The sequence below is a fragment of the Trichomycterus rosablanca genome, chromosome 17, assembly GCF_030014385.1.
Source record: "Trichomycterus rosablanca isolate fTriRos1 chromosome 17, fTriRos1.hap1, whole genome shotgun sequence".
NCBI lineage: Eukaryota > Metazoa > Chordata > Actinopteri > Siluriformes > Trichomycteridae > Trichomycterus > Trichomycterus rosablanca.
This window is the reverse complement of record NC_086004.1, coordinates 15814364-15937658: the sequence shown is the minus strand read 5'-3', so window position 1 is coordinate 15937658 and position 123295 is coordinate 15814364. Positions and strand designations below refer to the sequence as shown.

General features: G+C 39.3%; 2 protein-coding genes across 5 annotated transcripts; both read left to right on the top strand.

Moving 5' to 3' along the window:
• Positions 1–35344: 35344 nt before the first annotated feature.
• LOC134331179 (egl nine homolog 1-like) lies at positions 35345–68249 on the top strand. The gene is made up of 5 exons (XM_063012480.1): positions 35345–36332; positions 50958–51077; positions 67192–67328; positions 67453–67520; positions 67642–68249. Exons 1-5 carry the CDS (start codon positions 35583–35585, stop codon positions 67692–67694), a joined length of 1128 nt encoding a protein of 375 aa, XP_062868550.1. The 5' UTR covers positions 35345–35582; the 3' UTR covers positions 67695–68249.
• An 8553-nt stretch (positions 68250–76802) lies between these two features.
• tmem208 (transmembrane protein 208) lies at positions 76803–122088 on the top strand. Of its 4 annotated transcripts, none has more exons than XM_063013228.1 (6): positions 76803–76844; positions 101920–102015; positions 102129–102182; positions 102670–102806; positions 121687–121771; positions 121860–122088. In XM_063013228.1, exons 1-6 carry the CDS (start codon positions 76833–76835, stop codon positions 121995–121997), a joined length of 522 nt encoding a protein of 173 aa, XP_062869298.1. In that variant the 5' UTR covers positions 76803–76832; the 3' UTR covers positions 121998–122088. The 4 variants fall into 4 exon arrangements, with proteins under 4 accessions (XP_062869298.1, XP_062869299.1, XP_062869300.1 ...); XM_063013229.1 differs by lacking the exon at positions 76803–76844 and adding an exon at positions 77682–77827; XM_063013230.1 differs by lacking the exons at positions 76803–76844; positions 101920–102015; positions 102129–102182 and adding an exon at positions 77686–77827.
• Positions 122089–123295: the final 1207 nt, after the last annotated feature.

Sequence of the window (123295 nt, the reverse complement as noted above, 5' to 3'; positions counted from 1 at the left end):
TCAAAAAGATCATTTATCACACAAGATTGCAAATAATTTAGGTCTTTTACCATCTATCATACATATTATTGTGAAAAGGTTGACTTGGCGAAGATACTGCAGAAGTAGGCATAACATTAGAGGTGTAATTGGTGAAAGCAAGTAGGGTGGATTTCCCAAACATTGTAACACTTAAGTACTTTGTAACCTTGTACTTCAAAACATTCAGAAATTTACGAGCTATTCCAAAACTCTTTATAACTTCATGTGCAGTTGTACCTAAAAAAAAAACAATAGAGGCTGCTAATTGTCCATTAAAAAAGTTCCATGCAAAGCAATTTTACACACATATACACAGTCAAGTCATATTATTATGACCACTTCCTACTTTTAACGGTGGCAGCATGTAGCTCATGAAGGAAGTCATGTTTTGTAAGCTGGCTTGGTGGGTATATAAGGTGTGCAATAGGCTGTCTGCACATATATCCCCTGTCATGGGGATTGCAAGCTGTTATTGCAAGAACATGTTTACCAATAAAAACATTCATAAAATTATGATAAATTATTAAAACTTAATTATTTTTACAAAGCCAGTCAATGCCTATATAGTTGTTAACAGCTAGTCAGCAAGTCTTTTCACATTATCTGACAAAAGTGAGGATCTTTTCCTGTTCATAACCCAGGCACTCATAATATGAACCATTTTTAGATGCAACACCAGTGGCGTAACTAGGAGCTCATGGGCCCCAGTGCAAAAAAAGGTTGGGCCCCCTCAACAAATAGCATATGCTGATAGCTGATCAGAATGAATTAAAAGTACTCACTCAGAAGTTAGACTTTAAGTCCAAATTCCTGCCTCTGGTATTTTTAATGCACAGTTTTAGTTATTTTAATTGTACTTGAAGAAAATATTGTAATATAATAATAACGACCTGGCGAGTGCAGCCAAATGGGGGGGGGGGGGCAGTGAGGTGAGTGGTTGAGTTCATGTCGTGGAGGACACAGTGGTCAGAGGGCGCTGCCCACAGGATATTTTTTTGGTTGGTGGACTAGTCTCAGTCCAGCAGTGACACTGAGGTGTTTAAAAACTCCAGCATTGCTGTGTCTTATCCACTCATACCAGCACAACACACACTAACACACCACAGCATGCAGAGAAAAAGATGGATTACAGTCAGTAATTGTAGAACAATAAAGTGCTTCATTATGGTAAGTGGAGCTGATAAATGGACAGTGAGTGTGAAAACATGGATTTTAATGTTATGGCTGATCTGTGTATACAGTCATGTGAAAAAGTTTGGACACCCCATGAGAACCTTTGTGTTTTTGAACATATTTAAATATAAACATTTGAGCTTCATTTGAACAGTTTTGAGAGATGGCGGTTATATCATTAAACAAATGAAACTGAAAAAATTACTTTTAAACACAAGTTTTAAAATGTAATGAACAAAAATATAAATTTATTGTGAGGGAAAAAGTTAGGACACCCTATGCCCTAATAGCTGGTATTTCCCCCTTTGGCTAAAATAACCTCAATTAGACATTTCCCAAAACCATCTACCAGTCTCCGACATCGACTGGGAGAAAGTTTTTCCCACTCCTCCATGCAAAATTTCTTCAACTGTGTGAGGTTTAAGGGGTTTCTTGCATGCACAGCCCTTTCAAATCACCCCACAGCATCTCAATAGGATTAAGATCAGGGCTTTGACTCGGCCATTCCAGAACTCTCCATTTCTTTCTTTTGAGCCATTCCTTGGTGTATTTATTGGAATGTTTTGGGTCATTGTCATGTTGCATGGTCCACCTCCGCTTTAGCTTCAGTTTTTGGACAGATGGTCTTACACTCTGATATAGTGAAGAATTAATCGTGGATTCTATGATGGAGAGCTTGCACACCTCCCATGAAAATAAAACTTGTGCAGTCTCTTTCTGATGGTAGATGCATGTACCTTGACATCAACTGTGGCAAGAGCTACCTGTAGGTCCTGTGATGACATTGTAGGATTATTGGAGATTTCTTTACGCATCTTGCGGTCTGCTCTTGGGCTGAACTTGCAAGGACGGCCTGACCTGGCCATGTTGGCAGTTGTTTTAAATGTTCACCACTTGTAAATGATTTTCCGGACAGTGGAATGGCTCGTTTCTAATTGTTTTGAGATTTTTTTACATCCCTTCTCAGACTCATATGCATCTACAACCTTCTTTCTGAAGGCCTCAGAGAGCTCTTTAGATCTCACCATGGTGATAACACTCATTTCAACAATTAAGAGCAAACCAAACTATTGTCTGAGGTTTAAACAAAACTCAAGTGTCCTCTAACAATGGTCTAATCATTGCAGCTGATGTGGTGCACCTGATTCTAATTTTAGACATTTTAAGTAGTAATAAATGTGGGGGTGTCTCACTAACTTTTTCCTCACAATAAATTTTCATTTTTGTTCATTACATTTTACAACTTGTGTTTAAAAGTAATTAAATTTTTTTTTGTTTGTTTAATGATATATCTCTCAATACTGTTCAAATGAAGCTAAAATGTTCATATGTTTAAATATGTTCAAAAAGGTTTTTATAGGGTGTCCTAACCTTTTCACATGAGTGTATACTGTATATAGCTACCAGGAACTACGCTTCTAACCACAGGTATACAGGTGTCTTCTGTTTGAAATTTGAAATTTTTTTCTTCATGATTAGCCAAAACTGCCACTGTGCCAACTTTTTTGTAATGTGTTGCAGACCTGAAATGCAGGAATGAATGTACAGTGGTGTCCAAAAAAATAGCAGTCCAACATCATTAACCTGATAGAATAGAATAGAATTTTATTGTCACTTGTAATTGCAACAGGTAGAGTTACAGTGAAATTAGCCATCAACCCGTCCAGAACATTCAATATGACAATGGGGGCGGGGGAGACAGAACGGGAAGACAGGATAAGAAACAAGAAATGATAACACATTGGGAGAGTAGGAGATTAAAAAAAAAACCAGCAACCAGATTGTGCTCCCTGAGGAGCACACTATGGTAACACGAAAAAAAGCCCCTTACAGCACACAAGCACATGTAAACATAAGAACATAACATAGTCGCACAACAAGCCACGGGTTAGGGATGTGGGGATAGGAAAAGTAACCAACTACGACAAGCAGCCATCCGGCGATTCGCAGCCATATACCGGTGCGCGCTGCAGACCCGTCCTGCCGTATTGGTGGGATTAAGCTAAGAGTGGAGACGTTGGGTTGGGGGTTGGGAAAAGTTCTGTCAGCTCTTCATTCTTGTAAGCAAAAAAGTCTGTACAAAGTTCGCGATAAGATGGCGTTTTACAGCAGTTGCTACCCAGAATGAAAAACAGTCAGAGAGCAGGGGAGGGTAGGTACGAGATGACCCGTAGCAACAGATCCTCTGGAGGAATTTCCTTATCAGCAAGGCCGATGCTGATAACGGGAAGCCAAAGAGCAGAAATGACTTGTTTTTTAATCTGTGCACGAGTACAATTTCTTTAACACATGCTCTCAGATTGAGTCAGCCTCTGGTTCACACCGTTTTGCAAAGCCGTTAGTTTCTCCAAGATGGAATCCATATTGCGATTTATAGTCACAGTCTGAGTTCCAACGGCTCTGCCCATCATATCAATCAAATTGGGCAGTTTCTGGGGACCTTTGACAACTGACCCAATTCTTTTAATTTCCCGATATAGCATGGTAAAGCCTAATCCAATCAGCAAAAACCCCACAATCAAAGTTCCGAATAGGTAAACATCCTCTATGTCCTGTAACGAAAGAGGTGCCAGGCACACGACCCTCCACTTCTCCCACGAGTCCATCGCGTATCCCGCCATCTGCGTTCCGCCGGGGCATGTGGGTTCCCCCGAACCCGAACTTCTCGATGAGAAGATGGTGTCAATAGCATTCATAGACCATTTAACCAATTCCATAATTTGTTCTTTGAAGAGCAGTGCTAAGAGAATCCCTGTAGAGTAGAGTAGACGAGACAAGACGATACAGGAGAAGCCAAGCAGGAAAGATAAGGGAGGAGAGAGAAGTGCGACCGCCTTCCACGAGAGCACGTGGATAAATCACTGTTTTTAGTAGAAGTGTTATTTCTACAAAGCAAATAATTTACCTGAAAGTGTAGCAGAGTAATGAAAACAAAACAAACCCAACAATTAGGACATGCATGCCGCTCATTCTGAGTAATCAAAGCATTGATTGAAAGGGGGTTGTTCAAAATAATAGCAGTGAGGAGTTTAATTGGTGAAGTCATTCATTCTGCAGAAGAACAGGTGTCAATTTTGGCCCTTATTTAATTTAGGAGGGTGGAAAATGTTGCACAGGTTGGTCATAGAGCATTTCCTTCTGAAATACTGGGTAAAATGGGTTGTTCCAGACATTGTTCTGATGAACAGCGTACTTTGATTAAAAAGTTGATTGTAGAGGGAAAAACATACAGAGAAGTGCAGCAAATTATAGACAGTTCAGCTAATATGATCTCAGATGCCTTGAAGTGACAACTAAAACCTGAAAGATGCGGAAGGAAGCGTGGAACTACTGTTCGAATGGATCGAAGAATAGCCAAAATGGCAAATACTCAGCCAATGATCTCCTCCAGAAAGATAAAGGAACATCTGAAGTTACTAGTGAGTACAGAAGATGATTAAGTGAAGCAAATTTACCAGCAAGAACTCCTTGCAAAGTCCCGTTGTCAAGAAAAAGACATGACCTGAATGGGTTCAAATTTGCCAAGGAACACACTGACTGGTCCAAAGAGAAATGGCTCAACATTTTGTGGACTGGTGAAAGCAAAATTGTTTTTTTTGGGTCTTGTGGCCGTAGACAGTATGTCAGACGACCCCCGAGCACTGAATTCAAGCCAAAGTACACTACGAAGACAGTAAAGCATGGTGGTACAAAATGATGGGGATGTTTTTCATACCATGGTGTTATGCCTATTTATCGCATACAAGGGATCATGGATCAGTTTGAATATATCAGAATACTTGAGAAGATCATGTTGCCCTATGTCAAAGAAGAAATGTGCTTAAAATGGGTGTTTCAACATGACAATGACCCAAAACATCTTGGTTACAGACAAACAAGATTGAGGTAATAGAGTGGCCAGCCCAATCCCCTGACTTCAATCCCATAGAGAACTTGTGGGCTGATGTCTGAAACACGTTTTTTTGAGGCAAAACCCAAAATTGCAGAAGAACTGTGGAATGTAGTCTAATCATCCTGGACTGGAATACCTGCTCAGAGGTGCCAGAGTTTGGTCGACTCCATTCAACACAGATCTCGGAAACAATTGTTATGCCACTAAATATTAGTGCAGTAATTTAAAGTAAAGTGAAACCTTGAACATTTTCAGTTTATAGATACATTTTTTTAAGTTTTTAAAGAAAAATGCTGGCACTGCTATTTTTTTGAACAGCCTAATATTCATTTTTCTTAACTTTCTGTAATGGATTAACACAAACTGGCTGAATTTTGTTGATGTTTTGAATTAGAATTGAAAGTGTATTATTTTCAGTGCATTTGCATTTACGGAAATAAAAGTTATTATAATGATTTTGCGCTTTATTCACTTTTTTAAAATCACTGCTATTTTTTTGAACACCACTGTATATTAACAAATGAAATGACATTGACCAGACAAAACACCATCATTTCATACTGTCTGCAATTAAATAAAAGTCAAAATAAGTCATTTTCCTGCTGGCCTAACATTTCTTATTTGGGGTTGTATTTTAGAATTGTCTGAATAACTTACTCAGCTCTGTCCTTTGTTCTGTAGTAATGGTACGTGATTTTAATATTTACATTGTCTCAAGTAAATGTGTTATTTCAGGCAACTTTATGCTATGTGTTGTTGCAATGCTTTGATCATGTGAGGAAGCAATTTCAGCACTGAAACTGCATTGGTCAGGGTCTTAAATGACTTTTTAATGGCACCTGACTGATAAATGTGCTTGTGCTTCTGGATCTCAAAAAAAAAAAAAAGCTTTTATGGTCTCCCATGATATTCTGCTTCACAGATCAGAATATCTCTGACACTGCCCTAGCATGGTTTAGGTCATATCTCACTGTCTTACCAGCTTCCGAGCAATGCTCGATTTTGTATATTTTTGGACTCCAGCGCATTAACACCTTTTTCGTCCAGTATTAGCCATTTTCCGTGACTAGCAGCAGAAAAATTGCTGGATCCAACCTAAACAGCACTTTAACACTTCATTCAAAGCTAAGTATCTTTTTCACTGTTATTATGGCTCCTGCAGCAGTTATTCTGTCTCCGTAGTTACTGATAATTGTACACGTGATAAGTGTAGATTGGTAGAGCATCAGAGCAAAACTTAAAATGCTGATTAATGCTAACAGTAGATTTTCCAAGATTTTTATTCACATTGGCACTAATGATATACGGTTGAGGCAGTCTGAGGTTACGAAGAGTAATGTTAAAGAGGTGTGTGAGTTAGCTAGGTCAATGTCCGAGGCAGTAGTATGCTCTGGCCCCTTACCAATTCGGTGTAGTGGCGAAACCAACAGCAGGGTTTTGTTGCTGAACTGCTGGATGTCTAAATGGTGCTCAGACAACAACTTTGCTTTTTTTAGATAACTGGTCCACTTTTGAGGGAAGGCCTGGTCTTTTGAAGCGGGACGTTGTCCACCCCTCACTGGGAGGTGCTGCTCTCATTTCTTGCATCATAGGTGATAGGCTTTATGGTGTCCTTGTAGTGGCAGATAGTGGTAATTGACTATCCAGAGCTGAGACCATGCAGCAGACAAACAGGCTAAACCAACAGTCTGCAACAGTTGCTATTGGACGTCACCTGTAATCTTAAGAGACTTTAGAATAGAAGTTAGTATAAAGTTAGGACTACTAAACATTAGTTCGCCTGTGTGTAAAACCATAATTGTAAATGAAATGATCACTGTCTTAGTGCACTTTGTTTAACTGAGACCTGAACTAGTCCAGACAAGTATCTCAGTTTAAATGAAGCAGCTATTATGAACATAAGCCACGTCTTAATGGTCGTAGAGGAGGAGTAGCCACAATTTATGACAAAGACTTAGGCCTCACTGTAAAAGCAACTCCTATGATCAAATCATTTAAAGTTCTTATTGATGACATAGCCAATCAATTTTCATTTGATAAAAAACTAGTATGTTTAAGCTGATTACTGTTTACTGCCCCCCTGCCCCCCTTACTCAGAATTTCTTCAAGAATTTGCTGAGTTTTTTTGCTAAATTAGTACTATCAACAAAAAAGTCTTTAATTTTTGGAGACTTTAATATTGATTATGAAAATAAGTATGATCCACTTAAAATCGTGTTTGATTTTATTTTAGGTATTACCCAAAATGTAACTGGACCCACTCACCGCTGTAAACATATCTTAGACTTCGGATCACTCCCTCCTAATTTATGAAATATCCCTATCTAATAATATACAGCAACCACATCGTTTTTAATCTAAGCGCACGATCATGTCAGCAACTGCAGCAGGGTTCATAAACAGCTTACTGGAATAATCAATTATGCCACTATTAAAGCCAAAAGAGCTAGAACAGGCAACTCAACATTTAGAGTCCGTATTTCGCACAACCTTGGATAGGATTAAATTGATTAGGGAGAAAAAGCCTGCTCCATAATACAATGACCACACACATGCTTTAAACAAGCATCACGAAAATTAGGGCGCCTGTGGCGGCACACTACACTGGAAGTGTATAAGATTGCATGGAAACATGCCCTAAGTGAGTATAAACATAGACTTATAAAAGCTAAAGCTTTATATTATTGTTCCTTAATAGAGACTGTACCAGCGATTATTTTTTTATTTAATTCTTTAATGACAAAATAGAAAAAATACTACTTCAAAGTCAGAGTGTGTCACTTGGCAATATTAAGCATCAAGCACTTTGAGCAGCGTGGGCGATAATCTCCCAGACTGAACTAACTGTTGCTTAAATCATCAGTCATCGTCATGTATACTTGACCCTGTTCCAACTCGTTTAATTAAAGATTTCCTGCCATTGTAGAGCCCCCACTTACCTTATTAAATGCATCCCTTAACCTCGTTCTATTAGATCTTAGATGTATTAGATCTTATTACCGAAACAGCAATAATTAGGGTAGTTAAGGATTTATTAATGTCCTTTTATAATGGATGTGTCTCTTTTCTTGTTCTATTAGATCTTAGCACAGCGTTTGATACTGTAGATCATAATATTTTACTGGATAGGATAGAAAATACAGTAGGTGTTAAAGGACTTGCACTCTCCTGGTTTAAATCCTATTTGACCGCTTTCAATTTGTCAGTGTAAATAATAAATGCTGGGAAACTACAAAAGTAAGATATAGTGTTCCACAGTGGTCTGTATTGGGACCTCTATTATTTACACTCTATATGCTACCATTATAAAAAAAAATTACTGCTATGCAGATTACACACAGCTGTATATACATATGAGTCAAACTCAACAACATTAACATAATCAGTAAGATTGAAGATTGTGAAAACAACATAAAAGACTGGATGTTGTGTAACTTTCTTTTACTTAATTCAGATAAAACAGAGATATTACTTGTTGGATCTAAGGCTGTGAGAGACAAGTTCTCTAACCTGGTGCTAAACCTCCACACTTTCTCTCTTACTCCCAGCTTGGATGTAAAAAACTACAGTGACACAATAGATTCAGATCTGCACATGTGAATTGTTGCGGGAATTCAAAATAACCCTTGACTGATTGATTGACACAGATTGACACAGACAACCGGAGTAATAGTAAAAGCAAAAAATCAGTTTATTACTCAGCTGAGGACCCATCTCATAATGCAAACACTCACAGGCCTATCGGCTTATTTATACTGCCCTTTCAGGCTAACTCTTCTCAGCGACCCAACTCAAAGTTAACTTGTACAAAGAACTGTTTATCGTTAAACGTTTTACAACAATGGTCAGCTTGTTAGAAAAATGGTGTACATGCATATGAATGTGTGTGTAGCAGGAAAAACTGTGTCCATATGTGTATGTGCCATGGTCCACATATCGCTGGACTTCTGAAACCTTCAAAAAGAAGTCTCTTCTACCTCTGCTAATTGTTCTAAGAAAGCAGAAACTTATGAGTTTAATGCAAATAACTAATAAAATATAAAATTTCCAGTCACAATTCCTTCCATTTGTCGTTCATGGACAACAGAAACAAAATTGTATATACTAAACAAACTTTACATTTACAAATAATATTAAACACATAACATTCCCCTCTTTTCGTGACTATGTCACAAACCCACAAGTGACCAATAAAGTCTGAATATATAAATGCTTAACATAATTGATTAATATTAACTGTTACATCCTATTTACTTGTTCATCCTGTCATCCCCAGGGGTGGGCAAAAAACCTCAGGCTCACAAGAAAATCCTCATGAGCTAATTATCAACCAATTTTTAATTTGAGGGAAAATTCCACACCCTACCCATCTTACCAACCAACCTACCTGATGCGATAGTGTACTCGACACCTGAGTCTAGCACAGGATGACTCACATAAAAATTATTACATACAGTATAAAGTGTAGTATATAATTAAGCCTATCAGACAATCATTCTACCTTGACTAAATGCTTCAAAATTTTTCATAAAAGAAAAAAAAGTTGAATATCACCAGTAAATATGAGTATACGAATAAGTAAAATAACTACGAGTAAATAATTGTGTAAATAATGATCAAATACTTGAGTAAATATAAAAACTCAAAAAACATTAAATTGTCAAAATTTTTGTATATGAGTGATAAGATAATTAAAATCAAAACAGAAACTCTAAATCAAAAGAAAATCAAAACAGTGAATAAAAAACTATTTTACATAAATTATTTAACACTACTTTCTATAAACTGTAATACTGATACCTGAATTCTTGAACACCTGTTTAAGAATTGAGCTAGCTTTTCCCCAATTCAAACTATCTAAGCCACATCCAATCTTCAAGTCAAGTCAACTTTATTTATATAGCGCTTTTTACAATATACATTGTCTCAAAGCAACTTTACAAAATCCAGGACCAACAGATACAAAAACCCCTAGTCATACTTCTTAATCATAATCTTAGTCATACTAACATGTAATACCCCATAGGCTTTTAGTTTCATCACACTTTGTAGTTTCTAGGTTGAGTCCTTGCCCTTTCTGACGTTTGTTGGTGCTCGGAGTGTGGGCATGCCCAATCAGCACTCGTCCCACCTCACCAAGGCTTAGAAACACCCTTCCTCTGTAGGTTATCTAGTCTACAAAAATTTTCTGCAACACAGGTGTTATCCTCAGGTCCCTCTCAGTCTTTGGATCTCCCACAGGTTCCAAATGTCACTTTGCTGATCCTGTTAAATCAGATAGAAATCACACACAAACTCACAGTTAACTCCTTCACTAGTTACTGAGGTGAAAATCTGTCTTATTAAATGTTCTGGATTTTGATTCCCGATATACTCTGTTACAGTGTTCAAGGGTGTTTGAGTTGGACCAATCAGTTATTTCACACAACATCAGTTGGCTCAATGACCTCTTCTTTTATCAGGTACCACTCTCCTGGGCTTAAGATGTTTAGGTGACGTGCGCAAGAACTCTCTTTTTTCATTTTTGTGTTGTTTTCGGCAAAGAGACAGACTGCCATTGCCCCATTAATCTTGCTCTGTATGTGTCTCAAGGCTGGTTTCAGTTGGTTCCTCTTATGTCTGGCTCTCAGTTGGTCCAGGTACTCTTCTGCAATGACTAGCATGGATCCACGTGGCTCTTTCAGCAACCTTGACGATGGTGTGTGTCGTTAGGAGCACTTGGAACGGATCTAGCTACCTCTTGGCTTTCCAGCTTTTTCTCCTAAAGTCTTTCACCACCACCCAGTCACCTGGTTTCAGATCATGTAGATCGTTGGTCGTTGGTCCTGGAAGGACGTCTTTCACCTGCCTGTGAACTTCACACAACACAGAGGACAGGTTTCACAATAACTTAACATTTCACTCTCACACTCATCTGTGAGTCACCTTGGAGTTCCTCTGGGCCCAATTCCTGTTTCTGGAGGCCTGCCAAATAGGATCTCAAAAGGGCTTAGGTTTGCTCTTCCCTTATTCTAGTTCATACAGTGTATCACAAAAGTGAGTACACCCCTCACATTTCTGCAGATATTTAAGTATATCTTTTCATGGGACAACACTGACAAAATGACACTGACACAATGAAAAGTGGTCTGTGTGCAGCTTATATACAGTGTATCACAAAAGTGAGTACACCCCTCACATTTCTGCAGATATTTAAGTATATCTTTTCATGGGACAACACTGACAAAATGACACTTTGACACAATGAAAAGTAGTCTGTGTGCAGCTTATATAACAGTGTAAATTTATTCTTCCCTCAAAATAACTCAATATACAGCCATTAATGTCTAAACCACCGGCAACAAAAGTGAGTACACCCCTAAGAGACTACACCCCTAAATGTCCAAATTGAGCACTGCTTGTCATTTTTCCTCCAAAATGTCATGTGATTTGTTAGTGTTACTAGGTCTCAGGTGTGCATAGGGAGCAGGTGTGTTCAATTTAGTAGTACAGCTCTCACACTCTCTCATACTGGTCACTGAAAGCTCCAACATGGCACCTCATGGCAAAGAACTCTCTGAGGATCTTAAAAGACTAATTGTTGCGCTACATGAAGATGGCCAAGGCTACAAGAAGATTGCCAACACCCTGAAACTGAGCTGCAGCACAGTGGCCAAGATCATCCAGCGTTTTAAAAGAGCAGGGTCCACTCAGAACAGACCTCGCGTTGGTCGTCCAAAGAAGCTGAGTGCACGTGCTCAGCGTCACATCCAACTGCTGTCTTTAAAAGATAGGCGCAGGAGTGCTGTCAGCATTGCTGCAGAGATTGAAAAGGTGGGGGGTCAGCCTGTCAGTGCTCAGACCATACGCCGCACACTACATCAAATTGGTCTGCATGGCTGTCACCCCAGAAGGAAGCCTCTTCTGAAGTCTCTACACAAGAAAGCCCGCAAACAGTTTGCTGAAGACATGTCAACAAAGGACATGGATTACTGGAACCATGTCCTATGGTCTGATGAGACCAAGATTAATTTGTTTGGTTCAGATGGTCTCAAGCATGTGTGGTGGCAATCAGGTGAGGAGTACAAAGATAAGTGTGTCATGCCTGCAGTCAAGCATGGTGGTGGGAATGCCATGGTCTGGGGCTGCATGAGTGCAGCAGGTGTTGGGGAGTTACATTTCATTGAGGGACACATGAACTCCAATATGTACTGTGAAATACTGAAGCAGAGCATGATCCCCTCCCTCCGGAAACTGGGTCGCAGGGCAGTGTTCCAGCATGATAATGACTCCAAACACACCTCTAAGACGACCACTGCTTTATTGAAGAGGCTGAGGGTAAAGGTGATGGACTGGCCAAGCATGTCTCCAGACCTAAACCCAATAGAACATCTTTGGGGCATCCTCAAGCGGAAGGTGGAGGAGCGCAAAGTCTCGAATATCCGCCAGCTCCGTGATGTCGTCATGGAGGAGTGGAAAAGCATTCCAGTGGCAACCTGTGAAGCTCTGGTTAACTCCATGCCCAGGAGAGTTAAGGCAGTTCTGGGAAATAATGGTGGCCACACAAAATATTGACACTTCAGGAACTTTCACTAAGGGGTGTACTCACTTTTGTTGCCGGTGGTTTAGACATTAATGGCTGTATATTGAGTTATTTTGAGGGAAGAATCAATTTACACTGTTATATAAGCTGCACACAGACTACTTTTCATTGTATCAAAGTGTCATTTTGTCAGTGTTGTCCCATGAAAAGATATACTTAAATATCTGCAGAAATGTGAAGGGTGTACTCACTTTTGTGATACACTGTAACAGTGTAAATTTATTTATACAGCCATTAATGTCTAAACCACCGGCAACAAAAGTGAGCACACCCCTTAGTGAAAGTTCCTGAAGTGTCAATATTTTGTGTGGCCACCATTATTTCCCAGAACTGCCTTAACTCTCCTGGGAATGGAGTTTACCAGAGCTTCACAGGTTGCCACTGGAATGCTTTTCCACTCCTCCATGACGACATCACGGAGCTGGCGGATATTCGAGACTTTGCGCTCCTCCACCTTCCGCTTGAGGATGCCCCAAAGATGTTCTATTGGGTTTAGGTCTGGAGACATGCTTGGCCAGTCCATCACCTTTACCCTCAGCCTCTTCAATAAAGCAGTGGTCGTCTTAGAGGTGTGTTGGGGTCATTATCATGCTGGAACACTGCCCTGCGACCCAGTTTCCGGAGGGAGGGGATCATGCTCTGCTTCAGTATTTCACAGTACATATTGGAGTTCATGTGTCCCTCAATGAAATGTAACTCCCCAACACCTGCTGCACTCATGCAGCCCCAGACCATGGCATTCCCACCACCATGCTTGACTGTAGGCATGACACACTTATCTTTGTACTCCTCACCTGATTGCCGCCACACATGCTTGAGACCATCTGAACCAAACAAATTAATCTTGGTCTCATCAGACCATAGGACATGGTTCCAGTAATCCATGTCCTTTGTTGACATGTCTTCAGCAAACTGTTTGCGGGCTTTCTTGTGTAGAGACTTCAGAAGAGCCTTCCTTCTGGGGTGACAGCCATGCAGACCAATTTAATGTAGTGTGCGGCGTATGGTCTGAGCACTGACAGGCTGACCCCCCACCTTTTCAATCTCTGCAGCAATGCTGACAGCACTCCTGCGCCTATCGTTCAAAGACAGCAGTTGGATGTGACGCTGAGCACGTGCACTCAGCTTCTTTGGACGACCAACGCGAGTCTGTTCTGAGTGGACCCTGCTCTTTTAAAACGCTGGATGATCTTGGCCACTGTGCTGCAGCTCAGTTTCAGGGTGTTGGCAATCTTCTTGTAGCCTTGGCCATCTTCATGTAGCGCAACAATTCGTCTTTTAAGATCCTCAGAGAGTTCTATGCCATGAGGTGCCATGTTGGAACTTTCAGTGACCAGTATGAGAGAGTGTGAGAGCTGTACTACTAAATTGAACACACCTGCTCCCTATGCACACCTGAGACCTAGTAAGACTAACAAATCACATGACATTTTGGAGGGAAAATGACAAGCAGTGCTCAATTTGGACATTTAGGGGTGTAGTCTCTTAGGGGTGTACTCACTTTTGTTGCCGGTGGTTTAGACATTAATGGCTGTATATTGAGTTATTTTGAGGGAAGAATAAATTTACACTGTTATATAAGCTGCACACAGACTACTTTTCATTGTGTCAAAGTGTCATTTTGTCAGTGTTGTCCCATGAAAGGATATACTTAAATATCTGCAGAAATGTGAGGGGTGTACTCACTTTTGTGATACACTGTATATGTAGTAGTACCACTGGCTGGGTCTTAACCCATGTCAGACCAGAATCTGCACAACATTTGGCCATTTTGAGTGTGCCATTTTCTTGCTCCAAAGCCCCACAGGTTGGGTGATAGGCACATTTGTTGTTTTAAATCAATTCTGAGATACTCACAACCTGCTGTAACAGACAAATGGCATACCACTGTCACTGCCAATTCTTTCAAGGATTCCCCCACCTTGGGATTATGTCAGTTATAAGTGCCTTTGCTACCGCACTTGCATCCTGTTTTGATGATGGGAATGCTTCAATCCATTTGAAGAGCATGTCAACCACTACCAAACAGAACTTTTCCCCTTCACTTGGATCCAATTTAATGAAATCAATCTGGAAATGTTGAAATGGTCAATCTGCTGGTGGTTGGGCACTTTAAGGAGTTTTAATACCCCTACTAACGTTATTTGATGCACAAATCATGCAGCCTTCACAACATTTTTGGGAGTAATTAGTTAAGCCCTTAGTGTTCCAATGTCTTGAGATACTATCCTGCATCCCACCTTTTGACGTATGGTCTCGACCATGTGTCAAATTATCATAATCTGGAAACAATTCTTTGGGAAGTCACGGCTTACCAGTTGGACCATACCAAACTTTTTGTTACACCCCGCTCACTTCCACACGGCCCTCTCTTCTGCCGTGGCAAAGGACTGGATGGCCGTCAGGTCAGCTGAAACATAAATGTCATTTTTGACATGTCTTTATCTACTGTAGCTTTTGGAAATAGGATTCCATCCAGGAGTGCAGAAATCAGGTTGTGATGTGTGATAGGTTTACCTGAAGAGGTCAAAAAGCCTTGATGTTTTTACAAAATCCCCAAATCATGTACTACTCCAAATTCATAAATACTGTCAGTGAAAATGTTAACAGTTTTTTCCTTTAGCCAGTTTACACTTACTACTACCAATTTACCACTAATTTACTACTAATTCATCAGCTTGAGCTGACAGATGAGATGGTATTGATTGTGCTTTAATGGTTTCATTTTTTGTCATTACATCATACCCCACACAGCTTCTTCCTGTTTCTGTGCTTCTGTATGCAGATCCATCAACGAACAGCTCCATATCTGGATTTTGTATTTTTGTCGTTTTTGGAGTTTCCTGTAAATCTGGTCTAGAAGAGCAAGCTTCATTAACATTGATACAGTCATTTGGTTCACCCTTATTTTCTGTAGAGTACATCTTTTTAGTGTGATGTTAGGCATTTCAAGTAATACATTGTTATGCCTCAGCCATCTAGCCGCCATCATGTTATCAGTTTTTTGGGGGTTTTTTTCAGCCATTTAAAAACATTATTTGGTACCAACAAGGTCAAATTACAGTAACTTACTAAATCTCTTTAATCATTCACCACTTTTTTATGCAGCTGGCACAGCTCTCAAATACATTGGGAGACCTGCTACTACAAGGTCTAATTTAGCTAAAAATAATTTACTGGTCTTAGTTTACCTCCATGACCCTGGAGTATTACTGACGTCTTGCACCCTCCTTTTGCATCCACTGTCTGAGTGAATGGTCTGTTTCGATCCGGGATTCCCAGTGTTGATGTTGTCTGCAAAGTTCTTTTCGATGTTTCAAAGGCCTTGTCCTCTTCGATGTTCCAACTAAGTGCACTGTGGGCCTGTAGGCCCTACCCATCAGCAATTTTGCTTAAGGGAGCCTTGAGGACTTCATATTTAGGAATGAACGTTCTGCAATAAAATCACATACCTTACATAGACATTAGTTGCTTTTTTTACTTCTTTTTTTTGGCTTGGAAATTTTTCCGAATGGCTTCTATTCTGCCATTTTCTAATATTTTACCTTCAACAGAGATCAGGTGACCTAGTAATTTAACTTCATGTTTTACAAATTGTAATTTTGAAAGGCTGTCTTTATGTCCCTTTTTTGCTAGGTGACAATAGTTTCACTGTGTCATTTTCACATTGCTCCTTCGTTGGAGCTGCAACAAACAATCATTCATGGAGACCTTTCTGACACAACAAGCCATGTCATTTTTACACATTTGGACACAACTCAACTGTCCTCTTCACATTCAACTTAATACAGAAATCAGACATTTTACTTATTCTCAGTCACCAAAGCATCCACAGTTTCTGTTCAACCATCACACAACAACAGTTCCAACCTTCAAGGACCCAAATCACTTCATTGATCATTACAACCTTTAGACAGTGACATGTTTGGGATGCAGCCTTTTATGTCAAATAGGTGTGGTTGGTCTTCCCTTTCATTAATTCTAAACAAGTCAACTTCAACTCCACTCCTACTTCCACTCCTACTTCCACTCCAAAACAAACGTTTCAACACCAGTCTATCGGTCGTATCAAACTTTCTAAAACACTCCTTTTTATACTGGTCTTCTGACTCCCCCTCTTTGATCTGTGCGGTGCAATGCAAATCTTTGTATTTCACTTGGTTAGTTAGCAAGTAAGCATGTTCTGTGAGCTTCAGATTCACTGCATTTATGCTGTGGTTGCAGAGTTGCCAAGAATAAACATAAAGTAAGGGTCTAATGTTCATCATTACACCCTGAAAGGAGTTATGTTGGGTAATTTGGATTTTTAGCCAGTCAGTTTCACTGATCAATGCCTTGCAAATGGCATTTTGACATCACTGAATAATATTCAGTAACCGTGACTCCTGATGCCTCAACTGAATACGTGAATCTTCCACTTTTCTTTGGAATTACCTCAAACTCATCAGTTCTAATGACTAAACTCCCTGCTCCTGAGTCTACCAAAAACTTTATCTCAGTACCATTCACAAACATCAGAAGACTTAACATATTTTCCCTCAAGAAAATACTTTTGTTCTAGATGGTTTATAGCTACTTGAATCTTATTTACATTTAACAGGTATAGGTGTTAGCTTAAGCTATTCTTCTTTGCAAAGCTTAGAAAATCTGACTCACCAGACCCTTTTGGTTTGTCCTCAGTCCGGTCCTCCTCCTTAATTCAGTCTCCTCCATTGTTCTCAATTTTGTTGGGACAGTAATTTGCCCAATGTCACTCTTTCTTGCAAATGAAGCATTTGTTATTGTCCTTATGACTCCAGGTCACATTTTACTGTTCTGCCATTCTGACACGTGAAATGTCCTTGCCCATTAGACGTCAAAGTTTATTTGCGGTAGGTCGGAACTCTGTTCAGAATCTGATCAGCTCTGCTGAGAACTTTTCTCCTCACACTTCACGAGGATCTGACAGTTGTTGGCACACCTCAGATAAGTCATTCTCCATCCATGGACGATGAACCATCATTTCATGTCTATCAGGTCCTGCTACTTCAATCATGGAAATTTTATCATGTCTTTATTGTCCATCTTTATTCTCCTTCAAACCATATTTGCCAGTCGAGCGAGTGTAAAGGGACGAAAACATGTTGGATTAGAACAGGTCCTCTCTATCCTCATTGGGTTGGTCAGAGGCTGAGCTTCCTGCTTCAGGTTAAGGAGGCAGGTTTAGTAGAACATTACGTGGAGTTCTTGGGCGGTGGCATTCAGGAGGTGGAATGGCACCCTCATGGCTTCTCACTTCAACTTCCTGTTAAACTTGCGCTTGATGTTGCACTAACGCTCGAGGACACGGACTGGGACATCAGATCTGGGTCTGCAACAGATTTAACACACTAGACGTCTGCCTCGTTAGTTTTACGTGCTCCTTGTTACTTCTGTGCATGTTTTTTTAGACTCAGTAACCCACATATCAAAACCTTCTCAATTAATACGTCCTTTCCTCTTTTTTTCTAACAACTTACTTTTCAACATTTCTGATTGTCTCTCACTAAAAGGGCGGCATGGTGGCTAAGTGGGTAGCACTGTCGCCTCACAGCAAGAAGGTCCTGGGTTCGATCCCCAGGCGGGGCGGTCCGGGTCCTTTCTGTGTGGAGTTTGCATGTTCTCCCCGTGTCTGCGTGGGTTTCCTCCGGGTGCTCCGGTTTCCTCCCACAGTCCAAAGACATGCAAAGGTGAATTGGAGACACTAAATTGTCCAAGACTGTGTTCGATATAACCTTGTGAACTGATGAATCTTGTGTAATGAGTAACTACCGTTTCTGTCGTGGATGTAACCAAAGTGTAAAACATGACGTTAAAATCCTAATAAACAAACAAACTCTCACTAAAACTACCTCTGGAAGAAACTCACACTCTTTTACACAAAATTTACATTGAGAGACCGTTTTATCATAATTAACATACATAAAAAACTTTGGTTTACCAAATTTGCTTTTGCCACTCCCCATTATGCCTTTTATGTCAATCTACCCAATACTTAAATTGTCTGCTGTGAATCACAACACATAAATATACCCCATATTTAACTTCTGTGTTTAGCACACCCGTTTGACTTCTTTTTTCTCCCGGGAGATGCATTGCACTAGGTTTGTCAACCTGTGGCAGATTTTCTATCCGAGAAATACTGCTAAACCCCAAGTCGACACCCCATCGACTTTTGCTGGCCACCCCGACCATCAACAAAATCAAAGTCAAAATTTTGTTACTTGTGTGATTCACCACATACAATTATATTAAATGTTTAATTTACTTACCTTCTATAAAATGATAGCAACCCCAGTACCAAGGTGGCAAACGAAGTTTGGTCCTTCAACGCAGAATCCCAATTGGGCGTTTCAGATGAAAACCATTTTTATTTAGTCAGGCTTTTGATTAGTCTTTCCAAACCAGATGTGTGGCTACGATCCTGGGGGTCTGGGCAGTCTGGTGCTCCCGTGTTTGTCGGATCTGCTGGCCGCTATGTGTTGGCTTCTGGCTGTGCCTGATTTCTGACTCTTAGGGTCGGAACTGCCCACCTTGACAATAGACAAAGGCGCAGAGCTTAGGGGTTCTAGATCTTAGAAACTTGTGGTGAACAGGGATGTTGGGTTGCTGTGATTCTGTCTCTCTTGTCTGATCACTCAGGTTTGATGACTGTGGGGAAGGTGTGTGCTGACATCCTGTGAAAGCCCTTATATGTTACAGTTTTTCTGAGTTGCTAAAACACATTTTCTGAAATGTCCTCTCCTTTTCACAAAACAGTAAACACTAAACCCAAAATGTAAGCTACTTTCACAAAACCTCTGACTTGTCTTGCAAAATCAACAATCAATTCAAAACTATTATATCTTTGCTCAAAATCAAACACTTTCGTCAAGATACACACAAATCCAGCCAATGCATGAACACTACACAGCAGTCATTACACACTACATAAAACAATACAAAACACTGTGCTTTTATCATAGCAAAACCAAACATCTTTATTCAGGAATTCTGAAATGTTTTTTGTATACATGAAAACATATTTACTGATGTGTTTATATATTAATATATTAGATAACCAACGAAGAAATACAGTATATGAACTGCAATATATTTATTTATTGTACAGTGTATCACAAAAGTGAGTACACCCCTCACATTTCTGCAGATATTTAAGTATATCTTTTCATGGGACAACACTGACAAAATGACACTTTGACACAATGAAAAGTAGTCTGTGTGCAGCTTATATAACAGTGTAAATTTATTCTTCCCTCAAAATAACTCAATATACAGCCATTAATGCCTAAACCACCGGTAACAAAAGTGAGTACACCCCTTAGTGAAAGTTCCTGAAGTGTCAATATTTTGTGTGGCCACCATTATTTCCCAGAACTGCCTTAACTCTCGTGGGCATGGAGTTTACCAGAGCTTCACAGGTTGCCACTGGAATGCTTTTCCACTCCTCCATGACGACATCACGAAGCTGGCGGATATTCGAGGCTTTGCGCTCCTCCACCTTCCGCTTGAGGATGCCCCAAAGATGTTCTATTGGGTTTAGGTCTGGAGACATGCTTGGCCAGTCCATCACCTTTACCCTCAGCCTCTTCAATAAAGCAGTGGTCGTCTTAGAGGTGTGTTTGGGGTCATTATCATGCTGGAACACTGCCCTGCGACCCAGTTTCCGGAGGGAGGGGATCATGCTCTGCTTCAGTATTTCACAGTACATATTGGAGTTCATGTGTCCCTCAATGAAATGTAACTCCCCAACACCTGCTGCACTCATGCAGCCCCAGACCATGGCATTCCCACCACCATGCTTGACTGTAGGCATGACACACTTATCTTTGTACTCCTCACCTGATTGCCGCCACACATGCTTGAGACCATCTGAACCAAACAAATTAATCTTGGTCTCATCAGACCATAGGACATGGTTCCAGTAATCCATGTCCTTTGTTGACATGTCTTCAGCAAACTGTTTGCTGGCTTTCTTGTGTAGAGACTTCAGAAGAGGCTTCCTTCTGGGGTGACAGCCATGCAGACCAATTTGATGTAGTGTGCGGCGTATGGTCTGAGCACTGACAGGCTGACCCCCCACCTTTTCAATCTTTGCAGCAATGCTGACAGCACTCCTGCGCCTATCTTTCAAAGACAGCAGTTGGATGTGACGCTGAGCACGTGCACTCAGCTTCTTTGGACGACCAACGCGAGGTCTGTTCTGAGTGGACCCTGCTCTTTTAAAACGCTGGATGATCTTGGCCACTGTGCTGCAGCTCAGTTTCAGGGTGTTGGCAATCTTCTTGTAGCCTTGGCCATCTTCATGTAGCGCAACAATTCGTCTTTTAAGATCCTCAGAGAGTTCTTTGCCATGAGGTGCCATGTTGGAACTTTCAGTGACCAGTATGAGAGAATGTGAGAGCTGTACTACTAAATTGAACACACCTGCTCCCTATGCACACCTGAGACCTAGTAAGACTAACAAATCACATGACATTTTGGAGGGAAAATGACAAGCAGTGCTCAATTTGGACATTTAGGGGTGTAGTCTCTTAGGGGTGTACTCACTTTTGTTGCCGGTGGTTTAGACATTAATGGCTGTATATTGAGTTATTTTGAGGGAAGAATAAATTTACACTGTTATATAAGCTGCACACAGACTACTTTTCATTGTGTCAAAGTGTCATTTTGTCAGTGTTGTCCCATGAAAAGATATACTTAAATATCTGCAGAAATGTGCGGGGTGTACTCACTTTTGTGATACACTGTATATACAGTTTGCAAAGTCAATAATTTTTTCTGCCTCAGGATCATGTCTTTGGGCTTGGTCTGGCCACAGAACTTCATCTACATCACAGGCAATATTCTCCCTATCCAGGCTTGAGAAGAATCCACTCTAATGTCACCACATACTGCATCCATTGACTGGAGCAGATTTTTCTGGGTACGCTGAGTAGAATTCCTCAAATAATTTTAGGAAGAGAGAGTATGGTTGAAGGCTTAGATTTATGAAACAGAGGTTATTGATAAACCATGTTGTGGGAATTCAAAATAAGGAAGGACTGGATGGCTGTCAGGTCAGCTGAAACAGAAATAATTTTTCCACAACACAAAATATTTATCTACTGTACATTTCACTGCTGCCTTTTCTCAGGCATGTCTGCTCTGTTGTTGCCCTGTGAAATGGGATCAGAACATCAGGTGTCAGCTTCACATTTACATACATTAATAGCTTTTGGAAATAGGATTCCATCCAGAACTGCAGAAATCAGGTTGTGATATGTGATACGTTTACCTAAATAGGTCAAAAGGCCTCATTTACTACTTCAAATTCATATCTACTGACAGTGAAAATGCTAATAGTTTTTCCCTTTAGCCAATTTACAATGCTACTAATTCATCAGCTTGAGCTGATAGATAAGATGTTAGTGATTCTGCTTTAATGGTTTCATTTTTTGTCATTACATCATACCCCACACAGCTTCTTGTTTCTGTGCTTCTGTATGAAGATTTATCAACAAACAGCTCCATATCTGGATTTTGTAGTTTCCTGTAAATCTGGTCTAGGAAAGCAAACTTCATTAACAACATTAAAACAATCATTTGGTTCACCTTCATTTTCTGTAGGAAGAAAAGTATCAGGATTAAATACATTATATATTTCAATGTGATGTTAGTTATTTCAATTAATACATTGTTATACCTCAGCCATCTGGCTGCCGTCATGTTATCAGTTTTTTGTTTCTTTGTTCAGCAATTGAGAAACATAGTTTGGTACCAACAAGGTCAAATTTCAGTAACTTACATAAGTCTATTGAATCATTTACGACTTTTTTATTCAGCTGGCACAGCTCTCAAACACATTGGAGACCTGCTTCTTTAAGGTGTAATTTAGCTTAAAAAAAAAAATAATAATAATAATTTATTGGTCTTAGTTTACCTCCATGACCCTGGAGTAATACTGACGTCATACACCCTCCTTTTTCATTCACTGTCTGAGTGAATGGTCTGTTTGGATCCGGGATTCCCCGTTGTTGGTGTTATCTGCAGAGCTCTTTTCGATGTTTCAAAGGCCTTGTCCGCTTCGATGTTCCAACTAAGTGCACTGTGGGCCTGTAGGCCCTTCCCATCAGCAATTTCGCTTAAGGGAGCCTCGAGGACTTCATACTTAGAGATGATAGTTCTGCAATAAAATCACATACCTAAGAAAAAGATTAGTTGCTTTTTTGTGATTGGCATGGGATTTTTCCGAATGGCTTCTATTCTGATATTTTCTAATCTTTTACCTTCGACAAAGATCAGTTAACCTAGGAATTTAACTTCATGTTTTACTAATTGTAATTTTGAAAGGCTGTCTTTATCTTTGCTAGGTGGCATAATAGTTTCACTGTGTCATTTTCACATTGCTCCTTCGTTGGAGCATGCAACAAACAATCATTCACTGTTGACCTTTTGGACACAACCAATCATGTCCTTTGTACACATTTGTATACATCTCAGCTGTCCTCTCCTCATGAGAGACATAGATCAACTTAATACAGAAATCAGACATTTTGCCTATTCTCCATCACCAAAGTATGTCTGTTCAACCATCACATGACAACAGTTCCAACCCTCAAGGACCCAAATCACTCCATTGATTATTACAACCTTTATACAGTGACACGTTTTGGGTGCAGCCTTTTATGTCAATCAGGTGTGGTTAGCCTTCCCTTTCATCAATTTTAAACAAGTTAACTTCAACTTCGCTCCTACTTCTACTCCAAAACAACCTCAGTCTTATCTAAGTTTCTAAAACACTCCTTTTCATACCGGTCATCTGACTCCCCCTCTTGGATCTGTGCAGTGCAATGCAAATCTTCATTTTTCACTTGGTTAGTAAGCAAGTAAGCGTGTTCTTTGAGCTTCAGACTCACTTCATTCATGCTGTGGTTGCAGAGTTGCCACGAATAAACATAAAGTAAGGGTTTAATGTTCATCATTACACCCTGAAAGGAGTTATGTTGGGTAATTTGGATTTTTAGCCTGTCAGTTTCACTGATCAGGGTAATACCTAATTTTTCACATCAGATCTCGCCCCAGTAAATTCACTGGACAACGATCTGACAGTAGAAAGGAAAATTTGAAAGGCTCAAGACCTTGCAAATGGCATTTTGACAGCACTGAATAATATTTAGTAACCGTGACTCCTGTTGCCCCAACTGAATGCATGAATCTTCCACTTTCTTTGGAATGACCTCAAACTCATCAGTTCTAATGGCTGAACTCCCTTCTCCTTAGTCTACCAAAAACTCTATCTACCATTCACAAAAATTGAAATCATAGGCATTTTAAGGTTCAGAATACTTAACATATGTTCCTTCAGGAAAATACTTTTGTTCTATATGTTTTATAGCTACTTGGATCTTATCATTTATATTTAACAGGTATAGGTGTTAGCTTAAGCAATTCTTCTTTGCAAAGCATAGAAAATTCTGACTCACCAGACCCTTTTGGTTTGTCCTCAGTCCGGTCCTCCTCCATCATTCAGTCTTCTCCATAGTTCTCAACTCTTTAGTCATTTGTTGGGCCAGTGTCTTTCTTTTTTGCAAATGAAGCATTTGTTATTGTCCTTATTGTACATTATTGTACATTTCGCTGTGTGACATTGTCTGTTGTCCAGTCCATTCTGACATGTGAAATGTCCACGCCCAGCTTCCGACCCATTAGACGTTTTAGTTCATTTGTGGTAGGTCTCAGTTCCACTAAGAACTTTTCTCCTCCAACTTCACGAGGATGTGTCAGTCGTTGGGACACCTCATTGATGTCATTCTCCGTCCTTGGAGTGTGAACCACCATTACATGTCCATCAGGTCCTGCTACTTCAATCATGGGAAATGTAGCATGTCTTTATTGTCCATCTTTATTCTCCTTCAAACAATATTCACCAGTCGAGCGAGTGTGAAGGGAAGAAAACATGTTGGATTAGAACAGGTCCTCTCTATCCTCACTGGGCGGGTCATATGTTGTACTTAGCACAGCTGAGCTTCCTGCTTCAGGTTTGGAAGGCAGGTCTAGTAGATTATGACGTGGAAATCTTGGGCGGTGCTGTTCAGGAGGTGGAATGGCACCCTCATGGCTTTTTGCCTCAGCTTCCTGTTGAACTTGCGCTTGTCTCTGTGCTGGAGGACACGGACCGGGACACCCGTCTAGGTCTGGGTCTGAAACAGATTTAACACACTAGACATCTGCTTTGTTAGATTTACATACTGCTTGCGACTTTTGTGCACGTTTCTTAGACTAAATAACCTACATACCAAAACCTTCACATTAAAACATCCCTTGTCTCTCTTTTTTTTTCTAACTACTTTTCAACATTTCTAATTGTCTTTCACTAAAACTACCTTTGGAAGAAAAACCACACTCTTTTATCCAAAATTCAAATTTAGTCCCTGCTGCTTTACCATAATTAACATTCATAAACCACACATTTGGTTCATCATACACATCTAAAAAAAATTTCTGTTTGCTTTTGCCACTCCCCATTATGCCTTGTTGTGTCAATCCACCCAAATTAAATTGTCCGTCGTGAATCACGCTCACACACCTAGATACCTTTGTATCTTTAAAATTAAATACCCCGTATTTAATTTGTGTGCTACCTCCCAAACACATAAATACGCCCCGTATTTCGTTAAATATATCCCATATTCAACTTCTGTGTTCAGTACCCTGATGACTTGCTTTTTCTCCCGGGAGACATATTGCACTAGGTTCGTCAACCTGTGGCAGATTTTCTATCCAAGAAATACTGCTAAACCGAGTCGACACCCAATCGACCCTTGCTGGCCACCCCCGACCATCAACAAAATCCAAGTCTAAATTTTGTTACTTGTGTGATTCACACCCGTACAATTTATATTAAATGTTTAATTTACTTACTTTCTATAAAATGATAGTAACCCCGGGACCAAGGCGGCAGATGAAGTCTGGTTCTGCAACGCAGAATGCCAATTGGGCGTTTCAGATGAAGTGAAGTCCTTCAGGATACTGACGTCTGTATCCCCCAGAACTTCTCAGCCGTCCAAGGAACGGGGTCCCATCTGGTTGGTGCCATTTTGTTGGGGGAATTCAAAATAACCCTTAAAGATTGACGCAGACAACCGGGATAATGATAAAAGCAAATAATTAATTTATTACTCAGCTGAGGACCAATCTCAATGCAAACGCTCACACAGCTTTACAGAGGAGAGAGGCCTATGCCGTCTGTAGTATCGCAGTATTTATACCCCGCTTTACTGCCCCTTCAGGCTAACTCTTCTCAGCGACCCAACTCAAGATCAACTTTCCACATCAAACTTGCTTATCATCCTACAAGAATAGTCAGTTTGTTAGAAACATGGCGTACTTTCACAAGAATGCACCTGTATCAAAACCCTGCGTGCACCCCCGCACACACAATCCTAACACCCATGCATTCCCACGGAAGCAAGAAGCCCATGCCAAGGTCAACATATCTCTGCCTTTAAGAAACCTTCCAAAAGTCTCTTCTACCTCTTCTAATTGAACTGAGAAAGCAGAAACTTATGAGTTTAATGCAAAGAACTAATAGAATATAAAATTTCCATTCACAACCACTAACATACATTTTGACGAAGGTCAAAGCTCACATTGGTCAAACGACAATGTACACAGGGTGGTGTTCTCTCAGCTCAGGATCCCCCACTGAAGTCCAATCAAAGCATCTTGTAGACCATCCAGAAATGTTAGTAGTACCCCATTGCTGTTGATGGCCGCACATACATTTTACATTTTTAGCAATATGCAGACACTTTTATCCAGACAACTTACAGTATACAGTCTAAGCAACTGAGGGTTACGGGTCATGCTCAAAGGTCCAACACCGGCAACCTTGCAGTGGGTTTACTAGTCCAGTACCTTAACTGCTAGGCTACATGGTCACATTGCCACCACGATGATCAGGCATTTCTATAATTGCAGGTTGATCAGTTATGTTGAGACCTCTTCTCCACCTCTTTGTGAGAATAAATCCAGCTTTGTTCAAATGTAAACATTCATGGGGCCTCTCCGGGGTTTTAGTTTAAATGTGACACATCATGACAGACCTGTTGTTGTATAAATGTGCTGCTTTACACAGAATACGGTATTTGATATAACTGCTCTTATTCTTGGTCATCCTCATCTTCCTCCTCGTCCACCACCTCTGACACGCCCTTCTCTTCTTCTTCTATTATTGCCTCCATTGCTAAAGTCACAATACAGCTCAGAAATGCCACATGCATCTGAAATGACTTTTATTCTGTTTACCTACTAATTTTAACCCTTTTTACTGATATGACACATGTGAACAGTTTTTCCCTGTAGTGTGTTAACGATGACAATAGTGTGTTTGTTGTGTTTAATCTTTGTGGCCTGTGTGTGCCATTTTGCATCAAAGTGCACTACCATAAGAAATGTGTGTTAATCAGTGAGAATGTGTTTAGAGTTTTGCAAAAAGGTTGAATCAGATGTGAAACTGTGTCAAACTAAAAGAAAATGGTTTAAAGTTTTGTGAAATGAGTGAGTAATTAAATAGACAAGTTTTGGCAGTTGACAGTTGTGTTCCAAGAATGGGGTTTAGTGTTTTAGCGATTGAGAAAAACGGTAACTGCATACATCGTCCTTGTAGTTGTGCTGTAATCTTCCGTTTTTTATCCTGAGGTGGTTCTGACAGAAACTTGTTTACCCACCTGAGGTTGAAGACTGCAAGTTGAGACTGCTGTGCCAACAATGCTGCTCCTTCTAGATATGACGGGAACCTGTTTGCACCAAAAAGCGAGCACAAGGCAACACTGGAACAACTTGTCAGCTTGCTGGTGACACCTTCAGTGTTGGCCTACCTTGGCTTTAATCTACTTTTCACACTGCACACTGATGCGTCGAAGGAGGGTCTAGGGGCTATTCTGTATCAGCATCAGAATTGGAGGCTGAGGATGATAGCATATGTGTGAAGGACATTAATACCTGCCGAGAAAACTATCCTCACTACCTGCATGATGATAATCTTGAGTTCTTGACTTTAAAATGAAACATTTGAGAGAGGTTTCGGGAATATCTGTTTTAGTGTGCACACCCTTTGATATGACACCCAAAAGTGAGCTGAGGTGCATTTTGTTTCCACTGATACTGCTTGAGATGTTTCTACAATTTAATTGGAGTTCACCTGTGGTAAATTCAACTGATTGGACATGATTGGGGATTGCCAACACCTGCCTATATAAGGTCCCACAGTTGACAGTGCATATCAGAGCAAACTCCGAGCCATGGGGTCAAAGGAATTATCTGCAGACCTCAGAAACAGGATTGTGTCAAGACATAGATCTGGAGAAGGGTACAGGAAAAATTGCTGCAGCTTTACAGGTCCCAAAGAGCACAGTGGCCACCATCCTTCATAAATGGAAGAAGCTTGGATTTGCTGGCGCTGTGTGTTGGCTTCTGGCTGTGTCTGATTTCTGACCTCTAGGACCAGAGCTGCCCACCCTGAATATAGACAAAGCCGCTGAGCTTGGGGGTTGTTGGTCATAGAAACTTTTGGTGATCAGGGATGTTGGGTTGCTGTCATTCTGCCTCTCTTGTCCGATCACTCAGCTTTGATGGGGGGGAGGGGGGAGCCTTCATGACTTTGTTACCTGCTTGCTCTCCGTTTTAGTTATGCTGTAATAATTAGGGGTCCCAGGTCTAAAGCTACTCTCTGCAAAACTGACATTTTACTCTTAATGATTTCACATTTTAACTACATCTTCTGTTGTTTTACCCCGAGGTTAAAGACTGCACGTCGAGACTGCTGTGCCAACAAAGCTGCTCCTGCTAGATGTGACGGACACCTGGCTTGTTTGCACCAAAAATGTCAAGAACTCACTACGGACTTTATCACAGACAAATAATGAAGAACTCCAATAATTTTTTACTAGTTATAACTTTTAGTTTAATTTTGTGTATGTTTGATTTGTGTAAATCTTATTTATTCAAATTATCCTTCAGGCCACCCAAGGAGTATGAGTCCCTGCTGAGTCTGGTTCCTCTCAAGGTTTTTCACTTTTTCTAAGGGAGTTTTTCCTTGCCACTGTTGCCCTCGGCTTGCTCAACGGGGGTTTTTGGTCTGTTGGTACTGGATTCTGTAAAGTTGCTGTAAAAGACAATGTTCATTGTAAAAAGTGCTATACAAATAAATTTGACTTGACTTCACCAAAAATCTTCCTAGACCTGGCCGCCTGGCCAAACTGAGTGATCAGGGAAGACCGGCCTTGGCCAGAGAGGTGAGCAGGAACCCGAGGGTCACTCTGACAGAGCTCCAGCGTATCCTTGTGAAGATGGGAGAACCTATCAGAAGATCAACCATCCAGGCAGCATTCCACAAATCACGCCTTTATGGTAGAGTGGCCAGACGGCAGATTCTCTGGTCTGATGAAACCAAAATTGAACTTTTTGGCCTGAATACCAAGTGTCACGTCTGGTGGAAACCAGGCACAGCTCATCACCTGGCTAATGCCAGCCCTACAGTGAAGCATGGCAGTGGTAGCATCATGACGTGGGGATGTTTTTCAGCAGCGGGACTGGGGCGACTAGTCCTAATAGAGGGAAAGATGAATGCAGCTAAGTACACCGAAACCCTTGATAAAACCTGCTCCAGAGCGCTCTGGACCTCAGACTGGGGCGAAAGTTTACCTTCCAACATGTCAACGACCCAAAGCACACAGCCAAAAGAACAAAGGAGTGGCTTTGGAGAAAGTCTGTGAATGTCCTTAAGTGGCCCAGCCACAGCCCAGACCTGAATCCAATCGAACATCTGTGGAAGGAGTTGAAAATGGCTGTGTACCGACACTCCCCATCCAACCTGACAGAGCTTGCAAGGATCTGCCAAGAATAGGCAAAAATGTCCAGAAACAAGTGTGCCAAGCTTGTAGCTTTTTTCCCCAAGATGACTTGAAGCTGTAATTGCTGCCAAAGGTGCATCAACCAAGTATTTGGCTAAGGGTGTGTACAGATATGTAACCCCTAAATAAACTATTTTTGTCAGTAAAATAAAATTGCATATTTTCTAAACCTTGTTTTCACTTCGTAATTATTGGCGATTGTGTGTAGATGTTTGAGGCAAAAAGAGAACTCAATCTATTATAGAATGAGTCTGTAACGTAATAAAACATGGAGAAGGTGAAAGGGGTGTGCAGACTTTCTGGCTTGACTGTACAAGGATGCTCAGAGGAGTTGTCCCCAGAGGTGCTGCATGCGACTTGGCAAGGGAGAAGAGCTGCCAAACAAAATGATGGTCTAATAATATGGTGGTTTAATAAAGATTTAAGAGGCATTTGCAAAGACAAGACGTGACGTCCCGTGTCTAATTTATTTCACCCTGTTTACAATTTGTTTGTTTATTAGGATTTTAACGTCATGTTTTACACTTTGGTTACATTCATGACAGGAACTGTAGTTACTCATTACACAAGGTTCATCAGTTCACACAAGGTTATATCGAACACAGTCATGGACAATTTAGTATCTCCAATTTACCTGCATGTCTTTGGACTGTGGAAGGAAACCGGAGCACCTGGAGTAAACCCACGCAGACACGGGGAGAACATGTAAACCACACAGAAAGGACCCGGACCCTGGACCTTCTTGCTGTAGGGCGACAGTGCTACCCACTTAACTACCATGCCCGCCTTTTACAGGTGATATTATCTGTTTTTATTGGCTTGGAGGTTTAACATATTTAAATTAATGATTTTACATTAGCAAGGTCACTGTCAACAAAAAATCAGCAAACATATGGACACTCAAGATATGGTACTGAAGCTTTAATAAGGAAATGTGAAGAAGCAGAAGAGGTCAAGGACTGAAAGGCCAAAAAAACTTTAAAAATCTGATGAGACGGGCGGCTCAAAAGAGACAGGAGTAAGTTCAGCAAGGACCTGGCTCAGCATCTGCCAGCTTTATCAAGATGCCAAGCTGACCCTTTTACAGCCTGAAGAAACTTGATTAGGAATGATCATTTTGCAAGGGTGACCTTGTGATGATTCAGAGTGAGTGTGGCATGGTGTACACTTACAATTTTTTCAAGCATAATGTCATGAATTTAAGACCGAACATGATACATGATGATGGTTCAAAATGGGTTAATGGTTCAAATGTTGTAAATGTTCATGCTTATTGAGAAGTGTTTAAAATGTAGTGCATAGTACATTTATGTTCATGTTTATGTGAATTTGTGAAGTTACCATCTTCGTGAAATGTGTTATGTTTAGTGACCTTCCTGTTCTGTTGGCTGTTAAAGCATATTATGAATGTATAAATGAGTCACTAAATAACTTTGTTTAGATGTATTCTTATTTTTGAACTTATTTTTGTGTGTGTATTTATATGTATCCATGTATTATTGTTGTATACCTGCAAATAAACATGTCATTATGAGTAATTTATTAATTATTCTGAAGATATTGTATTACTGTCAATTTCCCTATTTGTGTATACATTCTTTAATGATAACTACAAGGTTAAATATAATTATTTCATATTTACAACAGGGAGACAGTTGAACATTTAGAATCCAATTGAATTCTTATAGGAAAAAACAAAAAGTCCTATAGGATTTCTGGAATCCTATAGGACTGTATTGGAAAAACTGAAAATCCTATAGGATATTTTGACCAGGGTACTAGAAGTAATTGAATCTGGTGATTTTAACCTTTTTAAACATATGACCAAAACGTATTTTTATGAATCATAAATCTTATATTTTTGCTCAAAATAATAATTATTTAAAACAATTATTTTCTTCCCCACCTGGAAGTAAAATCTCTTTATGCCACTCTTAATATATCATTAGGCTTGTTCGACTTAACCCGGCGCTGCGCAGACCGATCGCCGCCTGGCTCGGTACGGTGCATGCCGGTTAGTTTTTTTTGTCCGACTTGCGTCGGCGCCACCGGCGCGTCTCGGTGACAGACTCGTTATAATCTCGCGAGAGCGGCGCGGCTGCAGGCGGCGGAACCAGTCGCTGCAGTTGCTCTCCACGGGCTGCGCTGCCTGAGAGACGGCTTGATGACGACAGAGCTTAATCCTCATTGGCTAGAAGCGCCGCTGAATCCTCTGGCGGTTGTTTCGTTTCATTCTAAAATGTAAATCTCAGTTTATTTGTCTTAAAGACCTGATATGTGCGAAATACTATCATGCTTTCTAGTAGCATGACAGTTTATTTTCGTACAAATTGCAACATGAGTCTTTTCATGATATGGAATGATAATTATGACATAAGTAAGCTACCTGATATTTCTTTAATGTAACATATCTTTTTATCTTGATGTTTTTCTAGAACTTCTGATGGTTCTTGTCTTCTAATTTTATTAATATAAAGCAATCTAAATTGCTTTAATATTTTATATCTTAACTGTTTTAATACCACTATCACTATCACACTTTGATTTATTTTTCATTCTTCTCTGTAAACTTTGTAAACATTTTAAAATATGCTACATAAATAAAAATGTGTGGATGAGCATGGTGTCATGTTTCTTTACAAGAACCAAGGCCAGAAGGTAAGCTGTTCTGGAAGAACAAAACAATCTTGTTCAGATGATGATTGTGTTAAGAGATTCATCTTCAATAAACCACAGCCACTATTCATCATCAATGCCTAAATAACTGATGTGTCCATGCTCGAAGAAGCACAAACTTCTACACAATTGTACAATGTACTTATTAACCACATTATTCATTAATGAATCATACTGGGCACATTGGTGAGCATACTGAAGTTTACTGTTTAACAATGCATCTATAAATACAGTGGTGTGCGAACATTTGGGCACCCCGGTCACAATTACTGTTACTGTGAACAGTTAAGCAAGTTGAAGATAAAATGATCTCCAACAGGCATAAAGTTAAAGATGACACAAAACATTTTTTTTATTATGTCTCTATAATGAACTGCATCTTGGTTGTGAGGTTGTAGTGAATGCTGTTCATCATTCTCTTCATCCTGCACATCATCACCTTGGTCTCCTGGCTCCAAGCAAACATTGTGTAGAATGCAACAAGCTGACACTGCTGAGCTGATGGACTGGACATTCCTCAATTTTGCTTTCAGAAATCCAGTGAGAATGATAGAATAGAACTGTTTCCTGTTAAAATATGCCAGGGGGTTGTCACAGTGTGGCTTCTGAATATGAATGTGGCATCCATCTACTGCACAGATAGTGTTTGGAAATCCAGCTGCTTGAAAGCCTAACAAAGAATTGTGCAGAGTTTGTCCTAAAGGACAGGAAATGTGGTGTGCCATGTGCGTATTTACCAGAGTACAAAACTCATGGAGATGTTTGGCAAGAGTGGATTTTGTGATACTGAATCGGTCTGAAATACCCCTATATGACTCCTGGTTCGACAGTGTCCATAGACAGGCTAGGACACTCTTTGTCAGTGGCAATTTTGTTTGCTGTGGATTCATATAGACAGGGCCAAACGTGTTTATAAGATCCTAAATAGTAAGTGAGAGAAAAGACGGTTATCATGATAACATTGAAACCATCTGGATGATTATGTGGCTTCCACATACTCTACGTACCTCCACTTGTCCTTTGGTGAGTCTGAAATGACCTCTAAATTCTGAGAGACTATAGAGGGGGACAACATCCTCTACAAAATGTTGTGTTTTTGGAACAAGCCTAAAGAAGGGTAAATGTGATTAAGTCCTTACGTAGACAAAATAATTATGTAGACCAGGGGTCCTCAAACTTTTTAACCAAAGGGCCAGATTACTGTTCTTCAGTGTTTCGGGGGCCGGACCGCAGGTGAAATAGTAAACACACCCAAAAAAGCTATTTACTATGTATACTGGATGTATTGTCTGTGCTTTGTATAATTGTAGTTCATAATGATAATGCAGAAATTTTATTTATTTCAATAATTTCCATTATCCTACCTCATACAGTGTTTCCTTAAAAAATCAGTGTGAACTGTGAGCCTGCTTTTGCCTGACGACAGTAAGCGTCAGGTTCCATATTTGTTACTGCCAGTCATAATAGCTAATAAATGTTGATCAGTGAGTCTGGATCTGGTTGGAGATTTAAGGTGTTTCAACTTCGAAAAAGTCTGCTCACAGAAGTAGATGCTGTCGAAAACGGTAGTTACTTTGAGTGCATGTTTTATTGAGATCGGGGAGCAATGGAAAGAGAAGCATAAAAATTAAACAATGTGTTTGAGTTTTGATTTTGGATGCATAAATGCCTTGATCTCCGGGAGCAGGTCGTTAAAACATTTCAAAACTCACCCCGACTCATCCAGCGGATCTCAGTAAAGCACATCTTTAGCTCAGACAAGAATTCCTGAAACTGCCTGTAGTTAAGAGCATTAGCTTTAATGAAATTAACACAGGACACGAGGATTTTCAAAACAAAATCCCACTTTGCAACACAGTTCAGTGGCTGCGGTCACTCATCTCTCTATTGATGCGCCAATCACTCCCCTCATGCTTGGAGCGCCACCCGTTGGATCGCTGCCGTATAATCTACTGAGACTCCGGGTGGCCAATTTTCCTCTGTTATTTTTCCCCGCTATAATACTGTGAGTTCGAAGATGAACAGCGGCCAGACAACATGTATTGCTGCAGTGGTTAAAGGGGCTGGTCAAATTAAAGCATCGGGCCGTAGTTTGATGACCCCTGATATAGACAGTTTGGACTTTAAGCCACTTTGACACAATATAATTGCAGTCTATTTACCATATACACAACCATAATGATTAAGGTCTGATTGAGTGCACTTTATAATTTCCATCTAATTATTTTTGGAACACTTTTACATTGTTTATCACATTCACAGATTCTACCTTGAACAAACCATATATTTGGAATTATGTATTCTTACGTTTTCATGTGAAATGTTTCAATAGTCTTGAAAAATAGGCTACTTAGTTTAGGTCTATTTATTTAAATTGTTGTAGACAGATATTTAAATCTATTCATTAACATAAATATGTGTTTGATAACATGTTTGTTAGAACTTTTCTTTCTTTTTTTTCAATCTACAATCTACAAGATAAATGAATGATGAGTAAAACTATATTTATTTACAGAAACTTAGTTTGACACTTTATGGTCATCTATATTCACCACTATGGATTTGGAAAACAAACGCTGGGTTTAACCTGCTCAATGATCAAGAATGTTTAGTTCGATTTCACGCAAAAGCAGAGCTATTTCTACTGCATTCACTTCATCAGCCACGCAGAACGCAAACGCCGCGAGATCCGCTGTAGCTCACGTTTGTTGCAGGTGGCGACTGTCCGACTTGACGGCTTTCTTTTAACCTCCTCCCCCAACTGCAACCGGCAGCTCTCGCTGACCACCAAGGCGAGGCGCAGTTCATCTCGAACAAGCCTATTGTCTAAAAACTAAACCATACATAGTTTACATAAAAGCCGACTCGAGTCGTACTTAAGTTGTTCCAAAGCAGCCGACGATGGGTCTGGGAAAAAATATTAAGCACTTTTAAATAAACCTATATCATCCTGTACATTATTACAAGTTATTACAAAAATAGTACGCAGTTCGCTGTTTTGAACATAACTCTTGTTTTGCCTTTAATGTGCATACGTCAAAGGGGCAGGGTTAAGGCATACGTGTGGCGTGTTATGAAAAAGAAGAACGGACGACGCCATATGCGTCTGCAGTGCTGATAGTGGACCGGATGCACTTAGAAATGTAAAACGTCAAAAAAAAAAAAAAAACCAAAATGCAAATGTAAAATTACGTATTTGTGACTTTTAATCCTGTGACTACAGAGAAGACGTGACACGGTGATGGATCATTCTTAATTTCACTAGCAAATATTTTCAAGCTTGCACAGTGTCATAAAGCTGGAGCCGGTGGTCAATTTGAAGAAAATGGAGCAAAACTCATGCAAAGGAGCCGGGACCGACTTGGACAGAGATAGCCAGTATTGTGAGCTGTGTGGTAAAATGGAGAATTTGTTAAAGTGTGGTCGATGTCGCAATTCTTTTTATTGTTGTAAGGAACACCAAAAACAAGACTGGAAGAAGCACAAGCAGGTCTGTAAACAGGTTGAAAACAATTCTCGCCCACCCCAAAAAGACTCGTCCCAAGATAAGGTCAGGGAGACCGAGTTTCACAGGGCACAGCAAATGAGCAAAAAAACAAGCTACACGATTTCAGAAGAATTACCACAAACAGGGCATTCTACATTACAATTAAACACCTTAAGAGCCACCTGTTATACAAGGTCCGGCTCTGACAACTTAAGTGATCATAAACAAACTGATGAAATGTCTAATGGACAGACACGATCTTCTTCGCAGAAACTGGCCAGTGAATATATAGTTCCATGTATGAACAAACATGGTATCTGTGTTGTCGACAACTTTCTTGGAGAGGATACGGGATTTCGTATTTTAGAAGAGGTTCGATCTCTATATTTAACAGGTGATTTTACTGATGGACAGTTAGTCAGCCAAAGAAGTGACTCAACTAAGGACATACGAGGTGACAAAATTACTTGGATCGAGGGAAAAGAACCAGGATGTGAGAAGATAGCTTTATTAATGAGTCGCATGGACGATATTGTCAGACACTGTAATGGTAAACTGGGAGACTACAGGATAAACGGAAGGACAAAAGTAAGTAACGTAAAGAAACGTGTATGTACTTAAATCTAATTCTACATATTTACCAGACATAATACAAGTTTAGACTTTACATGGGATTAGTTGTTAATGCTTTTATATCCCGTACACTAGGGGGCACTGTTTAGAAATGTTTATAGAAAAATTGCATCTAGTGCAGAGCAGAGCCGGAGAGAGAGAGAGAGAGAGTTGCGACGCTCCTTGATCTCGCCGCCACGCGGTCACGTGGTTCATGTAACCCTCCAATAGTTCCAAACAAATCCGGCGCTGTCATGTTCTCATATGGGACAGGCAGCAGTGAGTAAAATATTAAACGGTAAACAATAAACATTTGTACAATTTCTGGGTATTTTCAACTGCCTTTACATTTACTGCATCTGCTTTTATGTCAATTTGGCATATGAAGTGGAAGATTGATGTTTATAATGACTTGTTAATAGGTCGTTCTTGTTACCACACAGTACATTATATTAGCATACATTACATGATGTGATATCATTAAGTAGTAGAGACAATACACAGTACAGAGATTAAAGAGTTTTTTTGTTTTGTTTTTTGCATAAACTAATCTCCCTTCACTTTCCTGAGGATTCATAATAATAATAATCATTTTGGCTAAACACTAAGCCATGTGGCTGGATTCATAAGGTTTACCCGAATGAACAGATTCATAAACACACTACCGTACCTTTAACATTATAGTGCAGGTACATGAAATAGCATTCATTCATGTCTTATTTCATGAGTGATAAATAATTGATTCCTACATGTAATACATAAATGAATTCATTATGAATATGCACAAGTTCATTTTGTCTAATGTAAGTGGTGGACAAGGTACACAAACCATGTAGTTGAGCTAAAGTAGAGATATCCAAGGTAAAATATTACTCCAGTAAAAGTAGTAGTAAAAGTAAAAATACTCTTTACCTCCACTTGAGTAAAGTACTAAAGTATTTACCTTCAAATGTACTTAAGTATGAAAGTAAAAGTAGCATGATTTATTATGGCTCTTATGTTTTATTATTATTTCTGTAACAAGACTCTTGATTAATCAACTCATTTTAGGTGAAAAGGCTCTAGTGTCATTAATTTAGCTTAACTGACCAAGCTAAATTCGGTTATACCTATTAATTAAGATAAACATGTAACATTTAGTGCTGAGCAAATGCTAAACAATAACAGGATTAAGTATATTAATGACATCAAATTCATTATTTTTTTTAAAACAAAGCAACATACAGCTGAAAATGCTTGCTAAGTAGTGGAAATGAATGGGGCTCTATGGGATGTTTGGAACAGAGCTCCACAACCCAGAAGCTGCGCAAAAAAATGTCCCGCCCCCGTTACAACGGTTCCCTATGGGAGTGTCGCCACTCTGTTCTCTCTACCGCTCTGGTGCAGAGGTACTTGCTTTCATTCTTGGTGGCTTTCAGATTTTTGTTTATTTATTCGTTCATTTTAAAATATTTTTGAATACTTGTTATGTATGCAAAACATGAAAGTACATAATTGGCAAAGTTATGTTTATTATAATTGTATGCCTTACTTAAAATCCAGAGGTGCTGAGTATGAGTTTTACCATTTTCATATCAAGGTTGTGACAGGAGTTGACATAGTTTGACACTCCAAAATCGTTACTCACCTGTATTTGTATTTAAAAGTTGTGTAGTGTTTCTCTTTAGCTATATTTACTTTAATTAGACTTTTAGCTCCTCCATTGTTCATAATTGCTCTTAAATGTTCGTTATTTGACATTCACCAGATTAATTGCACGAATCCATGAATTGAATAGTTTTTGTATTACTTTTAACTGATCCAAATACAGAATAGTTTTCAGTTGGCTGTCTGAGACTTCGTCATTATCTACTGATACTAAATGTTATTCAGTGGGCAAATATTTTCCACATGTGAGTGTAGAGCCACAATCCGGGTAAAACTTATATATAATAATAATACATTTTATTTATATAGCGCTTTTCAAGATACTCAAAGACGCTTAATATATAGTAAAACGTAGTTTTTTGTTAGTACCTCTTAGTAAAACATTAAAATTTTAAATAAACATTATGTAAAAAGTAGCATTCCACCTTACTGGAAAATAAACAGCTTAAAATACTTTTACATATTTACACCCAAAATCCTTTGGTGACGGTGTGAATTAAATGAATCTGTCTGCATCCTGCTAAGGATACATTTTGCTAAACAATACTCATGCTGTTATTTGGATTAGTGAAGTGCTGGACAGCAAAATCTTTCCCAAAAATGTACACCTCTGTAGGTGTCTTAAATTATATAACGTTTAACATGTTTTACCTGTGTCTGCATGATTTACATTTGGTTCTCCAGTTTTTTCCTCCCCCATGGGAGCAACTTATGACACTGTTTACCCTAGGAGTGAAAAATATGAAATATTAAAATGTTAATGGTCATTGGACATTTGCTCCATTGGTTCCGAAGGGCTGTTCTTAAGTCAAAATGTTCGTTAGTTAAACCTATTTTTCCCATAAGAAATCATGTAAATAAAATTAATCCGTGCCAGAATTTATTTGTAAATTATGGTGGAAAATAAGTATTTGGTCAATAACAAAAGTTCAACTCAATACTTTGTAACATAACCTTTGTTGGCAATGACAGAGGTCAAACGTTTCCTGTAAGTCTTCACCAGATTTGCACACACTGTAGCTGGTATTTTGGCCCATTCCTCCATGCAGATCTCCTCTAGAGCAGTGATGTTTTGGGACTGTCGCTGGGCAACACAGACTTTCAACTCCCTCCACAAATTTTCTATGGGGTTGAGGTCTGGAGACTGGCTAGGCCACTCCAGGACCTTGAAATGCTTTTTACGGAGCCACTCCTTCGTTGCCCAAGCGGTGTGTTTGGGATCATTGTCATGCTGGAAGACCCAGCCACGTTCCATCTTCAATGCTCTCACTGATGGAAGGAGGTTTTGGCTTAAAATCTCACGATACATGGCCCCGTTCATTCTTCCCTTAACACGGATCAGTCGTCCTGTCCCCTTTGCAGAAAAACAGCCCCAAAGCATGATGTTTCCACCCCCATGCTTCACAGTAGGTATGGTGTTCTTGGGATGCAACTCAGCATTCTTCTTCCTCCAAACACGACGAGTTGAATTTTTACCAAAAAGTTCTATTTTGGTTTCATCTGACCACATGATATTCTCCCAATCCTCTTCTGGATCATCCATATGCTCTCTGGCAAACTTCAGACGGGCCTGGACATGTACTGGCTTAAGCAGGGGGACACGCCTTGCACTGCAGGATTTGAGTCCCTCTCGGCGTAGTGTGTTACTGATGCCTTTGTTACTTTGGTCCCAGCTCTCTGCAGGTCATTCATCAGGTCCCTCCGTGTAGTTCTGGGATTTTTGCTCACCGTTCTCATGATCAATGTGACCCCATGGGATGAGATCTTGTGTGGGGCCCCAGATCGAGGGAGATTATCTATGGTCTTGTATGTCTTCCATTTTCTTACAATTGCTCCCACGGTTGATTTATTCACACCAACCTGCTTGCCTATTGTAGATTCACTCTTCCCAGCTTGGTGCAGGTCTACAATTTTCTTCCTGGTGTCCTTTGACAGCTCTTTGATCTTGGCCATGGTTGAGTTTGGAGTCTGACTGTTTGAGGCTGTGGACAGGTGTCTTTTATACAGATAACGAGGTCAAACAGGTGCCATTAATACAGGTAACGAAAGGAGGACAGAAGAGGTTCTTAAAGAAGAAGTTACAGGTCTGTGAGAGCCAGAAATCCTGCTTGTTTGTGGGTGACCAAATACTTATTTTCCACCATAATTTACAAATAAATTCTTTAAAAATCCTACAATTTTTTTTTCTCATTTTGTGTCTCATAGTTGAAGTGTACCTATGATGAAAATTACAGACCTCTCTCATCTTTCTAAGTAGGAGAACGTGCACAATCAGTGGCTGACTAAATACTTTTTGGCCCCACTATATGCTATCCCATCCAGCAATGTCAAAACTATTCTATGTGCCTCAAAGACAACAAGTTGGAATCAGTTTACCCCAAATCTGACTATGCTCCTCAAACCATATGCTATATTCCAAGTGACTACTGCTTCAGTAGAGTGTTCATTCTCTAAACTGAAGCTGATCAAAACCCAGTTCAGAAACAGAAAGAAGGTTCAGTGATCTGCTGCTTTCAATTATAGGGATATCCTAGGCGAACATAATGAGGTCACTGACATATAAAAACACATGGCCATAAGAAGAGTCCTGCTAAGACTTCACTACCTACCATCTCCTTTTCCTCATTACTAAGCTCCCAAATTATCTCTTTGACATAGTTCCCTGTGTATCGCCTAATAACAGACCTGGGCATTGTACGGCCCGCGGGCCACATCCGGCCCGCGAGACATCCCCAACCGGCCCGCATGAGGTTCGTGGCAATTAAAAATGAGATGTAAATAAATGTACATCAAACATGCAATATAACAGGATTGATTTTGACGAGAGCTCTGTGTCTTTAAATATCCGTACGTTTCGATTTGCGTATGCGCGTGTGCGCGCGAGTGTATCAGCTTCACTGTAATGCGAACAGAACTGAGTTTGATTGACGGTGGAGTTTTTAATAAGACACTAACTTCTGAATTGTTTATTTACTAAAGTCAGATGTAACGCTGGTTTAGGATCAGAATTTAGCTCTAAATCGCTGTTGCGGTACTAAACAGAAATACAAGCATATATGAACGATGCGGAGCGTCACACCCGAAGCTTCTCTAACTAAACTGCAAAAGCAACAAGGACTGTTTATAAAGTTTAACACATCCAGAACTGAAGCAGTCAGGACCAGCTCTGTGATTTTAAAAATAATATTAAACAATAACAAAGGACTGAAAAACAAATGAGGTAATTAGACTCAAAACAAAATAGTGTAAAGTTTAAAAACCTGCACATTTTGTTCACATTTGTTTTTTTGCATTTGTTTGTTTAAATAGTAAAATAATGTTGATGTTTTTACTCTGCATACTTCTAATTTTCTAAATGTAACATCAAAATATTAACAGCTTATTAGAACTTCTAATTTTTAGAAGCTTATTAGAACTGTACAGTACTGCTTTTCATAAAGAGTGGACAGTTGTAGCCTAGTGGTTAAGGTACTGGACTAGTAATCCGAAGGTTGCTGGTTCAAGCCCCACCACTGCCAGGTTGCTGCTGTTGGGCCCTTGATCAAGTCCCATAACCCTTAACTGCTCAGACTGTATACTGTAACTGTATTGTAAATCGCTTTGGGTAAATGCGTCTGCTAAATGCTGAAAATGTAATGTAAATAAAAAGATAAAATTAATATTGAGCAGAATTAAGTTCACCTTATTGGTCCGGCCCTCCACAACAGTCCGAGTTTCTTATGTGGCCCCTTGGAAAATTTAATTGCCCATCCCTGCCTAATAACGTAATGTTAACCTTAATAAGTAATTACTATTTTTTTATAAATTGTGCATCATAGTGCATAATGTCACACAGCCCCAGTTCTGGGCTGCTTTGCTAGGGGGCAGTAAAACATAATGGGTGGGCATGTAGTTAGTCATATTTTTAAAGCCAGAACTTTATTCAGGGCTTGATTTGTGGAGGGATGATGACAGCAGAGCTAATGATACTGGTTTAAATAATGGTTAAATAAATACTTAAATGTTAAACTCAGAAATATTGGTATGTCAAATTACAGCCTGCAACTAAAAAATAATTAATGAAAGTTGCATCATTTTTGTGATCACCTCAGCTGTTTGGTGCAAGCTCATTAAAATACTGTGTGCACTAGTAAAAACATTATGAATTGTTTATTAATGGTAAAATCCCAAGAAATGCAAGAATGCAAAATATATATATTTTTTAATTTGATTTTCTTGGTAAGACCATTAAAGCGTTATTGAATCAGTAGTTCATAAATGAGAGATTTCACTGCCATTATGAAAAAGATATAAATATATAAGCGCCATTACCTGGGATTCAAACCCCAGCATGAGTAATCGAGTAACACCGAGCAGCACCATATTCACACGTTTATCCTCTTGAGCCACTATGGACCAATATTTTACTCATTAAGTAAATGCATTGAAATAGCTAGTTCTTCAATTTTTTCCTTCTAGAAGAGGTTTTGTATATTATTATAATTTATACTTATAATTATTATTTTTATGATAATAATAATATTAACATTTATTATTAAGATTATAAGCGAGTGAATTTTGAACTGTAACCTACTGTGTACGTTCTTTAATTTGTGATTGTATTTATGATGGTAACACAGCCTTTGTTGTTGCGAGCCCTGTTATGTTCTTGCCATTATTATGTATTATTGTGCCATTTCAATTATTGTCCCTTCACATGACAATTGGAAAAAAAATGTACAAATAAATTAAATATGTCAACCATACCATTAAAAGACTTTTTTTAATAATCACAGATTGGGATCTATTCTCCCAACATGCAACATGCTAGTATGTGGTGGAATTAGAGTATAGATCCACGCTTTTATTATTGATAATGTCACCTTCTATGCACGCACAGAGGTATTTCCTAATCAGAAACTGTGAATGAATATGGAGGTACAATATCTGTTAAAACATGGAACAATGCTGGAACAATGCTTTCAAAAGCTTTCTCTAATCTGAAAAAGTCATTAAAAGGCCAAAAACACATATAGTAGATTTGTGCCACTTCACACACACACACAACCTCACACATACACATTTTCTTTACTGTGTGGTGGTTTTACTTTTAAACTTGTGTTATGCAGCTTGAGGTGCTGAGAAATGCTGAGAATCAGCTTCTTAAGGTGCAGTTTCCCCCAAAGTGGATTCTTCTTCGGGCTCAATCAAAAGGCCACCACATTCTTCTGATTTACCCCTTTGGACTTGAATTTGTGGGGCCATGTCAGGGCACTTGTTTACTCTGTAAATATACAGAATGTTATTCATTTTAAAGACATATCAATTGACACTTGTGGTAACATCCAGCCAGATGTGTTGGTGTAACTGATAAACTTACACACACACACACACACACACACACACACACACACACACACACAGTGACAGGGAAAAACTCTCTAAATATTTTGAGCATTAAATAAATTGAGCATAACAAATGATGAGCATAAAATATTTGAGTTGATCATTTTTGAATTCAGTTTGTGGTAGAATAAACTCTAGTAGTAAGTTCTGGACTTTATGTGCAGTCAAGGCAAATTCCCATCATTCAGGAGGAGCGTCATTTCTAACATGGCAGCCACAAACTTGCAGGTTTTAGCCTCAGATGGGTAAAAAAGGTTCACGGCAACCACTTTATGGTAAAAAAGAAAAAAAAAGAAATTAATAACAGCAAGCTTATGCAGAGAATAGCTTGAGACTTCAGCACCCCTAATTATTGCAGCATAACAAACAGGAGGTACCACAGCCATAAGGGCTCTCACAGGACAACTGCATCCACCTCCTCCACTCAACAAATCTGGGCTATATACTGGTGCTGGTCATAAAATTAGAATATCATGAAAAAGTTTATTTATTTCAGTAATTCCATTCAAAACGTGACTTGTATATTATATTCATTCATTACACACAGACTGATATATTTCAAATGTTTATTTCTTTTAATGTTGATGATTATAACTGACAACTAATGAAAACCCCAAATTCAGTATCTCAGAAAATTAGAATATTACTTAAGACCATTACAAAAAAAGGATTTTTAGAAATGTTGGCCAACTGAAAAGTATGAACATGAAAAGTATGAGCATGTACAGCACTCAATACTTAGTTGGGGCTCCTTTTGCCTGGATTACTGCAGCAATGCGGCGTGGCATGGAGTCGATCAGTCTGTGGCACTGCTCAGGTGTTATGAGAGCCCAGGTTGCTCTGATAGTGGCCTTCAGCTCTTCTGAATTGTTGGGTCTGGCGTATCGCATCTTCCTCTTCACAATACCCCATAGATTTTCTATGGGGTTAAGGTCAGGCGAGTTTGCTGGCCAATTAAGAACAGGGATACCATGGTCCTTAAACCAGGTACTGGTAGCTTTGGCACTGTGTGCAGGTGCCAAGTCCTGTTGGAAAATGAAATCTGCATTTCTATAAAGTTGGTCAGCTGCAGGAAGCATGAAGTACTCTAAAACATCCTGGTAGACGGCTGCGTTGACCTTGGACCTCAGAAAACACAGTGGACCAACACCAGCAGATGACATGGCACTCCAAACCATCACTGACTGTGGAAACTTTACACTGGACCTCAAGCAACGTGGATTCTGTGCCTCTCCTCTCTTCCTCCAGACTCTGGGACCTTGATTTCCAAAGGTAATGCAAAATTTACTTTCATCAGAGAACATAACTTTGGACCACTCAGCAGTCCTTTTCGTCTTTAGCCCAGGCGAGACGCTTCTGACGCTGTCTCTTGTTCAAGAGTGGCTTGACACAAGGAATGCGACAGCTGAAACCCATGTCTTGCATACGTCTGTGCGTGGTGGTTCTTGAAGCACTGACTCCAGCTGCAGTCCACTCTTTGTGAATCTCCCCCACATTTTTGAATGGGTTTTGTTTCACAATCCTCTCCAGGGTGCGGTTATCCCTATTGCTTGTACACTTTTTTCTACCACAACTTTTCCTTCCCTTTGCCTCTCTATTAATGTGCTTGGACACAGAGCTCTGTGAACAGCCAGCCTCTTTAGCAATGACCTTTTGTGTCTTGCCCTCCTTGTGCAAGGTGTCAATGGTCGTCTTTTGGACAACTGTCAAGTCAGCAGTCTTCCCCATGATTGCGTAGACTGAGAGACCATTTAAAGGCCTTTGCAGGTGTTTTGAGTTAATTAGCTGATTAGAGTGTGGCACCAGGTGTCTTCAATATTGTACCTTGTCACAATATTCTAATTTTCTGAGATACTGAATTTGGGGTTTTCATTAGTTTATAATCATCAACATTAAAAGAAATAAACATTTGAAATATATCAGTCTGTGTGTAATGAATAAGTATAATATACAAGTTTCACTTTTTGAATGGAATTATTGAAATAAATCAACTTTTTCATGATATTCTAATGTTATGACCAGCACCAGTATATTACGTATGTGCGTATTTATGTATGTGACCTCAGTGGGCACTTTTTGTGATTTCTGCATATTGCGTGTGGTCACACGCATCAGGTTATGTGGCTGTACTAGTTTTTAATTTATCTTGTATTTTTGTAAGGACCATATATCAAGTAGTGGCAAGTGAGTAATTGCTGTTTTTGTTGTGGTTCTCTTTCTTTTAGTTATAAATAGTGGGTTAACAGAGTTACTATGGTAAAGCTAGGACCCGTCCGCCTGTCAGCCGCTTACATCAGCTGTCCCTGTGTAATTTGTAAAAATGAAAAATGCATTGTATATTGAAATAAGGCACTAAAGCATTAAATATTACATAAAACAATTAACACAATAAATAAATGTCTGTAAGTAGGTAGACAACCGCAACAGTAACTTACACAGAAGCATATTTTTTTATTTAGTTAATGTTTGGCAAGGTAAACAGTAGATAATATCTTTAAGTACTATCTTTTAGCTTGGATCCAGCAACAGGACCAGCTTCTGAACTGGGCGTTCTATGACCGAAGGTTTGATTTTGAGACGTGCTCCTCTTTTACCAAGCCTTTTGTATCCTAGTCACACTTCGACTTGTCTAACTAACTAATCCTTATTAAAAGTTGTCTCTAATACTCGACCCAAATGCCATTCACAACTCGGTAGATCATCACCTCGTATCATGCAGGTCCCCAACCTGCATGTTTCTTTTTGGTGTGTGGCAGTGTTGCCAGACAGTGATAGAAGCGAGGTATTCTTTACACCATCCATGGTAGATCATCCATTCGTTCTCTTCTTGTTTTTTTCTACAAATTACACGATAAGATAAGATAAGACAGCCTTTTATTATCCCACGGGGGGAAATATAATATCCCAGCTTTCAAGAATATAAAAATACAAAGTGTTTACACATATATACACATGTATATGATGAAGATACAGTGTATCACAAAAGTGAGTACACCCCTCACATTTCTGCAGATATTTAAGTATATCTTTTCATGGGACAACACTGACAAAATGACACTTTGACACAATGAAAAGTAGTCTGTGTGCAGCTTATATAACAGTGTAAATGTATTCTTCCCTCAAAATAACTCAATATACAGCCATTAATGTCTAAACCACCGGCAACAAAAGTGAGTACACCCCTAAGAGACTACACCCCTAAATGTCCAAATTGAGCACTGCTTGTCATTTTCCCTCCAAAATGTCATGTGATTTGTTAGTGTTACTAGGTCTCAGGTGTGCATAGGGAGCAGGTGTGTTCAATTTAGTAGTACAGCTCTCACACTCTCTCATACTGGTCACTAAAAGTTCCAACATGGCACCTCATGGCAAAGAACTCTCTGAGGATCTTAAAAGACGAATTGTTGCGCTACAAGAAGATTGCCAACACCCTGAAACTAAGCTGCAGCACAGTGGCCAAGATCATCCAGCGTTTTAAAAGAGCAGGGTCCACTCAGAACAGACCTCGCGTTGGTCGTCCAAAGAAGCTGAGTGCACGTGCTCAGCGTCACATCCAACTGCTGTCTTTGAAAGATAGGCGCAGGAGTGCTGTCAGCATTGCTCCAGAGATTGAAAAGGTGGGGGGTCAGCCTGTCAGTGCTCAGACCATACGCCGCACACTACATCAAATTGGTCTGCATGTCTGTCACCCCAGAAGGAAGCCTCTTCTGAAGTCTCTACACAAGAAAGCCCGCAAACAGTTTGCTGAAGACATGTCAACAAAGGCCATGGATTACTGGAACCATGTCCTATGGTCTGATGAGACCAAGATTAATTTGTTTGGTTCAGATAGTCTCAAGCATGTGTGGCGGCAATCAGGTGAGGAGTACAAAGATAAGTGTGTCATGCCTACAGTCAAGCATGGTGGTGGGAATGCCATGGTCTGGGGCTGCATGAGTGCAGCAGGTGTTGGGGAGTTACATTTCATTGAGGGACACATGAACTCCAATATGTACTGTGAAATACTGAAGCAGAGCATGATCCCCTCCCTCCGGAAACTGGTTCGCAGGGCAGTGTTCCAGCATGATAATGACCCCAAACACACCTCTAAGACGACCACTGCTTTATTGAAGAGGCTGAGGGTAAAGGTGATGGACTGGCCAAGCATGTCTCCAGACCTAAACCCAATAGAACATCTTTGGGGCATCCTCAAGCGGAAGGTGGAGGAGCGCAAAGTCTCGAATATCCGCCAGCTCCATGATGTCGTCATGGAGGAGTGGAAAAGCATTCCAGTGGCAACCTGTGAAGCTCTGGTAAACTCCATGCCCAGGAGAGTTAAGGCAGTTCTGGGAAATAATGGTGGCCACACAAAATATTGACACTTCAGGAACTTTCACTAAGGGGTGTACTCACTTTTGTTGCCGGTGGTTTAGACATTAATGGCTGTATATTGAGTTATTTTGAGGGAAGAATAAATTTACACTGTTATTTAAGCTGCACACAGACTACTTTTCATTGTGTCAAAGTGTCATTTTGTCAGTGTTGTCCCATGAAAAGATATACTTAAATATCTGCAGAAATGTGAGGGGTGTACTCACTTTTGTGATACACTGTATATACACATGTATGAGATGGAGATGAACATAGGATGCTACTGCACTACCAACACCTGGAATTCAAGATCTTTTTGCCCTAGGAACACTGTTCATACCCTCTTGTGCTGGCATTAGAGAAATTATGCAGTTTAGTTTTGACAAGCTTACCAAAACCAGCAGACATGTAGCTATGTGCTATGGTAACATTTACATGAGCTAGATCATTTTTCTAGCACTCCTATTTTGGCTGAAAATCATCTCTTGAAATATCATCCCAGCGTGTGCCGTGCCTACACATTTCCTGGAGTATCCTTTTCCCTTTAAGCACAAATGGGCCTATACAAATCCGGGTTGCATCTACGGTGGTATATGCCATGGTGTGGGATGTACAATTTTATTACTTTTAATACCACTGTCCTGGACTTCTTCTGCATCCCATTTATTGACAACTAACTCATGATATAACATGAACTTTATGTGGTGCTCCTTGTACTTAATGTCTTTTGACAATTTCCTTTTAAGGTGGTTAAGATGAAGAATGGCAAGATCCTTATTGTCTGGTACCTTAGGTCTCTTCTTGTAGGGAGGATGAATTTCATTATGATAATCACTGTTGTTTCTTATGCTCTTGCTCAATTTATTGAGCAACGAGACATCACCTTGGGACAATGACATATCTTCATTTACATCCTTGAAGTCATACTCTAGAACCTGAATGACAGCAGGAGATAATTCTTTCGCAGATATACAGAAATAACTTCTAAAGTAACAGAGTTACTGGGTTGCAGGCATCTTTATCCTTAATAGCCACAAAATCAGCAAAATCCTTAAAACTGGGGAATTCCTGTTTCTCTGTTAAGGTTTAAGTAACTTGTCTGTTTCACCGTGAAGCAATCCATGGTAGAACATTCTTGAAAAATTTTTTGATTCTCTTCCCAGTTCTCTTCCAAATTTTTGGCCAATTTGCAAGCCTTGCATGCAACACTTTTTGATGGTGAATGGTTGACCATATTACTGGTTTAATTCAACGTCAGTTGGTTCTGGGACTGGCGTCGAGTTTCAAGGTATTTTTTCTCATAAGGATGTGTGGGGAAACCTGTTGTGTGTTTTACGGTCCCGAGAACTTGCATATATTTTAGGCTTATGTAAAATAATGGGGTTGTTTTTGACACTTGTACACTGAAAATAACACAAGTATAATATAAAAATACTGAAATAAAAAGCTGATTCTTACAATTTCTCAGAACCCTGAGCTGTAACACAAGTTTAAAAGTGAAACGGGAGGAAAATCCAGCTGAACACCGATACACGTGGACGCTTTCAGAGTGAATCTGATGGTTATTCCACACAAATGCAGATTCGTCTCATATGCACACTAGGGCTGGGCGATTTTGCCAAAAAAAAAAAAAAACGATTGTCGATTACGATTTTTTTTTTTTTTTGTATAATGCAATTTTTTTTGCATTGTAATTTCAAAGACTGCAGAAGTGCAAAAATAGTAACAGCACCACCTATAATTATCCTTGTAAGGGACTCAAACTTTATAACAATAACCATATCACAATAATTAAAACAAAATAGAAATCTAAATTATCTATATGCTTTATAAGAATAGCTCACAAACAACTCTTGTTTTAAATATTGTGCAGCAGAACCACCTTACAAAAAGTTCTTTACAGGTTTCTTAAAAGGAACACGAGCCTGTTTACTGTTTCCACCACTAAGTGAGTCTGTATCAGTATCTACACTGGGGGGGGGGCATCAAGTAATCACTCTGCTCAGCTTTGATTTTGTCCTCTTGTGATTGGGGGGTGGATGGAGGGGGTCAGTTCTGCTTCTAACAATATGTACTACAAATCCCAAGCTCTCACGGACTGTCACGTGACTGTCACATGTCCCGGTCAGCCAATCCTGATCGGGCTCACCGTCTCCGGAGTTTTGATTCAGTTCGGCTGTGTTTGATTCAGTGAATCTTAATTAAACTCTTCTGTTTGTGTCTCGTTTTGCCGATTATGTTTGCGCTCTTTATTTCTAAATCTAACCGTTACCGTGTATAATCCTTGTTGTCTTCCGTTTACTGTTTTAGTCTATCCTCAGGTTTTGGACTTTACCTGGTTTTGTACACTGTTTTTGCCCTTTTGATATTAAACTTTCCCTGATTTATATTCCGCGAGCGTCTGCTCAGTTTCTGCCTCGTAACATGTTGGTATTTTAATTAAAATATAAAGTATGTAAACAATCGCGATTGTTACATTCTAACATCGGGTGAAAACGTTCATGCGAATTAACCGAATTAATCGTGAAAATCGCCCAGCCCTAATGCACACTTTGATGACGTATTACCGCACCACTCAATCTGAGGGCTGAACAAAGTGACTGTTTATTGTTAATTTGAAATTAAATAAATAATTTTTTTTTAAAACAGATTGAACACATTGAGTTTAAGGGAAACATTGAATGTAAGGGTACAAATTTCTCGACAAAGGGCATTGAGTTTCAAAGATTTTGAGTTTAGGGGACGTCGAGTTACAAGGTACCACTGTATACAATTTCTTACACACAACTTGACTCCTCATTTTTGTGACTGAGCTGTTGTAAAAGAACGATACTTCACTAATAAATTTTGAACTAATTTAGGAGTTTTTCTTTCATATTCCTTATGCCAAAGTTCTATATTCATACTCCATTGCTTAAACCACTGGGTCTCGGATGTGTAAGACCGAATGAAGACCGAATTTTTGGTGCTAAAAAAGTAAAATGAAAGTAAAGACAGAAATAATATTGTAGATGTACTGGAGATGTAACTGAATTTTCTGGCTTACATTTTTGTGTTTTTTTCCTCTTTTTGTAAAAAGTGAAATTTATAAACAAAAAATGATTAAGCTGGACATTTTCAATATAATTTAAAATCAGAAACCTTGTTTACTGTTTTTCAGGCAGCCAAATGTCTGCTTTTTGAATTATACACAAATAAATATTTTTTCTTTTTTTTCAGGCAATGGTTGCATGTTATCCTGGCAACGGTACTGGATATGTTCGTCATGTGGACAACCCAAATGAAGATGGAAGATGTGTTACATGCATTTATTACTTAAATAAAGGATGGGATGCCAAGGTATGTAAAATCACTAGACAATTGAAATCATGAAAAAAACAGGGCATGGAATTTTTTTTTGGTTGGTTTATTAGGTTAACTTTTACATTTTTTTCAATTACATGTTTATTTTTATATTACATTTTATTCACATTTATAGAGACAATGTTGAATGAATAAACAAAATGGCATCAAAACCACGACTGACGCAAATTTTTTATAATGACAAAAAAAAGTTTATGAAATGAAAAGTTACTCATTTAGTCATAACTGGTAGAAATTGCATTATTTAAAATTGATGGGTTTAATTGGTTCTTTAATCCATAAGAGACATAAGAGAACTACATGCAAATAGGATTCTGAACCAAGTAACTGCTGTACTGCAAGATGTGATTTAAATGAAAAATCATTAAGCCAAATCATTTATGAGTAAATACATGCCAAATCACTACAATAATGCTTCATAATGCAGCTTTTATCACTGTCAGTTTTTAGACCAGAATCATAGATAATTACCAATAACGTTTGATTTGATTTTTTTTTTTTAGTAAAGATGTTTTAATGGTTGAGGGTAAAGTTTTTTCTTTGTTATTTGTCACAAATTGTTGGCACAATGTGAAAAAAAGGTTTTCAAATTATTTTGACCTGTAATTAAAGTATATAGTATAATAGTATACCAATGTTGGAAAAATATGAACATTCTGTTGAGAAGTAATTACGTTAACTAATTAATTAATTTCTAAAGGAGAAATTACCAGAAAAATCTAATTCATAACAGATCACTTTCTGATGGAGTAAAGCTTGTTAGGCTGATAATTTCTCTCACCCAGGAAATTAAACACACACTTAGTTCTGCATAGTTGTAATGTTTATTAAACTCTGAAGATAACATATACAATGACAGTTAATAAGTAAATGGAATAACTAAGTGGTAATAATAAAAGTAGGAATCTGTAGGTAAAAACTATTACTGGGAAATAATATATGAATATCTGTAGTGGATCGAAGAGTTGGTAGAACCTAGAAAGTTTAGAGCTTAATTAAAATGTATGCTATCGATTAATAATGGAAGCATATAATAAAGCATCAAAACCATGCACCAAGAATAGGAACTTTACCTTGACTGGTGGTAATTGTCAGAAGCAGATGATTCTAGTTGAATCCAAACAGAAACACATACAGTGAACTGAACAACTCTGCCGACTTGTTGATTAACATCAACTGCTCAAACTCTTTTAAACTCTTTTGAGAGAAGTGCATGCTGCGGGTGAATTGACAACTCTTTGCAAACTCTGAAACTGATTACCAATGTACGGTCATGTGAAAAAGTAATATCTAAAATTAGAATCAGGTGCACCACATCAGCTGCAATGATTAGACCATGGTTAGTGGACATTGGAGTTTTATTTAAACCTCAGACATAGTTTGGTTTGCTCTTGATTGTTGAAGTGAGTGGTATCACCATGGTAAGATCTAAAGAGCTCTCTGAGGCCTTCAGAAAGAAGGTTGTAGATGCAGATGAGTCTGGAAAGGGGTTTAAAAATATCTCAAAACAATTAGAAATCTAGCCATTCCACTGTCCGAAAAATAATTTACAAGTGGAGAACATTTAAAACAACTGCCAACATGGCCAGGTCAGGCCGTCCTAGCAAGTTCAGCCCAAGAGCAGACCGCAAGATGTGTAAAGAAATCTCCAATAATCCTACAATGTCATCACGGGACCTACAGGTAGCTCTTGCCACAGTTGATAGCAAGGTACATGCTCTACCATCAGAAAGAGACTGCACAAGTTTGATTTTCATGGGAGGTGTGCAGGGAGGAAACCCTTGCTGTCGAAAAAAACATCAGGGCAAAACTAAAGTTTACCAGAGAACACCTAGACAAAGACCAGGACTTCTGGAACAATGTGCTTTGGACAGATGAATCCAAAGCTGAGTTATTTGGGTACAGTAACAGAGGGACACCAAACCAAACACAACATTTGAGCACAAAAACCTCATACCTGCTGTGAAGCATGGAGGTGGAAATGTCATGGTTTGGGGCTGCTGTGCAGCAGCAGGGCCTGGCAAGCTCTCCATTATAGAATCCATGATGAATCAGAGAGTGCTTGAGGAAAATATAAGATCATCTGTCCAAAAACTGAAGCTGAAGCGGAAGTGGACCATGCAGCATGACAATGATCCAAAACATTCCAGTAAATCCACCAAGGAATGGCTCAAAAGAAAGAAATAGAGAGTTCTGGAATGGCCAAGTCAAAGCATAGATCTTAATCCTATTGAGATGCTGTGGGGTGATTTGAAATGGGATGTGTGTGCAAGAAACCCCTCAAACCTCACACAGCTGAAGAAATTCTGCATGGAGGAGTGGGAAAAACTTTCTCCCAGTCAATGTCAGAGACTGGTAGATGGTTACAGGAAACATCTAATTGAGGTTATTTCAGCCAAGGGGGGAAATACCAGCTATTAGGGCATAGGCCGTCCTAACTTTTTCCTCACAATAAATTTCCATTTTTGTTTATTACATTTTACAACTTGAGTTTAAAAGTATTTTTTTCAGTTTTATTTGTTTAATGATATAAGCTCCATTTCAATACAAGTGAAGCTCAAACGTCCATATGTTTAAATATGTTCTAAAAGACAAAGGTTCTCATGGGGTGTTCTAACTTTTTTACATGACTGTATAGATTAAACAAGTAAAATACACCGAAATAGTTACAACAATGTTCTTTAGCCTTGTATACAGGTACTGGTATAGATATTGGTATAACATAATTCTTAACATTATATTTTGTGTCAAAGAGAGCAAGCAAAATAGAAAGGATATTTAAAAGGTATAATTATGTGGACAGCATCTATGAGAATACTTTTCATGGACATAACAACAATTGCTGGATTGTCTTTGGTAGGGCTGGGCGGTACCAAAAATTTGTATCACAATATAACACGTTTTTTTGTTTGTTTTTTGTTTGTTTTTTTTCTGGGACTTTTTACATTTCTGTGGCCTGTTCTGTTATAAGTACATAGAATATAAAAAGTTTTAATTTTGCCATGTATATAATGAAGGTTTTGAGTACTATAAGATTTGCTTGGCCCCACAAAATGACACTTTATATGATGGAATCAGTACGCGTGGAAAGTGCAATATATAAACAATTTTTATTGTTTATTTATTATTTAAGTATTATACAATATATAATACCCTTAGCTAAGTATTATACAATATATAATACCCTTAGCTCCCAATTAACAAATAAAATGATGTTTGCAAATTTCACTGGACAACTTGACCACAGGTCTATGGTAGAAAAGTGGATGACTTTAAATATCTCCGTTTCCAGCTTGCATCGGATTTGTTGGTATAATGTTGGAAGAGCAACTGACCTGAAGTTATTTTGCCCCGGTAAGACATATCTGGAATCCAGTGTTTTAGTCATTTCTCTGAACGCTTATTACATTTGGGCAATTAAATTTAGCAAGGGGCCACATGAGAAACTGGGACTGTTGTGGAGGGCCGGGCCAATAGGCTGATCTTAATTCTGCTTAATTTTAATTTATCTCTGTATAAAGGCAGTAAATTGAATGTTTTTGATAAGCTGTTACTTGGAAGAATTGACGTTACAATCAGGCAATAAAAATGAGGAGGCAGAATAAAAACATAAACATAATTTAACTTTTAATTAAGTTAATTTAATTAAGTTTTTAATCATTTAATTTTTAACATAATCATTTGAGCATTTGAACATTTTTTTTTATTTAGGTTTTGCATTACAGATGACATGACAGGAAAAGAACAACAATGCAAAAAACAACCAACTTGTTGCATTTACATATTATAACAAGTTGTCACTCCATCACTCCAACCATCGCCCCCCTCCCTAATTCCTGATTAGACAGACCTCAGCAACCCACCCCACCCTACCCCCCACCACTTACGGAAGAGAGAAGAAAAAAAAAAGTAATTATCAAATGACATTTGATTACTTGCACACATAAGGCCCCCACAACACCTGTAGTACTGTAAATAATTCAAGGAATGTCTGGAATATCAAGGGAGGTGATGTTAGAGAAATACTCCAGGAACATCCCCCAAGTATGGGAGAAGCCTCCTGTGCTGGTCTGATTGTGCACCGAATTTTCTATAGATGGAGAAATTGTGCAACGTCCCTTAACCAGTGGTTATATGTGGGTGGAGTGGCAAGTTTCTATCTAAGTAAGATTAGACACCTCGCTAAGAGTGTAGAGAAGGCTACTACATTAGTTTGTGAAGCAGAAAGTAAAACGTCTCTTGGCGATAATTCGAACAAAGCGACTAGGGGGCAGGGTTTAATGGGTTTGTCCAGAATGTTGGAAAAGCAATGAAAGATTGATTGCCAGTAATTTGTAATGGCGGGACAGTCCCAGAACATGTGAACTAGCATAGCAGGGGCCATATGGCATCTGTCGCACTTGGGATCAAGATCTAGATGGATTTTGGCTAGTTTAGTTTTGGTCCAATATACCTGGTGTACTAATTTAATCTGGATTAGATTGTGTCTAGAAAAACCTGATTTATTAATTGTGCAGGTTTTAAACTATATAAAAGTAATATTGATATTTTGTTTGCAGTCTAATGACCTTATTTGCTGTTTTTCAGTCCATTGTTCTTGTTGAATATTGTTTCTAGATATCACAAAGCTGGTCGTAACTGCTCCAGTCCTGAATGTGTAAAATTAAAAAAAAAAAAATTCTTGTTGCTTTTGCTTAATCTGCACGTGCTCCATAGCGCTTTTAGCGGCAAACAATATTATTTGATTTGCTGTCTATTGAAGCCTACAGCTGTTGTATTAATAATGCTACAGTATGGCTGTATATGAAAAATCCATACCGTATGAGGAATCAAAAACGGCATACCGAATGTACCATCATACCACCCAGTCCTAGTCTTTGGTAAAATTAACCTTGCTTAGTTCTTTCACAAAACTGGTAGGTCATGGCTCAGATCCCTGATTCAGGTCACTGAAATTCAATATGAGTGTGTGTGTGTGTGTGTGTGTGTGTGTGTGCGTGTGTGCGTGTGTGCATGCTTGGTTTGACGTGAGTTAATTCCAGCTAGTACATTGCTAGTACATCTTGTTTTTGTGGAATCTGAAGCAGGTGTTTGTGAGTAAATTCTTGTTGTCTGTGTAAGTCCAGATGTCTCCAGATGGGAATCTGGAGCGAAGGATGCTTGATTTGCATCCATAAGGGAGGTAGTAAATTGGGGGCCTGTTCCTCTTGTACCAGTTACCAGTTGGTAAACTAACCCTGGTCTTCCTTTCTCCACAGTGGTTGTAGAAGAAGCTGAGATATCACTTAAGGTAGAGAGCTGTTCCAAACTCTGACCCTTATGGCTTTTAGTCTTTGTTGGGTCATAAATGGGGAAGGTAATTGCAAAATAGGTGTAAGATTCTTGTGAGCATGAGGAAGAAGCTTAAGATTCTCTTTTGGGATCGAGATTAAATTGACCCTCAGCATGAAGGGTCCTTTCAATGTGTGAGGGCCTCGGGGCGAAATTGACAGATGGATAGAATTTAAAGAATAGTTCATGGTATATTTCTTTAGCAGTGTTTTACTACACTGACCGAATATTTAATGTTTTAACTATTCAACTTGGTTGATTGTATATAAATCGAATGGTTGCAATATATTTTTAAAAAGCAGTATTATTTATTTATTTTATATTTTTGTTTATGTATTTTTTTTAGCGCATCTAATTACCCAATTGCATTATGCTTCCTCTCTACTGATGCCGATCCCCACCCTGATTGAGAAGAGCAAGACTGGCACATGCCCCCTCCAAAACGTGTGCAGTAGCCAACTGCATCTTTTCACTTGCGTGTGGCAACTTCATATTTCAATAACCAATAAAGTTAAAGATTTAAGCATTTGAAAAAAAATTTTTATTTAGGTTTTGCATTACAGATGACATGACAGGAAAAGAACAACAATGCAAAAAACAACCAACTTGTGGCATTTACATATTATAACAAGTTGTCACTCCATCACTCCAACCATTGCCCCCCTCCCTAATTCCCAATTAGACAGACCTCAGCAACCCACCCCACCCTACCCCCCACCACTTACAGAAGAGAGAAGAAAAAAAAGTAATTATCAAATGACATTTGATTACTTGCACACATAAGGCCCCCACAACACCTGTAGTACTGTAAATAATTCAAGGAATGTCTGGAATATCAAGGGAGGTGATGTTAGAGAAATACTCCAGGAACATCCAAGTATTGGAGAAGCCTCCTGTGCTGGTCTGATTGTGCACCGAATTTTCTATAGATGGAGAAATTGTGCAACGTCCCTTAACCAGTGGTTATATGTGGGTGGAGTGGCATGTTTCTATCTAAGTAAGATTAGACACCTCGCTAAGAGTGTAGAGAAGGCTACTACATTAGTTTGTGAAGCAGAGAGTAAAACGTCTCTTGGCGATAATTCGAACAAAGCGACTAGGGGGCAGGGTTTAATGGGTTTGTCCAGAATGTTGGAAAAGCAATGAAAGATTGATTGCCAGTAATTTGTAATGGCGGGACAGTCCCAGAACATGTGAACTAGCATAGCAGGGGCCATATGGCATCTGTCGCACTTGGGATCAAGATCTAGATGGATTTTGGCTAGTTTAGTTTTGGTCCAATATACCTGGTGTACTAATTTAATCTGGATTAGATTGTGTCTAGAAAAACCTGATTTATTAATTGTGCAGGTTTTAAACTATATAAAAGTAATATTGATATTTTGTTTGCAGTCTAATGACTTTATTTGCTGTTTTTCAGTCCATTGTTCTTGTTGAATATTGTTTCTAGATATCACAAAGCTGGTCTTAACTGCTCCAGTCCTGAATGTGTAAAACTTAAAAAAAAAAAAATTCTTGTTGCTTTTGCTTAATCTGCACGGTGCTCCATAGCGCTTTTAGCGGCAAACAATATTATTTGATTTGCTGTCTATTGAAGCCTACAGTTGTTGTATTAATAATGCTACAGTATGGCTGTATATGAAAAATCCATACCGTATGAGGAATCAAAAACGGCATACCGAATGTACCATCATACCACCCAGTCCTAGTCTTTGGTAAAATTAACCTTGCTTAGTTCTTTCACAAAACTGGTAGGTCATGGCTCAGATCCCTGATTCAGGTCACTGAAATTCAATATGAGTGTGTGTGTGTGCGTGTGTGCATATGTGCATGCTTGGTTTGACGTGAGTTAATTCCAGCTAGTACATTGCTAGTACATCTTGTTTTTGTGGAATCTGAAGCAGGTGTTTGTGAGTAAATTCTTGTTGTCTGTGTAAGTCCAGATGTCTCCAGATGGGAATCTGGAGCGAAGGATGCTTGATTTGCATCCATAAGGGAGGTAGTAAATTGGGGGCCTGTTCCTCTTGTACCAGTTACCAGTTGGTAAACTAACCCTGGTCTTCCTTTCTCCACAGTGGTTGTAGAAGAAGCTGAGATATCACTTAAGGTAGAGAGCTGTTCCAAACTCTGACCCTTATGGCTTTTAGTCTTTGTTGGGTCATAAATGGGGAAGGTAATTGCAAAATAGGTGTAAGATTCTTGTGAGCATGAGGAAGAAGCTTAAGATTCTCTTTTGGGATCGAGATTAAATTGACCCTCAGCATGAAGGGTCCTTTCAATGTGTGAGGGCCTCGGGGCGAAATTGACAGATGGATAGAATTTAAAGAATAGTTCATGGTATATTTCTTTAGCAGTGTTTTACTACACTGACCGAATATTTAATGTTTTAACTATTCAACTTGGTTGATTGTATATAAATCGAATGGTTGCAATATATTTTTAAAAAGCAGTATTATTTATTTATTTTATATTTTTGTTTATGTATTTTTTTAGCGCATCTAATTACCCAATTGCATTATGCTTCCTCTCTACTGATGCCGATCCCCACCCTGATTGAGAAGAGCAAGACTGGCACATGCCCCCTCCAAAACGTGTGCAGTAGCCAACTGCATCTTTTCACTTGCGTGTGGCAACTTCATATTTCAATAACCAATATAGTTAAAGATTTTTTCTCTTTATTTAAAGCAATAGCAACAAACAGATTCCACATCTTATTCTCAGCACATTGGGCTATAGTGTTTTAATATTAAAATAGTTGTGTAAAGAAGAAATGAGCCTGTTTTTTCATGCATGGTATGACAAACCCCATATTCTCATTATTCAGCAATTTAAGATATTCTTGTGTTTGCTAATCTGGCTATGTATAATTAAAAGAGGCTTTGCACCTAGGAACTAGGTGTTCCAGCTAGTGTCATATCATGTTTTTATTGACCTATTTTAACATAAGGAAAAATGTGGAACCACTTACACCACATTACGTGCATGTGTTGCTCCAAATGTATGTGTACCCTTAAGTCTTTACAGATGTTACCCATGTAATTGTGTTGGTAACAGTCAGGATGGTCCTTTCCCTCTCTAACCCATAAAAACACCATTCATTATTTTTCAAAATAATTTAAAAAGTGGACTCATTAGACCACATCAGACATTTTTACTTCTGCTTTATCTGTTCCTAATAGATGAGCACAGAAAAGGCAACTGCAGCTCTAGATGATCTGACTTTTGCTTTGCATAGAAGAGTTAACATGCATTTTTGGATGCAGCGTTTACTGACTAGGTTTGCCACAGTATTTCCAAGCTTTAGTTATACTTAATACAGAGGAATGTCAGTTTTAATGCTGTGCCATCTAAGGGATCAAAGGTCACAAAACTCAATATTGGTTTTTGGCCTTACCCTTTTTCCTCAGGGATGTAAAGATTTTGAATGTTTTAATAAGGTTATGGACTGTTGATAGTGATCTCTAAATTCCTTTCAATCGTGTTTTTTTTATTTTTTTTATTTTATTTTTTTTTGCGCAAAGTGAGTGACCAACTTTGACGCATACTTGCTTGAATGACAGCTTTTGTTGTTGTTATAATAATAGTAATCATCTTCATCATCTTTTAGATACAATGCCTATATTTGTCAAATATACATATACACATGTACAGTAGGGCTGACTAAAAAACTAATATCTTGATATGCTTTAGAGAAGTGACGATATGTGATATGATATGATGAAAACCTTAACAAAGTATCATATTAAAGTATCAGTATTATTTGTAACACCAAAAGAGCATGCTTTACTATAACTGTACTTATCAAACTGTATATCTGTTATATTTAAAATAATAATAATAAACACCCACCATACATTTTGGAACTTACATAAGGTCAGTTGTTCCAACATAAAAACAATTCTGTAGGCCCTACTTAAATAAAAAGTAGTTTTTGTACTAAAAAATAAAGACATGAACAAAAATAGTGTGCAATTTAAGATAGAAAAGATGGAAAGAAATAGAGATCTTTTTCTTTATCTATGTGGTATTTCACTGACTAAGCAAACTGCAATCGACAATGTTTGATATGATGAAATAAATTTATCATGCTGCTACTTTTAGTTGCAACGGTTTTATCGCATAATTTGCACTAAACTTTACCATGTTGGGCATCATTCCTGTGGAAAACAAACCATTTCCACACAACAGATCCATGCACTGTTATTTTTTATTCAGATATTCGCTACTGGTTTAGTTTTCCTCCATTGTTGACTGACTTATGAGTTATTGGTTGTTAATGTTATTAATGTTTCTTTCTAAACATTGTAGCCGGTTCTTCAGAGAAACATAGCGGCAACACAGTGAAAATGTTGAGGTTTGTGTTAGCGAATAAAAAGGCTGTGACAGTAAGAGACACCATGAATGAGTGAGATAACCGTACTCAGATGGTAACCTGGGTATCCGAAACATACTCGATATAACGAATATGGTCATTTTAAATATCGTGTAAAAAATGTTATCAAATATATCGATATTTGCGATATACTGCACAGCTCTGATGTACAATACAATGACATTTTTTTTTTTCGTTTATCCTAGCTTGTTTGGAAGATGGGGTCAGAGCACAGGGTCTGCCATTGTAAGCCCCCAGCGGAGAGAGTTAAGGGCCCAATAGTCGCTGTATGGCAGAGCCAAGGTTTAAACCCATAACCTTTCCATTAATGGCCCTAAGCTCTACCACTGTCTTCAATGCTTCTTTTATACCAAATCATAAATATTCCACTAATTTCCACATTTTAATATTGTTCCTTTTAACTGTCCCATTTTTAAATAAGCAGGCATTCATTTTGGAATTTATTTCACAGACCTTGTTTTTCAAAAATCATAGATTTTTAAAGAAAAGTGCCACATTTCATGGCACTCATTAAATAACATACAGGTCCTTCTCAAAAAATTAGCATATTGTGATAAAGTTCATTATTTTCCATAATGTAATGATAAAAATTAAACTTTCATATATTTTAGATTCATTGCACACCAACTGAAATATTTCAGGTCTTTTATTGTTTTAATACTGATGATTTTGGCATACAACTCATGAAAACCCAAAATTCCTATCTCAAAAAATTAGCATATTTCATCCGACCAATAAAAGAAAAGTGTTTTTAATACAAAAAAAGTCAACCTTCAAATAATTATGTTCAGTTATGCACTCAATACTTGGTCGGGAATCCTTTTGCAGAAATGACTGCTTCAATGCGGCGTGGCATGGAGGCAATCAGCCTGTGGCACTGCTGAGGTGTTATGGAGGCCCAGGATGCTTCGATAGCGGCCTTAAGCTCATCCAGAGTGTTGGGTCTTGTGTCTCTCAACTTTCTCTTCACAATATCCCACAGATTCTCTATGGGGTTCAGGTCAGGAGAGTTGGCAGGCCAATTGAGCACAGTAATACCATGGTCAGTAAACCATTCACCAGTGGTTTTGGCACTGTGAGCAGGTGCCAGGTCGTGCTGAAAAATGAAATCTTCATCTCCATAAAGCTTTTCAGCAGATGGAAGCATGAAGTGCTCCAAAATCTCCTGATAGCTAGCTGCATTGACCCTGCCCTTGATAAAACACAGTGGACCAACACCAGCAGCTGACATGGCACCCCAGACCATCACTGACTGTGGGTACTTGACACTGGACTTCAGGCATTTTGGCATTTCCTTCTCCCCAGTCTTCCTCCAGACTCTGGCACCTTGATTTCCGAAAACAGTACTTTGGACCACTGAGCAACAGTCCAGTGCTGCTTCTCTGTAGCCCAGGTCAGGCGCTTCTGCCGCTGTTTCTGGTTCAAAAGTGGCTTGACCTGGGGAATGCGGCACCTGTAGCCCATTTCCTGCACACGCCTGTGCACGGTGGCTCTGGATGTTTCTACTCCAGACTCAGTCCACTGCTTCCGCAGGTCCCCCAAGGTCTGGAATCGGCCCTTCTCCACAATCTTCCTCAGGGTCCGGTCACCTCTTCTCGTTGTGCAGCGTTTTCTGCCACACTTTTTCCTTCCCACAGACTTCCCACTGAGGTGCCTTGATACAGCACTCTGGGAACAGCCTATTCGTTCAGAAATTTCTTTCTGTGTCTTACCCTCTTGCTTGAGGGTGTCAATGATGGCCTTCTGGACAGCAGTCAGGTCGGCAGTCTTACCCATGATTGCAGTTTTGAGTAATGAACCAGGCTGGGAGTTTTTAAAAGCCTCAGGAATCTTTTGCAGGTGTTTAGAGTTAATTCGTTGATTCAGATGATTAGGTTAATAGCTCGTTGAGAGAACCTTTTCATGATATGCTAATTTTTTGAGATAGGAATTTTGGGTTTTCATGAGCTGTATGCCAAAATCATCAGTATTAAAACAATAAAAGACCTGAAATATTTCAGTTGGTGTGCAATGAATCTAAAATATATGAAAGTTTAATTTTTATCATTACATTATGGAAAATAATGAACTTTATCACAATATGCTAATTTTTTGAGAAGGACCTGTATATAAGTTGAAAGACAGAATAAATGGAGGCTACAATACACAGCCTACCTTAATAGTTGAACGACGAAAATTCTTATCCCTGTTTTCATACATCTTCAACTGCCAAACCCCCAGTTCATATAATTGCATTTTATCTACTGTTCCAGTTTTTGCAATTGGGTATGTATACCGAATGAGGACCTATTGGTAATACAAGGAGTAACACAAGGTGACATAAGAGTCACGGACGGTTCACAAAGGTGGACTGTAATCCTATGCAGAAGATGTAACCTGAAAAAGATTTGAGACTTTAGGGTGGTGGCAGGGGGTAGTGTATGTTTGTTTGTTTATTAGGATTTTAACATCATGTTTTACATTTTGGTTACATTCATGACAGAAACGGTAGTTGCTGGTTACACAAGATTAATCAGTTCACAAGTTTAATGTCAAACACAGTCATGTCCAATTCACCTCACTTGCATGTTTTTGGACTGTGGGAGGAAACCGGAGCTCCCGGAGGAAACCCACGCAGACACGGGGAGAACATGCAAACTCCACACAGGGGGAGTGTAGTTAGACAGCATCAAATGGTTGTTTGTAGGATGTCTCCTAAGGTGAATATAAGAAAGAGAGTAAGTGTGGGCCGAGGATCAGATGGTGGCGGTTAAAGAAAGAAAACTGTGGTGTGACATTCAAAGAAGAGGTGAAACAGATGCTGGGTGGTGGTGAAGCAGAGCTAGACAAGGAGATGCTGCATAATTCAGAAAGATAACAGATGAAGGCAAAGTAAAAGGCGTATGGCAAGCTGTATGAGAAGTTGGACATTATGTAAGGTGAACAAGACTGGTACTGACTGGCCAGACAGAGAAACAAAGAGATGGATACACAACATGTTAGAATAATAATGGATGCAGATGTGAATGTATGAATAAATGACTGTACTGAGAAGGTAGAAAGAGTGATTTGAAGAGCTGATTAATAAAAAAAAATTATGAATGAATGAGTGCCTTTATTGACATTATACATACAATTCTGTGCAACTCCTTGGAAGTTGGTCAGCACAGTCCCTAAAACAGTAGGGGAGCTTGTTTCAAACTGGTTACCTGGTCGGCCAGGGTTTGTGGCGCATCATTCTTGCTGGCTTGGGGTGAGGGAAAACTCATGGTAAATAAAATGGCTTGCAGTTTAAGAACAATGTTTGCAGTATTTATGTAGCACTGTGACATCTGTACACCAACCATCATTGATATAGAAACAAATTCTGTTTTTTCTTTTCCTGATAGCTCCTGTTACGTGATCTATAGATGAAATCCTGACAGATGTACAACCCCAAATCATTAAAAAAAGTGTTTCTTACATTTTTCTTTGACATTTATTTCATGTTTATTTCATATTTTATGTCACCTTATTTCATTTGTTAATGTACATCCATTCCTGCATTTCAGGTCTACAACACATTCCGAAAAAAGTTGTGACGGGGCAATTGAGGGTTAGTAATGAGTTTTAAAAAAACTAAATAATTATGTGATTTTAAACAGGTGATGTATCAATGAAAAGTTGAGTATTTGAGGAGCAAAGAAGGGCGGTTAATCTTAAGTTTTCTTTCATATACTTATTTTTAAAAACAAATTTTGCAGTTTTTGACATCTACACTAAACCAATTACAAATCTTTAAACAAACTGCAAAAGGTGTGGTCGTATACAGCTTTTTAAATTTATCTTTTCATGACATGAATGCACCTACAACATTCTACTTACTTCAAGAAATGCTCTAGAAACACCCTAGCAACTAATAACTAAATAGGATATTATAGCAAAGGCCTGTTTATAATCTTAAAACATCTTTGCAGCCACTGTTGGGCCATTGAGCAAGGCCCTTAACCCTGTCTGCTCCAGGGGCGCCGTACAAAGGCTGACCCTGCACTCTGACCCCAAATTCCAAAAAACAAGCTGGGATATGCAGAAAAAGAATTTCATTGTACTGTACATGTGTATATGTATATAAGTCCTTCTTCATCACAACTGTTAAGGTTTCCATTGGTTAACTGACTTGAGCATTTGCCTCACTTGATGTTTGTGGAGTGTAAGTGTATGGAAACTCAGGGTTGGTGGGGGCAGTGTGGGACATTTTTGTGTCAAAGCAGGCAAAGAAATTGTTCCTCAGTTCTTCAACTAGTGAGGTGTAGGCATTGATAGTCCCAGATGTCCCAGATGATATAAGTGGTGATTTGGTGTAATACCTGCTACACTTGTTGAGGGTCATTGTGTGTGAGATAAATCTCATTTTTGTAGACCTTTTTGCAGCTTTGATGGCTTGCTTCAAGTTTACTTTTGCCACACTGTACTGGTCCTTGTCACCTGACCTCAAGGCAGAGTTGTGGATTTTCAGGAGTGACTGAACCTCGCTGGTCATCCAGGGTTTTTGATGGGGACAGAGCGTTGGTCAACAGTTACAGTGTCAATGTTGCACTTTATGTACAAGAGTAGAGTTTCTGTAAAACCCTGCAAATCCTGTTGTTCAAATATATTCCATGTACAAAATACCTCGACCTCTGCTTTTACCCGAGTCATTATTTCTATGAAGGTGCAGTCTGTTAGCTGTACTGCAGTGCTGTATTTAGCAGATGTAGCCAGGATCCAATTATGATCATCATGCAACAGCCTCAGACGTGTTTGCAGCAGTTTGTAGCTCCAGTTTGTCATTTTTGTGAGCGATGGATCTAGCATTGGTCAGAAGGATGCTCACTGTTGGCAGTTTGTATGGTTGTCTCCTTAGCTTAGCAAGAAGGCCCCCTTAGCGTGCACGCTTTTGTTTTTGTTCCCCTCTCTGCCTGCACTGCTTTGCTGGTCCAACAACAATCCAGGAAGAGCCTGACGCTCTTGCTTGATCCAGTGGTATTTTATGCGACTGCTGAAAGTTGATTGTAACATCGATGCAACTTTTAAAACCAATGTTAAGCAGCTCAGCGTGAGTGTAGACATACTTTAGACTGAGACTGATTACCACTGACTGCACAAAACAAACAATGAGCAGGGAGTTTTTTTGAAAATTGAAGACATTGTGTTTTCTGGGCCAAAAAAGGACCATAGTTACTGTTACCAGTGCAAAGTTTAAAAGCCAGCTTCTGACATGGAACAGGGTTGTGTTACTGCCAATGGTTACCTTTTGTACCTGGGAAGGTAACATTTATGCTCAGGGGTACATACACATTTTAAAGCAACATAAGCTGCCTTTTTTTATCAGGGATGTTCTTGCTTGTTATAGCAAAACAGTGCCAAGCCACACTTTAAACATAGTATAATTTTAATTCTTAGTATGTGACATATTGATTAAATGTTTAGAAAATTAGGTTATTAATTGTAATTAAGCAGAAATATTAAAATAGGTTTAGGATAGTCTGTTACACTGTGCTTCAAAGCCAAAAAGTCAAGATTTTTTACACCATTTTAAAAAGTAGCAAATATTGTCATGGTAAAAAGGAAATACACAGTGTTGTGAAAAAGGATTAACCTCCTTCCCAGTATTTCAACATATTTGTAATGAACTTCAGATAAAGTACTTTTGATATTATAAATGTTAACCCAGGTCAAAAGGAAAGAAAACCTATGGAAAGGGTAACAAAGCCAACGAAACTCAGCGAGAGCCATAATCCACAAATGTAGAAAACTAGGAGTGGCCAGCCTGCAAAAATCTTATCCCAGAAAGCATTGACAGCTCATCCAGGATGGAATCCAGACAAACATTTAAAGAACTGCGGAACTCACTTGCCTTAGTAAAGGTCAATGTACAGTACATTATTCTACACTGGGCAAAAATGGCATTTATGGAAGAGTGGCAAGGGTCAAACCACTGCTCACCAAAAAGAACACAGTTGTTACTAAAAAGGGCATCACAATTATTTAATCACAGTTATTAAGTAGTTTGTAGTTTGAAGAATTGAATAGAATAGAATAAATCAGTTGGGGGCCAATTCTTTTTTTCTGAAGTATTTCATTGAATTTCTTTTTAAATTGTCTTTAGAATATTGCATTTACAGCATTTAATGCAGATAAACGGTTATGCCAGTGTACAGTAATACAAGTAAAATACCTATATTTACATATTTAGTTATTCTATGCTGTATCATCTCTCTGGAGTTTTGCGCTCCAGAATTGCAAAATGTGGTTAATTAATTCCATTTGGTTCCATTTTTGTCCATGCCTATAGTTTTTTGACATTGTGTTGGCATTTTTTGCTATTTTCAAATGCATGTTCCATTTTTGATTGTTTTTTCCTTTCAGGTACATGGTGGTATTTTGCGGATTTTTCCAGATGGTAAAGCGCAGTTTGCGGACATTGAGCCCATATTTGACAGACTGATTTTTTTTTGGTCGGACCGAAGAAACCCACACGAGGTCCAGCCTGCCCACGCCACCCGGTCTGTTGTTAATGAGACAGTTACCAATATACCTGCCACTTAAAATACCTTAATGTTATATTCTTTGGTGAATTAATTTTTTTACATTTATGTGCTAAACAATGCATTTAATGTGTTTGTGTAGGTATGCTATTACTGTGTGGTATTTTGATGCTGATGAGCGAGCTCGGGCTAAAGAGAAATACTCAGTAGGTAAGACCTAAAACAAATGTACTTTTACAACAAAATTATAATTATGATCCTTGGCTAAACTACTCATGACCATTTATCAAATTTGTAAATATTTTAAGCAGTATTAATTTTATTCATTCAGGTGCTGGCGAAAAGGGAATGAAAGTTGATCTCAGGTCATCTAATCCATGCTAATTACGGAGGGTTTCACAGACACACTGACTGAAAAAGAAGAGATGGGAAGAATGAAAACAACCTCCACCAATGAGTTGTTGCCTACAGTTTTAAAGGATAAATGTTAGTCCAGAAAGTGGACAGAATTTATTTGTTCTTTATTTCGGTCTAAGTGCAGGGACCAGCATGCAAAAGTCAAGTTTGTTTTTTCTTTTACAAAAACTTCTGTCTTATGCATATACAAACATAGAAATAGTGCCTAAATTAAGCAAGTATGTTTGTGCTTTGATCAAGAGATTGTATATGTAATTATTCTTTCTCAGACTCTCCACAACAAAAGGTACAGTCTGTATAACATGCAACAAAATATACACAAGAAAAAGTGTTCTTTGTGTTTTTTGTATATAAGATTTTTATGCAAATTGTGCAAGTGGTTTTAAAACACAGTTCTAAATTTTGATTGGACAAGCACGTTAAAGATTTAGATATTTGTTTTTCACCTGTTGCTTAGTGATTATGTTGCTGGAATATATTTTCTGATTATAAGCAACATACCTTTTTAGATTTCACGATGTCTTCCTCTTAGTCTTCAGTTCTAAAACATAAGTAAAAAGCTTTTTTACATAAGATTACTTACATTTGTCTTTTTATTTGTTAAAATGGCTATAGCAATAAACCATGCCATAGACAAGCTTAATTTACTCTGGATTTTACACATCTGGCCTCACTAAATCAAAAGTTCAGACAGTCAGTTCAATAGATTAATCTTCATTAAAAATTTGAAGGGAATTACACTGGATGTGTATGTGCTTCGACAATTTGCAAAACAATGCACACAGTCTGTAAGAGGCATACACAGACATTACATGGCATCCTTCTGTACACTGTGAACATTTACATTTACATTTTCTGCATTTAGCAGATGCTCTTATCCAGAGCAACTTACAGAAGTGCTTCCATAGTAAACATTTCATTTCTCAAGTTTTAGTAAACAACAGTCGAAGAACACAAATCTGCTGAAACCTGTTAGAACCAAAGTGTTTTTTTGTTTTTTTAAACACCAAGGCTTCTTACCTTATCAGATGGTCTGATCTGGGAGTCATCAAGAGAAATGACTAGGTCCTGGGTTGGAGACTGATCTCCAGGAATGAGCAACATCTCTGTCTTGCTGGGATTGAGTTTTAGATGATGAGCTGACATCCATTGTGAGATATCTCGCAGACATGCTGAAATGCGAGCTGAGAGTTATGTGTCTGAAGGAGGAAATGACAGAATGAGCTGAGTGTCATCTGCATAGAAGTGGTAGGAGAAGCCATGGGAGGCTATGACCTTACCCAGAGAGCAGGTGTAGATAGAGAAAAGAAGTGGGCCAAGTACAGAGCCCTGAGGAACACTGGTTGAGAGAGTGCATGGAAGAGATATAGATCCCCTCCATGACACTTGGTAGGAGCGCCCTTCGAGGTAGGAGGCCATCCATTGCCATGCTGAACCTGTTACTCCAAGGTTGGAGAGAGTGGACAAGAGAATTCTGTGATTCACTGTGTCGAAGGGTCAAGAAGAATAAGGACTGATGACAGTTTGGCTGCTTTGGCTGCATGAAGCTTCTCAGTAACAGCTACAAGTGCTGTTTCCATAGAATGCGCTGCCTTGAAGCCAGACTGGTATGGATCGTGAAGGTCATTCTGAGTAAGAAAGGCAGATAGTTGGTTATAGACAGAATGTTCAAGAATTTTCGATAGAAAAGAGAGGAGTGAGACAGGTCTGTAGTTGTTAATGTCTGTAGTGTCTAGTGTAGGTTTCTTAAGAAGGGGAATGACCTGAGCCTTCTTAAAAGCAGTAGGGACAACACCTGATGTCAGGGAGTTGTTGATGATGGGTGTGATGAAGGGGATTAGGTCCTGTGAGATGTCTTTGAGGATGGTGGATGGTATAGGGTCGAGTGTGCATGTAGTGGGATTGCTGGATGAGAGGAGCTGTGCAACCTCGTCCATGGTGAGTGGGGTGAAGCTGGTGAGTGTGTTGGTGGGTTGAGGGTCAGATGAAAGTGGGTCAGTCGGAGAGAAGGATTGATTGATTTTGTCAATCTTTTCCTGAAAGAATGTTGCAAAGTCAGTAGCAGTAAGAGAGGCAGATGGGGGAGGAGGAGGAGGGTTCAGAAGTGAAGAAAAGATAGCATGAAGCTTACGTGGGTCAGCAGCAGATTGTTCAAGCTTGGTTTTGTAAAAAGATGTTTTTGCAGCAGTCAGTCATGTTTAACGTTTGTACAATTGTTCAACAAATTACAGCTTCTGTCTTTTGCTTGCTGTAGTCTCCTTAAATGTAACAACCTTCCAGCACCCCAATTGTTGAGAAGATATATGAGAAGAATAAATAATACTTACAAAAACCTTAAAAAGTACAAAAAAGAAACTACAACTAAATGGAAACTATTATGTTGCCCCCAGAATAAAAAGAAGTTTAAATATTTTTGTATTTTTCAGGGAGAAGTCTGATATGCTGTGGTTAAAATACATCTTAATCTTTATGTAAATGTGGTCACATTTTCTCAGAATACTTAGGCTAGAGTTAAAACAAAACAAAGACATCACATTTAAGCACACAAATACACTGTATGAACATCAGGTTTGAAACCATTTAAATAGCTTGACGGAACTGATAAAACAAGTGGTTTCTTTAAATTCAACACAAAATGCCATTTTTAATGACTACTGTTGTTTTAGAATTATTCAATCCCCTGTACAAAATCTCTAATAAGAGCACACATTTGCAAATTAGGTGTTGTCAAGCACATGATGCAACTAATCAGTGGTCCAAAAGTCTAAATACATAGACTGGCAAGGGGGTTTGTTAATTGTGTGAGAATGTTATTGCACTGAAGGCTATTGCCTATAAAGAATAAGCTGAGATTCCTCAGAAACTCAGCCAGAAGCTTGTCTTGCTGTTATAACCTGCTGCAAATGTGATGCATAGACAAAATTTTGTATGTATACTGTGTATTTATCGATTCTCACAAATTTATTGAGATGTTTTGCCTTATTTTAGCATCGGTGCCCCATTAGAGATTTATGTAAGGTCATAGCCTCCCATGGCTTCCCTTACCACTCCTATGCAGATGATACTCGCATCTCAGCATGTCTGCAAGATATCTCACTATGGATGTTGGCCCATCATCTAAAACTTAATCCCAGCAAGACAGAGCTGTTACTTATTCCTGGAGATCAATATCCATCCCAAGACCTAGTCATCTCTCTTGATGACTGCCAGATCATACCATCAGATACTTGCACCCAAGTGATGGAACAAGTTTCCCTTTGTTTGTCCGAACATCTGAGTCTCTCGCCGTTTTCAAAACATGATTAAAAACCCGCCTCTTTACTAAGCACTTAAGCTGACATGTGCTTACTAATGCTCTTATTTATTTCTTGCATTAAAAAAAACTTTGGTTTTAACAGCGTTTCAGCAGATTTGTGACTGGCTTTTCTATTGCCAGAGTAGAATACAGTCTTAGTTAACCAGCCTTTTAGTGGCTATGATAAGTATGCCTCTAGAATAAATGGTTACATTTAAATAATTGCTTCTTAAATGAGGTAAGAAGATGAATTCTGAGAGAATAACTAATCTTTCGTACCCAAAGTTTGTTTTAACTTGTTCTTATGGGACTGTACAGTGATAACTCACTTAAAATGTTCACATGTACATCCAGGAACAACATTTAATTTGTCTGTTTCATAGTCTCCTCAAATCCAGCAGATAGTGACATTCTCGTTCACAGATCTGGAACAAGAATTATTAGAAAGAAAGCATGTATTTTTGTATGATTAGGTTTGTTATGTATTGCATACAGCCATAAAAATATATGCTTGTTTATAAAGCGATTTTAAAAGCTTCAGTTTAACATCCCTCTACTGTTGCTTTAAAACATGCTCAGAAACATAAGTGACACATCGGGAGTGTAAGGCTGCATTCACATGATATGCAGCAAAAGTTAAGGTTATGTATAACTCCAGTTCTATGAAAGTGTTGTGGTGAAAAGACTCCAATCTCGCCAGACTATTAAACTAACCCAAAAAACTAACTAAAAATTTTCAGACACTGGATTCAGTTAAAAGACATTCAGGCTCCAAACTTTATTTTAGGTTCAGCTCAAAAGGTATCGAACCTGGGCACAGATCCAGAATGCATCTCAATGTTCACAAACTTTCATTTTTATACAGTTACTAGGATAATAAGGTAATCACCTCTCGTTTTTTACATTCCAATCTTTAGGTTAGACTCCATTATATCCAAAATGTAGTTTCTACACACAATCATTTAGAAACAATTATCTCCAAGTGGTGGATGTTTACAAAAAATACTGACCTCATCCATGTCTTGCACTGTCCTGCACCACCAGACACAGACATTTGACCTTCAAACTAAGATTACAGAGATACTGGAATAAGACATTATTTTCCATTTAATGTCTCTTAAAATGGATTTTTCTTTCCTATGCTTCTATACACTAAATAAGATTCACCTTTTGTCAATAAGGGATTGTTTCTAAGGAGTAACAAAAGAGCTGTTTTAGTTTTTTTCTGCTAGGTACACAAGTACACAACCGAGCTGCATCTACCTGCCCCTTTAGTATAGCTGTAGCTATTATGTCAGGTTACACCAAATAGTTTTGTATGCTGGATAATTTGTTAGCTGTTTGCGCAGGGGAATAAAGGATTAGCAGTTGAAGGCAGCAGTTAATGTGGTGGCTAACTGATTAGCAAACTTGCTCATTTGGAATTACCTGGGCTGTGGTGTAAACCCAAAGTTATTTATCATCACCTTTGGATGGTGTTTTTGCTCCGTCTGTGGGCAGCAGAGCTGATAAGTGGTAAAGAGAGGTTAAGATAGGCTTCTGAAATAAAGTGTGCAGAGGGTTTTAAATGACTGACTGACATTGTGTCAGGCTGACGTAATGGTAAAAAGTCTTCTGAAGCATAGGAGGGTGTTTCCCTTAGTGAGGCACCAAAACGAATGCTTGAACGAAAACCACTTTTGCGCTCACCATGCCATTTTTTTCCTATTATTTTTCCTACCATGCCATTTATTTCTGCACTACCTTGTGTGTCACTTGGGGTCACAAGCTGAAGCCAAAATGGATAGTGAGACAACATACTTAACTCCCTGTAGAGTAACAAAGAGCAGTGTTTAAACCCAGATGAACAACAAGCAAAGAAATGCACTTTAAATGTGCACACAACAATTGAGAACAATTATGTTAACTCAAAGAAAAAAAAAAAACTTTTTTCATAATAATTAAGCTTGTCATTTTCAGTGGTTTGTATAATCCCAAGAGCACCTATTTTAAAGTGAAGTAAGGATCATAAAATGTGGTTGGCTGCCTGCAAACTGAACTTGGGCATTACATGTTATTAAAAGAAAGCATTTTATTGAAGAATTTAATCTTATCATAATCTGTCATAAGCAGTTGATCTTTGGATTTCATGACAGCTGAAAGCTAAATTGAAAGCTAAATTCTGCCTAAGCAAGGAGTTCATTTCTTATGCCCACCCACCAATTATTTATCTTCACAGCATGCAGAAGAACTAAGACATTTTTAACATGTGTAGAGTATAAATTATTTGTTGTATTTCTACCGTCTAATGTTTAATAGAGCTAAATGTCCTATATATTAAACATAGAGTATAAATACGCCACACCCTCTGTGCACCTACATATACCTACGTACCATTATGAAGGACATTATACAGGGTGAGTCAAAAGTCACAGGACACTCTTTTATTTCAGAAGGGTAAGGGGTAAATGACATATCTAAATGCCCCAGCAAGTAATGGGTGAGGGGGCCTATCTTATAAGCTACAGTGTATCACAAAAGTGAGTACACCCCTCACATTTCTGCAAATATTTCATTATAACTTTTCATTGGACAACACTATAGACATGAAACTTGGATATAACTTAGAGTAGTCAGTGTACAGCTTGTATAGCAGTGTAGATTTACTGTCTTCTGAAAATAACTCAACACACAGCCATTAATGTCTAAATAGCTGGCAACATAAGTGAGTACACCCCACAGTGAACATGTCCAAATTGTGCCCAAATGTGTCGTTGTCCCTCCCTGGTGTCATGTGTCAAGGTCCCAGGTGTAAATGGGGAGCAGGGTGGCCACTGGATATTCAACATGGCACCTCATGGCAAAGAACTCTCTGAGGATGTGAGAAATAGAATTGTTGCTCTCCACAATGATGGCCTGGGCTATAAGAAGATTGCTAACACCCTGAAACTGAGCTACAGCATGGTGGCCAAGGTCATACAGCGGTTTTCCAGGACAGGTTCCACTCGGAACAGGCTTCGCCAGGGTCGACCAAAGAAGTTGAGTCCATGTGTTCGGCGTCATATCCAGAGGTTGGCTTTAAAAAATAGACACATGAGTGCTGCCAGCATTGCTGCAGAGGTTGAAGACGTGGGAGGTCAGCCTGTCAGTGCTCAGACCATACGCCGCACACTGCATCAACTCGGTCTGCATGGTCGTCATCCTAGAAGGAGGCTGACGCACAAGAAAGCCCGCAAACAGTTTGCTGAAGACAAACAGTCCAAGAACATGGATTACTGGAATGCCCTGTGGTCTGACGAGACCAAGATAAACTTGTTTGGCTCAGATGGTGTCCAGCATGTGTGGCGGCGCCCTGGTGAGAAGTACCAAGACAACTGTATCTTGCCTACAGTCGAGCATGGTGGTGGTAGCATCATGGTCTTGGGCTGCATGAGTGTTGCTGGCACTGGGGAGCTGCAGTTCATTGAGGGAAACATGAATTCCAACATGTACTGTGACATTCTGAAACAGAGCATGATCCCCTCCCTTTTCCAACAGGATAACGACCCCAAACACAACCTCCAAGATGACAACTGCCTTGCTGAGGAAGCTGAAGGTAAAGGTGATGGACTAAACCCAATTGAGCACCTGTGGCGCATCCTCAAGTGGAAGGTGGAGGAGTTCAAGGTGTCTAACATCCACCAGCTCCGTGATGTCATCATGGAGGAGTGGAAGAGGATTCCAGTAGCAACCTGTGCAGCTCTGGTGAATTCCATGCCCAGGAGGGTTAAGGCAGTGCTGGATAATAATGGTGGTCACACAAAATATTGACACTTTGGGCACAATTTGGACATGTTCACTGTGGGGTGTACTCACTTATGTTGCCAGCCATTTAGACATTAATGGCTGTGTGTTGAGTTCTTTTCAGAAGACAGTAAATCTACACTGCTATACAAGTTGTACACTGACTACTCTAAGTTATATTCAAGTTTTATTTCTATAGTGTCGTCCAATGAAAAGATATAATAAAATATTTGCAGAAATGTGAGGGGTGTACTCACTTTTGTGATACACTGTATGTCTGGAACATGGCCGCCATCTTGAAAGCCGCCGTATTGGATCAAGGGCAAGTTTTTCCAATGGGAATGTGGTCATGTAGCATATCAAAGAAGACCAGAATTTTCTCAGAAATCAATTGCCACAATCAGATTTGCAATATCTCTTGTGGTTCAAAAGTCAACACAGAAAGTTCAAAACTTTTGTTGTTCATTACAGGTAACTGAAGATGGAACTGACGAAAGAAGAGAGGATTGAGGTGATTCTGATGTCCGGGGAACGCAGCTGCCGTATCATAGCCGCAGACTTCAACAACCGACACCAAGAAAGACCACCAATTTCACGCAGCACTGTTGCATCCCTCATAGCCAAATTCCGAGAAACCGGGACTGTGGACAACAAGCATCAGCAATCAGTGACGAGGCCAATTTTTATGTCAGTAGTGAGGTCAACCGCCAAAACGTGAGGTACTGGAGTGACGAAAACCCTCACTGGACGGCAGACACCAAAGTCGTAGGTGATGTGAAGGTTATGGTGTGTGGAATATGGGGCACCCGTGTAATCTGACCCATTTTCATCGACCAGACCCTAAATGCTCAGCGCTACCTGACAATGCTACAGGAAACAGTGTTCCCATCTATTCTGACCGAAGATGGCAGTTGCCCCTGTTATTTCCAACAGGATGGGGCTCCACCACACTACGGAGCAGGTGTTCGTCAGTGGCTGGATATTCAATTCTCTGGTCATTGGATTGGCCGTTGTGGTCCTGTGGAATGGCCGCCCAGATCACTAGACCTCACACCACTGGACTTTTATCTCTGGGGTCATCTCAAACAAATTGTGTATGCTCTGTGTATGCTCTGTGTATGCTCTGTGTTCAGCACCAGTGACAACACATTGAACACGTCAAATAGCCGTGCATCACAGGGGAACGTTCCCGGTTGTTGTTGCAACTTTCTGTGTTGATCACTTTTGAACCACAAGAGATATTGCAAATCTGATTGCTACATGACCACCTTCCCATTGGAAAAACTTGCCCTTGATCCAATATGGCGGCTTTCAAGATGTGTACAACATAATTAAAAGTGCCTTTGTTTTTTTGCATAAATTGAATATGCTATATAGATCTGGATCAGATATGGTCTGTATCTAAATTTAATGTAAAGGATATGTGGCCGAGTCTGGGCTGAAACTGGGCTGGTACATGTCAATATGGAAAAACGAGTCTGGAAAATATGAAAATCTCATTTGGGCTAGATGTGAAAATTATATTTGTTACTTGTATTTGGGTGATTCTTCAATTGCAGGAACTTTTACATCCCTAAGTTATAAATTTGTGTTAAAAATACTTTATTACAAAACAAATATTGTAGGTATTAAAAAGATCATTCATTGCATCACTAAAAAAAATTACATACCAAAATAATTATGATTTTCATTTTTTATGATGATTTAAACATCAATATTTTGCTACTTTGGCCTTGTCCCCAACCCAGACTTTAAAACTTCTCTGCTCTAATAAAATGCTAAAAAGTGATCAATTCATTATAAAAATCACAAGATGAGTTTTATAATAACTTAAAAAGAAACAAAATGTAATTTTTTTTTTCATATTTGTACAACCTATGCATATTTTTGAGCAATATATTACTGTCCCCAGCATTATCGTAATTACCGCAACAGTGTATGGTTTCTGTAGGGAATCATTTGAAGGTAACACTTGTTTATGTTGTAACCATGGAAACAAAGACTTGCAAGGAAGCACATGCCAGCCATGAGAGAAGATTGACATTTTAATGTCTGGAAATGTGAGTAATTTAATCATGTATTCCTCCTGATCATAGAGTATATTTATTCAGCGTCATTACCATTTACATCAGTATGGCAGTACTTTACCAAAAAAAAAGAAATTTACATATTTATATGTATTTAAAGTGCATCTTGAACTAGCTGTTGACTAGCTTTAGCAAATCTATGGCCTATCTAGTTTTTTTCTTTAAAAAAGTAAAAATTGTCATTACCGCAACACGTCATTACCAACACATAATGACATTTTGCTATGCCACTTCGCAAATAAATATGAAATATTAAAATTCTATATAAGCTCAATTGTAGCCATCATTAAGTCTTTGCTCTAGCATTATCTTGACATAATTAAAACTAAATTATTCCTAATTTTATTTTTCAAAAGTTAAGATGGTCAAAAGAGCCCGCAATTGAAGAATCACCCATTTATAATTGTTCCTGGGCTAAATTTAACAATGTTCAAGGTATATCTGGAGCAGTTTTGGCCTATATTTGCATTTGACTTAGTAACTGGATCCATGCAGCTCTATCTTGAGCACGATATCACGGTTTCAAAGTAAAGATCATGCTGGCAACAGAAAAGCAATGTGGTATTGGGACGCTATGCAAGAAGACAACTGGCCTTATCTGTTATATGACAGGAGCTCATCAGCTCAATTTACTATGTAAATAGTTATTAAATCCGACCCTGTTTGTTGGTTTCTGTGACCCTTACATAATAAAGGATTTTGTTCTTAGCATTGTTGGGCATATATTCTAACTTTTATTTTGAATGATCTATAATCATGCGTTTCAACGTAGTATATGTGCGCCGGAAAAGCTCGTTGTTATTGCTGATGTGTTATTTTTGCCTGCTTTATCTCATTCGGTTTTCTGGACAATCGTGTATTATTTTAAGGCTTTTTCAGCCATAAAAGCACAATATAAACCAGTTTATCACGCGTAAATAATAGCAATAAAAGAATTTTAAAGAAACTACATGGCGGTAAGTATATATTTTATATTGAGAAATACCTCTACATTTTTTTTTTTTATTATTGTTTTGTAATTTTTTATAAGTTAAATGCTAAACGCATTCCATGGTTTGCAGTGCTACCGCACTCATAACATGAACAACACTAAACATGTTTTTACATCTATACCTATAAGTATATCCATTTAATCGCTTTGTGCTTACTTTTATTTGTCATATATACATATACAGGTGTACAGTACAACGAAATTCTTTTTGTCGCGTATACCAGCTCGTTTGGGAGCTGGAGTCAGAGCGCGGGGTTAGCCATTCTACGACGCCCTTGGAAGGTTGTTGATTGGCAGAGCTGGGATTCAAACGCTTAACCTTTCGGTTAAAAAAGCCCAAAGCTCTACCCACTAGGCTACCACTCAGTGATAGCATTTGTGCAAAACATAGTCAAACACGTAAGAGCGCAGTTTTGTTTTAAACCAGTATTAATGCAGTATTATTAAAAAAAAGTTAAACATGTATTCATATAAACTGGTATTTAAAATTTAAGACAATGTTAAAGCACTGAGAAACCTAAGTGTTAAAAAAATGTGACACACATTTACCATCACAACTGTTAAACTAAAATATTACACTGTAAATTAAGGGCCAGTTACAAAACCAATTTAAATAGGTAGATAACAAGCAAATAAAAACAGCAATATATGTATGTTTTAGGCAGGCATGGGGAAAATGCTGCGAAGTAAGAATGTTTTAAAAAATAAATGTGTACACAGTTTTTGATGGAACTCTTGGATAACTAACCACATGGATAACTAACTACAGATCTTCTGTGGATATGCTTGTGAGCTTTTTAGCTTGGGAATAACAAAAGTTCTCCTATGTGTAACACTTGACCTTTTCATATCATCAACCTAGCTTTCTAATGATGTGTGCCAATATTATCTTGTTTTAACATGGTTCTAGTTTGCTTTCACATTTTTATCACACATTTTTGTAAGTGTGTTTATGTTTCACTGGAAGTCCTGCCCATATTTTTATGCAAGGCATTGTCGGGCATAGGAATATTGTGGATGGTAATTATTAAGCTTTCATTACATCTCCACACAGTGGTTACTCATTCCTTAATTCTTTGCATTATTACACATGCTTCGTGAGCATTGTTGTGTACATTTTTGCACTGTTTAGTATTTTGATATTGTTTATGTTTTTGATCATTTTTAATTATGTTATTGCACTATCCTGTATTGTATGAGGAACCATATCAAAAAGAAGTTATTGTTTATCCTGTACTTGGCAAATAATTTTAATTTTAATGAAAATAAAAGTAAAACTACTTAATTGTGGACAAGTTATCCATGCCTTGGGTTAGGGCTGTCACATTCTTATTAGAGTTTTTTAAGTACTACATAATGATAAATATTATTTAATTTAATTTATTTATTTAAATGATATAATATAAATACAATTATATAAAATAAAAAGCATGATATTTTGTGACTTTGTACTAATAAATATAAACACACACACACACACACACACACACACATATATACAGTCATGTGAAAAAGTTAGGACACCCCATGAGAACCTTTGTCTTTTTGAACATATTTAAACATATGAACATTTGAGCTTTATTTGAACAGTACTGAGAGATGGAGCTTATATCATTAAACAAATAAAACTGAAAAAAATTACTTTTAAACACAAGTTGTAAAATGTAATGAATTAAAATGGAAATTGATTGTGAGGAAAAAGTTAGGACACCCTGTGGCCTAATAGCTTGTATTTCCCCTTTGGCTGAAATAATCTCAATTAGACATTTCCTATAACCATCTACCAGTCTCTGACATCGACTGGGAGAAAGTTTTTCCGACTTCTCCATGAAGAATTTCTTCAGCTGTGTGAGGTTTGAGGGGTTTCTTGCATGCACAGACCGTTTCAAATCACCCCACAACATGTCAATAGAATTAAGATCCGGGCTTTGACTTGGTCATTCCAGAACTCTCCATTTCTTTCTTTTGAGCCATTCCTTGGTGGATTTACTGAAATGTTTTGGGTCGTGGTCATGTTGCATGGTCCACCTCCGCTTCAGCTTCAGTTTTTGGACAGATGTTCTTACATTTTCCTCAAGCACTTTCTGATACAGTGAAGAATTCATCGTGGGTTCTATAATGGAGAGCTTGCCAGGCTGCTGCAAAGCAGCCCCAAACCATGACATTTCCACCTCCATGACATTTCCAACCTCCAGTTGGTATGAGGTTCTTGTGCTCAAATGCTGTGTTTGGTTTGTACCAACATGTATTCTGTTACTGTGCCCAAATAATAAAAATTTTTATTCATCTGTCCAAAGCACATTGTTCCAGAAGTCCTGGTCTTTGTCTAGGTGTTCTCTGGCAAACTTTAGTCGTGCCCTGATGTTTTTTTGACAGCAAGGGTTTCCTCCTTGCGCACACCCCATAAAAATCAAACATGTGCAGTCTCTTTCTGATGGTAGATGCATGTACCTTGACATGAACTGTGGCAAGAGCTACCTGTAGGTCCCGTGATGACATTGTAGGATTATTGGAGACTTCTTTACGCATCTTGCGGTCTGCTCTTGGGCTGAACTTGCTAGTACGGCCTGACCTGACCATGTTGGCAGTTGTTTTAAATGTTCTCCACTTGTAAATGATTTTCCGGACAGTGAAATGGCTGATTTCTAATTGTTTTGAGATCGTTTTAAATCCCTTCCCAGACTCATCTGCATCTACAACCTTCTTTCTGAAGGCCTCAGAGAGCTCTTTAGATCTTACCATGGTGATACCACTCACTTCAACAAACAAGAGCAAACCAAACTAATGTCTGAGGTTTAAATAAAATTCCAATGTCCTCAGACGACGGTCTAATCATTGCAGCTGATGTGGTAATAAATGTGGGGGTGTCCTAACTTTTTCCTCACAATAAACTTTCAGTTTTGTTCATGACATTGTACAACTTGTGTTTTAAAGTAATTTTAAAAAAATTTTTGTTTAATGATATAAGCTCCATCTCTCAGTACTGTTCAAATGAAGCTCAAATGTTTAAAAAAGACAAAGGTTTTCATGGGGTGTCCTAACTTTTTCACATGACTATATTCATATGCATATACAGGGGTTGGACAAAATAACTGAAACACCTGGTTTTAGACCACAATAATTTATTAGTATGGTGTAGGGCCTCCTTTTGCGGCCAATACAGCGTCAATTCGTCTTGGAAATGACATATACAAGTCCTGCACAGTGGTCAGAGGGATTTTAAGCCATTCTTCTTGCAGGATAGTGGCCAGGTCACTACGTGATGCTGGTGGAGGAAAACGTTTCCTGACTCGCTTCTCCAAAACACCCCAAAGTGGCTCAATAATATTTAGATCTGGTGACTGTGCAGGCCATGGGAGATGTTCAACTTCACTTTCATGTTCATCAAACCAATCTTTCACCAGTCTTGCTGTGTGTATTGGTGCATTGTCATCCTGATACACGGCACCGCCATTGGATGCACATGGTCCTCCAGAATGGTTCGGTAGTCCTTGGCAGTGACGCGCCCATCTAGCACAAGTATTGGGCCAAGGGAATGCCATGATATGGCAGCCCAAACCATCACTGATCCACCCCCATGCTTCACTCTGGGCATGCAACAGTCTGGGTGGTACGCTTCTTTGGGGCTTCTCCACACCGTAACTCTCCCGGATGTGGGGAAAACAGTAAAGGTGGACTCATCAGAGAACAATACATGTTTCACATTGTCCACAGCCCAAGATTTGCGCTCCTTGCACCATTGAAACCGACGTTTGGCATTGGCACGAGTGACCAAAGGTTTGGCTATAGCAGCCCGGCCGTGTATATTGACCCTGTGGAGCTCCCGACGGACAGTTCTGGTGGAAACAGGAGAGTTGAGGTGCACATTTAATTCTGCCGTGATTTGGGCAGCCGTGGTTTTATGTTTTTTGGATACAATCCGGGTTAGCACCCGAACATCCCTTTCAGACAGCTTCCTCTTGCGTCCACAGTTAATCCTGTTGGATGTGGTTTGTCCTTCTTGGTGGTATGCTGACATTACCCTGGATACCGTGGCTCTTGATACATCACAAAGACTTGCTGTCTTGGTCACAGATGCGCCAGCAAGACGTGCACCAACAATTTGTCCTCTTTTGAACTCTGGTATGTCACCCATAATGTTGTGTGCATTGCAATATTTTGAGCAAAACTGTGCTCTTACCCTGCTAATTGAACCTTCACACTCTGCTCTTACTGGTGCAATGTGCAATTAATGAAGATTGGCCACCAGACTGGTCCAATTTAGCCATGAAACCTCCCACACTAAAATGACAGGTGTTTCAGTTATTTTGTCCAACCCCTGTATATATATATATATATATATATATATATATATACAGTGTATCACAAAAGTGAGTACACCCCTCACATTTCTGCAGATATTTAAGTATATCTTTTCATGGGACAACACTGACAAAATGACACTTTGACACAATGAAAAGTAGTCTGTGTGCAGCTTATATAACAGTGTAAATTTATTCTTCCCTCAAAATAACTCAATATACAGCCATTACTGTCTAAACCACCGGCAACAAAAGTGAGTACACCCCTAAGAGACTACACCCCTAAATGTCCAAATTGAGCACTGCTTGTCATTTTCCCTCCAAAATGTCATGTGACTCGTTAGTGTTACTAGGTCTTAGGTGTGCATAGGAAGCAGGTGTGTTCAATTTAGTAGTACAGCTCTCACACTCTCTCATACTGGCCACTGAAAGTTCCAACATGGCACCTCATGGCAAAGAACTCTCTGAGGATCTTAAAAGACGAATTGTTGCGCTACATGAAGATGGCCAAGGCTACAAGAAGATTGCCAACACCCTGAAACTGAGCTGCAGCACAGTGGCCAAGATCATCCAGCGTTTAAAAAGAGCAGGGTCCACTCAGAACAGACCTCGCGTTGGTCGTCCAAAGAAGCTGAGTGCACGTGCTCAGCGTCACATCCAACTGCTGTCTTTGAAAGATAGGCGCAGGAGTGCTGTCAGCATTGCTGCAGAGATTGAAAAGGTGGGGGGTCAGCCTGTCAGTGCTCAGACCATACGCCGCACACTACATCAAATTGGTCTGCATGGCTGTCACCCTAGAAGGAAGCCTCTTCTGAAGTCTCTACACAAGAAAGCCCGCAAACAGTTTGCTGAAGACATGTCAACAAAGGACATGGATTACTGGAACCATGTCCTATGGTCTGATGAGACCAAGATTAATTTGTTTGGTTCAGATGGTCTCAAGCATGTGTGGCAGCAATCAGGTGAGGAGTACAAAGATAAGTGTGTCATGCCTACAGTCAAGAATGGTGGTGGGAATGCCATGGTCTGGGGCTGTATGAGTGCAGCAGGTGTTGGGGAGTTACATTTCATTGAGGGACACATGAACTCCAATATGTACTGTGAAATACTGAAGCAGAGCATGATCCCCTCCCTCCGGAAACTGGGTCGCAGGGCAGTGTTCCAGCATGATAATGACCCCAAACACACCTCTAAGACGACCACTGCTTTATTGAAGAGGCTGAGGGTAAAGGTGATGGATTGGCAGAAGCATGTCTCCAGACCTAAACCCAATAGAACATCTTTGGGGCATCCTCAAGCGGAAGGTGGAGGAGCGCAAAGTCTCGAATATCCGCCAGCTCCGTGATGTCGTCATGGAGGAGTGGAAAAGCATTCCAGTGGCAACCTGTGAAGCTCTGGTAAACTCCATACCCAGGAGAGTTAAGGCAGTTCTGGGAAATAATGGTGGCCACACAAAATATTGACACTTCAGGAACTTTCACTAAGGGGTGTACTCACTTTTGTTGCCGGTGGTTTAGACATTAATGGCTGTATATTGAGTTATTTTGAGGGAAGAATAAATTTACACTGTTATATAAGCTGCACACAGACTACTTTTCATTGTGTCAAAGTGTCATTTTGTCAGTGTTGTCCCATGAAAAGATATACTTAAATATCTGCAGAAATGTGAGGGGTGTACTCACTTTTGTGATACACTGTATATATACAGTGTATCACAAAAGTGAGTACACCCCTCACATTTCTGCAAATATTTTATTATATCTTTTCATGGGACAACACTATAGACATGAAACTTGGATATAACTTAGAGTAGTCAGTGTACAACTTGTATAGCAGTGTAGATTTACTGTCTTCTGAAAATAACTCAACACACAGCCATTAATGTCTAAATGGCTGGCAACATAAGTGAGTACACCCCACAGTGAACATGTCCAAATTGTGCCCAAAGTGTCAATATTTTGTGTGACCACCATTATTATCCAGCACTGCCTTAACCCTCCTGGGCATGGAATTCACCAGAGCTGCACAGGTTGCTACTGGAATCCTCTTCCACTCCTCCATGATGACATCACGGAGCTGGTGGATGTTAGACACCTTGAACTCCTCCACCTTCCACTTGAGGATGCGCCACAGGTGCTCAATTGGGTTTAGTCCATCACCTTTACCTTCAGCTTTCTCAGCAAGGCAGTTGTCATCTTGGAGGTTGTGTTTGGGGTCGTTATCCTGTTGGAAAACTGCCATGAGGCCCAGTTTTCGAAGGGAGGGGATCATGCTCTGTTTCAGAATGTCACAGTACATGTTGGAATTCATGTTTCCCTCAATGAACTGCAGCTCCCCAGTGCCAGCAACACTCATGCAGCCCAAGACCATGATGCTACCACCACCATGCTTGACTGTAGGCAAGATACAGTTGTCTTGGTACTTCTCACCAGGGCGCCGCCACACATGCTGGACACCATCTGAGCCAAACAAGTTTATCTTGGTCTCGTCAGACCACAGGGCATTCCAGTAATCCATGTTCTTGGACTGCTTGTCTTCAGCAAACTGTTTGCGGGCTTTCTTGTGCGTCAGCTTCCTTCTGGGATGACGACCATGCAGACCGAGTTGATGCAGTGTGCGGCGTATGGTCTGAGCACTGACAGGCTGACCTCCCACGTCTTCAACCTCTGCAGCAATGCTGGCAGCACTCATGTGTCTATTTTTTAAAGCCAACCTCTGGATATGACGCCGAACACGTGGACTCAACTTCTTTGGTCGACCCTGGCGAAGCCTGTTCCGAGAGGAACCTGTCCTGGAAAACCGCTGTATGACCTTGGCCACCATGCTGTAGCTCAGTTTCAGGGTGTTAGCAATCTTCTTATAGCCCAGGCCATCTTTGTGGAGAGCAACAATTCTATTTCTCACATCCTCAGAGAGTTCTTTGCCATGAGGTGCCATGTTGAATATCCAGTGGCCAGTATGAGAGAATTGTGCCCAAAACACCAAATTTAACAGCCCTGCTCCCCATTTACACCTGGGACCTTGACACATGACACCAGGGAGGGACAACGACACATTTGGGCACAATTTGGACATGTTCACTGTGGGGTGTACTCACTTATGTTGCCAGCTATTTAGACATTAATGGCTGTGTGTTGAGTTATTTTCAGAAGACAGTAAATCTACACTGCTATACAAGCTGTACACTGACTACTCTAAGTCATATCCAAGTTTCATGTCTATAGTGTTGTCCCATGAAAAGATATAATGAAATATTTGCAGAAATGTGAGGGGTGTACTCACTTTTGTGATACACTGTATATATATATATATATATACAGTGTAGAGATGGACCGATCGGGTTTTTTGGCATCGATTGCGATCTCCGATCTCCTTTCAGGGCAATCGGCCGATAGTCGATTTCGATCGGGGGGTGGGGGGGGGCATGCAATTTTTAGTACAAAATCAGCAGTAAATTATAAAGTAACCAAACAATTATTTTTTTCACCCACAGGAGACATATCTTATTAGTCTAACTGACCACACACACACAGGTTTAATGTTATCCAGTTTAGTCTGAAAAAAACTTAAAAAGAGCCTCACAGTGAAGATAAACCGAAAGCAACAGCGTGTGTGTTTCTTTAAAAAAACGCTTTGTTCACAGTGTCGCTTTAAATGATTCTGATTCAGGAGTCGAATGTGACGCGTAAGTTTCTCTCTCCGTTTTTACTGTTATTAATAAATGCTGTGGTTTTAAATAAACACCAGCTACTACAGAACATTTTGTGTGACTTTCTTACATTAAAAAGCTTAATTAAAAAGCTTAATTAAACCGCTATTACCACAGAGCGGTCACCGAGTCAGACTCGTTCCGTCTGTGGAGCTAAAAGTTCTGATTACCCTAAAAGTTTAGCAGATGATCCTGAACTAACGAATTTGGTAATGAATAAACTTTTGCCTCTGATTGGCTCTGTAACGTTTCTGTTCTCATTTACATCAAAAGCAAGAACCACTTACGAGTTACCAAACTGAACACGAGTTTGAATATTGTGCTGATAGAATCGGCTCAGATGTGACCGGGTTGAATTATCTTTTTAAAGTAAATATTTCAGTCAGCAAAATTGCATCGTATGTATGATGCACAACGTTAATTCTGTTATTTTAGGTCGTGAAGAGCTTTCATGATGGTTTCTGTATGATGGTTGATGAATGGTGATGTGATGGTTCGTGTTTTGTAGCGCAAAGTCTGGATCAATTCACTGAGCTGTTAAGCTTAACATGATCTTTATATATCAAGTGATCGGATCGGCTACATTTGGGAAATATCGTCCGATCGTCGATAGCATATTTTGATTGAAAATCGGCCGATATCGATTTAAAGTCGATCGATCGCCCCATCTCTAATACAGTGTATCACAAAAGTGAGTACACCCCTCACATTTCTGCAAATATTTCATTATATCTTTTCATGGGACAACACTATAGACATGAAACTTGGATACAACTTAGAGTAGTCAGTGTACAGCTTGTATAGCAGTGTAGATTTACTGTCTTCTGAAAATAACTCAACACACAGCCATTAATGTCTAAATAGCTGGCAACATAAGTGAGTACACCCCACAGTGAACATGTCCAAATTGTGCCCAAATGTGTCGTTGTCCCTCCCTGGTGTCATGTGTCAAGGTCCCAGGTGTAAATGGGGAGCAGGGCTGTTAAATTTGGTGTTTTGGGTACAATTCTCTCATACTGGCCACTGGATATTCAACATGGCACCTCATGGCAAAGAACTCTCTGAGGATGTGAGAAATAGAATTGTTGCTCTCCACAAAGATGGCCTGGGCTATAAGAAGATTGCTAACACCCTGAAACTGAGCTACAGCATGGTGGCCAAGGTCATACAGCGGTTTTCCAGGACAGGTTCCACTCGGAACAGGCTTCGCCAGGGTCGACCAAAGAAGTTGAGTCCACGTGTTCGGCGTCATATCCAGAGGTTGGCTTTAAAAAATAGACACATGAGTTCTGCCAGCATTGCTGCAGAGGTTGAAGACGTGGGAGGTCAGCCTGTCAGTGCTCAGACCATATGCCGCACACTGCATCAACTCGGTCTGCATGGTCGTCATCCTAGAAGGAAGCTGACGCACAAGAAAGCCCGCAAACAGTTTGCTGAAGACAAGCAGTCCAAGAACATGGATTACTGGAATGCCCTGTGGTCTGACGAGACCAAGATAAACTTGTTTGGCTCAGATGGTGTCCAGCATGTGTGGCGGCGCCCTGGTGAGAAGTACCAAGACAACTGTATCTTGCCTACAGTCAAGCATGGTGGTGGTAGCATCATGGTCTTGGGCTGCATGAGTGTTGCTGGCACTGGGGAGCTGCAGTTCATTGAGGGAAACATGAATTCCAACATGTACTGTGACATTCTGAAACAGAGCATGATCCCCTCCCTTCGAAAACTGGGCCTCATGGCAGTTTTCCAACAGGATAACGACCCCAAACACAACCTCCAAGATGACAACTGCCTTGCTGAGGAAGCTGAAGGTAAAGGTGATGGACTAAACCCAATTGAGCACCTGTGGCGCATCCTCAAGTGGAAGGTGGAGGAGTTCAAGGTGTCTAACATCCACCAGCTCCGTGATGTCATCATGGAGGAGTGGAAGAGGATTCCAGTAGCAACCTGTGCAGCTCTGGTGAATTCCATGCCCAGGAGGGTTAAGGCAGTGCTGGATAATAATGGTGGTCACACAAAATATTGACACTTTGGGCACAATTTGGACATGTTCACTGTGGGGTGTACTCACTTATGTTGCCAGCCATTTAGACATTAATGGCTGTGTGTTGAGTTATTTTCAGTAACAGACAGTAAATCTACACTGCTATACAAGTTGTACACTGACTACTTTAAGTTATATCCAAGTTGTATTTCTATAGTGTTGTCCCATGAAAAGATATAATAAAATATTTGCAGAAATGTGAGTTACATTAACAGGTTTTGTTCAAATATATAAAGATGTTCAGAGAACGAATGTGATAATTGTACAAAGAACACTTATTATTAAAAATATTTGTGTTTACATAAATAATTAATCCAAAACAGAAAACGGTAACATTAATTTTTTATTATTATTTTACATGTCCGACACGCTACAACAGTGTAAACCCTCTCTGTCGACTTAAGTGACGTTGCGACGCAGTGTTTCACATCTGCGTACAGGTTTGGAATGGCCACTTCACTCAAATGTTTGTGTGTGGGTAAAACATAACGTGGTTCCAGAGTATTAATGAGGCTTCGAAAGCCATCGTTTTCAACAACGCTGTATGGACGTATATCCTAACATATAAAAGTTACCAGAGCCTCCGTTATTTTTTTGGCACGGGGAGAACTTGAAGGTAATTTCATCACAAATGCTTTCTCTAGTGGAGGTTGTTTGGCATTTTTCGAATATCAGGATGGTGTCTCGTTAAATGGTTTCTCAGATTTGTGGTATTCTCACGATATTTCATCTCCATGTTGCACAGCTTACACACAGCTTTACTTTTGTCCAGCTCTTCCCTACCCTCATGGTTTTTGAATCCAAAATGTTACCAGCCATCTGCCTTCAGGTTCTGGGGCACCTTTACTTGAGCTTCAGCCATGCTGAACTGATGTGCAGGTCAGATCTCGCGAAAAAACTTTGGCTGGTCACACGAGATTAAAGGGGTAACAGATTTCCGTGTACATCGTGAAAAGGGGCTCATTTTAAAGATCGATCTCGCGTTTCTATGAACCGATATCGGATGATTTAAATAAAGATCGATTTGGATTGAAAAATTGATTCAATGATTTGCTCATCTATTGCTGCTGTTTGAGCTGATCATCTTCTAGACCTTCATCAGTGGTCACAGGACCCACGGGTCGCTGTTGGTTGGATATATTTTTGGTTGGTGGACTGACTATTCTCAGTCCAGCCGTGACAGTGATGTGTTTAAAAACTCCATCAGCATTGCTGTGTCTTATCCACTTACACACTAACACACCACCACCATGTCAGTGTCACTGCAGTGCTGAGAATGATCCACCACCCAAATAATACCTACTCTGTAGTGGTCCTGGGAGAGTCCTGACCATTGAAGAACAGCATGAAAGGGGGCTAACAAAGCATGCAGAGAGACAGATGGACTACAGTGAGTAATTGTAGAACTACAAAGTGCTCCTATATGGTAAGTGAAGCCGATAAAATGGACAGCGAGTGTAGAAACAAGGAGGTGGTTTTAATGTTATGTAGGGTTGGGCGGTATGACGGTATTACGGTATACCGCGGTATTTAAAAATGGTGACGGTATTTAAAAAAAAATGTGAAGCGCCAAATTTCTGCTTCAGGTTTACCTTAAAAACGGAGACTTTAGGACATGCACGCATCCACAGTAAGGGAGGGGTGGGAGGGGTAGGCGGTTGGAGCTCACTGATTGGTTGTGGAGGTGATCACTGAGGTGATAACACGAAAACTAGTGCGCGCTCTACATAGACGCGTTTTACGTCATCTTATGCGCGCTCCCGAGAAGGAGGCTGAAACCTTAGACGCCTTAATAAGCTGTAGTTCGGTATCTTAACATTTCAAGAACGAGTGAGCATCGGAAGTGTCCTTGACTTAAAACATGGCTGACGGTGCGGAGAAACGGAATTATTTTCAAACGTAAATAAATGATTATTGATGATTATTGAACTTGTATAAACTTGCACGTGTTTTTATTTGCAAAATCGAGCTTGTGAGTTGACATGCTAGCGCACTGTGCTATCCCATCGGTTTGAATGGCAAAATGCTAACTGTTAGCTTAGTATAAGACAGCCCCGATATTAATATCAATGATGAACGATCATGAACATTTTGCTACCTTGCCTTAAATGTAGGCATAATTCAAACAACACTTCAATGAGAAAAAAGATTTATTTTAAAAGGAAACTACATGAAAGAGACAGACTGTGGTTGCATTGCATTAAGTTTCATAAAAATCCTCTCTTGTGCAGAGATGTGTTTGTGCCTGTGTTTGTTTCTGCTTTAAAACATACACGCCATGAACCAATCAGATTTAACATCATTAAACGAGTTTTTTCTCAATTATTTGTCATAATACTACTAGCGCTCTCTTTATCTGTGTGTGTGTGTGTGGGTGTGTGTGTGTGTGTGTGTCGGTCGCTCGATCCCCGTGATAACTGCACAGTTCTAATCGGCTGTATTTCACCCACTCCGCTTCGCATCAGTAGACGGAATTAATCAGTCATTATAAAATAAAAATATATGTAGAGAGCTCCCTAGCTTTTCGAACACACCCTATATAACAGCTCCCAGAGGCGCGACTCGGGTTCCTTTAGTTCACTTCAAAGAGCCGTTCAATAGAATCGGATCGTTCGTGAACGACCCATCACTAACAGACAGACACGCCCCCTACGCGCCTGCGCGGTAATACCGTATACCGCGGTATTTTTTGAAGACGGTATGGCGGTATGAAAATCGGCAATATCGCCCAACCCTAATGTTATGGCTGATCGGTGTATATTAGTACAATATACATGTATAATATATTACACGTGTATACATATATGTTATTGCACAGGCTGACGGAATAAAACGATGTTATTGTTATATTGTTAAGTCCAATAGACTGTCTTTTCTATAGGGCCTGGTTGTTATTGTAGACTCTGATAGCTCCCGGAATAAAGAACCTGTGGTAGCGCTTCTTCTTGGAGTGGTGTACGGGGGTGGGGTTTCTGATTTACTGTGAGGAGTTAGAACCAAGCTGTGCATGGACAATGTCGTATATGTCTCAGGTTTTGTGGGGGCGGTGGAATGTAGTTGGGAGATTTTGGATGGTTCATATCTATGTTTTTCAGTTAAATCTGTTAAAAAAACTAATTTAGCTTATTAGCCCACACCTAGTCTCCACATGCTGATCAATTTCTGCTGCTACTCTGTACCGAGATTTTATATAATTTTCGCCAAACTTTCATTATTCTGTTGTCCGTGCTGTCCTTTTTACGGTACAGTAGGTCCAGAGTTTAATTGTTTATTGTATGGCATTTAACATACTGAGTGAAAGTGGGGAGCACGGAAGACAGAAAAGCATGATTAAAGTCTCTATGGTGTGTCAAGAGCTCTCATGTTGCAGCAGCGTCATCGAGGTGGGGGTGTGTGGGGGGGGTACATTATCGTTATTGCGATAATGTACACTGTTATCGCAATAACATGCAAGAACCTCGGTAGGTAGTATGGCTTAGTGCTAGCAGCTTAATGTCCATGGTACAACACAGTTCTTTAGCAACAATTTGATTTTTATTGAGAGTAGGGAGTGGGTAAGGAGAGCCGGGAGAGATGAAAGTATGTATTGGAGAGAAGGTATGAATGAGAAATGAAAATTAGCTGGAGTAAAACGGAGTACATGTGAGGAAGGGCAACAGAAAGGTGAAGTTGCAAGTAGTTAAGGTGATGAAAGTGGACGAGTTTATATACTTGGGGTTGAATGTACAAATAATTGAGTGTATGTAAGAGAGGTGAAGTAAGAGAGGTGTAGTTACGGATGGTTTAGAGCAGACCTGGGCATTGTATGGCCCGCAGGCCACATCCGGCCTGCATGAGGTCAGTGGCGATTAAAAATCAGATGTAAATAAATGTACGTCACACATGCGATTATTTTGACGGGACCGCTATTTCTTTAAATTTATGTAAGTTTCAGTGTGCAAGTATATCTAGCTTCACCGTAACAGAACAGAACTGAGTGCGATTTATGGATATGATAGAGTTTTTAACACAACATGGACTTCCAAGTATTTACTAACTTAATGATCGCAATTTAAATTAGGGTTTAAATCGATGTAATGGTACTTAATACACAGAGAAATAAAATAACCTAAAATTTTGTGCACAAGCATAAAATTGTAGTGTTTAATTATAACTTTACAGTGCAGGTACACAGTATTACAGTCAGGATGTCAAATATAGTATTCTATGATAACTGGATTGTGTAGAACAAGAAGCTGTGGCCAATAAAAAAAATGTATATGCCATTCAGAGTATATGTTACTTCAGGGTATTGATATTGTTACTTTAACAAGTCACTAGCTGTTTAATCTTACATTTGTATTTTGTCTCATTACTATAAGAGTCATCCCTAATCATAAGGAGCTTGACAAAGGATTCTTTAGAGGTACAGTGTTTGGAGTAAAGGTTTAGGAGTAAGGGGTAGAACACATAATTGTGGTATGCCAGTGCTAATGGTTATAGCAACTGACATGTAAATGAGTCTTTGATCAAATGAGTCATCCCTAATCATAAGGAGCTTTACAAAGGATTCTTTAGAAAATTTAAAAATATGTCTTGGTCAGTCCCAAACCGTTGCTTCAGAGTGGGCATCTCAATTTGTTTTTTCAACTGTAGAATCTCCTCTTTTAGACACGTTTTCTTCAAGAGCCTACAGACTGCGGCATCCAGAGCTAAAGCATAGTCAGGGTCCTTTGGGGAGTGTATAAGCCTCTACAGCAGTGTTTTTTTGTATCCTCAGGTCAAGTCTCTTGACCCCCCTCTTACTCAAACCACTAATGCCTAGTTCACATGATTTTTGCCCTGATTTTCACTTGCCGACTGGTCAGGGCTAGGTTTGCCAGCTCGGGAGTAACTCGGCATTCGCTCGCCGATCAAAACTCGGCTCTCAATCGCTGTGTGTGAACTGCTCAACAACTGGACCAGAGCGACCGAAGATAAATATCTAGCTTGCTAGAGATCTGGATATGAGTCGGCTGACTGGCAATGAGTGTGGTGTCAAACAGCCAATGAAAAAACGCAAGATACGGGGTTAGGGGAAACGCAGGGGAGGAGGTGTAAACAGATGGGACAGGGGCAGAAGGAACACTTATGTTTTACAGTATTTCTTTTTTTTTTTAATAAGTATTTTTATTATTTTTCACATTGTTGAACTTAAACTTACATACAAACAAACAGTGACCACTACATATTATTTACATATTACATATCCAAAGCCTCCCACTGTATTCCATGTTCGATTCCACTGTATTCCATGTTTGATTCCATGTTCGATTTACACCCATTTATACAGCCGTAAATAAAAACTAGAAGAAAGTACATTTACATATACAAACCCCTAATTTAAATTGTTATAACACAAACTTCTCCAGTGTCCCAGTATAATAATTAGTGATGAAGGGATAAAACCTAGCCACTCTTTATTATTTTTTCAAAAAATATTCTTGAAATTCGATCACCAGTATAGTCCAAAAAGACAGTCCAGATATTATACCATTGTTTGAGGTTATCTTTAGCCCAGTATGTTAAATATTCCATTGGCAAAAAATCATTGATAGCTCAGTGGTTAAGGTACTGGATTAGTAAACAGAAGGTTGCCGGTTCAAGCCCCGCTACCACCAAGTTGCCACTGTTGGGTCCCTGAGCAAGGCCTTTAACCCTCAATTGCTCATCGTGTTCAGCTCATTGTGTAAGTCGCTTTGGATAAAAGCGTCTGCTAAATGCTGAAAATGTAAATGTAAATCAAAAATTACTTTATGCCAGTCAGAGAATGTTGGTGGTCTGTCAGAGATCCACTTCAACAAAATAACTTTCCATGCAGCATAAGTCAGTGAGGACAAAAGCTTCTGTTTATTTATCCCTTTAATGTTTGGGTTTGGGACACCCATAATAAAACAGAGTGGATCCATTGTCAATTTATTCCCAAAAATTAATTTTAGTTTTAATAAGACTTTTTCCCAAAAGTCCTGAATATATCTACAAGCCCAGATACAATGTACAAAGTCAGCTCCTTTCATACCACACTTTAAGCAATGATCTGGTTTATTTGGGTTCATCTTATTTCTAAGCCGTGGAGTAATTTGTAATCTATGGAGTAACTTAAATTGTGTTTCCTTAGCCCTATTACAGATGGATATATCATTAGCATGCTGCCATATTGTCATCCACATTTCCTCATCAATTTGAAGGCCAAGATCAGCATTCCATTTTTGTAAAGTTGCGTCTGTATTTACCTTACAACTCTCGAGAAGTGCCAAATAACAACGTCCAATGATAGATCTCATAGACAGGGAATCACTGAGTAACTTTTCTACAGGAGTGGGTTGAACATTAAGTGTGTGCTCCTTTTGGTCTTGAATAAAGCTCCTTATTTGCAAGTACCTAAAGAAATGACGTGGCAAATTCCCCTTAGCACGTAACTACTCGAATGTCAACAGCCTGCCCCCATAAAACAGATCCTTTAAGATAAGAATGCCTGACTTTTTCCATTGGGCGAATACTCCATCCATTATTCCTGGAACAAAATCTGGGTTTCCTTGAATTGGTGTTGCTATAGACAACATTCCAGCTTTACCTTCCAGTTTCCTTATTAATGTCCATGCATGTAAAGTAGATTTCACAATTATGTTATTATCCGAGATTCCAATATTCTTTTTATTTAAAAGGAAGGGGAGTGCAGCCGAAGAGATAGGATTACCCAAATTAAATGATTCTATATCTAACCATACAGACTCCCGGTCATCCCTAACCCACTCCATTATATATCTGAAGAAGCAAGCCAGTTGATATAACTTCACGTTGGGTAGTGCCAGTCCTCCCCTATCTACCGGTAGCTGTAATTTTGCCAATTTTAATCGGGGCCTTTTACGGTTCCAGATAAATGTACTTGAACCATCCATGTATTTTATTAATTAAGGTATTGTTCAGGAGAACCGGGACCATCTGGAACTGATATAGCAGTCTGGGCATAACATTCATCTTTATTAGTGCTACTCTTCCTAGCATTGATAGTGGTAGAGATGACCATCTTTCCAAGTCAGCACGGATTTGTGCTAATAATGGCTTAAAATTTGCCTTAAACATTTGCTGGCCAGGGGGAGTAACAAATATTCCCAAATACACAAACCCTTGCACAGCTACCCTAAAAGGGAATTGGGATTGGTTGGAGTTAAAGCCATCTCGCATCTGCCCCAGTGGCATTGCTTCTGACTTAGTTAGGTTTACCTTATAGCCCGAGAATTTGCCAAAAGTGTTAATAATATTCAAAACCGCCGAGATCGATTTGTCAGGGTTTGTAATAAACAACAACACATCATCAGCATACAGGCTAATTTTATGATGTTTATGTCCCACTGAAATGCCAGAGATCAGGGTCAGCCCTGATGGCTTCTGCAAGAGGTTCAATAGCCAAAGCAAAAAGCAGGGGAGATAGTGGGCACCCCTGTCTAGTACCCCTTTCCAGTGGGAAGTTAGCTGAATGTTTACCGTTTGTGATGACCGAAGCCAGTGGGTTATTGTACAGAATTTTCACCCAGTCAGCGAATCGCCCACCTAGACCAAATACATCTAGAGCATGAAAAAGGTAGTCCCACTCGATCCGATCAAATGCTTTTTCAGCGTCCAACGAGACCACCATACAGTTCAGATTCTTTTGTTGAACCAGCTGGATTACATTAAGTAATCTTCTGACATTATTGCATGAGTTGCGGCCAACAATAAAGCCAGTCTGATCCACATTAATAATACTTGGAAGTAATTTTTCCAATCTCTGTGCCAGGACTTTGGATAGTAGCTTACAGTCCACGTTCAAAAGGCTGATAGGGCAGTATGAGGAGCATTCATCAGCAGGTTTATTCTTTTTAAGTATGAGACAGATATTAGCTTCTGTAAGGGTTCTGGGTAAGCTTCCCTTTTGCAGTGAATCGTTAAGCATATTGAGTAAAGATTTTATCAACAATGATTTAAATTTCTTATAAAATTCAGCTCCAAACCCATCTGGTCCCGGAGTTTTTCCTGACTGCAAGCCATTTACTGCTTCCAATATATCCTGTTCTGTAATCTCTCTATTCAAGCCCTGCTTCTGATCATCGGTCAGCCTCGGTAACTTAAGATGAGAAAAGAACTTCATCAAAATTGCTGATGATGGGAACTTCTCACTTGTGTATAGTTTTTCATAGAACTGTTGAAATATTTTATTAATACTTTTAAGGTCTGATTTACCATTACCATGAGTAATTGAGTAATTGTTAGGAAAGTAATATTTGTTACTTTAATTAGGGCTGGCTCGATACCACTTTTTTATGTCCGATACCGCAAATTGAGTATCTGCAGATACCGATACCAATCCGATACCGTCATTTCTCCTCTCAAACAACTTAGCAGTAATAATACATGTCTCAATGCACCATGCTTAAACTAGCTATCTAAATAACAATGCTCAGACTGTGAAACATATTCTAAAGGAATAAATACATAACCTACAACATCACACTTATGCAAAACTGCTGGTTTTATTTGAACTTTTACACACAGAACATTTAGCACTAGAGATGGAACGATCGATCGGCTATGAATCGGTATCGGCCGATTTTTAATCAAAATATGCTATCGGCGATCGGCCGATATCTCCTAAATGTAGCCGATCCGATCGTGTGATATATAAAGACCATGTTAAGTTAACAGCTCAGTGGATTGATCCAGACTTTGAGCTACAAAGCACCAACCATCGCATCAAAATTCGTCAACAATCGTACAGAAACCATCGTGAAAGCTCTTCATGACCTAAAATAACATCATTAACGTTGTGCATCATACATACGATGTAATTTTGCTGATTGAAATATTTACGTTAAAAAGATAATTCAACCCGGTCACATCTGAGTCGATTCTATCAGCACGTTATATAAACTCCTGGTTCACTTTGGTAAATCGTAAGTGGTTCTTGTTTGTGATGTAGATGAGAACAGAAAACGTTACAGAGCCAATCAGAGGCAAAAGTTTATTCATTACCAAATTCGTTAGTTCAGGATCATCAACTTTTAGGATCATCAGAAAACTTTTAGTTCCTTAGACGGAACGAGTCTGACTCGGTTACAGATCTGTGGTAATAGCAGTTTAATTAAGCTTTTTAATTAAGCTTTTTAATGTAAGAGAGTCACACAAAATGTTCTGTATTAGTTGGTGTTTATTTAAAACCACGACATTAATTAATAACAGTAAACACGGAGAGATAACTGAGAAGAGAAACTTACGCTTTGCGGAAAATGAATCGACTCGTGAATCACTTTAAGCGATACGGTGAACAGATCATTTCTCTTAAAGGCACAAACACACGCACACACACGCACGCTGCTCCGGTTTATCTTCACTGTGAGGCTCTTTTTAAGGTTTTCAGACTGAACTGGATAACATTAAACCTGCGTGTGTGTGTGGTCAGTTAGACTAATGAAATATGTCTGATGTTGTTGTTTGATGTACTTTATTTACTGCTAAATTTGCATACGCCAAACACCCCCCCCCCCCCCCCCTTCCCCATCGGAATCGGCTATCGGCCGATATCCCTGAAAGGTCAGTATTATTAGGCCCCTTAAGAACTGATTTTTTTGTTGAGCCATAGCACAAACCACTGCTGTGCAATGGTGTGCTTTAATTTTGTAATGATGAAAGCTCGTTAAATCAGGTCACAGCTGAGGGTTATCTCCCAATTTTCACACAGTATAAAAGCTTCAGTAAGTGTTTAAGCTGTCACTTGAGAAAGCATCATGCCAAAAACAAAAGAAATCAGTTTAGACTTGAGAAAAAGAGTCATTGATGCCTACAAAGCAGGAGAAGGGTATACAAAGTTATCACAGCATTTCCAAGTGTCAAGACACCGTCCCCAAAGTGAAACACGGTGGTGGGAGTATTATGCTGTGGGGATGCTTCAGTGCATCTGGACCTGGGAATCTTGTCAAGGTGGAAGGAATCATGAAGAAAGAAGGATATGTGAAGATTTTGAAAGAAAACCTTAAGCAGCCAGCATAAAAACTTGGTCTGGGTCGTCGCTTTCTCTTCCAACATGACAACGACCCAAAACATACATCGCTCCTGGTAAAGAACTACCTCCAGAAGACCAAAGTGAACGTTATTGACTGGCCTGCACAAAGCCCTGACTTGAATCCCATTGAAAATCTGTGGGGTGAACTGAAGAAGAAGGTTCATGCCAGAAGGCCATCAAATCTGGAGGAGCTTGAGAGATTTGCCAAAGAAGAATGGGCTGGGATTCCTCAGGAGATGTGTCAGAGACTTGTTGAAAACTACAGCAAACGACTGCAGGCTGTTATCCAGCAAAAAAGGATACACAATTGACTATTAACATCTGGGAGGCTAATAATTTTGACCGTGGTAGTTTTTTTTTTTTTGTGTGAAATAATAATCATTTAAAATAAAACTGGGATGCTTGAAAAAGCTGTGTTAAAAGTTATTTGCTCTATTTAACCCTTAAGAGATCCTAGGGACATTTTGTGCCATTTGTTTTTTTATTTTCAAACCATTTTGGCTGTGTTGAATAAATACAGCTCATATTTGCCAGAGGATATTCATTTTTAAGAAATTTTAGAATTATTATGTCAATTCCTTAAATTAGCCTAAAATGGCTAAGCTACACAAAAACTGACACATTTGTTCCTAAGGACTTTTAAAGCATGCAGCAAAATTTCACAATTTTTACTGTTTTCTAAAAGGGTGCCTTGATTAGTGTGTGTCGCTATTGATGTTCGATAATGGTGTGTGTGTGTGTGTGTCCAACTTCATAAATCTTTTCTCTTTGAAGACCACACTGCATATAAACTAATTCAATAATAAAAACGATGAGTAGAGAGAACCAAAACAAAATAGGACTTACTTTGGGCTCTCGCTCAGGTTGTTTATGTAGGTGTACTGCAGCCATGGGTATAAGTATTAGCAGTAGTGCAGGAGATGGCAAGTCATTACAGCACCCAGGAGGCACTGGGATTGATCATGCACTCTGAGTGTGAGAATGGCTCCTCAACCTCCTCCGAGGACTCTGAGTCTGATGGAGAGAAGGCCTCAGAGGTAGAAAATGACCAGCTGGAGTCCAACTCATCTGAAGATGACAGCAGAGAGGACATGGACGAAGCAGCGGTGGAATGGACTTCAAAAAATGGCAAAATATTTTGGTCTCCCTCAAACACTGAGGCACTCTATTACATCCCAGAAGCCAGGTTTGATCCTGGGACCTACATACTATGCCGCTGCCTGGATTAGTGACTCGACGTCCAGCTTTTTACTGCTACTGACGGATGAAATCCTGCAGCATATTGTGGCCATGACACACCTTCATTGGAGACGTTCAATCACAGACTGGCGAGATGTGGACACAGAGGAACTGTAGGCTTATGTAGGGCTGCTCATTTCGGCTGGTGTTTACAGGTCAAAAAATAAATCAACGCTTAGCCTCTGGCAATCCAACTGAAGTCAACCAGGGGATGAGGATGGTCCTGGAGATGACAGAGGGGCTCCAGGGACACATCATTACCTGTGACAATTTTCTCACCTCCTTCGCACTGGCAGAGGAGCTGCTCAGAATGAAACTGACCCTGGTTGGCACAAATTACCGACACAAGCCTGAGCTTCCCCTCAATCGCTTCAGGCAAGAGCGCTCTTCTCCTCCACCTTTGCTTTTACGAAGACCCACACACTGGTCTCTTACATCCCTTGACGGGGCAGGAATGTGCTGCTCCTAAGCACGAAACACCGCACAAGGTGGGAGAAATGCCCCACACATCAAAAAGAGAGGGTGGTTTCCCCGCTCATCAGCTGCTGCAGGAATAGGTGCAGATATGCAGGGTGCTACTGCAGGCCCCTCTCTCATTCATAAATATAAGAGCAGGATGCAGTTTGACTTCTGCACAGACAGAAAGAGAAGAGTTGGGAGCACCTGCTGTACACTTGGAATATTCACATGCAAGGACCACATTCTGTCCGTTTGCAGCGTCGGCGCCACCGGAGCTGGACTTTCACACTCAGATATACTCTCTATGTCTGTCTGTCTGTCTGTCTGTCTGTCTCTCTCGCCCTCTCTGTCTCTCCCCCTTTCCCTTACTTGCTCTCTCTCTCTCTCTCTTTTGCCCTCTCCCCCTTTTTGGTTTACTCATTTAAATTAAAAAACATATATTTTTACAGCAGTTTTGGGGAAGCGGACATTTTTTGTCCTTAGGACCTTGAGTGTGAGTTTTTCTTTAAATCTGACACTGCAAAAAAAATAAAAATGCATTAAAATCAATGTTGCTGCCAATCATTGACCAACCTCAGGGCCTAATAACAATAATTATTAAATGCTCCTTGAAATGTATCTTATGGAAATTATTTTAGTTTTTTTTTTTTTTTTTTCTCGATAAAAAACAGTGGTGCTATGTAAACAAACTGGCATGTAAACAGTTAAAAAATCCAAAAATATCATTAATATTTGGTATGTATGTTTCAGGCAGAAGTAGATTTAAAAGTTTGACTCATTTAAAGTGGAAAAAAATATTAATGTATGATATTTTTACAGCAGTTTTGGGGAAGCGGACATTTTTTGTCTTTGGGACCTTGAGTGTGAGTTTTTCTTTAAATCTGACATTGCAAAAAATAAAAATGCACCAAAATCAATGTTGCTGCCAATCACTGACCCACCTCAGGGCCTAATAATAATAAGAATCAAATGCTCCTTGAAATGCATTTTATGGAAATTATTTCAGTTTATTTTATTTTTTTTCGATGAAAAACAGTGGTGTTATGTAAACAAACTGGCGGCCTGTAAAGGGTTAAAAATTCCAAAAATATCATTAATATTTGGTATGTATGTTTCAGGCAGAAGTAGGTTTAAAAGTCTGACTCGTTTAAAGTGGAAAAAATATTAATGTATGATATTTTTACAGCAGTTTTGGGGAAGCGGCCATTTTTTGTCCTTAGGGCCACGAGTGTGAGTTTTTCTTTAAATCTGACACGGCAAAAAAAATAAAAATGCATTAAAATCAATGTGGCTGCCAATCATTGACCCACCTCAGGGCCTAATAACAATAATTATTAAATGCTTCTTGAAATGTATTTTATGGAAATTATTTTAGTTTTTTGTTTTTTTTTCCGATAAAAAACAGTGGTGCTATGTAAACAAACTGGCATGTAAAGGGTTAAAAAATCCAAAAACATCATTAATATTTGGTATGTATGTATCAGGCAGAAGTAGATTTAAAAGTTTGACTCATTTAAAGTGGAAAAAAATATTAATGTATGATATTTTTACAGCAGTTTTTGGGAAGTGGCCATTTTTTGTCCTTAGGGACAAATGCGTCAGAATATTAAAGGATCTCTTAAGGGTTAACAGCACTTGGGAAATACATATAAAACATTGAATTCTTCATAGGGGGGGCTAATAATTTTGGCCTAAAGTGTATATATATTGTCTGGCCCTTTAAGAATGTTAAGTGTACAATGCTAGAGTATAGGGAGCAAGTGTGTAGGGAAGAGATTAGAAAATGATAGTCTCCGGCTGTGCTATGTTGTTCTGTGTTTGCACTGAGCGTGAAACCCCATTTGAGTGTTTGGACATTAAATTATTTTACAACACTCTGTTGGAACGTATCTTCATGTGTTATTTGCTTTACACACAAACAATGGCCTTATTTACATTGTGTTATTTACATTAAGCAAGACTATTGGATCGGATTACACGTTTTTTTCCTTCCGATATCCGATTCTGTGATTTGGGCCAATATCGGACCGATACCGAGTATCGGATCGGTGCCAGCCCTACTTTTAATATAATCATTTCATTACTCTGTCAGAATTTAAGGTAACTATACCTTTGGGTTTACTCATTTCTGATTTAAGATTTTTTTGTAGGAATATAACTTTTTTACACACATTATCATTGCATATTTACTACATGCCTTTGATGGACAGCCACAAACCTTATACTTTTCTTATGGTTTATTGTTACTCTGTAGCCTAAAGGAAAGGTTGGAACCAAAGGCAAAAAGCAAATCCATGAAGAAAACAAGTCTACTCTGAAGTTCTACACCAGGGTCATACTGGGAGCTAGTGTGAGACTTTTTGCAACTTTCTTGTGCTGTAGACCATGTTACTTGATAGACCAGTAGTTGCACTTCCATGAACTTTGTTTTGTCTCATACACTTTATTTCTCTTATACATCAGACTTTATACACAGCAGCAAATCTTCTATTTTCTGACACCTCCTTTTGGACATGGGTGAGTACACACTAGTTAAATTAAGTGTAAACTTGTCTTCTCTGTTAACAATACATGGGATTTGTGTTGGGTTCTTCCAGTCAAATTTATTTGTATAGTTACTCTGGTCTCAAAGCAACTTTTCATTGATTACTGGACCAAAAACCAATAATGAGCAATCCAAGGGCAAGTTTGGCAAGGAAAAAGCCCTTGAAAAAGAGAATTCAGATTTAAAAGGGACCCATTCATCTTGAGTGGCCTAGTAGATATTTGGATAAACTAAAGTTAAATAGACAGTTACTAGATGGGTAAAAAAGGAATTATAACACAATTATACAAAATTATGAAAGTAGATTTCATTAGGTTTGAGTTCAGTCTCTGGTAGAATAAAGTCTGATAGTGAGTTTAAACATACATACAAGTCCCAACTTTTTTGAAATGTTGTTTTGTATATCTTCATGCTGTTATGCTTCAGTTCTAACTCAGTGTGTTTGTGTTTTTATCCCAGTTCTTCTTGTTGTTTGCTTTGGTAGTCTATGTTGGAAGCTACAGATCGATGTCTGCCATGGCCAAACCAGCTTTTGCTGATGATGGCACTTTATTGGACAGTGGAATTGACCTCAACATGGAACAAGGCATGGCAGAGTGAGTAATATTTCATATACATTTATACTGACAAAATAGTACATTTTCTCGAGGCACAAGAACAAAATAACATCTTTTAACCACAAGGAATAGGAGGAATAATGGTTGCATAGAAAAATTGCATTACAGGTCCCAAAGAGCACAGTGGCCACCATCATTCGTAAATGGAAGAAGTTTGGAACCACCAAAAATCTTCCTAGACCTGGCCGCCCGGCCAAACTGATCGATCGGGGAAGACGGGCCTTGGCCAGGGAGGTGAGCAGAAACCTGAGGGTCACTCTGACAGAGCTCCAGCGTATCCTTGTGGAGATGGGAGAACCTATCAGAACATTAACCATCCAGGCAGCACTCCACAAATCACGCCTTTATGGTAGAGTGGCCAGACGGAAGCCACTCCTTAGTAAAAGGCACATGACAGCCCACTTGGAGTTTGCCACAAGGCACATAGAGGACTGTCAAACCATGAGAAACAAGATTCTCTGGTCTGTTTAAACCAAAATTAAGCTTTTTGGCCTGAATACAAAGCGTCAGATTAGGAGGAAACCAGGCACCGCTCATCACCTACTAATGCCTTCCCTACAGCAAATGTGGCAGCATCATCATGTGGGGATGTTTTTCAGCAGCGGGACCAGGGCGACTAGTCCTGATGGAGGAAAAGAGGAATGCATTACAGATGAATGCTAAGTACACCGAGATCCTTGAAGAAAACCTGCTCCAGAGCGTTCTGGACCTCAGACTAGGGTGAATGTTTACCCTCCAACATACAACGACCCAAAGCACACAGCCAAGAGAACAAAGGAGTGGCTTCGGATAAAGTCTGTGAATGTCCTTGAATGGCCCAACCAGAGTCCAGACCTGAATCCAATCGAACATCTGTGGAAGGAGCTGAAAATGGCTGTGTACCGACGCTCCCCATCCAACCTGACAGAGCTTCCAAGGATATGCCAAAAGGAATGGGCAAAAATGTCCAGAAGCAAGTGTATCTAGCTCATGGCCAATTTTTGTCAGTAAAATAAAATTGCATATTTTCTAAACCCTTTTTTCACTTTGTAATTATTGGCATATGTGTGTAGATGTTTAAGGCAAAAATATATTATTCTATAATAGATTAAGTTAATTTTTTTGTCACAAAATTTTACACAAAAGAGCCCACAATGACAAAGTGAACGATTGAAAGGGGTTCTTTGGCCAGAGCAAAAAGTAACGGTGATAGGGGGCATCCCTGACGAGTTCCTCTAAATTGTGGAAAGTAATCTAAATATACTGAGTTAGTGTATATATGGGCAAATAGCGCTGCGTAAAGTAATTTGATCCAAGAAATCAAAGTATTCCCAAACCCAGTTTTTTAAGAACCAAGAATAGGTAATTCCAATTTATACAGTCAAATGCCTTATCTGAGTCTAGGGAGCTTCAAGAGTTTGTGGGTTGTCTGAAGGCTAATAGGACGGTCCCTGTCTTTCTTAGCAATGAGTGAAATGGCGGCCTGGGTTAGGAAAGGAGTGAAACAACCTTTACTCAGAGATCCATTAAATACCTCCAATAAGAGAGGGGATAGCACTTTATTGAATTCCTTTTTGTATCCCAAACCCATCGGGACAACGGGATTTCTGCTCTTTAGGGACCTAATTGCTTCAGTGAGTTCACCCAGGGTGATGGGACAATCTAGTTCTATAATTTGTGTTGGGTTTAAAACTGGAAATTTTAGTTTATTCATGAATGAATTCATGAACGATTGGGTCATCTGAGGTGCACAGTGAGAAGTGATAATTTTTAAAAAGCCTATTAATGTCCTTAGGATGCGCCAATAGCTGTCCACATTTTCCCCCATATTTATAGAAGAAACCTTGTGATTGCAGAATGGAAGCTTCAGCATGTTTAGTGGAAAGTAGGTTAATTCAGTTGAGTAGCTGCATGAGCTCACGGCTAATAAAGTTTGGGAGAAAGAGCAATGCACCAGAAAGAAAAAAAGAAAAGAAAATTTTAACTGGGGGTGGAGCTCCCACCACAGGTCAATGCACCCGCTCTCCCCAACAAAAAGAGATAGTGAAGATTCCATACTAGAATTTTTTGTTGATGTTGGTTTTAAACAATCTAGTGTATAATTAATTACACAATTTAGATAAAAGCGGAGGGAGGGAGGGAAAAGAAAAATAAATAAAAAATTAAGAGAGGGGGGTGGTGATAATAGTTATTGATAAAAACCCACTGTGAATGTACCTCCAGTACGCCAACAAACACACATAACAAACTATTTTAAACTGCAGGCAGGCCAGTCCAGAACCCGTACCCTCTCTTTCCGCAGCCATGCCTTTGTAATGTGTGCAGCATGTGGTTTTGCATTGTCTTGTTGAAAAATGCATGGACATCTTTGGAAAAGATGACATCTTGAAGGCAGCAAATGTTGTTCTAGAATCTCAATGTACTTTTCTGCATTAATGTTGACATCACAGAAGTGTGAATTAACTTTGCCAAGAGCATTGACACAGTCCCATACCATGACAGACCCTGGCTTTTGGACTTGTTGCTGATAACAGTCTGGATGGTCCTTTTCGTCTTTGGTCTGGAGCACACGGCGTCCATTTTTTCCAAAAAAGATCTGGAATGCTGATTCATCTGACCACAATACACATTTTTACTGTGTCAAGTCAAGTCAACTTTATTTATATAGCGCTTTTTACAATAGACATTGTCTCAAAGCAACTTTACAAAATCCAGGACCAACAGATACAAAAACCCCTGTTGAGCAAGCCGAGGGCGACTGTGGCAAGGAAAAACTCCCTGAAAATTACAGGAAGAAACCTTGAGAGGAACCAGACTCAGCAGGGCCCATCCTTCTTGGGTGGCCTGGAGGATACTTTAAATAAATACACGATTTACACATCATACAAACACAGAATTAAATGATCTAAAAGTCATAACTGGTAATAAATAATAGAGTTGTTATCCGCTCTAGTCTTCAATAAAGTCTGTAGTGATTTCTTGTCGTTGCAATTACTCCAGACCAGTCACATCTGACAGGAGCAGCATCGTTGTCCCGGCAGTCTCGACTTTAATCCTTAACCTCGGCGGGTAAACAGGTTTCCATCAGAATGCCCTCGGGGTAAAACAACAGAGAATGTAGTTAATAATGTACAATGCTAGTTGACAAACAGTTTTACAGAGAGTTTTAGACTCCGGCAGCCCTAATTATTACAGCATAACTAAAAGGGAGAGCAAGCAGGTAACAAGGTCATGAAGGCTTTCACAGGACATCAGCGCCCATCTCCCCACCGTCATCAAACCTGAGTGATCGGACAAGAGAGGCAGAACGGCAGCAACCCAACATCCCTGATCACCACAAGTTTCTATGACCAAGAACCCCCAAGCTCTGTGCCTTTGTCTATACTAATCAAAAGCCTGAGAAAATAAATATGTTTTCAGTCTAGACTTAAACATTGAGACTGTGTCCGAATCCCGAATAGAGGCAGGAAGATTATTCCAGAGTTGTGGAGCTTTGTAAGAAAACGCTCTTCCACCAGCCGTGATCTTTTTAATTCTAGGAACTATAAGTAACCCTGCATCTTGTGAACGAAGTGGACGCGCTGGGCTGTAGTGATTAATAAGTTCACTCAGATACTGTGGAGCCAGACCATGTAGCGCTTTATAAGTTAGTAAAAGTATTTTGTAATCAATGCGAAATTTAACTGGCAGCCAGTGTAGAGATGATAGAACAGGAGTAATATGGTCAAATTTTTTAGTTCTAGTTAGCACTCGAGCTGCTGCATTTTGAACTAATTGGAGTTTGTTTAAGGATCTACCAGAGCATCCAGTTAGAAGAGCATTACAATAATCTAACCGAGAAGTTATAAACGCATGGATCAGTTTTTCGGCGTCATTAACAGATAGTATATTTCTTATTTTACAAATGTTACGCAAATGATAGAAAGCAACTCTAGTAATATTATTAACGTGTGTATCAAATGAGAGATCTGAATCTATTGTGACACCTACGTTTTTTACATCTGGGCTGGGAGTAACAGAGAACATGTTTAAGTTTAGCACCAGGTTAGACAACTTGTCTCTTGCAGCTTTAGAGCCAAGAAGTAAAACCTCAGTTTTATCTGAATTAAGTAAAAGAAAATTACACGACATCCAGTTTTTTATGTCGTTTACACAATCTTCTATCTTACTGATTGTGTCAGTATCATTTGGTTTGGCTGATATATACAGCTGTGTGTCATCTGCATAGCAGTGAAAGTTTATGCCATGTTTATGAATAATTTCACCTAGTGGAAGCATATAGAGTGTAAATAATAGCGGTCCCAGTACCGACCCCTGTGGAACACCATACTTTACTTTTGTAGTTTCCGAGCATTTATTATTTACATAAACGAATTGAGAGCGGTCAGTCAGATATGATTTAATCCAAGAGAGTGCGAGTCCTTTAACACCTACTGTATTTTCTAGCCTCTCCAGTAAAATGTTATGATCGACCGTATCAAACGCTGCGCTAAGATCTAATAGAACAAGAAAAGAGACACATCCATTATCAGAAGACATTAACAACTCGTTAACTACTCTAATTAATGCGGTTTCGGTACTATGGTTGGGTCTAAATCCTGATTGAAATTTTTCATGAATACAATTTTCATTCAAATAAGAACATAGCTGTTTGGAAACGACTTTTTCTAATATCTTTGAGACAAAAGGAAGGTTTGAAATTGGCCTATAATTAGCTAGTACATGTGGATCAAGATTAGGTTTTTTAATCAGGGGTTTAATAACAGCACTTTTAAACAATTTAGGTACAGTGTATCACAAAAGTGAGTACACCCCTCACATTTCTGCAGATATTTAAGTATATCTTTTCATTTGACAACACTAACAAAATGACACTTTGACACAATGAAAAGTAGTCTGTGTGCAGCTTATATAACAGTGTAAATTTATTCTTCCCTCAAAATAACTCAATATACAGCCATTAATGTCTAAACCACCGGCAACAAAAGTGAGTACACCCCTTAGTGAAAGTTCCTGAAGTGTCAATATTTTGTGTGGCCACCATTATTTCCCAGAACTGCCTTAACTCTCCTGGGCATGGAGTTTACCAGAGCTTCACAGGTTGCCACTGGAATGCTTTTTCACTCCTCCATGACGACATCACGGAGCTGGCGGATATTCGAGACTTTGCGCTCCTCCACCTTCCGCTTGAGGATGCCCCAAAGATGTTCTATTGGGTTTAGGTCTGGAGACATGCTTGGCCAGTCCATCACCTTTACCCTCAGCCTCTTCAATAAAGCAGTGGTCGTCTTAGAGGTGTGTTTGGAGTCATTATCATGCTGGAACACTGCCCTGCGACCCAGTTTCTGGAGGGAGGGGATCATGCTCTGCTCAGTATTTCACAGTACATATTGGAGTTCATGTGTCCCTCAATGAAATGTAACTCCCCAACACTTGCTGCACTCATGCATCCCCAGACCATGGCATTCCCACCACCATGCTTGACTGTAGGCATGACACACTTATCTTTGTACTCCTCACCTGATTGCCGCCACACATGCTTGAGACCATCTGAACCAAACAAATTAATATTGGTCTCATCAGACCATAGTACATGGTTCCAGTAATCCATGTCCTTTGTTGACATGTCTTCAGCAAACTGTTTGCGGGCTTTCTTGTGTAGAGACTTCAGAAGAGGCTTCCTTCTGGGGTGACAGCCATGCAGACCAATTTGATGTAGTGTGCGGCGTATGGTCTGAGCACTGACAGGCTGACCCCCCACCTTTTCAATCTCTGCAGCAATGCTGACAGCACTCCTGCACCTATCTTTCAAAGACAGCAGTTGGATGTGACGCTGAGCACGTGCACTCAGCTTCTTTGGACGACCAACGCGAGGTCTGTTCTGAGTGGACCCTGCTCTTTTAAAATGCTGGATGATCTTGGCCACTGTGCTGCAGCTCAGTTTCAGGGTGTTGGCAATCTTCTTGTAGCCTTGGCCATCTTCATGTAGCGCAACAATTCGTCTTTTAAGATCCTCAGAGAGTTCTTTGCCATGAGGTGCCATGTTGGAACTTTCAGTGACCAGTATGAGAGAGTGTGAGAGCTGTACTACTAAATTGAACACACCTGCTCCCTATGCACACCTGAGACCTAGTAACACTAACAAATCACATGACATTTTGGAGGGAAAATGACAAGCAGTGCTCAATTTGGACATTTAGGGGTGTAGTCTCTTAGGGGTGTACTCACTTTTGTTGCCGGTGGTTTAGACATTAATGGCTGTATATTGAGTTATTTTGAGGGAAGAATAAATTTACACTGTTATATAAGCTGCACACAGACTACTTTTCATTGTCTCAAAGTGTCATTTTGTCAGTGTTGTCCCATGAAAAGATATACTTAAATATCTGCAGAAATGTGAGGGGTGTACTCACTTTTGTGATACACTGTACATATCCAAGGCTAAGGGATGCATTGATTAATGTAAGCAGGGGCTCTACAATAGCTGGGAGTAAATCTTTAAGTAGACGAGTTGGAACAGGATCGAGTATACACGATGATGACTTCGATGATTTAATCAACACAGTTAGTTCATTTTGGGAGATTGGATTAAAGGAATTTAGTTGGATTAACTCGTTACTGTTATCATCACTGTTCTCACCAATGCTGCTCAGAGTGAGTCCATACTTAACATTGGCAGGTGACACACTCTGACTCTGAAGTCGTATTTTTTCTATCTTGTCATTAAATAATTTTAAAAAATCATCGCTGGTACAGTCAGGCGGTATATTAGATTCAGTTTCATTGACGTTTTTAGTTAATTTGGACACTGTCTCAAAAAGGAATCTGGGATTGTTTTTATTTTTCTCTATTAGGGACGAATAATATAAAGATTTAGCTTTTATAAGTGCATGTTTATACTCAGTTAGAGCATCTTTCCAAGCAATCTTATACACTTCCAGTGTAGTGTGACGTTACTTGCGTTCTAATTTCCGTGCTGCTTGTTTAAGTGCGCATGTGTGGTCATTGTACCAAGGAGCAAGTTTTTTCTCCCTAATCAGTTTAGTTTTAAGTGGGGCTACGTTATCTAAGGTTGCGCGCAATACAGTCTCTAGGTTTTGAGTTGCCTGATCTAGTTCTTTAGGTTCTGATGCTGGTATATTTGGTAATTCTGGTAGGCAGTTTATGAACGCTGCTGCAGTTGCAGATGTAATAGTGCGCTTATATTTAAAACGATTTGGTTGCTGTACCTTATTGGACAGGGACACTTCATAAATTAGTAGAGAGTGATCAGAGATTAAGTCATTCTGTGGTACAATTTCCAGGTTGTCTATGTTTATACGATAAGTAAGTATTAAATCTAAGGTATGTTTACAGCGGTGAGTGGGTCCTGTTACATTTTGGGTGATGCCTAAAGATTCTAAAATAGAGTCAAACGCAGTTTTGAGTGGATTACATTTATCCTCATAATGGATATTAAAGTCACCAACAATTAAAGCTTTCTTAGTTGATAAAACTAATTTAGAAAGAAAATCGGCAAATTCGTTAAGAAATTCTGAGTAAGGACCTGGCGGTCGATAAACAGTAACCAGCTTAAACATACTAGTTTTATCAGATGAACATTTATTGGCTATGTCAGAGATAAGAACTTCAAACGAGTTTGTTATGGGAGTTGATTTTACAGTGAGACCTATGTCCTTGTCATAAATTGCGGCTATTCCTCCACCACGACCACTAAGACGTGGCTTATGTTCATAACTGTAACCCGGAGGAGATGCTTCATTTAAACCTAGATACTCATCAGGTCTAGCCCAGGTCTCAGTTAAACAAAGTGCACTAAGACTATTATCTGTAATTATTTCATTTACAATTACTGTTTTGCATGCAAGTGACCTGATGTTTAGAAGTCCTAACTTTCGTTTAGCTTTACTATGGTTTTCATGATGCTCATTTAGATTATTTTAATTAAGTTATTATGACATACTTTTTGATTTTGTTTTGGCTTACACCTGCCACGGTAAACAGACACAGTCTCAATGGTTTGTGACCTAAGGATTCCGGGAGACGTCCGATGGCGACTCGCAGACAGTTGGTTAGGCCTGTTAGTCTGCTGCCTGGTCTTGGCTCTGGATAGTCATTTAACACTATCTGCCGCTACACTAACGCGGTGGTAAAGCCTGTCACCTATGCTGCAAGAAATGCGAGCAGCACCCTCCCACGTGGGGTGGACACCATCCCGCTTCAAAAGACCAGGCCTGTGTGATGGTCCATCCTAGATGCCTTCGAGCCCAGATAAGTCGACGCCGCTTTTGGACATGGTTAACACAGGGCTTCTTTTTTGCACAGTAAAGTTTTAGGTGACATTTGTGCATGTAACTCCGTATTGTAGAGCTTGACAAAGGTTTGCCAAAGTAATCCTTTGCCCATGTAGTTATATCAGCTATTGTTGAGTGGTGGTTCTTGATTCAGTGTCGTCTGAGGGATTGAAGATCACAGGCGTTCAGCTTAAGCTTGTGCCCTTGGTATTTACGCACTGAAATTCCTCCCGATTTCTTGAATCGTTTAATGATATTATGCACTGTAGAGGGAGAAATATACAAATCTTTTCTAATCTTTCTTTGAGGTACATTGTTTTAAAATGTTTCAATAATTTTTTCACACATTTGTTCACAAACTGGAGATCCTCTGGCCATCTTTGCTCATCAAAGCCTGGATGCTGCTTTTGTATCAAACCATGATTACAGTCACCTGTTAACATCACTTGTTTGGAATCACATAATTATTTAGTTTTTTCACCTCATTACTAGCTCTAAATTACCCCCGTCCCAACTTTTTTTGGAATGTTTTAAAAGTCAAAGTAAATGTAAGGAACACTGTATTTTTATTTTATTTGCATTTTCCATACTGTCCCAACTTATTCTGATTTGAAGTTGTAAATCATAACCATAAAAGTGGATATGTGTAAAACATTTTAACAAAATATTTAGATATTATTGACTTAACAATAATAATACACCTCAGTGGCTCTACTTCAGTTGCAAATTTTAAAAGCTTGGTCTCCTGCCCAAAATCCTGATGAACAAGTGCACCATAAAGAGAACACTGAGAGGCTATATAGCTGTCTGGTTTGGGAGCTGCTATCTTCATGGCCACAAGGCCCTACAGAGAGTCATTAGAGCAGCTGAGCTCATCTTCGATCACAAACTCTTAGTCTTACAGAACATCTACCACAGACATGTGTAAAGAAGGCTCTAAAATTACCACTGACCACACTCACAGCTTCCACCTGGAGGCCATCAGAATGCTGAACAATACACTGATCAGCCATAACATTAAAACCACCTCCTTGTTTCTACACTCACTGTCCATTTGATCAGCTCCACTTACCATATAGAAGCTTTTTGAAGTTCTACAATTACTGACTGTAGTCCACCTGTTTCTTTACATACCTTTTTAGCTTGCTTTCATCCTGTTCTTCAATGGTCAGGACCACCACAGAGCAGGTATTATTTAGGTGGTGGATCATTCTCAGCACTGCAGTGACACTGACATTGGTGGTGGTGTGTTAGTGTGTGTTGTGCTGGTATGAGTGGATAAGACATAGCAATGCTGAGGGAGTTTTTAAACGCCTTACTGTTACTGCTGGACTGAGAATAGTCCACCAACCAAAAATACATGGGCAGTGTCCTGTGACCACTAATGAAGGTCTAGAAAATGACCAACTCAAACAGCAGAAATAGATGAGCGATCGTCTCAGACTTTACATCTACAAGGTGAACCAACTAGGTAGGAGTGTCTAATAGAGTGGACAGCGAGTGGACACAGTATTTAAAAACTCCAGCAGCGCCTACTCTGTGGTGGTCCTGGGAGAGTCCTGACCATTGAAGAACAGCATGAAAGGGGGCTAACAAATCATTCAGAGAAACAGATGGACTACAGTCAGTAATTGTAGAACCACAAAGTGCTCCTATATGGTAAGTGGAGCTGATAAAATGGACAGTGAATGTAAAAACAAGGAGGTGGTTTTAATGTTATGGCTGATCGTTGTATGTAACTGTTGTAAATCATAACTATGAAAGTGGTTATGTGTAAAAAATTTTAACAAAATATTTAGATATTATTGACTTCACAATAATAATAAAAAAAGATAATAATAAGAATGTTAACTAACCTACTGAAGCATTTAGATAGAAGTTTCGAGAGTGTTATTGTCATGAGCACAGAAAACACAGCAGTTCCTTCAGAACAGTCAGTCCTCAATTCTGTTGTATTTCGAGGTGTAGGATTTCTGTGCTTCACAGCGTGTTGCTTGATGTGTTGCCAGATGTGTTCGATAACATTGAGATCTGGTGACTTAGGTGGTAATGGCAAATCCCAAATTCAGATGAATATTACTCTAACCATAATTTGGCATCTCTAGATATGTTTGACGTTCTCTTGTCAGAGACATTTGTAGACATACCAGGGAGTCCAATGGAATGTCAGCTAAACAAACCCCATACCAGGGGTGCCCAATTAATCGCAATCTACCAGTCGATTGCACAGTGCATGCTGGTAGATTGCGCCACATTCAATGTGATTGATATTTAATTGTGGCCACTGTTTCTTTATTTTTGTTACAGTTTTTACCAACTGTTTACACACATTTTCAAAACTCTGTGTCTATTTTTCAAAACTCCACACACAAAACCCACAATTGCGCACACAAAATGCAAAATGCCTCAAATCTCCAGCAAAATGACACACAACATTCAAAATGTCATAAACATCTCAAAATCAAGCATTGACCTCACATTGCAAACACATTTGTCATAATATGACATTTTGGATACATCATGTACACACTGTTGTTTAAAACCTAAAGCTCTTCTGTCTTTCATGGGATTCTATGTTTATTTCCGTACAAACTTGCAGAGAGAAGGTGAAATATACTCACAACACACAGAAGCAGTATTGAAACCAAAAATATTTATTTTTTCCAAATCATTTGCTGCTCTGAATACAATATTTGTACAGCACATAAGAAGAAAAAAAAAATCCAACCACCACATGTAGTTGGAGACAAACCAAACACATCTATGAAAAAGCTGATTTCAAACAAATAATTAAATTTTGTACCAAATAATTACAGTTTTTTTCAACTGCTTACACACTAAATATTTGCTTGTCACACAACTTTCTAAACATGTCCTTCAAACACCATAACCCCACACCAAATCTGCAAAACCATACACTAATTCTCAGTGTCTGACTCAGTTTTCAATTTCCTAAAACACATTTTGCAAAACTCCACACACAATTTTCTACCTAATACACAAAAATCAAACAGGAAGTAACTTGATTTCCTTTTTCAAACACAACCTATCAAAATGCCACACTAAATCACCAGTGCTTCACTGTCACTCCTCACATGTGCAAACACTCATTACTTTATTGAACACCAAAGAATCATTAGCATAGGTCACATATTGTCATAGGTCAAGATGTCTGTTTTGAACAATGAATGACAACGCAGAGAGAGCCAGGAGAGTTGGAGGTAGAGGCAGACCACAAGGAGTTCGGGTTTGAGGAGGAGGAGTTGGAAGGAGAGGAAGGGGAGGAAGAGGAGGAAGAGGACAAGAGTGACAGAGTGACAAGAGGACGAGGGCAAAGAGAGCGATTGAGGAATTTTTCTCCACATGGCGCTGGCGATATGATCGTCGTCCCTGTGCCCGCATTCCACTTCTCCAGGCAATAGAGGAAGCATGTGGCGACATTGACGCTGCCTCTATTCAAGGATGGATGCGCCATGCAAGAAGGTTCTTTCCTCTGTGTTTAGCAAGAGAGGACATAGCATGCAACGTGGATGAAGTACTGTGGCCAGACCCAGCCCGGAGGAGAGATGAAGCCTAGACACAGACCCAACCCCTACCCTCCCCCCAACCAACACACACACACAAAATTTATTTTTTGGTAAAAAATAAAATTATTTGTTTGAAATTAGCTTTTTCATAGATGTGTTTGGTTTCTGTCCAACTACATGTGGTGGTTGGATTTTTTTCTTCTTATGTGCTGTACAAACATTGTATTTAGAGCAGCAAATGATTTGGAAAAAATAAATATTTTTGGTTTCAATACTGCTTCTGTGTGTTGTGAGTATATTCCACCTTCTCTCTGCACGTTTGTATGGAAATAGACGTAGAATCCCATGAAAGACAGAAGAGCTTTAGGTTTTAAACATCAGTGTGTACATGATGTATCCAAAATGTCATATTATGACAAAAGTGTTTGCAATGTGAGGTCAATGCTTGTTTTTGAGATGTGTTTATGACATTTTGAATGTTGTGTGTCATTTTGCTTGAGATTTGAGGCATTTTGCATTTTGCGTAAGCAATTGTGGGTTTTGTGTGTAGAGTTTTGAAAAATAGACACAGAATTTTGAAAATGTGTGTAAACAGTTGTTAAAAACTGTAATAGTGTGTGTGTGTGTGTGTGTGTGTGTGTGTGTTGGCTGGGGGGTTGGGTGTGTGTCTAGGCTTCATCTCTCCTCCGGGCTGGGTCTGGCCACAGTACTTCATCCACGTCGCATGTCCTCTCTCGCTAAACACCGAGGAAAGAACCTTCTTGCGTGGCGCATCCATCCTTGAATAGAGGCAGTGTCAATGTCGCCACATGCTTCCTCCATTGCCTGGAGAAGTGGAATGCGGGCACAGGGATGACGATCATATACTCGCCAGCGCCATGTGGAGAAAAATTCCTCAATCGGATTGAGAAATGGCGAATATGGAGGCAGGTACAGAACCGAGAAATGAGGATGGGTGACAAACCAGTTCTGGACAAGATGGGCCCGATGAAAGCTGACATTGTCCCATATGACCACAAATCTTTGCTGATCTGGATTCTGCTGACCTGTAACAAGTATACGATGAATTGCATCCAGAAAAGTTATGATGTGAGCAGTGTTGTAGGGGCCAAGTGTTGCATGGTGATGCAGGACACCATTATTTGTAATGGCAGCACACATTGTAATGTTTCCCCCACGTTGTCCAGGGACATTCACAATGGCCCTTTGTCCAATGACATTTCTCCCCCTTCTTCTGGTTTTTGTCAGATTGAAGCCCACCTCATCTATGTAAATGTATTCATGGAGAACATCTCCATCCGCATCCATCTCCAAAATTCTCTGTAAGAGACAAAAGTTTATATATACACACGTGCACAACCCAATAATCTGGCTTGTTAGGTGCAAGTCTAATGTGCTGGAAGTAGTTTCGCATACATACATACATACATACATTCACAAAGTCATGACGCAGGTTCTTTACTCTGTTGCAGTTCCTTTGAAATGGGGCCCTGTAGAGCTGCTTCATGCGCAACTGATTATTCTGGAGGACACGCTGAATTGTGGACAAGCTTACTGTATCAATGTTATTGAAAACAGTTGCATCATTTACAATATGGTGTTGGATCTCACGGATTCTAATTGCATTATTCGCCAAAACCATATTTATGATCGCTGTCACTTGCTCTTCGCTGAATTTGCGCCCTCGCCCTCCACGATTTCTTTGCCTTTCCACTCTGTAGAAGATTCAGAAACATAGTGAATGTGTGCTATGTCATATAGTCAAAAATGTCTTCCTGCAGTAAGCTGTACCATAGTATAGTATGATAACTCACCACACTGACCATTCATGATTCATGAAATGCAGTACAGTAATATAGTCAAGTCAAGTCAACTTTATTTATATAGCGCTTTTTACAATAGACATTGTCTCAAAGCAACTTTACAAAATCCAGGACCAACAGATACAAAAAACCCCTGTTGAGCAAGCCGAGGGCGACTGTGGCAAGGAAAAACTCCCTGAAAATTACAGGAAGAAACCTTGAGAGGAACCAGACTCAGCAGGGCCCATCCTTCTTGGGTTGCCAGGAGGATACTTTAAATAAATACATGATTTACACAGAGCATACGAACACAGAATTAAATGATCTAAAAGTTATAACTGGTAATAAATAGATAAATAATAATAGAGTTGTTCTTCGCTGTAGTCTTCAATAATGTCTGTAGTGATTTCTTGTCATTCTTGGTGCAATTACTCCAGACCAGTCACATCCGGCAGGAGCAGCATAGTTGTCACGGCAGTCTCGACTTTAATCCTTAACCTCGGCGGGTAAACAGGTTTCCATCAGAACGCCTTTGGAGTAAAACAACAAAGAATGTAGTTAATAATGTACTGTACAATGCGAGTTGAGTAAAACAGTTTTACAGAGAGTTTTAGACTCCGGCAGCCCTAATTATTACAGCATAACTAAAAGGGAGAGCGAGCAGGTAACAAGGTCATGAAGGCTTTCACAGGACATCAGCGCCCACCTCTCCTACCCAAACCGGAGTGATCGGACAAGAGAGGCAGAACGACAGCAACCCAACATCCCTGATCACCACAAGTTTCTATGACCAAGAACCCCCAAGCTCTGCGCCTTTGTCTATACTAATCAAAAGCCTGAGAAAATAAATATGTTTTCAATCTAGACTTAAACATTGAGACTGTGTCCGAATCCCGAATAGAGGCAGGAAGATTATTCCAGAGTTGTGGAGCTTTGTAAGAAAATGCTCTTCCACCAGCTGTGGTCTTTTTAATTTTAGGAACTATAAGTAACCCTGCATCTTGTGAACGAAGTGGACGCGCTGGGCTGTAGTGATTAATAAGTTCACTCAGATACTGTGGAGATATACATGATAAGAGCTACAATTGTATGTATTTTACAGTTGTACAGAAATAACTATTATGTGTATATTAGATAGTTGCATACCTGTTCTCATTTCGGAATGTTCGGATTATGGCTGCCACCGTAAATCGACTTAAGTTTGGCTGGACCCTCAGTCCAGCCTCCCTCATGGTCAACCCATGGTTGATCACATGATCAATCAATGTAGCCCTAATCTCATCTGAGACGGCTCTCCTTGCTTCCCTTCTTTGCCCTCGTCCTCTTCCCTGTCTAACTTGTCCTCTTCCTCCTCTTCCTCCCCTTCCAACTCCTCCTCCTCGAACCCGAACTCCTTGTGGTCTGCCTCTACCTCCAACTCTCCTGGCTCTCTCTGCGTTGTCATTCATTGTTCAAAACAGACATCTTGACATGTGACCTATGCTAAGCCAATGATTTGTTGGTGTTCAATGAAGTAATGAGTGTTTGCACATGTGAGGAGTGAGAGTGAAGCATTGGTGATTTAGTGTGGCATTTTGATAGGTTGTGTTTGAAAAGGAAATCAAGTTACTTCCTTTTTGATTTTTGTGTGTTAGGTAGAAAATTGTGTGTGGAGTTTTGCAAAATGTGTTTTAGGAAATTGAAAACTGAGTCGGACATTGAGAATTAGTGTATGGTTTAGCAGATTTGGTGTGGGGTTCTGGTGTTTGAAGGACATGTTTAGAAAGTTGTGTGACGAGCAAATATTTAGTGTGTAAGCAGTTGAAAAAAACTGTAACATAGCTAGCTACGCCTCAGCCCACCTAAATCACTGCTAATCTAGAAAGTTTTCATTTATCAGTAGCCAATTTCCGCCATTTTTACATTGTTTCTTTTGTAACCTGTACTGTTTGAGAAGATGAGTGTGCAACCAAGCGCAAAGAAACCAAAAACGGTTCGATTCGGGCAAGACCACTGCAAAGTTCGTTCTTTAGCTCATACGTGGAAGAAGCTGACGGACAATATTCAGATCTCATGTTATGTAGAGAAATTTTAAACTCTACAAGCTGACATTCATATGAATGTAGGGGCCTCTGCTGGACAATTTTGGAACTTGCGGAGGAAAAATACCCAATAAAAAATATGTGCCACATATTTGACAGCATTTTGGATCAGCTTACTTATGTGAATCAGCCTTTTCCCACACATGAAAATAATTAAGTTTAAATATCGGTTCACCCTTACTGATAAACACTTTGAAGACTGTTTGAGAATTGGCACCAGCAGCTATTGTCCAGACTACATAAACTTGGCTGACACCATTCAGTGCAAATCATTAGAATAAGATTAGTGTGATTTTTCATTCACTTGTCCTGTAATGCTGAGTATCAATATAGGCAACTGAAACACATTTAAAAAATCTTTAAAGCATTTTTGAAAATGATGAGGCCAACCTTAAAAAGTAGATAGTGATGACCTGTTGACTGAAATAGTAGATCTCAAGCCACAAAAGTATGGTCACCCCTGCCTCATACCATTGTGGAGCCACCACCAACCACTAAAGTCCCCTCTTGTCTTAGTTTGTACTGGCAGTTCAGTGTATATACAGTATATACACTGTACTATATAAACTAAGAATGCTTTAAAAATAGAAGTTAATCATTGATTTTGTAAATTAACAAAATGGAGCCAATCAAACGCCTACTGATGGAACTGCTTGATGGATAAATATCTGCCTGTATTTCTCAACATTGAGGACACCAATAATCCCCAACTCCATTTGCTGAAATGCATTCCCAAACTTGCAAGGAACCTTCACCATGCTTCACTGTTGCCTGCAGACAGTCATTATTGTACCACTCTCCAGCACTTTGGTAAACAAACTGCCTCCTGGTACAAAATATTTTATATCTTGACTTATCACTCTGGAGCACCTGCTGCCATTTTTTTGCACCCCAGTTCCTAAGTTTTCATGAATAGTTTAGTTGCTTTGTCTTGTTTTTACATCAAAGGTATGGCTTTTTGGCTGCAATTCTTCCATGAAGACCACATCTGGCCAGACTTTTCCGAAAAGTTGATGGGTGTATCTGGGTCCCACTGTTTCTGCTAGTTCTGAGCAGATGGCATTGCTGGACATCTTCCAATTTCGAAGAGAAGTAAGCATGATGTGTCTTTCATCTGCTGCACTAAGTTTCCTTGGCCGACCACCGTGTCTACGATCCTTAGTGTTGCCAGTTTCTTTGTGCTTCTTCAAGAGAGCTTGAACAGCACATTTCAAACCCCAGTCTGCTTTGAAATGTTTGCCTGGGAGAGACCTTGCTGATGCAGTATAACTGCCTAGTGTGTTGTTGCTGTGCTCAGTCTTGCCATGGTGTATGACCTGTGAGACCAAACAACCTCACCTTTATAGCAGAGTTTGGCTGTTCCTCACCCAGTGTTAAGCCTCCTACACAGCTGTTTTTGTTTTAGTTAATTACTGTTGATCACCTGTTTTTTTTTTACACATTTTTGTCAACCATTTTTGTCTATTTTCGAAAGCATTCTTACTTTGCAGCATTTTGTCCACAACGGCCTAAACCTCTTGAATTGTGTTGCAGGTGCCCCAACTTTTCTGGAAATGAGGTTTGAATAAATATTTGGCTTTAATAAGGGCATGTTTATAATTAGCCATGGCTTTTTTCCATTCTATGTGATACACTTTCATTATGGTGTACCACCAGTGGTGCCACAACTAATTTTTGGGCTGTTTTTTGTAGTTCTCATGGAGTGCAAATTACCATCAAGCTAATTTTCTCCCTTATCATTTTTATTATAATTGTTTCAATATTATCTATGGTTTTGCAGAATACAGACTCTTAAGTGTCGGGTTGCCTGTTCGAGCTGTTTAGGCTGTGATAATGACTCATTAATTCTAATTGGTTACCAATAAATGCAGCTGCAGTAGCAGACATAATAGTGCACTTGCATTGATATCAAATTGGTATACAAATATTGTTAGTTAACCAAAGTCTATATATTATTAATGTTGAGTTTTTATTATTGGTAATATTATGTTTACAGCTTTAAGTAGATCCCATTACATTCTTGATGATATCCATAAATTCTAAAATAGACTCAAATGCAAATTTAAGTGGATCAAGCTTATTTTTGTAGTGACTTAAATGATTTAACAATTAAAGCCTTATTAGTTGATTGTACTAAATTGGAAGAACCTTATAAGCTATATACGTTTTTTTTATTTTTTTATTACAGTAAGGCCTGTGTCATAAATGTGGCTACTCTTTTCCTCTGACTATTGAGTTTGTGCTTGTTTTCTCCATTTGCCATTTCAGAGAGCATGGCAAATCAGCCATTTAATATAAAGTGATTTATAGCATAGCTTATTTTTCTGACAGTTGATTTTGCCAGGTATTCTGTAATACTCTTTTAAACAGCTTTGGGTGTGAAGTAGGCTTTGTCTTTTTAGAAATTTCTTTTAGGAACGTATGATGGAAATAGTGGAAAAGTCACAATCCATTTCAGCAAAGGTCAGTGTGTGATATTGCAAATTAGTTTTCATTTATCAATTTGTCTTCTGTAACCTTTTTTAACCTAAAGAGTTTTTGTGAGTTGTGACCCCCCCCCCCCCCCCCTTCCCCCCCAACATATCAAACTGCTGCTGTCACTGTGATATCCACAAATTGCTTATATATTAACATATATATTATATACATATATTAACAAATAGTCTTGCTCACCACTTAAAAGAGAAAACTATAATGGTGAGGCTATGATAGCCCTCTTTATTTTTATTTTTTATTTTATTTTATTTTTTTAGTTATTGTGGCTGAATGGTTGGAGTTGTTGTCTTGTTGAAATTGGCCAATAAAATAAAATATATTTCTGATATGTCCTTCTATCCTCCAATAATGTATTCATTAATAACAGTATTCTGAATGTGAGTATAGTGTTCTCGGTTTATGAAAAAAATATATGAGAATTATTAGAATGAACGATTGCTGTATTTTTTTCCAGCTTGTGAATCTATATACATAGTTCCAGTCATTTTTTTCCAAGATTTTGCCCCTTAAAAAGAATCTTATCCAAGAAGAAACACCCTCCCAGACCCTCAGTAATTTAGTTTTAGTCAGAATTGTTTTCCACTTTTATTCACTTTACATTCTATTTAGTGGAATTGTTTACTAAATGTCTAGACTATAGTTTGTATTTAAATTGTTTAATTATTTGTATTTGCATGCAGGCACCTTAAAGATGTCATCTTGCTGACTGCCATAGTCCAGGTCCTTAGCACTCTCTCCTCCTACTTCTGGTACCTCTGGCTTTTGGTAAGATTCTCACTTGGTTGTGCAGTTTTAACTAGAGACAACATTTTTCTTCTTTTCTCACTATGTTTTGTCTCATTTTCTTAATTAGGCACCTGCTCGGGCTTTGCATTTATTGTGGGTAAACTTGTTGGGTCCTTGGTTTTCTGCTGAGTCTTCTGCACCTCCTGAGGAAGTCCTAGAAAAGAAGCAGAGACGACAGGAGAGACGACACATGAAACGATTCTAACTATTACTTCTTTTATTTTTTTCCATTGTACACATGAACATTATTATTTGTTAAAGTGAAATACAGTTATTGATTTCTCACTATGTTCTGATTTCTGGTGCCATTGTCTCATTTTTTTCTTATGTTTTATTTATTCATTTTCCCTTTTCTCCAAATCTAGTCATTTCCAACTACCCACATATATATCTCTCCTCCACTGCTGAAGACACCTACCCTGACCGAGGATGGCCATAACTAACACACGTTTCCTCCAACATGTTGCCAACCTCTCTTTTTTTTTCTTACACAGATATAAGTATTGCATACAGAGAGTCATACACTGTTTTCCATTATTAGGCACTATCGACCAGTCAGCAGAGGCCATAATTGAAACATTAATAAGAAATGTCTTCGGCCTTCCCACCCGGCAGACGTTAGCCAATCATGTATGTGACAGCCCATCATGCCTGCATGTTTGAACTCGACTGATAGCAGAACTGGGATTCGAACTGGTGTGCTAGCTAGTTTCACTTCTGCACCACCCAAGCACCCAAGTCATTTTTTTAAAATCACAGTTCTTAAAAAGTTGAAAAAATGCCTTCAACATCTGCCACCATGTTGTTTGGCTATGTGGGTAACACAACAATTTCAGTGAAAACTATACAACCCCAAATCAGAAAAAGTTGGGACAGAAAGGAAAATGCAAATAAAATAAAAATGCTGTGTTTCTTACATTTACTTTGGCTTTTATTTGATTGCAGACAGTTTGAACCGAGGATATTTCATTTACATTCCAAAAAAACTTGGGACAGGGGCAATTTAGGGCTAGTAAGGAGGTGAAAAAACTAAATAATAATGTGATTTTAAACAGGTGATTGTGTGTGATATCAACAGGTGATTGTAATCATGGTTTGGTACAAAAGCAGCATTCAGCAAAGGCTGAGTCTTTGATGAGTAAAGATGGCCAGAGGATCTCCAGTTTGTCAACAAATGCATGAGAACATTTTTAACATGTTTAAAAACAATGTACCTCAAAGAAAGACTGGAAGAGATTTGCATATTTCTCCTTCTATAGTGCATAATATCATCAAACCATTCAAGGAATCTAGAAAAATTTGAGTGCGTAAAGGCCAAGGGTGCAAGCTTAGGCTGAACGCCTGTGATCTTCTATCCCTCAGACGGCACTGCATCAAGAACTGCCACTTAACAATAGCTGATATAACCACATGGGCAAGGGATTACTTTGGCAAGCCTTTGTCAAGCACTACAATACGGAGTTGCATGCACAAATGCCACTTAAAACTTTACTGTGCAAAAAA

Bases quoted from the DNA above. Each gene is read 5' to 3' on its own strand.
- LOC134331179 (XM_063012480.1), top strand. From the start codon at position 35,583: ATGGAGCAAAACTCATGCAAAGGAGCCGGGACCGACTTGGACAGAGAT. The intron at 36,333-50,957 runs GTAAGTAACGTA...CTTTTTTTTCAG, and splicing joins GGATAAACGGAAGGACAAAA to GCAATGGTTGCATGTTATCC. The intron at 67,329-67,452 runs GTCTGTTGTTAA...GTGTTTGTGTAG, and splicing joins CAGCCTGCCCACGCCACCCG to GTATGCTATTACTGTGTGGT.
- tmem208 (XM_063013228.1), top strand. The intron at 102,183-102,669 runs GTGAGTACACAC...TTTTTATCCCAG, and splicing joins ACACCTCCTTTTGGACATGG to TTCTTCTTGTTGTTTGCTTT. The intron at 102,807-121,686 runs GTGAGTAATATT...ATTTGCATGCAG, and splicing joins ATGGAACAAGGCATGGCAGA to GCACCTTAAAGATGTCATCT.